Genomic DNA, 141898 nt, shown 5'->3' with positions numbered 1-141898 from the left:
CCTGCTGAAATTCCGCACTGTTGAAGATACCTCCCAGATGGAAAGTACCACCACAGGCAACTGTGGCTGGTTTGACAGTGCCAAGCGCCTCCTGCAAACTGACATCAGGAACCTGGCCTGGTGACTTTTGTTTCTCACGGGAAAGGGCATCGTTCATGTCCATTGCCCGGTGGCCTGGTGTGGCCGGCAGCCTGCTGAACTTCCGCACAGATGAGGATACCTCCCAGATGCAAGGTGCCCATACAGGTGCGTGTGGCTGGTTTGACAGTGCCAAGTGCCTCCTGCAAACTGACATCAGGAACCTGGCCGGGTGACTTTTGTTTCTCTGGGGAAAAGCCATCGCTCCACTCCAAGGCCAGGTGGCCTGGAGTGGCCGGCTGCCTGTTGAAATTCCGCACGGATGCGGATAACTCCCAGATGAAAGGAGCCCCCACAGGCAACTGTGGCTGGTTTGACAGTGCCAAGTGCCTCCTGCAAACTGACATCAGGAACCTGGCCTGGTGACTTTTATTTCTCTGGGGAAAGGCCATTGTACGTGTCCAAGGTCTAATGGCCCGGAGTGGCCGGCTGCCTGCTGGAATTCGGCATGGATCAGGATGCCGCCGAGATGCAAGGTGCCCCCACAGGCACCTGTGGCTGGTTTGACAGTGCCATGTGCCTCCTGCAAAATGACATCAGGAACCTGGCCTTGTGACTTTCCTTTCTCTGGGGAAAGACCATGATTCATGTCCAGGGCCTTGCGGCCTGGAGTGCCCGGCTACCTGCTGAAATTCCGCATGGATCGGGATGCCTCCCAGATGGAAAGTGCCCCCACAGCCAACTGTGGCTGGTTTGACAGTGCCAAGTGCCTCCTGCAAACTGACATCAGGAACCTGGCCGGGTGACTTTTGTTTCCCTAGGGAAAAGCCGTGGTTCTTGTCCAGGGCCTGGTGGCCCGGAGTGGCCGGCTGCCTGCTGAAATTCCGCATGGATCGGGATGCCTCCCAGATGAAAAGTGCCCCCACAGGCAACTGTGGCTGGTTTGACAGTGCCAAGTGCTTCCTGCAAACTGACATCAGAAACCTGGCCTGGTGATTTTCTTTCTCAGGGGAAAGGCCATGGTTCATGTCCAGGGCCCGGTGGCCCGTACTTGCCTGCTGCCTGCTGAAATTCCACACGGAGCAGGATACCTCCCAGATGTAAGGTGCCACCACAGGCAACTGTGGCTGGTTTGACAGTGCCAAGTGCCTCCTGCAAACTGACATCAGGAACCTGGCCTTGTGAGTTTTGTTTCTCTGGGGAAAGGCCATCATTCTTGTTCAGAGCCCAGTGGCCCGGAGTGGCCGGCTGCCTGCTGAAATTCCGCATGGATCAGGATGCCTCCCAGATGAAAAGTGCCCCCACAGGCACCTGTGGCTGGTTTGACAGTGCCAAGTGCCTCCTGCAAACTGACATCAGGAACCTGGCCGGGTGAGTTTTGTTTCTCTGGGGAAAGCCTTTCGTTCCTATCCATGGACGGGTGGCCCAGAGTGGCTGGCTGCCTGCTGAAATTCCGCACTGTTGAAGATACCTCCCAGATGGAAAGTACCACCACAGGCAACTGTGGCTGGTTTGACAGTGCCAAGCGCCTCCTGCAAACTGACATCAGGAACCTGGCCTGGTGACTTTTGTTTCTCACGGGAAAGGGCATCGTTCGTGTCCAGTGCCCGGTGGCCTGGTGTGGCCGGCAGCCTGCTGAACTTCCGCACAGATGAGGATACCGCCCAGATGCAAGGTGCCCATACAGGTGCGTGTGGCTGGTTTGACAGTGCCAAGTGCCTCCTGCAAACTGACATCAGGAACCTGGCCGGGTGACTTTTGTTTCTCTGGGGAAAAGCCATCGCTCCACTCCAAGGCCAGGTGGCCTGGAGTGGCCGGCTGCCTGTTGAAATTCCGCACGGATGCGGATAACTCCCAGATGAAAGGAGCCCCCACAGGCAACTGTGGCTGGTTTGACAGTGCCAAGTGCCTCCTGCAAACTGACATCAGGAACCTGGCCTGGTGACTTTTATTTCTCTGGGGAAAGGCCATTGTACGTGTCCAAGGTCTAATGGCCCGGAGTGGCCGGCTGCCTGCTGGAATTCGGCATGGATCAGGATGCCGCCGAGATGCAAGGTGCCCCCACAGGCACCTGTGGCTGGTTTGACAGTGCCATGTGCCTCCTGCAAAATGACATCAGGAACCTGGCCTTGTGACTTTCCTTTCTCTGGGGAAAGACCATGATTCATGTCCAGGGCCTTGCGGCCTGGAGTGGCCGGCTGCCTGCTGAAATTCCGCATGGATCGGGATGCCTCCCAGATGGAAAGTGCCCCCACAGCCAACTGTGGCTGGTTTGACAGTGCCAAGTGCCTCCTGCAAACTGACATCAGGAACCTGGCCGGGTGAGTTTTGTTTCTCTGGGGAAAGCCTTTCGTTCCTATCCATGGACGGGTGGCCCAGAGTGGCTGGCTGCCTGCTGAAATTCCGCACTGTTGAAGATACCTCCCAGATGGAAAGTACCACCACAGGCAACTGTGGCTGGTTTGACAGTGCCAAGCGCCTCCTGCAAACTGACATCAGGAACCTGGCCGGGTGACTTTTGTTTCCCTAGGGAAAAGCCGTGGTTCTTGTCCAGGGCCTGGTGGCCCGGAGTGGCCGGCTGCCTGCTGAAATTCCGCATGGATCGGGATGCCTCCCAGATGAAAAGTGCCCCCACAGGCACCTGTGGCTGGTTTGACAGTGCCAAGTGCCTCCTGCAAACTGACATCAGGAACCTGGCCTGGTGTCTTTTGTTTCTCAGGGGAAAGCCTTTCGTTCCTATCCATGGACGGGTGGCCCAGAGTGGCTGGCTGCCTGCTGAAATTCCGCACTGTTGAAGATACCTCCCAGATGGAAAGTACCACCACAGGCAACTGTGGCTGGTTTGACAGTGCCAAGCGCCTCCTGCAAACTGACATCAGGAACCTGGCCTGGTGACTTTTGTTTCTCACGGGAAAGGGCATCGTTCGTGTCCAGTGCCCGGTGGCCTGGTGTGGCCGGCAGCCTGCTGAACTTCCGCACAGATGAGGATACCGCCCAGATGCAAGGTGCCCATACAGGTGCGTGTGGCTGGTTTGACAGTGCCAAGTGCCTCCTGCAAACTGACATCAGGAACCTGGCCGGGTGACTTTTGTTTCTCTGGGGAAAAGCCATCGCTCCACTCCAGGGCCAGGTGGCCTGGAGTGGCCGGCTGCCTGTTGAAATTCCGCACGGATGCGGATAACTCCCAGATGAAAGGAGCCCCCACAGGCAACTGTGGCTGGTTTGACAGTGCCAAGTGCCTCCTGCAAACTGACATCAGGAACCTGGCCTGGTGACTTTTATTTCTCTGGGGAAAGGCCATTGTACGTGTCCAAGGTCTAATGGCCCGGAGTGGCCGGCTGCCTGCTGGAATTCGGCATGGATCAGGATGCCGCCGAGATGCAAGGTGCCCCCACAGGCAACTGTGGCTGGTTTGACAGTGCCAAGTGCCTCCTGCACACTGACATCAGGAACCTGACCTGGTGACTTTTATTTCTCTGGGGAAAGGCCATGGTTCATATCCTACAAACTGTGGCCCAAAGTGGCCGGCTGACTGCTGAAATTCCGCACGGATCAGGATACCTCCGAGATGCAAGGTGCCCCACAGGCACCTGTGGCTGGTTTGACAGTGCCAAGTGCCTCCTGCAAACTGACATCAGGAACCTGGCCTGGTGACTTTTGTTTCTCTGGGGAAAGGCCATGGTTCATATCCTGAGCCTGGTGTCCTGAGTGGCCGGCCCCCTGCTGAAATTCTGCACGGACCAGGATGCCGCCGAGATGAAAGGTGTCCCCACAGGCAACTGTGGCTGGTTTGACAGTGCCAAGTGCCTCCTGCAAACTGACATCAGGAACCTGGCCTGGTGACTTTTGTTTCTCTGGGGAAAGGCCATGGTTCATATCCTGAGCCTGGTGTCCTGAGTGGCCGGCCCCCTGCTGAAATTCTGCACGGACCAGGATGCCGCCGAGATGAAAGGTGCCCCCAGAGGCAACTGTGGCTGGTTTGACAGTGCCAAGTGCTTCCTGCAAACTGACATCAGAAACCTGGCCTGGTGATTTTCTTTCTCAGGGGAAAGGCCATGGTTCATGTCCAGGGCCCGGTGGCCCGTACTTGCCTGCTGCCTGCTGAAATTCCACACGGATCAGGATACCTCTCAGATGTAAGGTGCCACCACAGGCAACTGTGGCTGGTTTGACAGTGCCAAGTGCCTCCTGCAAACTGACATCAGGAACCTGGCCTTGTGAGTTTTGTTTCTCTGGGGAAAGGCCATCATTCTTGTTCAGAGCCCAGTGGCCCGGAGTGGCCGGCTGCCTGCTGAAATTCCGCATGGATCAGGATGCCTCCCAGATGAAAAGTGCCCCCACAGGCACCTGTGGCTGGTTTGACAGTGCCAAGTGCCTCCTGCAAACTGACATCAGGAACCTGGCCGGGTGAGTTTTGTTTCTCTGGGGAAAGCCTTTCATTCCTATCCATGGACGGGTGGCCCAGAGTGGCTGGCTGCCTGCTGAAATTCCGCACTGTTGAAGATACCTCCCAGATGGAAAGTACCACCACAGGCAACTGTGGCTGGTTTGACAGTGCCAAGCGCCTCCTGCAAACTGACATCAGGAACCTGGCCTGGTGACTTTTGTTTCTCACGGGAAAGGGCATCGTTCATGTCCATTGCCCGGTGGCCTGGTGTGGCCGGCAGCCTGCTGAACTTCCGCACAGATGAGGATACCTCCCAGATGCAAGGTGCCCATACAGGTGCGTGTGGCTGGTTTGACAGTGCCAAGTGCCTCCTGCAAACTGACATCAGGAACCTGGCCGGGTGACTTTTGTTTCTCTGGGGAAAAGCCATCGCTCCACTCCAAGGCCAGGTGGCCTGGAGTGGCCGGCTGCCTGTTGAAATTCCGCACGGATGCGGATAACTCCCAGATGAAAGGAGCCCCCACAGGCAACTGTGGCTGGTTTGACAGTGCCAAGTGCCTCCTGCAAACTGACATCAGGAACCTGGCCTGGTGACTTTTATTTCTCTGGGGAAAGGCCATTGTACGTGTCCAAGGTCTAATGGCCCGGAGTGGCCGGCTGCCTGCTGGAATTCGGCATGGATCAGGATGCCGCCGAGATGCAAGGTGCCCCCACAGGCACCTGTGGCTGGTTTGACAGTGCCATGTGCCTCCTGCAAAATGACATCAGGAACCTGGCCTTGTGACTTTCCTTTCTCTGGGGAAAGACCATGATTCATGTCCAGGGCCTTGCGGCCTGGAGTGCCCGGCTACCTGCTGAAATTCCGCATGGATCGGGATGCCTCCCAGATGGAAAGTGCCCCCACAGCCAACTGTGGCTGGTTTGACAGTGCCAAGTGCCTCCTGCAAACTGACATCAGGAACCTGGCCGGGTGACTTTTGTTTCCCTAGGGAAAAGCCGTGGTTCTTGTCCAGGGCCTGGTGGCCCGGAGTGGCCGGCTGCCTGCTGAAATTCCGCATGGATCGGGATGCCTCCCAGATGAAAAGTGCCCCCACAGGCAACTGTGGCTGGTTTGACAGTGCCAAGTGCTTCCTGCAAACTGACATCAGAAACCTGGCCTGGTGATTTTCTTTCTCAGGGGAAAGGCCATGGTTCATGTCCAGGGCCCGGTGGCCCGTACTTGCCTGCTGCCTGCTGAAATTCCACACGGAGCAGGATACCTCCCAGATGTAAGGTGCCACCACAGGCAACTGTGGCTGGTTTGACAGTGCCAAGTGCCTCCTGCAAACTGACATCAGGAACCTGGCCTTGTGAGTTTTGTTTCTCTGGGGAAAGGCCATCATTCTTGTTCAGAGCCCAGTGGCCCGGAGTGGCCGGCTGCCTGCTGAAATTCCGCATGGATCAGGATGCCTCCCAGATGAAAAGTGCCCCCACAGGCACCTGTGGCTGGTTTGACAGTGCCAAGTGCCTCCTGCAAACTGACATCAGGAACCTGGCCGGGTGAGTTTTGTTTCTCTGGGGAAAGCCTTTCGTTCCTATCCATGGACGGGTGGCCCAGAGTGGCTGGCTGCCTGCTGAAATTCCGCACTGTTGAAGATACCTCCCAGATGGAAAGTACCACCACAGGCAACTGTGGCTGGTTTGACAGTGCCAAGCGCCTCCTGCAAACTGACATCAGGAACCTGGCCTGGTGACTTTTGTTTCTCACGGGAAAGGGCATCGTTCGTGTCCAGTGCCCGGTGGCCTGGTGCGGCCGGCAGCCTGCTGAACTTCCGCACAGATGAGGATACCGCCCAGATGCAAGGTGCCCATACAGGTGCGTGTGGCTGGTTTGACAGTGCCAAGTGCCTCCTGCAAACTGACATCAGGAACCTGGCCGGGTGACTTTTGTTTCTCTGGGGAAAAGCCATCGCTCCACTCCAAGGCCAGGTGGCCTGGAGTGGCCGGCTGCCTGTTGAAATTCCGCACGGATGCGGATAACTCCCAGATGAAAGGAGCCCCCACAGGCAACTGTGGCTGGTTTGACAGTGCCAAGTGCCTCCTGCAAACTGACATCAGGAACCTGGCCTGGTGACTTTTATTTCTCTGGGGAAAGGCCATTGTACGTGTCCAAGGTCTAATGGCCCGGAGTGGCCGGCTGCCTGCTGGAATTCGGCATGGATCAGGATGCCGCCGAGATGCAAGGTGCCCCCACAGGCACCTGTGGCTGGTTTGACAGTGCCATGTGCCTCCTGCAAAATGACATCAGGAACCTGGCCTTGTGACTTTCCTTTCTCTGGGGAAAGACCATGATTCATGTCCAGGGCCTTGCGGCCTGGAGTGGCCGGCTGCCTGCTGAAATTCCGCATGGATCGGGATGCCTCCCAGATGGAAAGTGCCCCCACAGCCAACTGTGGCTGGTTTGACAGTGCCAAGTGCCTCCTGCAAACTGACATCAGGAACCTGGCCGGGTGAGTTTTGTTTCTCTGGGGAAAGCCTTTCGTTCCTATCCATGGACGGGTGGCCCAGAGTGGCTGGCTGCCTGCTGAAATTCCGCACTGTTGAAGATACCTCCCAGATGGAAAGTACCACCACAGGCAACTGTGGCTGGTTTGACAGTGCCAAGCGCCTCCTGCAAACTGACATCAGGAACCTGGCCGGGTGACTTTTGTTTCCCTAGGGAAAAGCCGTGGTTCTTGTCCAGGGCCTGGTGGCCCGGAGTGGCCGGCTGCCTGCTGAAATTCCGCATGGATCGGGATGCCTCCCAGATGAAAAGTGCCCCCACAGGCACCTGTGGCTGGTTTGACAGTGCCAAGTGCCTCCTGCAAACTGACATCAGGAACCTGGCCTGGTGTCTTTTGTTTCTCAGGGGAAAGCCTTTCGTTCCTATCCATGGACGGGTGGCCCAGAGTGGCTGGCTGCCTGCTGAAATTCCGCACTGTTGAAGATACCTCCCAGATGGAAAGTACCACCACAGGCAACTGTGGCTGGTTTGACAGTGCCAAGCGCCTCCTGCAAACTGACATCAGGAACCTGGCCTGGTGACTTTTGTTTCTCACGGGAAAGGGCATCGTTCGTGTCCAGTGCCCGGTGGCCTGGTGTGGCCGGCAGCCTGCTGAACTTCCGCACAGATGAGGATACCGCCCAGATGCAAGGTGCCCATACAGGTGCGTGTGGCTGGTTTGACAGTGCCAAGTGCCTCCTGCAAACTGACATCAGGAACCTGGCCGGGTGACTTTTGTTTCTCTGGGGAAAAGCCATCGCTCCACTCCAGGGCCAGGTGGCCTGGAGTGGCCGGCTGCCTGTTGAAATTCCGCACGGATGCGGATAACTCCCAGATGAAAGGAGCCCCCACAGGCAACTGTGGCTGGTTTGACAGTGCCAAGTGCCTCCTGCAAACTGACATCAGGAACCTGGCCTGGTGACTTTTATTTCTCTGGGGAAAGGCCATTGTACGTGTCCAAGGTCTAATGGCCCGGAGTGGCCGGCTGCCTGCTGGAATTCGGCATGGATCAGGATGCCGCCGAGATGCAAGGTGCCCCCACAGGCAACTGTGGCTGGTTTGACAGTGCCAAGTGCCTCCTGCACACTGACATCAGGAACCTGACCTGGTGACTTTTATTTCTCTGGGGAAAGGCCATGGTTCATATCCTACAAACTGTGGCCCAAAGTGGCCGGCTGACTGCTGAAATTCCGCACGGATCAGGATACCTCCGAGATGCAAGGTGCCCCACAGGCACCTGTGGCTGGTTTGACAGTGCCAAGTGCCTCCTGCAAACTGACATCAGGAACCTGGCCTGGTGACTTTTGTTTCTCTGGGGAAAGGCCATGGTTCATATCCTGAGCCTGGTGTCCTGAGTGGCCGGCCCCCTGCTGAAATTCTGCACGGACCAGGATGCCGCCGAGATGAAAGGTGCCCCCACAGGCAACTGTGGCTGGTTTGACAGTGCCAAGTGCCTCCTGCAAACTGACATCAGGAACCTGGCCTGGTGACTTTTGTTTCTCTGGGGAAAGGCCATGGTTCATATCCTGAGCCTGGTGTCCTGAGTGGCCGGCCCCCTGCTGAAATTCTGCACGGACCAGGATGCCGCCGAGATGAAAGGTGCCCCCAGAGGCAACTGTGGCTGGTTTGACAGTGCCAAGTGCTTCCTGCAAACTGACATCAGAAACCTGGCCTGGTGATTTTCTTTCTCAGGGGAAAGGCCATGGTTCATGTCCAGGGCCCGGTGGCCCGTACTTGCCTGCTGCCTGCTGAAATTCCACACGGATCAGGATACCTCTCAGATGTAAGGTGCCACCACAGGCAACTGTGGCTGGTTTGACAGTGCCAAGTGCCTCCTGCAAACTGACATCAGGAACCTGGCCTTGTGAGTTTTGTTTCTCTGGGGAAAGGCCATCATTCTTGTTCAGAGCCCAGTGGCCCGGAGTGGCCGGCTGCCTGCTGAAATTCCGCATGGATCAGGATGCCTCCCAGATGAAAAGTGCCCCCACAGGCACCTGTGGCTGGTTTGACAGTGCCAAGTGCCTCCTGCAAACTGACATCAGGAACCTGGCCGGGTGAGTTTTGTTTCTCTGGGGAAAGCCTTTCATTCCTATCCATGGACGGGTGGCCCAGAGTGGCTGGCTGCCTGCTGAAATTCCGCACTGTTGAAGATACCTCCCAGATGGAAAGTACCACCACAGGCAACTGTGGCTGGTTTGACAGTGCCAAGCGCCTCCTGCAAACTGACATCAGGAACCTGGCCTGGTGACTTTTGTTTCTCACGGGAAAGGGCATCGTTCATGTCCATTGCCCGGTGGCCTGGTGTGGCCGGCAGCCTGCTGAACTTCCGCACAGATGAGGATACCTCCCAGATGCAAGGTGCCCATACAGGTGCGTGTGGCTGGTTTGACAGTGCCAAGTGCCTCCTGCAAACTGACATCAGGAACCTGGCCGGGTGACTTTTGTTTCTCTGGGGAAAAGCCATCGCTCCACTCCAAGGCCAGGTGGCCTGGAGTGGCCGGCTGCCTGTTGAAATTCCGCACGGATGCGGATAACTCCCAGATGAAAGGAGCCCCCACAGGCAACTGTGGCTGGTTTGACAGTGCCAAGTGCCTCCTGCAAACTGACATCAGGAACCTGGCCTGGTGACTTTTATTTCTCTGGGGAAAGGCCATTGTACGTGTCCAAGGTCTAATGGCCCGGAGTGGCCGGCTGCCTGCTGGAATTCGGCATGGATCAGGATGCCGCCGAGATGCAAGGTGCCCCCACAGGCACCTGTGGCTGGTTTGACAGTGCCATGTGCCTCCTGCAAAATGACATCAGGAACCTGGCCTTGTGACTTTCCTTTCTCTGGGGAAAGACCATGATTCATGTCCAGGGCCTTGCGGCCTGGAGTGCCCGGCTACCTGCTGAAATTCCGCATGGATCGGGATGCCTCCCAGATGGAAAGTGCCCCCACAGCCAACTGTGGCTGGTTTGACAGTGCCAAGTGCCTCCTGCAAACTGACATCAGGAACCTGGCCGGGTGACTTTTGTTTCCCTAGGGAAAAGCCGTGGTTCTTGTCCAGGGCCTGGTGGCCCGGAGTGGCCGGCTGCCTGCTGAAATTCCGCATGGATCGGGATGCCTCCCAGATGAAAAGTGCCCCCACAGGCAACTGTGGCTGGTTTGACAGTGCCAAGTGCTTCCTGCAAACTGACATCAGAAACCTGGCCTGGTGATTTTCTTTCTCAGGGGAAAGGCCATGGTTCATGTCCAGGGCCCGGTGGCCCGTACTTGCCTGCTGCCTGCTGAAATTCCACACGGAGCAGGATACCTCCCAGATGTAAGGTGCCACCACAGGCAACTGTGGCTGGTTTGACAGTGCCAAGTGCCTCCTGCAAACTGACATCAGGAACCTGGCCTTGTGAGTTTTGTTTCTCTGGGGAAAGGCCATCATTCTTGTTCAGAGCCCAGTGGCCCGGAGTGGCCGGCTGCCTGCTGAAATTCCGCATGGATCAGGATGCCTCCCAGATGAAAAGTGCCCCCACAGGCACCTGTGGCTGGTTTGACAGTGCCAAGTGCCTCCTGCAAACTGACATCAGGAACCTGGCCGGGTGAGTTTTGTTTCTCTGGGGAAAGCCTTTCGTTCCTATCCATGGACGGGTGGCCCAGAGTGGCTGGCTGCCTGCTGAAATTCCGCACTGTTGAAGATACCTCCCAGATGGAAAGTACCACCACAGGCAACTGTGGCTGGTTTGACAGTGCCAAGCGCCTCCTGCAAACTGACATCAGGAACCTGGCCTGGTGACTTTTGTTTCTCACGGGAAAGGGCATCGTTCGTGTCCAGTGCCCGGTGGCCTGGTGTGGCCGGCAGCCTGCTGAACTTCCGCACAGATGAGGATACCGCCCAGATGCAAGGTGCCCATACAGGTGCGTGTGGCTGGTTTGACAGTGCCAAGTGCCTCCTGCAAACTGACATCAGGAACCTGGCCGGGTGACTTTTGTTTCTCTGGGGAAAAGCCATCGCTCCACTCCAAGGCCAGGTGGCCTGGAGTGGCCGGCTGCCTGTTGAAATTCCGCACGGATGCGGATAACTCCCAGATGAAAGGAGCCCCCACAGGCAACTGTGGCTGGTTTGACAGTGCCAAGTGCCTCCTGCAAACTGACATCAGGAACCTGGCCTGGTGACTTTTATTTCTCTGGGGAAAGGCCATTGTACGTGTCCAAGGTCTAATGGCCCGGAGTGGCCGGCTGCCTGCTGGAATTCGGCATGGATCAGGATGCCGCCGAGATGCAAGGTGCCCCCACAGGCACCTGTGGCTGGTTTGACAGTGCCATGTGCCTCCTGCAAAATGACATCAGGAACCTGGCCTTGTGACTTTCCTTTCTCTGGGGAAAGACCATGATTCATGTCCAGGGCCTTGCGGCCTGGAGTGGCCGGCTGCCTGCTGAAATTCCGCATGGATCGGGATGCCTCCCAGATGGAAAGTGCCCCCACAGCCAACTGTGGCTGGTTTGACAGTGCCAAGTGCCTCCTGCAAACTGACCTCAGGAACCTGGCCGGGTGACTTTTGTTTCCCTAGGGAAAAGCCGTGGTTCTTGTCCAGGGCCTGGTGGCCCGGAGTGGCCGGCTGCCTGCTGAAATTCCGCATGGTTCGGGATGCCTCCCAGATGAAAAGTGCCCCCACAGGCACCTGTGGCTGGTTTGACAGTGCCAAGTGCCTCCTGCAAACTGACATCAGGAACCTGGCCTTGTGAGTTTTGTTTCTCTGGGGAAAGCCTTTCGTTCCTATCCATGGACGGGTGGCCCAGAGTGGCTGGCTGCCTGCTGAAATTCCGCACTGTTGAAGATACCTCCCAGATGGAAAGTACCACCACAGGCAACTGTGGCTGGTTTGACAGTGCCAAGCGCCTCCTGCAAACTGACATCAGGAACCTGGCCTGGTGACTTTTGTTTCTCACGGGAAAGGGCATCGTTTGTGTCCAGTGCCCGGTGGCCTGGTGTGGCCGGCAGCCTGCTGAACTTCCGCACAGATGAGGATACCGCCCAGATGCAAGGTGCCCATACAGGTGCGTGTGGCTGGTTTGACAGTGCCAAGTGCCTCCTGCAAACTGACATCAGGAACCTGGCCGGGTGACTTTTGTTTCTCTGGGGAAAAGCCATCGCTCCACTCCAGGGCCAGGTGGCCTGGAGTGGCCGGCTGCTTGTTTAAATTCCGCACGGATGCGGATAACTCCCAGATGAAAGGAGCCCCCACAGGCAACTGTGGCTGGTTTGACAGTGCCAAGTGCCTCCTGCAAACTGACATCAGGAACCTGGCCTGGTGACTTTTATTTCTCTGGGGAAAGGCCATTGTACGTGTCCAAGGTCTAATGGCCCGGAGTGGCCGGCTGCCTGCTGGAATTCGGCATGGATCAGGATGCCGCCGAGATGCAAGGTGCCCCCACAGGCAACTGTGGCTGGTTTGACAGTGCCAAGTGCCTCCTGCACACTGACATCAGGAACCTGACCTGGTGACTTTTGTTTCTCTGGGGAAAGGCCATGGTTCATATCCTACAAACTGTGGCCCAAAGTGGCCGGCTGACTCCTGAAATTCCACACGGATCAGGATACCTCCGAGATGCAAGGTGCCCCACAGGCACCTGTGGCTGGTTTGACAGTGCCAAGTGCCTCCTGTAAACTGACATCAGGAACCTGGCCGGGTGACTTTTGTTTCTCTGGGGAAAGGCCATGGTTCATATCCTGAGCCTGGTGTCCTGAGTGGCCGGCCCCCTGCTGAAATTCTGCACGGACCAGGATGCCGCCGAGATGAAAGGTGCCCCCAGAGGCAACTGTGGCTGGTTTGACAGTGCCAAGTGCTTCCTGCAAACTGACATCAGAAACCTGGCCTGGTGATTTTCTTTCTCAGGGGAAAGGCCATGGTTCATGTCCAGGGCCCGGTGGCCCGTACTTGCCTGCTGCCTGCTGAAATTCCACACGGATCAGGATACCTCCCAGATGTAAGGTGCCACCACAGGCAACTGTGGCTGGTTTGACAGTGCCAAGTGCCTCCTGCAAACTGACATCAGGAACCTGGCCTTGTGAGTTTTGTTTCTCTGGGGAAAGGCCATCATTCTTGTTCAGAGCCCAGTGGCCCGGAGTGGCCGGCTGCCTGCTGAAATTCCGCATGGATCAGGATGCCTCCCAGATGAAAAGTGCCCCCACAGGCACCTGTGGCTGGTTTGACAGTGCCAAGTGCCTCCTGCAAACTGACATCAGGAACCTGGCCGGGTGAGTTTTGTTTCTCTGGGGAAAGCCTTTCATTCCTATCCATGGACGGGTGGCCCAGAGTGGCTGGCTGCCTGCTGAAATTCCGCACTGTTGAAGATACCTCCCAGATGGAAAGTACCACCACAGGCAACTGTGGCTGGTTTGACAGTGCCAAGCGCCTCCTGCAAACTGACATCAGGAACCTGGCCTGGTGACTTTTGTTTCTCACGGGAAAGGGCATCGTTCATGTCCATTGCCCGGTGGCCTGGTGTGGCCGGCAGCCTGCTGAACTTCCGCACAGATGAGGATACCGCCCAGATGCAAGGTGCCCATACAGGTGCGTGTGGCTGGTTTGACAGTGCCAAGTGCCTCCTGCAAACTGACATCAGGAACCTGGCCGGGTGACTTTTGTTTCTCTGGGGAAAAGCCATCGCTCCACTCCAGGGCCAGGTGGCCTGGAGTGGCCGGCTGCCTGTTGAAATTCCGCACGGATGCGGATAACTCCCAGATGAAAGGAGCCCCCACAGGCAACTGTGGCTGGTTTGACAGTGCCAAGTGCCTCCTGCAAACTGACATCAGGAACCTGGCCTGGTGACTTTTATTTCTCTGGGGAAAGGCCATTGTACGTGTCCAAGGTCTAATGGCCCGGAGTGGCCGGCTGCCTGCTGGAATTCGGCATGGATCAGGATGCCGCCGAGATGCAAGGTGCCCCACAGGCAACTGTGGCTGGTTTGACAGTGCCAAGTGCCTCCTGCACACTGACATCAGGAACCTGACCTGGTGACTTTTGTTTCTCTGGGGAAAGGCCATGGTTCATATCCTACAAACTGTGGCCCAAAGTGGCCGGCTGACTGCTGAAATTCCACACGGATCAGGATACCTCCGAGATGCAAGGTGCCCCACAGGCACCTGTGGCTGGTTTGACAGTGCCAAGTGCCTCCTGCAAACTGACATCAGGAACCTGGCCTTGTGAGTTTTGTTTCTCTGGGGAAAGGCCATCATTCTTGTTCAGAGCCCAGTGGCCCGGAGTGGCCGGCTGCCTGCTGAAATTCCGCATGGATCAGGATGCCTCCCAGATGAAAAGTGCCCCCACAGGCACCTGTGGCTGGTTTGACAGTGCCAAGTGCCTCCTGCAAACTGACATCAGGAACCTGGCCGGGTGAGTTTTGTTTCTCTGGGGAAAGCCTTTCGTTCCTATCCATGGACGGGTGGCCCAGAGTGGCTGGCTGCCTGCTGAAATTCCGCACAGATGAGGATACCTCCCAGATGCAAGGTGCCCATACAGGTGCGTGTGGCTGGTTTGACAGTGCCAAGTGCCTCCTGCAAACTGACATCAGGAACCTGGCCGGGTGACTTTTGTTTCTCTGGGGAAAGGCCATGGTTCATATCCTGAGCCTGGTGTCCTGAGTGGCCGGCCCCCTGCTGAAATTCTGCACGGACCAGGATGCCGCCGAGATGAAAGGTGCCCCCACAGGCAACTGTGGCTGGTTGGACAGTGCCAAGTGCTTCCTGCAAACTGACATCAGAAACCTGGCCTGGTGATTTTCTTTCTCAGGGGAAAGGCCATGGTTCATGTCCAGGGCCCGGTGGCCCGTACTTGCCTGCTGCCTGCTGAAATTCCACACGGATCAGGATACCTCCCAGATGTAAGGTGCCACCACAGGCAACTGTGGCTGGTTTGACAGTGCCAAGTGCCTCCTGCAAACTGACATCAGGAACCTGGCCTTGTGAGTTTTGTTTCTCTGGGGAAAGGCCATCATTCTTGTTCAGAGCCCAGTGGCCCGGAGTGGCCGGCTGCCTGCTGAAATTCCGCATGGATCAGGATGCCTCCCAGATGAAAAGTGCCCCCACAGGCACCTGTGGCTGGTTTGACAGTGCCAAGTGCCTCCTGCAAACTGACATCAGGAACCTGGCCGGGTGAGTTTTGTTTCTCTGGGGAAAGCCTTTCGTTCCTATCCATGGACGGGTGGCCCAGAGTGGCTGGCTGCCTGCTGAAATTCCGCACTGTTGAAGATACCTCCCAGATGGAAAGTACCACCACAGGCAACTGTGGCTGGTTTGACAGTGCCAAGCGCCTCCTGCAAACTGACATCAGGAACCTGGCCTGGTGACTTTTGTTTCTCACGGGAAAGGGCATCGTTCATGTCCATTGCCCGGTGGCCTGGTGTGGCCGGCAGCCTGCTGAACTTCCGCACAGATGAGGATACCTCCCAGATGCAAGGTGCCCATACAGGTGCGTGTGGCTGGTTTGACAGTGCCAAGTGCCTCCTGCAAACTGACATCAGGAACCTGGCCGGGTGAGTTTTGTTTCTCTGGGGAAAGCCTTTCGTTCCTATCCATGGACGGGTGGCCCAGAGTGGCTGGCTGCCTGCTGAAATTCCGCACTGTTGAAGATACCTCCCAGATGGAAAGTACCACCACAGGCAACTGTGGCTGGTTTGACAGTGCCAAGCGCCTCCTGCAAACTGACATCAGGAACCTGGCCGGGTGACTTTTGTTTCCCTAGGGAAAAGCCGTGGTTCTTGTCCAGGGCCTGGTGGCCCGGAGTGGCCGGCTGCCTGCTGAAATTCCGCATGGATCAGGATGCCTCCCAGATGAAAAGTGCCCCCACAGGCACCTGTGGCTGGTTTGACAGTGCCAAGTGCCTCCTGCAAACTGACATCAGGAACCTGGCCGGGTGAGTTTTGTTTCTCTGGGGAAAGCCTTTCGTTCCTATCCATGGACGGGTGGCCCAGAGTGGCTGGCTGCCTGCTGAAATTCCGCACAGATGAGGATACCTCCCAGATGCAAGGTGCCCATACAGGTGCGTGTGGCTGGTTTGACAGTGCCAAGTGCCTCCTGCAAACTGACATCAGGAACCTGGCCGGGTGACTTTTGTTTCTCTGGGGAAAGGCCATGGTTCATATCCTGAGCCTGGTGTCCTGAGTGGCCGGCCCCCTGCTGAAATTCTGCACGGACCAGGATGCCGCCGAGATGAAAGGTGCCCCCACAGGCAACTGTGGCTGGTTGGACAGTGCCAAGTGCTTCCTGCAAACTGACATCAGAAACCTGGCCTGGTGATTTTCTTTCTCAGGGGAAAGGCCATGGTTCATGTCCAGGGCCCGGTGGCCCGTACTTGCCTGCTGCCTGCTGAAATTCCACACGGATCAGGATACCTCCCAGATGTAAGGTGCCACCACAGGCAACTGTGGCTGGTTTGACAGTGCCAAGTGCCTCCTGCAAACTGACATCAGGAACCTGGCCTTGTGAGTTTTGTTTCTCTGGGGAAAGGCCATCATTCTTGTTCAGAGCCCAGTGGCCCGGAGTGGCCGGCTGCCTGCTGAAATTCCGCATGGATCAGGATGCCTCCCAGATGAAAAGTGCCCCCACAGGCACCTGTGGCTGGTTTGACAGTGCCAAGTGCCTCCTGCAAACTGACATCAGGAACCTGGCCGGGTGAGTTTTGTTTCTCTGGGGAAAGCCTTTCGTTCCTATCCATGGACGGGTGGCCCAGAGTGGCTGGCTGCCTGCTGAAATTCCGCACTGTTGAAGATACCTCCCAGATGGAAAGTACCACCACAGGCAACTGTGGCTGGTTTGACAGTGCCAAGCGCCTCCTGCAAACTGACATCAGGAACCTGGCCTGGTGACTTTTGTTTCTCACGGGAAAGGGCATCGTTCATGTCCATTGCCCGGTGGCCTGGTGTGGCCGGCAGCCTGCTGAACTTCCGCACAGATGAGGATACCTCCCAGATGCAAGGTGCCCATACAGGTGCGTGTGGCTGGTTTGACAGTGCCAAGTGCCTCCTGCAAACTGACATCAGGAACCTGGCCGGGTGAGTTTTGTTTCTCTGGGGAAAGCCTTTCGTTCCTATCCATGGACGGGTGGCCCAGAGTGGCTGGCTGCCTGCTGAAATTCCGCACTGTTGAAGATACCTCCCAGATGGAAAGTACCACCACAGGCAACTGTGGCTGGTTTGACAGTGCCAAGCGCCTCCTGCAAACTGACATCAGGAACCTGGCCGGGTGACTTTTGTTTCCCTAGGGAAAAGCCGTGGTTCTTGTCCAGGGCCTGGTGGCCCGGAGTGGCCGGCTGCCTGCTGAAATTCCGCATGGATCGGGATGCCTCCCAGATGAAAAGTGCCCCCACAGGCACCTGTGGCTGGTTTGACAGTGCCAAGTGCCTCCTGCAAACTGACATCAGGAACCTGGCCTGGTGTCTTTTGTTTCTCAGGGGAAAGCCTTTCGTTCCTATCCATGGACGGGTGGCCCAGAGTGGCTGGCTGCCTGCTGAAATTCCGCACTGTTGAAGATACCTCCCAGATGGAAAGTACCACCACAGGCAACTGTGGCTGGTTTGACAGTGCCAAGCGCCTCCTGCAAACTGACATCAGGAACCTGGCCTGGTGACTTTTGTTTCTCACGGGAAAGGGCATCGTTCGTGTCCAGTGCCCGGTGGCCTGGTGTGGCCGGCAGCCTGCTGAACTTCCGCACAGATGAGGATACCGCCCAGATGCAAGGTGCCCATACAGGTGCGTGTGGCTGGTTTGACAGTGCCAAGTGCCTCCTGCAAACTGACATCAGGAACCTGGCCGGGTGACTTTTGTTTCTCTGGGGAAAAGCCATCGCTCCACTCCAGGGCCAGGTGGCCTGGAGTGGCCGGCTGCCTGTTGAAATTCCGCACGGATGCGGATAACTCCCAGATGAAAGGAGCCCCCACAGGCAACTGTGGCTGGTTTGACAGTGCCAAGTGCCTCCTGCAAACTGACATCAGGAACCTGGCCTGGTGACTTTTATTTCTCTGGGGAAAGGCCATTGTACGTGTCCAAGGTCTAATGGCCCGGAGTGGCCGGCTGCCTGCTGGAATTCGGCATGGATCAGGATGCCGCCGAGATGCAAGGTGCCCCCACAGGCAACTGTGGCTGGTTTGACAGTGCCAAGTGCCTCCTGCACACTGACATCAGGAACCTGACCTGGTGACTTTTATTTCTCTGGGGAAAGGCCATGGTTCATATCCTACAAACTGTGGCCCAAAGTGGCCGGCTGACTGCTGAAATTCCGCACGGATCAGGATACCTCCGAGATGCAAGGTGCCCCACAGGCACCTGTGGCTGGTTTGACAGTGCCAAGTGCCTCCTGCAAACTGACATCAGGAACCTGGCCTGGTGACTTTTGTTTCTCTGGGGAAAGGCCATGGTTCATATCCTGAGCCTGGTGTCCTGAGTGGCCGGCCCCCTGCTGAAATTCTGCACGGACCAGGATGCCGCCGAGATGAAAGGTGCCCCCACAGGCAACTGTGGCTGGTTTGACAGTGCCAAGTGCCTCCTGCAAACTGACATCAGGAACCTGGCCTGGTGACATTTGTTTCTCTGGGGTAAGGCCATGGTTCATATCCTGAGCCTGGTGTCCTGAGTGGCCGGCCCCCTGCTGAAATTCTGCACGGACCAGGATGCCGCCGAGATGAAAGGTGCCCCCAGAGGCAACTGTGGCTGGTTTGACAGTGCCAAGTGCTTCCTGCAAACTGACATCAGAAACCTGGCCTGGTGATTTTCTTTCTCAGGGGAAAGGCCATGGTTCATGTCCAGGGCCCGGTGGCCCGTACTTGCCTGCTGCCTGCTGAAATTCCACACGGATCAGGATACCTCTCAGATGTAAGGTGCCACCACAGGCAACTGTGGCTGGTTTGACAGTGCCAAGTGCCTCCTGCAAACTGACATCAGGAACCTGGCCTTGTGAGTTTTGTTTCTCTGGGGAAAGGCCATCATTCTTGTTCAGAGCCCAGTGGCCCGGAGTGGCCGGCTGCCTGCTGAAATTCCGCATGGATCAGGATGCCTCCCAGATGAAAAGTGCCCCCACAGGCACCTGTGGCTGGTTTGACAGTGCCAAGTGCCTCCTGCAAACTGACATCAGGAACCTGGCCGGGTGAGTTTTGTTTCTCTGGGGAAAGCCTTTCATTCCTATCCATGGACGGGTGGCCCAGAGTGGCTGGCTGCCTGCTGAAATTCCGCACTGTTGAAGATACCTCCCAGATGGAAAGTACCACCACAGGCAACTGTGGCTGGTTTGACAGTGCCAAGCGCCTCCTGCAAACTGACATCAGGAACCTGGCCTGGTGACTTTTGTTTCTCACGGGAAAGGGCATCGTTCATGTCCATTGCCCGGTGGCCTGGTGTGGCCGGCAGCCTGCTGAACTTCCGCACAGATGAGGATACCTCCCAGATGCAAGGTGCCCATACAGGTGCGTGTGGCTGGTTTGACAGTGCCAAGTGCCTCCTGCAAACTGACATCAGGAACCTGGCCGGGTGACTTTTGTTTCTCTGGGGAAAAGCCATCGCTCCACTCCAAGGCCAGGTGGCCTGGAGTGGCCGGCTGCCTGTTGAAATTCCGCACGGATGCGGATAACTCCCAGATGAAAGGAGCCCCCACAGGCAACTGTGGCTGGTTTGACAGTGCCAAGTGCCTCCTGCAAACTGACATCAGGAACCTGGCCTGGTGACTTTTATTTCTCTGGGGAAAGGCCATTGTACGTGTCCAAGGTCTAATGGCCCGGAGTGGCCGGCTGCCTGCTGGAATTCGGCATGGATCAGGATGCCGCCGAGATGCAAGGTGCCCCCACAGGCACCTGTGGCTGGTTTGACAGTGCCATGTGCCTCCTGCAAAATGACATCAGGAACCTGGCCTTGTGACTTTCCTTTCTCTGGGGAAAGACCATGATTCATGTCCAGGGCCTTGCGGCCTGGAGTGCCCGGCTGCCTGCTGAAATTCCGCATGGATCGGGATGCCTCCCAGATGGAAAGTGCCCCCACAGCCAACTGTGGCTGGTTTGACAGTGCCAAGTGCCTCCTGCAAACTGACATCAGGAACCTGGCCGGGTGACTTTTGTTTCCCTAGGGAAAAGCCGTGGTTCTTGTCCAGGGCCTGGTGGCCCGGAGTGGCCGGCTGCCTGCTGAAATTCCGCATGGATCGGGATGCCTCCCAGATGAAAAGTGCCCCCACAGGCAACTGTGGCTGGTTTGACAGTGCCAAGTGCTTCCTGCAAACTGACATCAGAAACCTGGCCTGGTGATTTTCTTTCTCAGGGGAAAGGCCATGGTTCATGTCCAGGGCCCGGTGGCCCGTACTTGCCTGCTGCCTGCTGAAATTCCACACGGAGCAGGATACCTCCCAGATGTAAGGTGCCACCACAGGCAACTGTGGCTGGTTTGACAGTGCCAAGTGCCTCCTGCAAACTGACATCAGGAACCTGGCCTTGTGAGTTTTGTTTCTCTGGGGAAAGGCCATCATTCTTGTTCAGAGCCCAGTGGCCCGGAGTGGCCGGCTGCCTGCTGAAATTCCGCATGGATCAGGATGCCTCCCAGATGAAAAGTGCCCCCACAGGCACCTGTGGCTGGTTTGACAGTGCCAAGTGCCTCCTGCAAACTGACATCAGGAACCTGGCCGGGTGAGTTTTGTTTCTCTGGGGAAAGCCTTTCGTTCCTATCCATGGACGGGTGGCCCAGAGTGGCTGGCTGCCTGCTGAAATTCCGCACTGTTGAAGATACCTCCCAGATGGAAAGTACCACCACAGGCAACTGTGGCTGGTTTGACAGTGCCAAGCGCCTCCTGCAAACTGACATCAGGAACCTGGCCTGGTGACTTTTGTTTCTCACGGGAAAGGGCATCGTTCGTGTCCAGTGCCCGGTGGCCTGGTGTGGCCGGCAGCCTGCTGAACTTCCGCACAGATGAGGATACCTCCCAGATGCAAGGTGCCCATACAGGTGCGTGTGGCTGGTTTGACAGTGCCAAGTGCCTCCTGCAAACTGACATCAGGAACCTGGCCGGGTGACTTTTGTTTCTCTGGGGAAAAGCCATCGCTCCACTCCAAGGCCAGGTGGCCTGGAGTGGCCGGCTGCCTGTTGAAATTCCGCACGGATGCGGATAACTCCCAGATGAAAGGAGCCCCCACAGGCAACTGTGGCTGGTTTGACAGTGCCAAGTGCCTCCTGCAAACTGACATCAGGAACCTGGCCTGGTGACTTTTATTTCTCTGGGGAAAGGCCATTGTACGTGTCCAAGGTCTAATGGCCCGGAGTGGCCGGCTGCCTGCTGGAATTCGGCATGGATCAGGATGCCGCCGAGATGCAAGGTGCCCCCACAGGCACCTGTGGCTGGTTTGACAGTGCCATGTGCCTCCTGCAAAATGACATCAGGAACCTGGCCTTGTGACTTTCCTTTCTCTGGGGAAAGACCATGATTCATGTCCAGGGCCTTGCGGCCTGGAGTGGCCGGCTGCCTGCTGAAATTCCGCATGGATCGGGATGCCTCCCAGATGGAAAGTGCCCCCACAGCCAACTGTGGCTGGTTTGACAGTGCCAAGTGCCTCCTGCAAACTGACATCAGGAACCTGGCCGGGTGAGTTTTGTTTCTCTGGGGAAAGCCTTTCGTTCCTATCCATGGACGGGTGGCCCAGAGTGGCTGGCTGCCTGCTGAAATTCCGCACTGTTGAAGATACCTCCCAGATGGAAAGTACCACCACAGGCAACTGTGGCTGGTTTGACAGTGCCAAGCGCCTCCTGCAAACTGACATCAGGAACCTGGCCGGGTGACTTTTGTTTCCCTAGGGAAAAGCCGTGGTTCTTGTCCAGGGCCTGGTGGCCCGGAGTGGCCGGCTGCCTGCTGAAATTCCGCATGGATCGGGATGCCTCCCAGATGAAAAGTGCCCCCACAGGCACCTGTGGCTGGTTTGACAGTGCCAAGTGCCTCCTGCAAACTGACATCAGGAACCTGGCCTGGTGTCTTTTGTTTCTCAGGGGAAAGCCTTTCGTTCCTATCCATGGACGGGTGGCCCAGAGTGGCTGGCTGCCTGCTGAAATTCCGCACTGTTGAAGATACCTCCCAGATGGAAAGTACCACCACAGGCAACTGTGGCTGGTTTGACAGTGCCAAGCGCCTCCTGCAAACTGACATCAGGAACCTGGCCTGGTGACTTTTGTTTCTCACGGGAAAGGGCATCGTTCGTGTCCAGTGCCCGGTGGCCTGGTGTGGCCGGCAGCCTGCTGAACTTCCGCACAGATGAGGATACCGCCCAGATGCAAGGTGCCCATACAGGTGCGTGTGGCTGGTTTGACAGTGCCAAGTGCCTCCTGCAAACTGACATCAGGAACCTGGCCGGGTGACTTTTGTTTCTCTGGGGAAAAGCCATCGCTCCACTCCAGGGCCAGGTGGCCTGGAGTGGCCGGCTGCCTGTTGAAATTCCGCACGGATGCGGATAACTCCCAGATGAAAGGAGCCCCCACAGGCAACTGTGGCTGGTTTGACAGTGCCAAGTGCCTCCTGCAAACTGACATCAGGAACCTGGCCTGGTGACTTTTATTTCTCTGGGGAAAGGCCATTGTACGTGTCCAAGGTCTAATGGCCCGGAGTGGCCGGCTGCCTGCTGGAATTCGGCATGGATCAGGATGCCGCCGAGATGCAAGGTGCCCCCACAGGCAACTGTGGCTGGTTTGACAGTGCCAAGTGCCTCCTGCACACTGACATCAGGAACCTGACCTGGTGACTTTTATTTCTCTGGGGAAAGGCCATGGTTCATATCCTACAAACTGTGGCCCAAAGTGGCCGGCTGACTGCTGAAATTCCGCACGGATCAGGATACCTCCGAGATGCAAGGTGCCCCACAGGCACCTGTGGCTGGTTTGACAGTGCCAAGTGCCTCCTGCAAACTGACATCAGGAACCTGGCCTGGTGACTTTTGTTTCTCTGGGGAAAGGCCATGGTTCATATCCTGAGCCTGGTGTCCTGAGTGGCCGGCCCCCTGCTGAAATTCTGCACGGACCAGGATGCCGCCGAGATGAAAGGTGCCCCCACAGGCAACTGTGGCTGGTTTGACAGTGCCAAGTGCCTCCTGCAAACTGACATCAGGAACCTGGCCTGGTGACTTTTGTTTCTCTGGGGAAAGGCCATGGTTCATATCCTGAGCCTGGTGTCCTGAGTGGCCGGCCCCCTGCTGAAATTCTGCACGGACCAGGATGCCGCCGAGATGAAAGGTGCCCCCAGAGGCAACTGTGGCTGGTTTGACAGTGCCAAGTGCTTCCTGCAAACTGACATCAGAAACCTGGCCTGGTGATTTTCTTTCTCAGGGGAAAGGCCATGGTTCATGTCCAGGGCCCGGTGGCCCGTACTTGCCTGCTGCCTGCTGAAATTCCACACGGATCAGGATACCTCTCAGATGTAAGGTGCCACCACAGGCAACTGTGGCTGGTTTGACAGTGCCAAGTGCCTCCTGCAAACTGACATCAGGAACCTGGCCTTGTGAGTTTTGTTTCTCTGGGGAAAGGCCATCATTCTTGTTCAGAGCCCAGTGGCCCGGAGTGGCCGGCTGCCTGCTGAAATTCCGCATGGATCAGGATGCCTCCCAGATGAAAAGTGCCCCCACAGGCACCTGTGGCTGGTTTGACAGTGCCAAGTGCCTCCTGCAAACTGACATCAGGAACCTGGCCGGGTGAGTTTTGTTTCTCTGGGGAAAGCCTTTCATTCCTATCCATGGACGGGTGGCCCAGAGTGGCTGGCTGCCTGCTGAAATTCCGCACTGTTGAAGATACCTCCCAGATGGAAAGTACCACCACAGGCAACTGTGGCTGGTTTGACAGTGCCAAGCGCCTCCTGCAAACTGACATCAGGAACCTGGCCTGGTGACTTTTGTTTCTCACGGGAAAGGGCATCGTTCATGTCCATTGCCCGGTGGCCTGGTGTGGCCGGCAGCCTGCTGAACTTCCGCACAGATGAGGATACCTCCCAGATGCAAGGTGCCCATACAGGTGCGTGTGGCTGGTTTGACAGTGCCAAGTGCCTCCTGCAAACTGACATCAGGAACCTGGCCGGGTGACTTTTGTTTCTCTGGGGAAAAGCCATCGCTCCACTCCAAGGCCAGGTGGCCTGGAGTGGCCGGCTGCCTGTTGAAATTCCGCACGGATGCGGATAACTCCCAGATGAAAGGAGCCCCCACAGGCAACTGTGGCTGGTTTGACAGTGCCAAGTGCCTCCTGCAAACTGACATCAGGAACCTGGCCTGGTGACTTTTATTTCTCTGGGGAAAGGCCATTGTACGTGTCCAAGGTCTAATGGCCCGGAGTGGCCGGCTGCCTGCTGGAATTCGGCATGGATCAGGATGCCGCCGAGATGCAAGGTGCCCCCACAGGCACCTGTGGCTGGTTTGACAGTGCCATGTGCCTCCTGCAAAATGACATCAGGAACCTGGCCTTGTGACTTTCCTTTCTCTGGGGAAAGACCATGATTCATGTCCAGGGCCTTGCGGCCTGGAGTGGCCGGCTGCCTGCTGAAATTCCGCATGGATCGGGATGCCTCCCAGATGGAAAGTGCCCCCACAGCCAACTGTGGCTGGTTTGACAGTGCCAAGTGCCTCCTGCAAACTGACATCAGGAACCTGGCCGGGTGACTTTTGTTTCCCTAGGGAAAAGCCGTGGTTCTTGTCCAGGGCCTGGTGGCCCGGAGTGGCCGGCTGCCTGCTGAAATTCCGCATGGATCGGGATGCCTCCCAGATGAAAAGTGCCCCCACAGGCAACTGTGGCTGGTTTGACAGTGCCAAGTGCTTCCTGCAAACTGACATCAGAAACCTGGCCTGGTGATTTTCTTTCTCAGGGGAAAGGCCATGGTTCATGTCCAGGGCCCGGTGGCCCGTACTTGCCTGCTGCCTGCTGAAATTCCACACGGAGCAGGATACCTCCCAGATGTAAGGTGCCACCACAGGCAACTGTGGCTGGTTTGACAGTGCCAAGTGCCTCCTGCAAACTGACATCAGGAACCTGGCCTTGTGAGTTTTGTTTCTCTGGGGAAAGGCCATCATTCTTGTTCAGAGCCCAGTGGCCCGGAGTGGCCGGCTGCCTGCTGAAATTCCGCATGGATCAGGATGCCTCCCAGATGAAAAGTGCCCCCACAGGCACCTGTGGCTGGTTTGACAGTGCCAAGTGCCTCCTGCAAACTGACATCAGGAACCTGGCCGGGTGACTTTTGTTTCTCTGGGGAAAGCCTTTCGTTCCTATCCATGGACGGGTGGCCCAGAGTGGCTGGCTGCCTGCTGAAATTCCGCACTGTTGAAGATACCTCCCAGATGGAAAGTACCACCACAGGCAACTGTGGCTGGTTTGACAGTGCCAAGCGCCTCCTGCAAACTGACATCAGGAACCTGGCCTGGTGACTTTTGTTTCTCACGGGAAAGGGCATCGTTCATGTCCATTGCCCGGTGGCCTGGTGTGGCCGGCAGCCTGCTGAACTTCCGCACAGATGAGGATACCTCCCAGATGCAAGGTGCCCATACAGGTGCGTGTGGCTGGTTTGACAGTGCCAAGTGCCTCCTGCAAACTGACATCAGGAACCTGGCCGGGTGACTTTTGTTTCTCTGGGGAAAAGCCATCGCTCCACTCCAAGGCCAGGTGGCCTGGAGTGGCCGGCTGCCTGTTGAAATTCCGCACGGATGCGGATAACTCCCAGATGAAAGGAGCCCCCACAGGCAACTGTGGCTGGTTTGACAGTGCCAAGTGCCTCCTGCAAACTGACATCAGGAACCTGGCCTGGTGACTTTTATTTCTCTGGGGAAAGGCCATTGTACGTGTCCAAGGTCTAATGGCCTGGAGTGGCCGGCTGCCTGCTGGAATTCGGCATGGATCAGGATGCCGCCGAGATGCAAGGTGCCCCCACAGGCACCTGTGGCTGGTTTGACAGTGCCAAGTGCCTCCTGCAAACTGACCTCAGGAACCTGGCCGGGTGACTTTTGTTTCCCTAGGGAAAAGCCGTGGTTCTTGTCCAGGGCCTGGTGGCCCGGAGTGGCCGGCTGCCTGCTGAAATTCCGCATGGTTCGGGATGCCTCCCAGATGAAAAGTGCCCCCACAGGCACCTGTGGCTGGTTTGACAGTGCCAAGTGCCTCCTGCAAACTGACATCAGGAACCTGGCCTTGTGAGTTTTGTTTCTCTGGGGAAAGCCTTTCGTTCCTATCCATGGACGGGTGGCCCAGAGTGGCTGGCTGCCTGCTGAAATTCCGCACTGTTGAAGATACCTCCCAGATGGAAAGTACCACCACAGGCAACTGTGGCTGGTTTGACAGTGCCAAGCGCCTCCTGCAAACTGACATCAGGAACCTGGCCTGGTGACTTTTGTTTCTCACGGGAAAGGGCATCGTTTGTGTCCAGTGCCCGGTGGCCTGGTGTGGCCGGCAGCCTGCTGAACTTCCGCACAGATGAGGATACCGCCCAGATGCAAGGTGCCCATACAGGTGCGTGTGGCTGGTTTGACAGTGCCAAGTGCCTCCTGCAAACTGACATCAGGAACCTGGCCGGGTGACTTTTGTTTCTCTGGGGAAAAGCCATCGCTCCACTCCAGGGCCAGGTGGCCTGGAGTGGCCGGCTGCTTGTTGAAATTCCGCACGGATGCGGATAACTCCCAGATGAAAGGAGCCCCCACAGGCAACTGTGGCTGGTTTGACAGTGCCAAGTGCCTCCTGCAAACTGACATCAGGAACCTGGCCTGGTGACTTTTATTTCTCTGGGGAAAGGCCATTGTACGTGTCCAAGGTCTAATGGCCCGGAGTGGCCGGCTGCCTGCTGGAATTCGGCATGGATCAGGATGCCGCCGAGATGCAAGGTGCCCCCACAGGCAACTGTGGCTGGTTTGACAGTGCCAAGTGCCTCCTGCACACTGACATCAGGAACCTGACCTGGTGACTTTTGTTTCTCTGGGGAAAGGCCATGGTTCATATCCTACAAACTGTGGCCCAAAGTGGCCGGCTGACTCCTGAAATTCCACACGGATCAGGATACCTCCGAGATGCAAGGTGCCCCACAGGCACCTGTGGCTGGTTTGACAGTGCCAAGTGCCTCCTGTAAACTGACATCAGGAACCTGGCCGGGTGACTTTTGTTTCTCTGGGGAAAGGCCATGGTTCATATCCTGAGCCTGGTGTCCTGAGTGGCCGGCCCCCTGCTGAAATTCTGCACGGACCAGGATGCCGCCGAGATGAAAGGTGCCCCCAGAGGCAACTGTGGCTGGTTTGACAGTGCCAAGTGCTTCCTGCAAACTGACATCAGAAACCTGGCCTGGTGATTTTCTTTCTCAGGGGAAAGGCCATGGTTCATGTCCAGGGCCCGGTGGCCCGTACTTGCCTGCTGCCTGCTGAAATTCCACACGGATCAGGATACCTCCCAGATGTAAGGTGCCACCACAGGCAACTGTGGCTGGTTTGACAGTGCCAAGTGCCTCCTGCAAACTGACATCAGGAACCTGGCCTTGTGAGTTTTGTTTCTCTGGGGAAAGGCCATCATTCTTGTTCAGAGCCCAGTGGCCCGGAGTGGCCGGCTGCCTGCTGAAATTCCGCATGGATCAGGATGCCTCCCAGATGAAAAGTGCCCCCACAGGCACCTGTGGCTGGTTTGACAGTGCCAAGTGCCTCCTGCAAACTGACATCAGGAACCTGGCCGGGTGAGTTTTGTTTCTCTGGGGAAAGCCTTTCATTCCTATCCATGGACGGGTGGCCCAGAGTGGCTGGCTGCCTGCTGAAATTCCGCACTGTTGAAGATACCTCCCAGATGGAAAGTACCACCACAGGCAACTGTGGCTGGTTTGACAGTGCCAAGCGCCTCCTGCAAACTGACATCAGGAACCTGGCCTGGTGACTTTTGTTTCTCACGGGAAAGGGCATCGTTCATGTCCATTGCCCGGTGGCCTGGTGTGGCCGGCAGCCTGCTGAACTTCCGCACAGATGAGGATACCGCCCAGATGCAAGGTGCCCATACAGGTGCGTGTGGCTGGTTTGACAGTGCCAAGTGCCTCCTGCAAACTGACATCAGGAACCTGGCCGGGTGACTTTTGTTTCTCTGGGGAAAAGCCATCGCTCCACTCCAGGGCCAGGTGGCCTGGAGTGGCCGGCTGCCTGTTGAAATTCCGCACGGATGCGGATAACTCCCAGATGAAAGGAGCCCCCACAGGCAACTGTGGCTGGTTTGACAGTGCCAAGTGCCTCCTGCAAACTGACATCAGGAACCTGGCCTGGTGACTTTTATTTCTCTGGGGAAAGGCCATTGTACGTGTCCAAGGTCTAATGGCCCGGAGTGGCCGGCTGCCTGCTGGAATTCGGCATGGATCAGGATGCCGCCGAGATGCAAGGTGCCCCACAGGCAACTGTGGCTGGTTTGACAGTGCCAAGTGCCTCCTGCACACTGACATCAGGAACCTGACCTGGTGACTTTTGTTTCTCTGGGGAAAGGCCATGGTTCATATCCTACAAACTGTGGCCCAAAGTGGCCGGCTGACTGCTGAAATTCCACACGGATCAGGATACCTCCGAGATGCAAGGTGCCCCACAGGCACCTGTGGCTGGTTTGACAGTGCCAAGTGCCTCCTGCAAACTGACATCAGGAACCTGGCCTTGTGAGTTTTGTTTCTCTGGGGAAAGGCCATCATTCTTGTTCAGAGCCCAGTGGCCCGGAGTGGCCGGCTGCCTGCTGAAATTCCGCATGGATCAGGATGCCTCCCAGATGAAAAGTGCCCCCACAGGCACCTGTGGCTGGTTTGACAGTGCCAAGTGCCTCCTGCAAACTGACATCAGGAACCTGGCCGGGTGAGTTTTGTTTCTCTGGGGAAAGCCTTTCGTTCCTATCCATGGACGGGTGGCCCAGAGTGGCTGGCTGCCTGCTGAAATTCCGCACAGATGAGGATACCTCCCAGATGCAAGGTGCCCATACAGGTGCGTGTGGCTGGTTTGACAGTGCCAAGTGCCTCCTGCAAACTGACATCAGGAACCTGGCCGGGTGACTTTTGTTTCTCTGGGGAAAGGCCATGGTTCATATCCTGAGCCTGGTGTCCTGAGTGGCCGGCCCCCTGCTGAAATTCTGCACGGACCAGGATGCCGCCGAGATGAAAGGTGCCCCCACAGGCAACTGTGGCTGGTTGGACAGTGCCAAGTGCTTCCTGCAAACTGACATCAGAAACCTGGCCTGGTGATTTTCTTTCTCAGGGGAAAGGCCATGGTTCATGTCCAGGGCCCGGTGGCCCGTACTTGCCTGCTGCCTGCTGAAATTCCACACGGATCAGGATACCTCCCAGATGTAAGGTGCCACCACAGGCAACTGTGGCTGGTTTGACAGTGCCAAGTGCCTCCTGCAAACTGACATCAGGAACCTGGCCTTGTGAGTTTTGTTTCTCTGGGGAAAGGCCATCATTCTTGTTCAGAGCCCAGTGGCCCGGAGTGGCCGGCTGCCTGCTGAAATTCCGCATGGATCAGGATGCCTCCCAGATGAAAAGTGCCCCCACAGGCACCTGTGGCTGGTTTGACAGTGCCAAGTGCCTCCTGCAAACTGACATCAGGAACCTGGCCGGGTGAGTTTTGTTTCTCTGGGGAAAGCCTTTCGTTCCTATCCATGGACGGGTGGCCCAGAGTGGCTGGCTGCCTGCTGAAATTCCGCACTGTTGAAGATACCTCCCAGATGGAAAGTACCACCACAGGCAACTGTGGCTGGTTTGACAGTGCCAAGCGCCTCCTGCAAACTGACATCAGGAACCTGGCCTGGTGACTTTTGTTTCTCACGGGAAAGGGCATCGTTCATGTCCATTGCCCGGTGGCCTGGTGTGGCCGGCAGCCTGCTGAACTTCCGCACAGATGAGGATACCTCCCAGATGCAAGGTGCCCATACAGGTGCGTGTGGCTGGTTTGACAGTGCCAAGTGCCTCCTGCAAACTGACATCAGGAACATGGCCGGGTGACTTTTGTTTCTCTGGGGAAAAGCCATCGCTCCACTCCAAGGCCAGGTGGCTTGGAGTGGCCGGCTGCCTGTTGAAATTCCGCACGGATGCGGATAACTCCCAGATGAAAGGAGCCCCCACAGGCAACTGTGGCTGGTTTGACAGTGCCAAGTGCCTCCTGCAAACTGACATCAGGAACCTGGCCTGGTGACTTTTATTTCTCTGGGGAAAGGCCATTGTACGTGTCCAAGGTCTAATGGCCCGGAGTGGCCGGCTGCCTGCTGGAATTCGGCATGGATCAGGATGCCGCCGAGATGCAAGGTGCCCCCAGAGGAAACTGTGGCTGGTTTGACAGTGCCAAGTGCCTCCTGCACACTGACATCAGGAACCTGACCTGGTGACTTTTGTTTCTCTGGGGAAAGGCCATGGTTCATATCCCACAAACTGTGGCCCAAAGTGGCCGGCTGACTGCTGAAATTCCGCACGGATCAGGATACCTCCGAGATGCAAGGTGCCCCACAGGCACCTGTGGCTGGTTTGACAGTGCCAAGTGCCTCCTGCAAACTGACATCAGGAACCTGGCCTGGTGACTTTTGTTTCTCTGGGGAAAGGCCATGGTTCATATCCTGAGCCTGGTGTCCTGAGTGGCCGGCCCCCTGCTGAAATTCTGCACGGACCAGGATGCCGCCGAGATGAAAGGTGCCCCCAGAGGCAACTGTGGCTGGTTTGACAGTGCCAAGTGCTTCCTGCAAACTGACATCAGAAACCTGGCCTGGTGATTTTCTTTCTCAGGGGAAAGGCCATGGTTCATGTCCAGGGCCCGGTGGCCCGTACTTGCCTGCTGCCTGCTGAAATTCCACACGGATCAGGATACCTCCCAGATGTAAGGTGCCACCACAGGCAACTGTGGCTGGTTTGACAGTGCCAAGTGCCTCCTGCAAACTGACATCAGGAACCTGGCCCTGTGAGTTTTGTTTCTCTGGGGAAAGGCCATCATTCTTGTTCAGAGCCCAGTGGCCCGGAGTGGCCGGCTGCCTGCTGAAATTCCGCATGGATCAGGATGCCTCCCAGATGAAAAGTGCCCCCACAGGCACCTGTGGCTGGTTTGACAGTGCCAAGTGCCTCCTGCAAACTGACATCAGGAACCTGGCCGGGTGAGTTTTGTTTCTCTGGGGAAAGCCTTTCGTTCCTATCCATGGACGGGTGGCCCAGAGTGGCTGGCTGCCTGCTGAAATTCCGCACTGTTGAAGATACCTCCCAGATGGAAAGTACCACCACAGGCAACTGTGGCTGGTTTGACAGTGCCAAGCGCCTCCTGCAAACTGACATCAGGAACCTGGCCTGGTGACTTTTGTTTCTCACGGGAAAGGGCATCGTTCATGTCCATTGCCCGGTGGCCTGGTGTGGCCGGCAGCCTGCTGAACTTCCGCACAGATGAGGATACCTCCCAGATGCAAGGTGCCCATACAGGTGCGTGTGGCTGGTTTGACAGTGCCAAGTGCCTCCTGCAAACTGACATCAGGAACCTGGCCGGATGACTTTAGTTTCCCTAGGGAAAAGCCATCGCTCCACTCCAAGGCTAGGTGGCCTGGAGTGGCCGGCTGCCTGTTGAAATTCCGCACGGATGCGGATAACTCCCAGATGAAAGGAGCCCCCACAGGCAACTGTGGCTGGTTTGACAGTGCCAAGTGCCTCCTGCAAACTGACATCAGGAACCTGGCCTGGTGACTTTTATTTCTCTGGGGAAAGGCCATTGTACGTGTCCAAGGTCTAATGGCCCGGAGTGGCCGGCTGCCTGCTGAAATTCCGCACGGATCAGGTTACCTCCGAGATGCAAGGTGCCCCACAGGCACCTGTGGCTGGTTTGACAGTGCCAAGTGCCTCCTGCAAACTGACATCAGGAACCTGGCCTGGTGACTTTTGTTTCTCTGGGGAAAGGCCATGGTTCATATCCTGAGCCTGGTGTCCTGAGTGGCCGGCCCCCTGCTGAAATTCTGCACGGACCAGGATGCCGCCGAGATGAAAGGTGCCCCCAGAGGCAACTGTGGCTGGTTTGACAGTGCCAAGTGCTTCCTGCAAACTGACATCAGAAACCTGGCCTGGTGATTTTCTTTCTCAGGGGAAAGGCCATGGTTCATGTCCAGGGCCCGGTGGCCCGTACTTGCCTGCTGCCTGCTGAAATTCCACACGGATCAGGATACCTCCCAGATGTAAGGTGCCACCACAGGCAACTGTGGCTGGTTTGACAGTGCCAAGTGCCTCCTGCAAACTGACATCAGGAACCTGGCCTTGTGAGTTTTGTTTCTCTGGGGAAAGGCCATCATTCTTGTTCAGAGCCCAGTGGCCCGGAGTGGCCGGCTGCCTGCTGAAATTCCGCATGGATCAGGATGCCTCCCAGATGAAAAGTGCCCCCACAGGCACCTGTGGCTGGTTTGACAGTGCCAAGTGCCTCCTGCAAACTGACATCAGGAACCTGGCCGGGTGAGTTTTGTTTCTCTGGGGAAAGCCTTTCGTTCCTATCCATGGACGGGTGGCCCAGAGTGGCTGGCTGCCTGCTGAAATTCCGCACTGTTGAAGATACCTCCCAGATGGAAAGTACCACCACAGGCAACTGTGGCTGGTTTGACAGTGCCAAGCGCCTCCTGCAAACTGACATCAGGAACCTGGCCTGGTGACTTTTGTTTCTCACGGGAAAGGGCATCGTTCATGTCCATTGCCCGGTGGCCTGGTGTGGCCGGCAGCCTGCTGAACTTCCGCACAGATGAGGATACCTCCCAGATGCAAGGTGCCCATACAGGTGCGTGTGGCTGGTTTGACAGTGCCAAGTGCCTCCTGCAAACTGACATCAGGAACATGGCCGGGTGACTTTTGTTTCTCTGGGGAAAAGCCATCGCTCCACTCCAAGGCCAGGTGGCTTGGAGTGGCCGGCTGCCTGTTGAAATTCCGCACGGATGCGGATAACTCCCAGATGAAAGGAGCCCCCACAGGCAACTGTGGCTGGTTTGACAGTGCCAAGTGCCTCCTGCAAACTGACATCAGGAACCTGGCCTGGTGACTTTTATTTCTCTGGGGAAAGGCCATTGTACGTGTCCAAGGTCTAATGGCCCGGAGTGGCCGGCTGCCTGCTGGAATTCGGCATGGATCAGGATGCCGCCGAGATGCAAGGTGCCCCCAGAGGAAACTGTGGCTGGTTTGACAGTGCCAAGTGCCTCCTGCACACTGACATCAGGAACCTGACCTGGTGACTTTTGTTTCTCTGGGGAAAGGCCATGGTTCATATCCCACAAACTGTGGCCCAAAGTGGCCGGCTGACTGCTGAAATTCCGCACGGATCAGGATACCTCCGAGATGCAAGGTGCCCCACAGGCACCTGTGGCTGGTTTGACAGTGCCAAGTGCCTCCTGCAAACTGACATCAGGAACCTGGCCTGGTGACTTTTGTTTCTCTGGGGAAAGGCCATGGTTCATATCCTGAGCCTGGTGTCCTGAGTGGCCGGCCCCCTGCTGAAATTCTGCACGGACCAGGATGCCGCCGAGATGAAAGGTGCCCCCAGAGGCAACTGTGGCTGGTTTGACAGTGCCAAGTGCTTCCTGCAAACTGACATCAGAAACCTGGCCTGGTGATTTTCTTTCTCAGGGGAAAGGCCATGGTTCATGTCCAGGGCCCGGTGGCCCGTACTTGCCTGCTGCCTGCTGAAATTCCACACGGATCAGGATACCTCCCAGATGTAAGGTGCCACCACAGGCAACTGTGGCTGGTTTGACAGTGCCAAGTGCCTCCTGCAAACTGACATCAGGAACCTGGCCTTGTGAGTTTTGTTTCTCTGGGGAAAGGCCATCATTCTTGTTCAGAGCCCAGTGGCCCGGAGTGGCCGGCTGCCTGCTGAAATTCCGCATGGATCAGGATGCCTCCCAGATGAAAAGTGCCCCCACAGGCACCTGTGGCTGGTTTGACAGTGCCAAGTGCCTCCTGCAAACTGACATCAGGAACCTGGCCGGGTGAGTTTTGTTTCTCTGGGGAAAGCCTTTCATTCCTATCCATGGACGGGTGGCCCAGAGTGGCTGGCTGCCTGCTGAAATTCCGCACTGTTGAAGATACCTCCCAGATGGAAAGTACCACCACAGGCAACTGTGGCTGGTTTGACAGTGCCAAGCGCCTCCTGCAAACTGACATCAGGAACCTGGCCTGGTGACTTTTGTTTCTCACGGGAAAGGGCATCGTTCATGTCCATTGCCCGGTGGCCTGGTGTGGCCGGCAGCCTGCTGAACTTCCGCACAGATGAGGATACCTCCCAGATGCAAGGTGCCCATACAGGTGCGTGTGGCTGGTTTGACAGTGCCAAGTGCCTCCTGCAAACTGACATCAGGAACCTGGCCGGATGACTTTAGTTTCCCTAGGGAAAAGCCATCGCTCCACTCCAAGGCTAGGTGGCCTGGAGTGGCCGGCTGCCTGTTGAAATTCCGCACGGATGCGGATAACTCCCAGATGAAAGGAGCCCCCACAGGCAACTGTGGCTGGTTTGACAGTGCCAAGTGCCTCCTGCAAACTGACATCAGGAACCTGGCCTGGTGACTTTTATTTCTCTGGGGAAAGGCCATTGTACGTGTCCAAGGTCTAATGGCCCGGAGTGGCCGGCTGCCTGCTGAAATTCCGCACGGATCAGGTTACCTCCGAGATGCAAGGTGCCCCACAGGCACCTGTGGCTGGTTTGACAGTGCCAAGTGCCTCCTGCAAACTGACATCAGGAACCTGGCCTGGTGACTTTTGTTTCTCTGGGGAAAGGCCATGGTTCATATCCTGAGCCTGGTGTCCTGAGTGGCCGGCCCCCTGCTGAAATTCTGCACGGACCAGGATGCCGCCGAGATGAAAGGTGCCCCCAGAGGCAACTGTGGCTGGTTTGACAGTGCCAAGTGCTTCCTGCAAACTGACATCAGAAACCTGGCCTGGTGATTTTCTTTCTCAGGGGAAAGGCCATGGTTCATGTCCAGGGCCCGGTGGCCCGTACTTGCCTGCTGCCTGCTGAAATTCCACACGGATCAGGATACCTCCCAGATGTAAGGTGCCACCACAGGCAACTGTGGCTGGTTTGACAGTGCCAAGTGCCTCCTGCAAACTGACATCAGGAACCTGGCCTTGTGAGTTTTGTTTCTCTGGGGAAAGGCCATCATTCTTGTTCAGAGCCCAGTGGCCCGGAGTGGCCGGCTGCCTGCTGAAATTCCGCATGGATCAGGATGCCTCCCAGATGAAAAGTGCCCCCACAGGCACCTGTGGCTGGTTTGACAGTGCCAAGTGCCTCCTGCAAACTGACATCAGGAACCTGGCCGGGTGAGTTTTGTTTCTCTGGGGAAAGCCTTTCGTTCCTATCCATGGACGGGTGGCCCAGAGTGGCTGGCTGCCTGCTGAAATTCCGCACTGTTGAAGATACCTCCCAGATGGAAAGTACCACCACAGGCAACTGTGGCTGGTTTGACAGTGCCAAGCGCCTCCTGCAAACTGACATCAGGAACCTGGCCTGGTGACTTTTGTTTCTCACGGGAAAGGGCATCGTTCGTGTCCAGTGCCCGGTGGCCTGGTGTGGCCGGCAGCCTGCTGAACTTCCGCACAGATGAGGATACCTCCCAGATGCAAGGTGCCCATACAGGTGCGTGTGGCTGGTTTGACAGTGCCAAGTGCCTCCTGCAAACTGACATCAGGAACCTGGCCGGGTGACTTTTGTTTCTCTGGGGAAAAGCCATCGCTCCACTCCAGGGCCAGGTGGCCTGGAGTGGCCGGCTGCCTGTTGAAATTCCGCACGGATGCGGATAACTCCCAGATGAAAGGAGCCCCCACAGGCAACTGTGGCTGGTTTGACAGTGCCAAGTGCCTCCTGCAAACTGACATCAGGAACCTGGCCTGGTGACTTTTATTTCTCTGGGGAAAGGCCATTGTACGTGTCCAAGGTCTAATGGCCCGGAGTGGCCGGCTGCCTGCTGGAATTCGGCATGGATCAGGATGCCGCCGAGATGCAAGGTGCCCCCACAGGCAACTGTGGCTGGTTTGACAGTGCCAAGTGCCTCCTGCACACTGACATCAGGAACCTGACCTGGTGACTTTTGTTTCTCTGGGGAAAGGCCATGGTTCATATCCTACAAACTGTGGCCCAAAGTGGCCGGCTGACTGCTGAAATTCCGCACGGATCAGGTTACCTCCGAGATGCAAGGTGCCCCACAGGCACCTGTGGCTGGTTTGACAGTGCCAAGTGCCTCCTGCAAACTGACATCAGGAACCTGGCCTGGTGACTTTTGTTTCTCTGGGGAAAGGCCATGGTTCATATCCTGAGCCTGGTGTCCTGAGTGGCCGGCCCCCTGCTGAAATTCTGCACGGACCAGGATGCCGCCGAGATGAAAGGTGCCCCCAGAGGCAACTGTGGCTGGTTTGACAGTGCCAAGTGCTTCCTGCAAACTGACATCAGAAACCTGGCCTGGTGATTTTCTTTCTCAGGGGAAAGGCCATGGTTCATGTCCAGGGCCCGGTGGCCCGTACTTGCCTGCTGCCTGCTGAAATTCCACACGGATCAGGATACCTCCCAGATGTAAGGTGCCACCACAGGCAACTGTGGCTGGTTTGACAGTGCCAAGTGCCTCCTGCAAACTGACATCAGGAACCTGGCCTTGTGAGTTTTGTTTCTCTGGGGAAAGGCCATCATTCTTGTTCAGAGCCCAGTGGCCCGGAGTGGCCGGCTGCCTGCTGAAATTCCGCATGGATCAGGATGCCTCCCAGATGAAAAGTGCCCCCACAGGCACCTGTGGCTGGTTTGACAGTGCCAAGTGCCTCCTGCAAACTGACATCAGGAACCTGGCCGGGTGAGTTTTGTTTCTCTGGGGAAAGCCTTTCGTTCCTATCCATGGACGGGTGGCCCAGAGTGGCTGGCTGCCTGCTGAAATTCCGCACTGTTGAAGATACCTCCCAGATGGAAAGTACCACCACAGGCAACTGTGGCTGGTTTGACAGTGCCAAGCGCCTCCTGCAAACTGACATCAGGAACCTGGCCTGGTGACTTTTGTTTCTCACGGGAAAGGGCATCGTTCATGTCCATTGCCCGGTGGCCTGGTGTGGCCGGCAGCCTGCTGAACTTCCGCACAGATGAGGATACCTCCCAGATGCAAGGTGCCCATACAGGTGCGTGTGGCTGGTTTGACAGTGCCAAGTGCCTCCTGCAAACTGACATCAGGAACCTGGCCGGGTGAGTTTTGTTTCTCTGGGGAAAAGCCATCGCTCCACTCCAAGGCCAGGTGGCCTGGAGTGGCCGGCTGCCTGTTGAAATTCCGCACGGATGCGGATAACTCCCAGATGAAAGGAGCCCCCACAGGCAACTGTGGCTGGTTTGACAGTGCCAAGTGCCTCCTGCAAACTGACATCAGGAACCTGGCCTGGTGACTTTTATTTCTCTGGGGAAAGGCCATTGTACGTGTCCAAGGTCTAATGGCCCGGAGTGGCCGGCTGCCTGCTGGAATTCGGCATGGATCAGGATGCCGCCGAGATGCAAGGTGCCCCCACAGGCACCTGTGGCTGGTTTGACAGTGCCATGTGCCTCCTGCAAAATGACATCAGGAACCTGGCCTTGTGACTTTCCTTTCTCTGGGGAAAGACCATGATTCATGTCCAGGGCCTTGCGGCCTGGAGTGTCCGGCTGCCTGCTGAAATTCCGCATGGATCGGGATGCCTCCCAGATGGAAAGTGCCCCCACAGCCAACTGTGGCTGGTTTGACAGTGCCAAGTGCCTCCTGCAAACTGACATCAGGAACCTGGCCGGGTGACTTTTGTTTCCCTAGGGAAAAGCCGTGGTTCTTGTCCAGGGCCTGGTGGCCCGGAGTGGCCGGCTGCCTGCTGAAATTCCGCATGGATCGGGATGCCTCCCAGATGAAAAGTGCCCCCACAGGCACCTGTGGCTGGTTTGACAGTGCCAAGTGCCTCCTGCAAACTGACATCAGGAACCTGGCCTGGTGTCTTTTGTTTCTCAGGGGAAAGCCTTTCGTTCCTATCCATGGACGGGTGGCCCAGAGTGGCTGGCTGCCTGCTGAAATTCCGCACTGTTGAAGATACCTCCCAGATGGAAAGTACCACCACAGGCAACTGTGGCTGGTTTGACAGTGCCAAGCGCCTCCTGCAAACTGACATCAGGAACCTGGCCTGGTGACTTTTGTTTCTCACGGGAAAGGGCATCGTTCGTGTCCAGTGCCCGGTGGCCTGGTGTGGCCGGCAGCCTGCTGAACTTCCGCACAGATGAGGATACCGCCCAGATGCAAGGTGCCCATACAGGTGCGTGTGGCTGGTTTGACAGTGCCAAGTGCCTCCTGCAAACTGACATCAGGAACCTGGCCGGGTGACTTTTGTTTCTCTGGGGAAAAGCCATCGCTCCACTCCAGGGCCAGGTGGCCTGGAGTGGCCGGCTGCCTGTTGAAATTCCGCACGGATGCGGATAACTCCCAGATGAAAGGAGCCCCCACAGGCAACTGTGGCTGGTTTGACAGTGCCAAGTGCCTCCTGCAAACTGACATCAGGAACCTGGCCTGGTGACTTTTATTTCTCTGGGGAAAGGCCATTGTACGTGTCCAAGGTCTAATGGCCCGGAGTGGCCGGCTGCCTGCTGGAATTCGGCATGGATCAGGATGCCGCCGAGATGCAAGGTGCCCCCACAGGCAACTGTGGCTGGTTTGACAGTGCCAAGTGCCTCCTGCACACTGACATCAGGAACCTGACCTGGTGACTTTTATTTCTCTGGGGAAAGGCCATGGTTCATATCCTGAGCCTGGTGTCCTGAGTGGCCGGCCCCCTGCTGAAATTCTGCACGGACCAGGATGCCGCCGAGATGAAAGGTGCCCCCACAGGCAACTGTGGCTGGTTTGACAGTGCCAAGTGCCTCCTGCAAACTGACATCAGGAACCTGGCCTGGTGACTTTTGTTTCTCTGGGGAAAGGCCATGGTTCATATCCTGAGCCTGGTGTCCTGAGTGGCCGGCCCCCTGCTGAAATTCTGCACGGACCAGGATGCCGCCGAGATGAAAGGTGCCCCCAGAGGCAACTGTGGCTGGTTTGACAGTGCCAAGTGCTTCCTGCAAACTGACATCAGAAACCTGGCCTGGTGATTTTCTTTCTCAGGGGAAAGGCCATGGTTCATGTCCAGGGCCCGGTGGCCCGTACTTGCCTGCTGCCTGCTGAAATTCCACACGGATCAGGATACCTCCCAGATGTAAGGTGCCACCACAGGCAACTGTGGCTGGTTTGACAGTGCCAAGTGCCTCCTGCAAACTGACATCAGGAACCTGGCCTTGTGAGTTTTGTTTCTCTGGGGAAAGGCCATCATTCTTGTTCAGAGCCCAGTGGCCCGGAGTGGCCGGCTGCCTGCTGAAATTCCGCATGGATCAGGATGCCTCCCAGATGAAAAGTGCCCCCACAGGCACCTGTGGCTGGTTTGACAGTGCCAAGTGCCTCCTGCAAACTGACATCAGGAACCTGGCCGGGTGAGTTTTGTTTCTCTGGGGAAAGCCTTTCGTTCCTATCCATGGACGGGTGGCCCAGAGTGGCTGGCTGCCTGCTGAAATTCCGCACTGTTGAAGATACCTCCCAGATGGAAAGTACCACCACAGGCAACTGTGGCTGGTTTGACAGTGCCAAGCGCCTCCTGCAAACTGACATCAGGAACCTGGCCTGGTGACTTTTGTTTCTCACGGGAAAGGGCATCGTTCATGTCCATTGCCCGGTGGCCTGGTGTGGCCGGCAGCCTGCTGAACTTCCGCACAGATGAGGATACCTCCCAGATGCAAGGTGCCCATACAGGTGCGTGTGGCTGGTTTGACAGTGCCAAGTGCCTCCTGCAAACTGACATCAGGAACCTGGCCGGGTGACTTTTGTTTCTCTGGGGAAAAGCCATCGCTCCACTCCAAGGCCAGGTGGCCTGGAGTGGCCGGCTGCCTGTTGAAATTCCGCACGGATGCGGATAACTCCCAGATGAAAGGAGCCCCCACAGGCAACTGTGGCTGGTTTGACAGTGCCAAGTGCCTCCTGCAAACTGACATCAGGAACCTGGCCTGGTGACTTTTATTTCTCTGGGGAAAGGCCATTGTACGTGTCCAAGGTCTAATGGCCCGGAGTGGCCGGCTGCCTGCTGGAATTCGGCATGGATCAGGATGCCGCCGAGATGCAAGGTGCCCCCACAGGCACCTGTGGCTGGTTTGACAGTGCCATGTGCCTCCTGCAAAATGACATCAGGAACCTGGCCTTGTGACTTTCCTTTCTCTGGGGAAAGACCATGATTCATGTCCAGGGCCTTGCGGCCTGGAGTGGCCGGCTGCCTGCTGAAATTCCGCATGGATCGGGATGCCTCCCAGATGGAAAGTGCCCCCACAGCCAACTGTGGCTGGTTTGACAGTGCCAAGTGCCTCCTGCAAACTGACATCAGGAACCTGGCCGGGTGAGTTTTGTTTCTCTGGGGAAAGCCTTTCGTTCCTATCCATGGACGGGTGGCCCAGAGTGGCTGGCTGCCTGCTGAAATTCCGCACTGTTGAAGATACCTCCCAGATGGAAAGTACCACCACAGGCAACTGTGGCTGGTTTGACAGTGCCAAGCGCCTCCTGCAAACTGACATCAGGAACCTGGCCGGGTGACTTTTGTTTCCCTAGGGAAAAGCCGTGGTTCTTGTCCAGGGCCTGGTGGCCCGGAGTGGCCGGCTGCCTGCTGAAATTCCGCATGGATCGGGATGCCTCCCAGATGAAAAGTGCCCCCACAGGCACCTGTGGCTGGTTTGACAGTGCCAAGTGCCTCCTGCAAACTGACATCAGGAACCTGGCCTGGTGTCTTTTGTTTCTCAGGGGAAAGCCTTTCGTTCCTATCCATGGACGGGTGGCCCAGAGTGGCTGGCTGCCTGCTGAAATTCCGCACTGTTGAAGATACCTCCCAGATGGAAAGTACCACCACAGGCAACTGTGGCTGGTTTGACAGTGCCAAGCGCCTCCTGCAAACTGACATCAGGAACCTGGCCTGGTGACTTTTGTTTCTCACGGGAAAGGGCATCGTTCGTGTCCAGTGCCCGGTGGCCTGGTGTGGCCGGCAGCCTGCTGAACTTCCGCACAGATGAGGATACCGCCCAGATGCAAGGTGCCCATACAGGTGCGTGTGGCTGGTTTGACAGTGCCAAGTGCCTCCTGCAAACTGACATCAGGAACCTGGCCGGGTGACTTTTGTTTCTCTGGGGAAAAGCCATCGCTCCACTCCAGGGCCAGGTGGCCTGGAGTGGCCGGCTGCCTGTTGAAATTCCGCACGGATGCGGATAACTCCCAGATGAAAGGAGCCCCCACAGGCAACTGTGGCTGGTTTGACAGTGCCAAGTGCCTCCTGCAAACTGACATCAGGAACCTGGCCTGGTGACTTTTATTTCTCTGGGGAAAGGCCATTGTACGTGTCCAAGGTCTAATGGCCCGGAGTGGCCGGCTGCCTGCTGGAATTCGGCATGGATCAGGATGCCGCCGAGATGCAAGGTGCCCCCACAGGCAACTGTGGCTGGTTTGACAGTGCCAAGTGCCTCCTGCACACTGACATCAGGAACCTGACCTGGTGACTTTTATTTCTCTGGGGAAAGGCCATGGTTCATATCCTACAAACTGTGGCCCAAAGTGGCCGGCTGACTGCTGAAATTCCGCACGGATCAGGATACCTCCGAGATGCAAGGTGCCCCACAGGCACCTGTGGCTGGTTTGACAGTGCCAAGTGCCTCCTGCAAACTGACATCAGGAACCTGGCCTGGTGACTTTTGTTTCTCTGGGGAAAGGCCATGGTTCATATCCTGAGCCTGGTGTCCTGAGTGGCCGGCCCCCTGCTGAAATTCTGCACGGACCAGGATGCCGCCGAGATGAAAGGTGCCCCCACAGGCAACTGTGGCTGGTTTGACAGTGCCAAGTGCCTCCTGCAAACTGACATCAGGAACCTGGCCTGGTGACTTTTGTTTCTCTGGGGAAAGGCCATGGTTCATATCCTGAGCCTGGTGTCCTGAGTGGCCGGCCCCCTGCTGAAATTCTGCACGGACCAGGATGCCGCCGAGATGAAAGGTGCCCCCAGAGGCAACTGTGGCTGGTTTGACAGTGCCAAGTGCTTCCTGCAAACTGACATCAGAAACCTGGCCTGGTGATTTTCTTTCTCAGGGGAAAGGCCATGGTTCATGTCCAGGGCCCGGTGGCCCGTACTTGCCTGCTGCCTGCTGAAATTCCACACGGATCAGGATACCTCTCAGATGTAAGGTGCCACCACAGGCAACTGTGGCTGGTTTGACAGTGCCAAGTGCCTCCTGCAAACTGACATCAGGAACCTGGCCTTGTGAGTTTTGTTTCTCTGGGGAAAGGCCATCATTCTTGTTCAGAGCCCAGTGGCCCGGAGTGGCCGGCTGCCTGCTGAAATTCCGCATGGATCAGGATGCCTCCCAGATGAAAAGTGCCCCCACAGGCACCTGTGGCTGGTTTGACAGTGCCAAGTGCCTCCTGCAAACTGACATCAGGAACCTGGCCGGGTGAGTTTTGTTTCTCTGGGGAAAGCCTTTCATTCCTATCCATGGACGGGTGGCCCAGAGTGGCTGGCTGCCTGCTGAAATTCCGCACTGTTGAAGATACCTCCCAGATGGAAAGTACCACCACAGGCAACTGTGGCTGGTTTGACAGTGCCAAGCGCCTCCTGCAAACTGACATCAGGAACCTGGCCTGGTGACTTTTGTTTCTCACGGGAAAGGGCATCGTTCATGTCCATTGCCCGGTGGCCTGGTGTGGCCGGCAGCCTGCTGAACTTCCGCACAGATGAGGATACCTCCCAGATGCAAGGTGCCCATACAGGTGCGTGTGGCTGGTTTGACAGTGCCAAGTGCCTCCTGCAAACTGACATCAGGAACCTGGCCGGGTGACTTTTGTTTCTCTGGGGAAAAGCCATCGCTCCACTCCAAGGCCAGGTGGCCTGGAGTGGCCGGCTGCCTGTTGAAATTCCGCACGGATGCGGATAACTCCCAGATGAAAGGAGCCCCCACAGGCAACTGTGGCTGGTTTGACAGTGCCAAGTGCCTCCTGCAAACTGACATCAGGAACCTGGCCTGGTGACTTTTATTTCTCTGGGGAAAGGCCATTGTACGTGTCCAAGGTCTAATGGCCCGGAGTGGCCGGCTGCCTGCTGGAATTCGGCATGGATCAGGATGCCGCCGAGATGCAAGGTGCCCCCACAGGCACCTGTGGCTGGTTTGACAGTGCCATGTGCCTCCTGCAAAATGACATCAGGAACCTGGCCTTGTGACTTTCCTTTCTCTGGGGAAAGACCATGATTCATGTCCAGGGCCTTGCGGCCTGGAGTGCCCGGCTGCCTGCTGAAATTCCGCATGGATCGGGATGCCTCCCAGATGGAAAGTGCCCCCACAGCCAACTGTGGCTGGTTTGACAGTGCCAAGTGCCTCCTGCAAACTGACATCAGGAACCTGGCCGGGTGACTTTTGTTTCCCTAGGGAAAAGCCGTGGTTCTTGTCCAGGGCCTGGTGGCCCGGAGTGGCCGGCTGCCTGCTGAAATTCCGCATGGATCGGGATGCCTCCCAGATGAAAAGTGCCCCCACAGGCAACTGTGGCTGGTTTGACAGTGCCAAGTGCTTCCTGCAAACTGACATCAGAAACCTGGCCTGGTGATTTTCTTTCTCAGGGGAAAGGCCATGGTTCATGTCCAGGGCCCGGTGGCCCGTACTTGCCTGCTGCCTGCTGAAATTCCACACGGAGCAGGATACCTCCCAGATGTAAGGTGCCACCACAGGCAACTGTGGCTGGTTTGACAGTGCCAAGTGCCTCCTGCAAACTGACATCAGGAACCTGGCCTTGTGAGTTTTGTTTCTCTGGGGAAAGGCCATCATTCTTGTTCAGAGCCCAGTGGCCCGGAGTGGCCGGCTGCCTGCTGAAATTCCGCATGGATCAGGATGCCTCCCAGATGAAAAGTGCCCCCACAGGCACCTGTGGCTGGTTTGACAGTGCCAAGTGCCTCCTGCAAACTGACATCAGGAACCTGGCCGGGTGAGTTTTGTTTCTCTGGGGAAAGCCTTTCGTTCCTATCCATGGACGGGTGGCCCAGAGTGGCTGGCTGCCTGCTGAAATTCCGCACTGTTGAAGATACCTCCCAGATGGAAAGTACCACCACAGGCAACTGTGGCTGGTTTGACAGTGCCAAGCGCCTCCTGCAAACTGACATCAGGAACCTGGCCTGGTGACTTTTGTTTCTCACGGGAAAGGGCATCGTTCATGTCCATTGCCCGGTGGCCTGGTGTGGCCGGCAGCCTGCTGAACTTCCGCACAGATGAGGATACCTCCCAGATGCAAGGTGCCCATACAGGTGCGTGTGGCTGGTTTGACAGTGCCAAGTGCCTCCTGCAAACTGACATCAGGAACCTGGCCGGGTGACTTTTGTTTCTCTGGGGAAAAGCCATCGCTCCACTCCAAGGCCAGGTGGCCTGGAGTGGCCGGCTGCCTGTTGAAATTCCGCACGGATGCGGATAACTCCCAGATGAAAGGAGCCCCCACAGGCAACTGTGGCTGGTTTGACAGTGCCAAGTGCCTCCTGCAAACTGACATCAGGAACCTGGCCTGGTGACTTTTATTTCTCTGGGGAAAGGCCATTGTACGTGTCCAAGGTCTAATGGCCTGGAGTGGCCGGCTGCCTGCTGGAATTCGGCATGGATCAGGATGCCGCCGAGATGCAAGGTGCCCCCACAGGCACCTGTGGCTGGTTTGACAGTGCCAAGTGCCTCCTGCAAACTGACCTCAGGAACCTGGCCGGGTGACTTTTGTTTCCCTAGGGAAAAGCCGTGGTTCTTGTCCAGGGCCTGGTGGCCCGGAGTGGCCGGCTGCCTGCTGAAATTCCGCATGGTTCGGGATGCCTCCCAGATGAAAAGTGCCCCCACAGGCACCTGTGGCTGGTTTGACAGTGCCAAGTGCCTCCTGCAAACTGACATCAGGAACCTGGCCTTGTGAGTTTTGTTTCTCTGGGGAAAGCCTTTCGTTCCTATCCATGGACGGGTGGCCCAGAGTGGCTGGCTGCCTGCTGAAATTCCGCACTGTTGAAGATACCTCCCAGATGGAAAGTACCACCACAGGCAACTGTGGCTGGTTTGACAGTGCCAAGCGCCTCCTGCAAACTGACATCAGGAACCTGGCCTGGTGACTTTTGTTTCTCACGGGAAAGGGCATCGTTTGTGTCCAGTGCCCGGTGGCCTGGTGTGGCCGGCAGCCTGCTGAACTTCCGCACAGATGAGGATACCGCCCAGATGCAAGGTGCCCATACAGGTGCGTGTGGCTGGTTTGACAGTGCCAAGTGCCTCCTGCAAACTGACATCAGGAACCTGGCCGGGTGACTTTTGTTTCTCTGGGGAAAAGCCATCGCTCCACTCCAGGGCCAGGTGGCCTGGAGTGGCCGGCTGCCTGTTGAAATTCCGCACGGATGCGGATAACTCCCAGATGAAAGGAGCCCCCACAGGCAACTGTGGCTGGTTTGACAGTGCCAAGTGCCTCCTGCAAACTGACATCAGGAACCTGGCCTGGTGACTTTTATTTCTCTGGGGAAAGGCCATTGTACGTGTCCAAGGTCTAATGGCCCGGAGTGGCCGGCTGCCTGCTGGAATTCGGCATGGATCAGGATGCCGCCGAGATGCAAGGTGCCCCCACAGGCAACTGTGGCTGGTTTGACAGTGCCAAGTGCCTCCTGCACACTGACATCAGGAACCTGACCTGGTGACTTTTGTTTCTCTGGGGAAAGGCCATGGTTCATATCCTACAAACTGTGGCCCAAAGTGGCCGGCTGACTCCTGAAATTCCACACGGATCAGGATACCTCCGAGATGCAAGGTGCCCCACAGGCACCTGTGGCTGGTTTGACAGTGCCAAGTGCCTCCTGTAAACTGACATCAGGAACCTGGCCGGGTGACTTTTGTTTCTCTGGGGAAAGGCCATGGTTCATATCCTGAGCCTGGTGTCCTGAGTGGCCGGCCCCCTGCTGAAATTCTGCACGGACCAGGATGCCGCCGAGATGAAAGGTGCCCCCAGAGGCAACTGTGGCTGGTTTGACAGTGCCAAGTGCTTCCTGCAAACTGACATCAGAAACCTGGCCTGGTGATTTTCTTTCTCAGGGGAAAGGCCATGGTTCATGTCCAGGGCCCGGTGGCCCGTACTTGCCTGCTGCCTGCTGAAATTCCACACGGATCAGGATACCTCCCAGATGTAAGGTGCCACCACAGGCAACTGTGGCTGGTTTGACAGTGCCAAGTGCCTCCTGCAAACTGACATCAGGAACCTGGCCTTGTGAGTTTTGTTTCTCTGGGGAAAGGCCATCATTCTTGTTCAGAGCCCAGTGGCCCGGAGTGGCCGGCTGCCTGCTGAAATTCCGCATGGATCAGGATGCCTCCCAGATGAAAAGTGCCCCCACAGGCACCTGTGGCTGGTTTGACAGTGCCAAGTGCCTCCTGCAAACTGACATCAGGAACCTGGCCGGGTGAGTTTTGTTTCTCTGGGGAAAGCCTTTCATTCCTATCCATGGACGGGTGGCCCAGAGTGGCTGGCTGCCTGCTGAAATTCCGCACTGTTGAAGATACCTCCCAGATGGAAAGTACCACCACAGGCAACTGTGGCTGGTTTGACAGTGCCAAGCGCCTCCTGCAAACTGACATCAGGAACCTGGCCTGGTGACTTTTGTTTCTCACGGGAAAGGGCATCGTTCATGTCCATTGCCCGGTGGCCTGGTGTGGCCGGCAGCCTGCTGAACTTCCGCACAGATGAGGATACCGCCCAGATGCAAGGTGCCCATACAGGTGCGTGTGGCTGGTTTGACAGTGCCAAGTGCCTCCTGCAAACTGACATCAGGAACCTGGCCGGGTGACTTTTGTTTCTCTGGGGAAAAGCCATCGCTCCACTCCAGGGCCAGGTGGCCTGGAGTGGCCGGCTGCCTGTTGAAATTCCGCACGGATGCGGATAACTCCCAGATGAAAGGAGCCCCCACAGGCAACTGTGGCTGGTTTGACAGTGCCAAGTGCCTCCTGCAAACTGACATCAGGAACCTGGCCTGGTGACTTTTATTTCTCTGGGGAAAGGCCATTGTACGTGTCCAAGGTCTAATGGCCCGGAGTGGCCGGCTGCCTGCTGGAATTCGGCATGGATCAGGATGCCGCCGAGATGCAAGGTGCCCCACAGGCAACTGTGGCTGGTTTGACAGTGCCAAGTGCCTCCTGCACACTGACATCAGGAACCTGACCTGGTGACTTTTGTTTCTCTGGGGAAAGGCCATGGTTCATATCCTACAAACTGTGGCCCAAAGTGGCCGGCTGACTGCTGAAATTCCACACGGATCAGGATACCTCCGAGATGCAAGGTGCCCCACAGGCACCTGTGGCTGGTTTGACAGTGCCAAGTGCCTCCTGCAAACTGACATCAGGAACCTGGCCTTGTGAGTTTTGTTTCTCTGGGGAAAGGCCATCATTCTTGTTCAGAGCCCAGTGGCCCGGAGTGGCCGGCTGCCTGCTGAAATTCCGCATGGATCAGGATGCCTCCCAGATGAAAAGTGCCCCCACAGGCACCTGTGGCTGGTTTGACAGTGCCAAGTGCCTCCTGCAAACTGACATCAGGAACCTGGCCGGGTGAGTTTTGTTTCTCTGGGGAAAGCCTTTCGTTCCTATCCATGGACGGGTGGCCCAGAGTGGCTGGCTGCCTGCTGAAATTCCGCACAGATGAGGATACCTCCCAGATGCAAGGTGCCCATACAGGTGCGTGTGGCTGGTTTGACAGTGCCAAGTGCCTCCTGCAAACTGACATCAGGAACCTGGCCGGGTGACTTTTGTTTCTCTGGGGAAAGGCCATGGTTCATATCCTGAGCCTGGTGTCCTGAGTGGCCGGCCCCCTGCTGAAATTCTGCACGGACCAGGATGCCGCCGAGATGAAAGGTGCCCCCAGAGGCAACTGTGGCTGGTTTGACAGTGCCAAGTGCTTCCTGCAAACTGACATCAGAAACCTGGCCTGGTGATTTTCTTTCTCAGGGGAAAGGCCATGGTTCATGTCCAGGGCCCGGTGGCCCGTACTTGCCTGCTGCCTGCTGAAATTCCACACGGATCAGGATACCTCCCAGATGTAAGGTGCCACCACAGGCAACTGTGGCTGGTTTGACAGTGCCAAGTGCCTCCTGCAAACTGACATCAGGAACCTGGCCTTGTGAGTTTTGTTTCTCTGGGGAAAGGCCATCATTCTTGTTCAGAGCCCAGTGGCCCGGAGTGGCCGGCTGCCTGCTGAAATTCCGCATGGATCAGGATGCCTCCCAGATGAAAAGTGCCCCCACAGGCACCTGTGGCTGGTTTGACAGTGCCAAGTGCCTCCTGCAAACTGACATCAGGAACCTGGCCGGGTGAGTTTTGTTTCTCTGGGGAAAGCCTTTCGTTCCTATCCATGGACGGGTGGCCCAGAGTGGCTGGCTGCCTGCTGAAATTCCGCACTGTTGAAGATACCTCCCAGATGGAAAGTACCACCACAGGCAACTGTGGCTGGTTTGACAGTGCCAAGCGCCTCCTGCAAACTGACATCAGGAACCTGGCCTGGTGACTTTTGTTTCTCACGGGAAAGGGCATCGTTCATGTCCATTGCCCGGTGGCCTGGTGTGGCCGGCAGCCTGCTGAACTTCCGCACAGATGAGGATACCTCCCAGATGCAAGGTGCCCATACAGGTGCGTGTGGCTGGTTTGACAGTGCCAAGTGCCTCCTGCAAACTGACATCAGGAACATGGCCGGGTGACTTTTGTTTCTCTGGGGAAAAGCCATCGCTCCACTCCAAGGCCAGGTGGCTTGGAGTGGCCGGCTGCCTGTTGAAATTCCGCACGGATGCGGATAACTCCCAGATGAAAGGAGCCCCCACAGGCAACTGTGGCTGGTTTGACAGTGCCAAGTGCCTCCTGCAAACTGACATCAGGAACCTGGCCTGGTGACTTTTATTTCTCTGGGGAAAGGCCATTGTACGTGTCCAAGGTCTAATGGCCCGGAGTGGCCGGCTGCCTGCTGGAATTCGGCATGGATCAGGATGCCGCCGAGATGCAAGGTGCCCCCACAGGCAACTGTGGCTGGTTTGACAGTGCCAAGTGCCTCCTGCACACTGACATCAGGAACCTGACCTGGTGACTTTTGTTTCTCTGGGGAAAGGCCATGGTTCATATCCCACAAACTGTGGCCCAAAGTGGCCGGCTGACTGCTGAAATTCCGCACGGATCAGGATACCTCCGAGATGCAAGGTGCCCCACAGGCACCTGTGGCTGGTTTGACAGTGCCAAGTGCCTCCTGCAAACTGACATCAGGAACCTGGCCTGGTGACTTTTGTTTCTCTGGGGAAAGGCCATGGTTCATATCCTGAGCCTGGTGTCCTGAGTGGCCGGCCCCCTGCTGAAATTCTGCACGGACCAGGATGCCGCCGAGATGAAAGGTGCCCCCAGAGGCAACTGTGGCTGGTTTGACAGTGCCAAGTGCTTCCTGCAAACTGACATCAGAAACCTGGCCTGGTGATTTTCTTTCTCAGGGGAAAGGCCATGGTTCATGTCCAGGGCCCGGTGGCCTGTACTTGCCTGCTGCCTGCTGAAATTCCACACGGATCAGGATACCTCCCAGATGTAAGGTGCCACCACAGGCAACTGTGGCTGGTTTGACAGTGCCAAGTGCCTCCTGCAAACTGACATCAGGAACCTGGCCTTGTGAGTTTTGTTTCTCTGGGGAAAGGCCATCATTCTTGTTCAGAGCCCAGTGGCCCGGAGTGGCCGGCTGCCTGCTGAAATTCCGCATGGATCAGGATGCCTCCCAGATGAAAAGTGCCCCCACAGGCACCTGTGGCTGGTTTGACAGTGCCAAGTGCCTCCTGCAAACTGACATCAGGAACCTGGCCGGGTGAGTTTTGTTTCTCTGGGGAAAGCCTTTCGTTCCTATCCATGGACGGGTGGCCCAGAGTGGCTGGCTGCCTGCTGAAATTCCGCACTGTTGAAGATACCTCCCAGATGGAAAGTACCACCACAGGCAACTGTGGCTGGTTTGACAGTGCCAAGCGCCTCCTGCAAACTGACGTCAGGAACCTGGCCTGGTGACTTTTGTTTCTCACGGGAAAGGGCATCGTTCATGTCCATTGCCCGGTGGCCTGGTGTGGCCGGCAGCCTGCTGAACTTCCGCACAGATGAGGATACCTCCCAGATGCAAGGTGCCCATACAGGTGCGTGTGGCTGGTTTGACAGTGCCAAGTGCCTCCTGCAAACTGACATCAGGAACCTGGCCGGATGACTTTAGTTTCCCTAGGGAAAAGCCATCGCTCCACTCCAAGGCTAGGTGGCCTGGAGTGGCCGGCTGCCTGTTGAAATTCCGCACGGATGCGGATAACTCCCAGATGAAAGGAGCCCCCACAGGCAACTGTGGCTGGTTTGACAGTGCCAAGTGCCTCCTGCAAACTGACATCAGGAACCTGGCCTGGTGACTTTTATTTCTCTGGGGAAAGGCCATTGTACGTGTCCAAGGTCTAATGGCCCGGAGTGGCCGGCTGCCTGCTGAAATTCCGCACGGATCAGGTTACCTCCGAGATGCAAGGTGCCCCACAGGCACCTGTGGCTGGTTTGACAGTGCCAAGTGCCTCCTGCAAACTGACATCAGGAACCTGGCCTGGTGACTTTTGTTTCTCTGGGGAAAGGCCATGGTTCATATCCTGAGCCTGGTGTCCTGAGTGGCCGGCCCCCTGCTGAAATTCTGCACGGACCAGGATGCCGCCGAGATGAAAGGTGCCCCCAGAGGCAACTGTGGCTGGTTTGACAGTGCCAAGTGCTTCCTGCAAACTGACATCAGAAACCTGGCCTGGTGATTTTCTTTCTCAGGGGAAAGGCCATGGTTCATGTCCAGGGCCCGGTGGCCCGTACTTGCCTGCTGCCTGCTGAAATTCCACACGGATCAGGATACCTCCCAGATGTAAGGTGCCACCACAGGCAACTGTGGCTGGTTTGACAGTGCCAAGTGCCTCCTGCAAACTGACATCAGGAACCTGGCCTTGTGAGTTTTGTTTCTCTGGGGAAAGGCCATCATTCTTGTTCAGAGCCCAGTGGCCCGGAGTGGCCGGCTGCCTGCTGAAATTCCGCATGGATCAGGATGCCTCCCAGATGAAAAGTGCCCCCACAGGCACCTGTGGCTGGTTTGACAGTGCCAAGTGCCTCCTGCAAACTGACATCAGGAACCTGGCCGGGTGAGTTTTGTTTCTCTGGGGAAAGCCTTTCGTTCCTATCCATGGACGGGTGGCCCAGAGTGGCTGGCTGCCTGCTGAAATTCCGCACTGTTGAAGATACCTCCCAGATGGAAAGTACCACCACAGGCAACTGTGGCTGGTTTGACAGTGCCAAGCGCCTCCTGCAAACTGACATCAGGAACCTGGCCTGGTGACTTTTGTTTCTCACGGGAAAGGGCATCGTTCATGTCCATTGCCCGGTGGCCTGGTGTGGCCGGCAGCCTGCTGAACTTCCGCACAGATGAGGATACCTCCCAGATGCAAGGTGCCCATACAGGTGCGTGTGGCTGGTTTGACAGTGCCAAGTGCCTCCTGCAAACTGACATCAGGAACATGGCCGGGTGACTTTTGTTTCTCTGGGGAAAAGCCATCGCTCCACTCCAAGGCCAGGTGGCTTGGAGTGGCCGGCTGCCTGTTGAAATTCCGCACGGATGCGGATAACTCCCAGATGAAAGGAGCCCCCACAGGCAACTGTGGCTGGTTTGACAGTGCCAAGTGCCTCCTGCAAACTGACATCAGGAACCTGGCCTGGTGACTTTTATTTCTCTGGGGAAAGGCCATTGTACGTGTCCAAGGTCTAATGGCCCGGAGTGGCCGGCTGCCTGCTGGAATTCGGCATGGATCAGGATGCCGCCGAGATGCAAGGTGCCCCCAGAGGAAACTGTGGCTGGTTTGACAGTGCCAAGTGCCTCCTGCACACTGACATCAGGAACCTGACCTGGTGACTTTTGTTTCTCTGGGGAAAGGCCATGGTTCATATCCCACAAACTGTGGCCCAAAGTGGCCGGCTGACTGCTGAAATTCCGCACGGATCAGGATACCTCCGAGATGCAAGGTGCCCCACAGGCACCTGTGGCTGGTTTGACAGTGCCAAGTGCCTCCTGCAAACTGACATCAGGAACCTGGCCGGGTGACTTTTGTTTCTCTGGGGAAAGGCCATGGTTCATATCCTGAGCCTGGTGTCCTGAGTGGCCGGCCCCCTGCTGAAATTCTGCACGGACCAGGATGCCGCCGAGATGAAAGGTGCCCCCAGAGGCAACTGTGGCTGGTTTGACAGTGCCAAGTGCTTCCTGCAAACTGACATCAGAAACCTGGCCTGGTGATTTTCTTTCTCAGGGGAAAGGCCATGGTTCATGTCCAGGGCCCGGTGGCCCGTACTTGCCTGCTGCCTGCTGAAATTCCACACGGATCAGGATACCTCCCAGATGTAAGGTGCCACCACAGGCAACTGTGGCTGGTTTGACAGTGCCAAGTGCCTCCTGCAAACTGACATCAGGAACCTGGCCTTGTGAGTTTTGTTTCTCTGGGGAAAGGCCATCATTCTTGTTCAGAGCCCAGTGGCCCGGAGTGGCCGGCTGCCTGCTGAAATTCCGCATGGATCAGGATGCCTCCCAGATGAAAAGTGCCCCCACAGGCACCTGTGGCTGGTTTGACAGTGCCAAGTGCCTCCTGCAAACTGACATCAGGAACCTGGCCGGGTGAGTTTTGTTTCTCTGGGGAAAGCCTTTCGTTCCTATCCATGGACGGGTGGCCCAGAGTGGCTGGCTGCCTGCTGAAATTCCGCACTGTTGAAGATACCTCCCAGATGGAAAGTACCACCACAGGCAACTGTGGCTGGTTTGACAGTGCCAAGCGCCTCCTGCAAACTGACATCAGGAACCTGGCCTGGTGACTTTTGTTTCTCACGGGAAAGGGCATCGTTCATGTCCATTGCCCGGTGGCCTGGTGTGGCCGGCAGCCTGCTGAACTTCCGCACAGATGAGGATACCTCCCAGATGCAAGGTGCCCATACAGGTGCGTGTGGCTGGTTTGACAGTGCCAAGTGCCTCCTGCAAACTGACATCAGGAACATGGCCGGGTGACTTTTGTTTCTCTGGGGAAAAGCCATCGCTCCACTCCAAGGCCAGGTGGCTTGGAGTGGCCGGCTGCCTGTTGAAATTCCGCACGGATGCGGATAACTCCCAGATGAAAGGAGCCCCCACAGGCAACTGTGGCTGGTTTGACAGTGCCAAGTGCCTCCTGCAAACTGACATCAGGAACCTGGCCTGGTGACTTTTATTTCTCTGGGGAAAGGCCATTGTACGTGTCCAAGGTCTAATGGCCCGGAGTGGCCGGCTGCCTGCTGGAATTCGGCATGGATCAGGATGCCGCCGAGATGCAAGGTGCCCCCAGAGGAAACTGTGGCTGGTTTGACAGTGCCAAGTGCCTCCTGCACACTGACATCAGGAACCTGACCTGGTGACTTTTGTTTCTCTGGGGAAAGGCCATGGTTCATATCCCACAAACTGTGGCCCAAAGTGGCCGGCTGACTGCTGAAATTCCGCACGGATCAGGATACCTCCGAGATGCAAGGTGCCCCACAGGCACCTGTGGCTGGTTTGACAGTGCCAAGTGCCTCCTGCAAACTGACATCAGGAACCTGGCCTGGTGACTTTTGTTTCTCTGGGGAAAGGCCATGGTTCATATCCTGAGCCTGGTGTCCTGAGTGGCCGGCCCCCTGCTGAAATTCTGCACGGACCAGGATGCCGCCGAGATGAAAGGTGCCCCCAGAGGCAACTGTGGCTGGTTTGACAGTGCCAAGTGCTTCCTGCAAACTGACATCAGAAACCTGGCCTGGTGATTTTCTTTCTCAGGGGAAAGGCCATGGTTCATGTCCAGGGCCCGGTGGCCCGTACTTGCCTGCTGCCTGCTGAAATTCCACACGGATCAGGATACCTCCCAGATGTAAGGTGCCACCACAGGCAACTGTGGCTGGTTTGACAGTGCCAAGTGCCTCCTGCAAACTGACATCAGGAACCTGGCCTTGTGAGTTTTGTTTCTCTGGGGAAAGGCCATCATTCTTGTTCAGAGCCCAGTGGCCCGGAGTGGCCGGCTGCCTGCTGAAATTCCGCATGGATCAGGATGCCTCCCAGATGAAAAGTGCCCCCACAGGCACCTGTGGCTGGTTTGACAGTGCCAAGTGCCTCCTGCAAACTGACATCAGGAACCTGGCCGGGTGAGTTTTGTTTCTCTGGGGAAAGCCTTTCGTTCCTATCCATGGACGGGTGGCCCAGAGTGGCTGGCTGCCTGCTGAAATTCCGCACTGTTGAAGATACCTCCCAGATGGAAAGTACCACCACAGGCAACTGTGGCTGGTTTGACAGTGCCAAGCGCCTCCTGCAAACTGACATCAGGAACCTGGCCTGGTGACTTTTGTTTCTCACGGGAAAGGGCATCGTTCATGTCCATTGCCCGGTGGCCTGGTGTGGCCGGCAGCCTGCTGAACTTCCGCACAGATGAGGATACCTCCCAGATGCAAGGTGCCCATACAGGTGCGTGTGGCTGGTTTGACAGTGCCAAGTGCCTCCTGCAAACTGACATCAGGAACCTGGCCGGATGACTTTAGTTTCCCTAGGGAAAAGCCATCGCTCCACTCCAAGGCTAGGTGGCCTGGAGTGGCCGGCTGCCTGTTGAAATTCCGCACGGATGCGGATAACTCCCAGATGAAAGGAGCCCCCACAGGCAACTGTGGCTGGTTTGACAGTGCCAAGTGCCTCCTGCAAACTGACATCAGGAACCTGGCCTGGTGACTTTTATTTCTCTGGGGAAAGGCCATTGTACGTGTCCAAGGTCTAATGGCCCGGAGTGGCCGGCTGCCTGCTGAAATTCCGCACGGATCAGGTTACCTCCGAGATGCAAGGTGCCCCACAGGCACCTGTGGCTGGTTTGACAGTGCCAAGTGCCTCCTGCAAACTGACATCAGGAACCTGGCCTGGTGACTTTTGTTTCTCTGGGGAAAGGCCATGGTTCATATCCTGAGCCTGGTGTCCTGAGTGGCCGGCCCCCTGCTGAAATTCTGCACGGACCAGGATGCCGCCGAGATGAAAGGTGCCCCCACAGGCAACTGTGGCTGGTTTGACAGTGCCAAGTGCTTCCTGCAAACTGACATCAGAAACCTGGCCTGGTGATTTTCTTTCTCAGGGGAAAGGCCATGGTTCATGTCCAGGGCCCGGTGGCCCGTACTTGCCTGCTGCCTGCTGAAATTCCACACGGATCAGGATACCTCCCAGATGTAAGGTGCCACCACAGGCAACTGTGGCTGGTTTGACAGTGCCAAGTGCCTCCTGCAAACTGACATCAGGAACCTGGCCTTGTGAGTTTTGTTTCTCTGGGGAAAGGCCATCATTCTTGTTCAGAGCCCAGTGGCCCGGAGTGGCCGGCTGCCTGCTGAAATTCCGCATGGATCAGGATGCCTCCCAGATGAAAAGTGCCCCCACAGGCACCTGTGGCTGGTTTGACAGTGCCAAGTGCCTCCTGCAAACTGACATCAGGAACCTGGCCGGGTGAGTTTTGTTTCTCTGGGGAAAGCCTTTCGTTCCTATCCATGGACGGGTGGCCCAGAGTGGCTGGCTGCCTGCTGAAATTCCGCACTGTTGAAGATACCTCCCAGATGGAAAGTACCACCACAGGCAACTGTGGCTGGTTTGACAGTGCCAAGCGCCTCCTGCAAACTGACATCAGGAACCTGGCCTGGTGACTTTTGTTTCTCACGGGAAAGGGCATCGTTCATGTCCATTGCCCGGTGGCCTGGTGTGGCCGGCAGCCTGCTGAACTTCCGCACAGATGAGGATACCTCCCAGATGCAAGGTGCCCATACAGGTGCGTGTGGCTGGTTTGACAGTGCCAAGTGCCTCCTGCAAACTGACATCAGGAACATGGCCGGGTGACTTTTGTTTCTCTGGGGAAAAGCCATCGCTCCACTCCAAGGCCAGGTGGCTTGGAGTGGCCGGCTGCCTGTTGAAATTCCGCACGGATGCGGATAACTCCCAGATGAAAGGAGCCCCCACAGGCAACTGTGGCTGGTTTGACAGTGCCAAGTGCCTCCTGCAAACTGACATCAGGAACCTGGCCTGGTGACTTTTATTTCTCTGGGGAAAGGCCATTGTACGTGTCCAAGGTCTAATGGCCCGGAGTGGCCGGCTGCCTGCTGGAATTCGGCATGGATCAGGATGCCGCCGAGATGCAAGGTGCCCCCAGAGGAAACTGTGGCTGGTTTGACAGTGCCAAGTGCCTCCTGCACACTGACATCAGGAACCTGACCTGGTGACTTTTGTTTCTCTGGGGAAAGGCCATGGTTCATATCCCACAAACTGTGGCCCAAAGTGGCCGGCTGACTGCTGAAATTCCGCACGGATCAGGATACCTCCGAGATGCAAGGTGCCCCACAGGCACCTGTGGCTGGTTTGACAGTGCCAAGTGCCTCCTGCAAACTGACATCAGGAACCTGGCCTGGTGACTTTTGTTTCTCTGGGGAAAGGCCATGGTTCATATCCTGAGCCTGGTGTCCTGAGTGGCCGGCCCCCTGCTGAAATTCTGCACGGACCAGGATGCCGCCGAGATGAAAGGTGCCCCCAGAGGCAACTGTGGCTGGTTTGACAGTGCCAAGTGCTTCCTGCAAACTGACATCAGAAACCTGGCCTGGTGATTTTCTTTCTCAGGGGAAAGGCCATGGTTCATGTCCAGGGCCCGGTGGCCCGTACTTGCCTGCTGCCTGCTGAAATTCCACACGGATCAGGATACCTCCCAGATGTAAGGTGCCACCACAGGCAACTGTGGCTGGTTTGACAGTGCCAAGTGCCTCCTGCAAACTGACATCAGGAACCTGGCCTTGTGAGTTTTGTTTCTCTGGGGAAAGGCCATCATTCTTGTTCAGAGCCCAGTGGCCCGGAGTGGCCGGCTGCCTGCTGAAATTCCGCATGGATCAGGATGCCTCCCAGATGAAAAGTGCCCCCACAGGCACCTGTGGCTGGTTTGACAGTGCCAAGTGCCTCCTGCAAACTGACATCAGGAACCTGGCCGGGTGAGTTTTGTTTCTCTGGGGAAAGCCTTTCATTCCTATCCATGGACGGGTGGCCCAGAGTGGCTGGCTGCCTGCTGAAATTCCGCACTGTTGAAGATACCTCCCAGATGGAAAGTACCACCACAGGCAACTGTGGCTGGTTTGACAGTGCCAAGCGCCTCCTGCAAACTGACATCAGGAACCTGGCCTGGTGACTTTTGTTTCTCACGGGAAAGGGCATCGTTCATGTCCATTGCCCGGTGGCCTGGTGTGGCCGGCAGCCTGCTGAACTTCCGCACAGATGAGGATACCTCCCAGATGCAAGGTGCCCATACAGGTGCGTGTGGCTGGTTTGACAGTGCCAAGTGCCTCCTGCAAACTGACATCAGGAACCTGGCCGGATGACTTTAGTTTCCCTAGGGAAAAGCCATCGCTCCACTCCAAGGCTAGGTGGCCTGGAGTGGCCGGCTGCCTGTTGAAATTCCGCACGGATGCGGATAACTCCCAGATGAAAGGAGCCCCCACAGGCAACTGTGGCTGGTTTGACAGTGCCAAGTGCCTCCTGCAAACTGACATCAGGAACCTGGCCTGGTGACTTTTATTTCTCTGGGGAAAGGCCATTGTACGTGTCCAAGGTCTAATGGCCCGGAGTGGCCGGCTGCCTGCTGAAATTCCGCACGGATCAGGTTACCTCCGAGATGCAAGGTGCCCCACAGGCACCTGTGGCTGGTTTGACAGTGCCAAGTGCCTCCTGCAAACTGACATCAGGAACCTGGCCTGGTGACTTTTGTTTCTCTGGGGAAAGGCCATGGTTCATATCCTGAGCCTGGTGTCCTGAGTGGCCGGCCCCCTGCTGAAATTCTGCACGGACCAGGATGCCGCCGAGATGAAAGGTGCCCCCAGAGGCAACTGTGGCTGGTTTGACAGTGCCAAGTGCTTCCTGCAAACTGACATCAGAAACCTGGCCTGGTGATTTTCTTTCTCAGGGGAAAGGCCATGGTTCATGTCCAGGGCCCGGTGGCCCGTACTTGCCTGCTGCCTGCTGAAATTCCACACGGATCAGGATACCTCCCAGATGTAAGGTGCCACCACAGGCAACTGTGGCTGGTTTGACAGTGCCAAGTGCCTCCTGCAAACTGACATCAGGAACCTGGCCTTGTGAGTTTTGTTTCTCTGGGGAAAGGCCATCATTCTTGTTCAGAGCCCAGTGGCCCGGAGTGGCCGGCTGCCTGCTGAAATTCCGCATGGATCAGGATGCCTCCCAGATGAAAAGTGCCCCCACAGGCACCTGTGGCTGGTTTGACAGTGCCAAGTGCCTCCTGCAAACTGACATCAGGAACCTGGCCGGGTGAGTTTTGTTTCTCTGGGGAAAGCCTTTCGTTCCTATCCATGGACGGGTGGCCCAGAGTGGCTGGCTGCCTGCTGAAATTCCGCACTGTTGAAGATACCTCCCAGATGGAAAGTACCACCACAGGCAACTGTGGCTGGTTTGACAGTGCCAAGCGCCTCCTGCAAACTGACATCAGGAACCTGGCCTGGTGACTTTTGTTTCTCACGGGAAAGGGCATCGTTCATGTCCATTGCCCGGTGGCCTGGTGTGGCCGGCAGCCTGCTGAACTTCCGCACAGATGAGGATACCTCCCAGATGCAAGGTGCCCATACAGGTGCGTGTGGCTGGTTTGACAGTGCCAAGTGCCTCCTGCAAACTGACATCAGGAACATGGCCGGGTGACTTTTGTTTCTCTGGGGAAAAGCCATCGCTCCACTCCAAGGCCAGGTGGCTTGGAGTGGCCGGCTGCCTGTTGAAATTCCGCACGGATGCGGATAACTCCCAGATGAAAGGAGCCCCCACAGGCAACTGTGGCTGGTTTGACAGTGCCAAGTGCCTCCTGCAAACTGACATCAGGAACCTGGCCTGGTGACTTTTATTTCTCTGGGGAAAGGCCATTGTACGTGTCCAAGGTCTAATGGCCCGGAGTGGCCGGCTGCCTGCTGGAATTCGGCATGGATCAGGATGCCGCCGAGATGCAAGGTGCCCCCAGAGGCAACTGTGGCTGGTTTGACAGTGCCAAGTGCCTCCTGCACACTGACATCAGGAACCTGACCTGGTGACTTTTGTTTCTCTGGGGAAAGGCCATGGTTCATATCCCACAAACTGTGGCCCAAAGTGGCCGGCTGACTGCTGAAATTCCGCACGGATCAGGATACCTCCGAGATGCAAGGTGCCCCACAGGCACCTGTGGCTGGTTTGACAGTGCCAAGTGCCTCCTGCAAAATGACATCAGGAACCTGGCCTTGTGACTTTCCTTTCTCTGGGGAAAGACCATGATTCATGTCCAGGGCCTTGCGGCCTGGAGTGCCCGGCTGCCTGCTGAAATTCCGCATGGATCGGGATGCCTCCCAGATGGAAAGTGCCCCCACAGGCAACTGTGGCTGGTTTGACAGTGCCAAGTGCCTCCTGCAAACTGACATCAGGAACCTGGCCGGGTGAGTTTTGTTTCTCTGGGGAAAGCCTTTCGTTCCTATCCATGGACGGGTGGCCCAGAGTGGCTGGCTGCCTGCTGAAATTCCGCACTGTTGAAGATACCTCCCAGATGGAAAGTACCACCACAGGCAACTGTGGCTGGTTTGACAGTGCCAAGCGCCTCCTGCAAACTGACATCAGGAACCTGGCCTGGTGACTTTTGTTTCTCACGGGAAAGGGCATCGTTCGTGTCCAGTGCCCGGTGGCCTGGTGTGGCCGGCAGCCTGCTGAACTTCCGCACAGATGAGGATACCTCCCAGATGCAAGGTGCCCATACAGGTGCGTGTGGCTGGTTTGACAGTGCCAAGTGCCTCCTGCAAACTGACATCAGGAACCTGGCCGGGTGACTTTTGTTTCTCTGGGGAAAAGCCATCGCTCCACTCCAGGGCCAGGTGGCCTGGAGTGGCCGGCTGCCTGTTGAAATTCCGCACGGATGCGGATAACTCCCAGATGAAAGGAGCCCCCACAGGCAACTGTGGCTGGTTTGACAGTGCCAAGTGCCTCCTGCAAACTGACATCAGGAACCTGGCCTGGTGACTTTTATTTCTCTGGGGAAAGGCCATTGTACGTGTCCAAGGTCTAATGGCCCGGAGTGGCAGGCTGCCTGCTGGAATTCGGCATGGATCAGGATGCCGCCGAGATGCAAGGTGCCCCCACAGGCAACTGTGGCTGGTTTGACAGTGCCAAGTGCTTCCTGCAAACTGACATCAGAAACCTGGCCTGGTGATTTTCTTTCTCAGGGGAAAGGCCATGGTTCATGTCCAGGGCCCGGTGGCCCGTACTTGCCTGCTGCCTGCTGAAATTCCACACGGATCAGGATACCTCCCAGATGTAAGGTGCCACCACAGGCAACTGTGGCTGGTTTGACAGTGCCAAGTGCCTCCTGCAAACTGACATCAGGAACCTGGCCTTGTGAGTTTTGTTTCTCTGGGGAAAGGCCATCATTCTTGTTCAGAGCCCAGTGGCCCGGAGTGGCCGGCTGCCTGCTGAAATTCCGCATGGATCAGGATGCCTCCCAGATGAAAAGTGCCCCCACAGGCACCTGTGGCTGGTTTGACAGTGCCAAGTGCCTCCTGCAAACTGACATCAGGAACCTGGCCGGGTGAGTTTTGTTTCTCTGGGGAAAGCCTTTCGTTCCTATCCATGGACGGGTGGCCCAGAGTGGCTGGCTGCCTGCTGAAATTCCGCACTGTTGAAGATACCTCCCAGATGGAAAGTACCACCACAGGCAACTGTGGCTGGTTTGACAGTGCCAAGCGCCTCCTGCAAACTGACATCAGGAACCTGGCCTGGTGACTTTTGTTTCTCACGGGAAAGGGCATCGTTCATGTCCATTGCCCGGTGGCCTGGTGTGGCCGGCAGCCTGCTGAACTTCCGCACAGATGAGGATACCTCCCAGATGCAAGGTGCCCATACAGGTGCGTGTGGCTGGTTTGACAGTGCCAAGTGCCTCCTGCAAACTGACATCAGGAACATGGCCGGGTGACTTTTGTTTCTCTGGGGAAAAGCCATCGCTCCACTCCAAGGCCAGGTGGCTTGGAGTGGCCGGCTGCCTGTTGAAATTCCGCACGGATGCGGATAACTCCCAGATGAAAGGAGCCCCCACAGGCAACTGTGGCTGGTTTGACAGTGCCAAGTGCCTCCTGCAAACTGACATCAGGAACCTGGCCTGGTGACTTTTATTTCTCTGGGGAAAGGCCATTGTACGTGTCCAAGGTCTAATGGCCCGGAGTGGCCGGCTGCCTGCTGGAATTCGGCATGGATCAGGATGCCGCCGAGATGCAAGGTGCCCCCAGAGGCAACTGTGGCTGGTTTGACAGTGCCAAGTGCCTCCTGCACACTGACATCAGGAACCTGACCTGGTGACTTTTGTTTCTCTGGGGAAAGGCCATGGTTCATATCCCACAAACTGTGGCCCAAAGTGGCCGGCTGACTGCTGAAATTCCGCACGGATCAGGATACCTCCGAGATGCAAGGTGCCCCACAGGCACCTGTGGCTGGTTTGACAGTGCCAAGTGCCTCCTGCAAAATGACATCAGGAACCTGGCCTTGTGACTTTCCTTTCTCTGGGGAAAGACCATGATTCATGTCCAGGGCCTTGCGGCCTGGAGTGCCCGGCTGCCTGCTGAAATTCCGCATGGATCGGGATGCCTCCCAGATGGAAAGTGCCCCCACAGGCAACTGTGGCTGGTTTGACAGTGCCAAGTGCCTCCTGCAAACTGACATCAGGAACCTGGCCGGGTGAGTTTTGTTTCTCTGGGGAAAGCCTTTCGTTCCTATCCATGGACGGGTGGCCCAGAGTGGCTGGCTGCCTGCTGAAATTCCACACTGTTGAAGATACCTCCCAGATGGAAAGTACCACCACAGGCAACTGTGGCTGGTTTGACAGTGCCAAGCGCCTCCTGCAAACTGACATCAGGAACCTGGCCTGGTGACTTTTGTTTCTCACGGGAAAGGGCATCGTTCGTGTCCAGTGCCCGGTGGCCTGGTGTGGCCGGCAGCCTGCTGAACTTCCGCACAGATGAGGATACCTCCCAGATGCAAGGTGCCCATACAGGTGCGTGTGGCTGGTTTGACAGTGCCAAGTGCCTCCTGCAAACTGACATCAGGAACCTGGCCGGGTGACTTTTGTTTCTCTGGGGAAAAGCCATCGCTCCACTCCAGGGCCAGGTGGCCTGGAGTGGCCGGCTGCCTGTTGAAATTCCGCACGGATGCGGATAACTCCCAGATGAAAGGAGCCCCCACAGGCAACTGTGGCTGGTTTGACAGTGCCAAGTGCCTCCTGCAAACTGACATCAGGAACCTGGCCTGGTGACTTTTATTTCTCTGGGGAAAGGCCATTGTACGTGTCCAAGGTCTAATGGCCCGGAGTGGCAGGCTGCCTGCTGGAATTCGGCATGGATCAGGATGCCGCCGAGATGCAAGGTGCCCCCACAGGCAACTGTGGCTGGTTTGACAGTGCCAAGTGCCTCCTGCAAACTGACATCAGGAACCTGACCTGGTGACTTTTGTTTCTCTGGGGAAAGGCCATGGTTCATATCCTACAAACTGTGGCCCAAAGTGGCCGGCTGACTGCTGAAATTCCACACGGATCAGGATACCTCCCAGATGTAAGGTGCCACCACAGGCAACTGTGGCTGGTTTGACAGTGCCAAGTGCCTCCTGCAAACTGACATCAGGAACCTGGCCTTGTGAGTTTTGTTTCTCTGGGGAAAGGCCATCATTCTTGTTCAGAGCCGTGTGGCCCGGAGTGGCCGGCTGCCTGCTGAAATTCCGCATGGATCAGGATGCCTCCCAGATGAAAAGTGCCCCCACAGGCACCTGTGGCTGGTTTGACAGTGCCAAGTGCCTCCTGCAAACTGACATCAGGAACCTGGCCGGGTGAGTTTTGTTTCTCTGGGGAAAGCCTTTCATTCCTATCCATGGACGGGTGGCCCAGAGTGGCTGGCTGCCTGCTGAAATTCCGCACTGTTGAAGATACCTCCCAGATGGAAAGTACCACCACAGGCAACTGTGGCTGGTTTGACAGTGCCAAGCGCCTCCTGCAAACTGACATCAGGAACCTGGCCTGGTGACTTTTGTTTCTCACGGGAAAGGGCATCGTTCATGTCCATTGCCCGGTGGCCTGGTGTGGCCGGCAGCCTGCTGAACTTCCGCACAGATGAGGATACCTCCCAGATGCAAGGTGCCCATACAGGTGCGTGTGGCTGGTTTGACAGTGCCAAGTGCCTCCTGCAAACTGACATCAGGAACCTGGCCGGATGACTTTAGTTTCCCTAGGGAAAAGCCATCGCTCCACTCCAAGGCTAGGTGGCCTGGAGTGGCCGGCTGCCTGTTGAAATTCCGCACGGATGCGGATAACTCCCAGATGAAAGGAGCCCCCACAGGCAACTGTGGCTGGTTTGACAGTGCCAAGTGCCTCCTGCAAACTGACATCAGGAACCTGGCCTGGTGACTTTTATTTCTCTGGGGAAAGGCCATTGTACGTGTCCAAGGTCTAATGGCCCGGAGTGGCCGGCTGCCTGCTGAAATTCCGCACGGATCAGGTTACCTCCGAGATGCAAGGTGCCCCACAGGCACCTGTGGCTGGTTTGACAGTGCCAAGTGCCTCCTGCAAACTGACATCAGGAACCTGGCCTGGTGACTTTTGTTTCTCTGGGGAAAGGCCATGGTTCATATCCTGAGCCTGGTGTCCTGAGTGGCCGGCCCCCTGCTGAAATTCTGCACGGACCAGGATGCCGCCGAGATGAAAGGTGCCCCCAGAGGCAACTGTGGCTGGTTTGACAGTGCCAAGTGCTTCCTGCAAACTGACATCAGAAACCTGGCCTGGTGATTTTCTTTCTCAGGGGAAAGGCCATGGTTCATGTCCAGGGCCCGGTGGCCCGTACTTGCCTGCTGCCTGCTGAAATTCCACACGGATCAGGATACCTCCCAGATGTAAGGTGCCACCACAGGCAACTGTGGCTGGTTTGACAGTGCCAAGTGCCTCCTGCAAACTGACATCAGGAACCTGGCCTTGTGAGTTTTGTTTCTCTGGGGAAAGGCCATCATTCTTGTTCAGAGCCCAGTGGCCCGGAGTGGCCGGCTGCCTGCTGAAATTCCGCATGGATCAGGATGCCTCCCAGATGAAAAGTGCCCCCACAGGCACCTGTGGCTGGTTTGACAGTGCCAAGTGCCTCCTGCAAACTGACATCAGGAACCTGGCCGGGTGAGTTTTGTTTCTCTGGGGAAAGCCTTTCGTTCCTATCCATGGACGGGTGGCCCAGAGTGGCTGGCTGCCTGCTGAAATTCCGCACTGTTGAAGATACCTCCCAGATGGAAAGTACCACCACAGGCAACTGTGGCTGGTTTGACAGTGCCAAGCGCCTCCTGCAAACTGACATCAGGAACCTGGCCTGGTGACTTTTGTTTCTCACGGGAAAGGGCATCGTTCATGTCCATTGCCCGGTGGCCTGGTGTGGCCGGCAGCCTGCTGAACTTCCGCACAGATGAGGATACCTCCCAGATGCAAGGTGCCCATACAGGTGCGTGTGGCTGGTTTGACAGTGCCAAGTGCCTCCTGCAAACTGACATCAGGAACATGGCCGGGTGACTTTTGTTTCTCTGGGGAAAAGCCATCGCTCCACTCCAAGGCCAGGTGGCTTGGAGTGGCCGGCTGCCTGTTGAAATTCCGCACGGATGCGGATAACTCCCAGATGAAAGGAGCCCCCACAGGCAACTGTGGCTGGTTTGACAGTGCCAAGTGCCTCCTGCAAACTGACATCAGGAACCTGGCCTGGTGACTTTTATTTCTCTGGGGAAAGGCCATTGTACGTGTCCAAGGTCTAATGGCCCGGAGTGGCCGGCTGCCTGCTGGAATTCGGCATGGATCAGGATGCCGCCGAGATGCAAGGTGCCCCCAGAGGCAACTGTGGCTGGTTTGACAGTGCCAAGTGCCTCCTGCACACTGACATCAGGAACCTGACCTGGTGACTTTTGTTTCTCTGGGGAAAGGCCATGGTTCATATCCCACAAACTGTGGCCCAAAGTGGCCGGCTGACTGCTGAAATTCCGCACGGATCAGGATACCTCCGAGATGCAAGGTGCCCCACAGGCACCTGTGGCTGGTTTGACAGTGCCAAGTGCCTCCTGCAAAATGACATCAGGAACCTGGCCTTGTGACTTTCCTTTCTCTGGGGAAAGACCATGATTCATGTCCAGGGCCTTGCGGCCTGGAGTGCCCGGCTGCCTGCTGAAATTCCGCATGGATCGGGATGCCTCCCAGATGGAAAGTGCCCCCACAGGCAACTGTGGCTGGTTTGACAGTGCCAAGTGCCTCCTGCAAACTGACATCAGGAACCTGGCCGGGTGACTTTTGTTTCTCTGGGGAAAGCCTTTCGTTCCTATCCATGGACGGGTGGCCCAGAGTGGCTGGCTGCCTGCTGAAATTCCGCACTGTTGAAGATACCTCCCAGATGGAAAGTACCACCACAGGCAACTGTGGCTGGTTTGACAGTGCCAAGCGCCTCCTGCAAACTGACATCAGGAACCTGGCCTGGTGACTTTTGTTTCTCACGGGAAAGGGCATCGTTCGTGTCCAGTGCCCGGTGGCCTGGTGTGGCCGGCAGCCTGCTGAACTTCCGCACAGATGAGGATACCTCCCAGATGCAAGGTGCCCATACAGGTGCGTGTGGCTGGTTTGACAGTGCCAAGTGCCTCCTGCAAACTGACATCAGGAACCTGGCCGGGTGACTTTTGTTTCTCTGGGGAAAAGCCATCGCTCCACTCCAGGGCCAGGTGGCCTGGAGTGGCCGGCTGCCTGTTGAAATTCCGCACGGATGCGGATAACTCCCAGATGAAAGGAGCCCCCACAGGCAACTGTGGCTGGTTTGACAGTGCCAAGTGCCTCCTGCAAACTGACATCAGGAACCTGGCCTGGTGACTTTTATTTCTCTGGGGAAAGGCCATTGTACGTGTCCAAGGTCTAATGGCCCGGAGTGGCAGGCTGCCTGCTGGAATTCGGCATGGATCAGGATGCCGCCGAGATGCAAGGTGCCCCCACAGGCAACTGTGGCTGGTTTGACAGTGCCAAGTGCCTCCTGCAAACTGACATCAGGAACCTGACCTGGTGACTTTTGTTTCTCTGGGGAAAGGCCATGGTTCATATCCTACAAACTGTGGCCCAAAGTGGCCGGCTGACTGCTGAAATTCCACACGGATCAGGATACCTCCCAGATGTAAGGTGCCACCACAGGCAACTGTGGCTGGTTTGACAGTGCCAAGTGCCTCCTGCAAACTGACATCAGGAACCTGGCCTTGTGAGTTTTGTTTCTCTGGGGAAAGGCCATCATTCTTGTTCAGAGCCCAGTGGCCCGGAGTGGCCGGCTGCCTGCTGAAATTCCGCATGGATCAGGATGCCTCCCAGATGAAAAGTGCCCCCACAGGCACCTGTGGCTGGTTTGACAGTGCCAAGTGCCTCCTGCAAACTGACATCAGGAACCTGGCCGGGTGAGTTTTGTTTCTCTGGGGAAAGCCTTTCGTTCCTATCCATGGACGGGTGGCCCAGAGTGGCTGGCTGCCTGCTGAAATTCCGCACTGTTGAAGATACCTCCCAGATGGAAAGTACCACCACAGGCAACTGTGGCTGGTTTGACAGTGCCAAGCGCCTCCTGCAAACTGACATCAGGAACCTGGCCTGGTGACTTTTGTTTCTCACGGGAAAGGGCATCGTTCATGTCCATTGCCCGGTGGCCTGGAGTGGCCGGCAGCCTGCTGAACTTCCGCACAGATGAGGATACCTCCCAGATGCAAGGTGCCCATACAGGTGCGTGTGGCTGGTTTGACAGTGCCAAGTGCCTCCTGCACACTGACATCAGGAACCTGACCTGGTGACTTTTGTTTCTCTGGGGAAAGGCCATGGTTCATATCCTACAAACTGTGGCCCAAAGTGGCCGGCTGACTGCTGAAATTCCACACGGATCAGGATACCTCCCAGATGTAAGGTGCCACCACAGGCAACTGTGGCTGGTTTGACAGTGCCAAGTGCCTCCTGCAAACTGACATCAGGAACCTGGCCTTGTGAGTTTTGTTTCTCTGGGGAAAGGCCATCATTCTTGTTCAGAGCCCAGTGGCCCGGAGTGGCCGGCTGCCTGCTGAAATTCCGCATGGATCAGGATGCCTCCCAGATGAAAAGTGCCCCCACAGGCACCTGTGGCTGGTTTGACAGTGCCAAGTGCCTCCTGCAAACTGACATCAGGAACCTGGCCGGGTGAGTTTTGTTTCTCTGGGGAAAGCCTTTCGTTCCTATCCATGGACGGGTGGCCCAGAGTGGCTGGCTGCCTGCTGAAATTCCGCACTGTTGAAGATACCTCCCAGATGGAAAGTACCACCACAGGCAACTGTGGCTGGTTTGACAGTGCCAAGCGCCTCCTGCAAACTGACATCAGGAACCTGGCCTGGTGACTTTTGTTTCTCACGGGAAAGGGCATCGTTCATGTCCATTGCCCGGTGGCCTGGAGTGGCCGGCAGCCTGCTGAACTTCCGCACAGATGAGGATACCTCCCAGATGCAAGGTGCCCATACAGGTGCGTGTGGCTGGTTTGACAGTGCCAAGTGCCTCCTGCAAACTGACATCAGGAACCTGGCCGGGTGACTTTTGTTTCTCTGGGGAAAGGCCATGGTTCATATCCTGAGCCTGGTGTCCTGAGTGGCCGGCCCCCTGCTGAAATTCTGCACGGACCAGGATGCCGCCGAGATGAAAGGTGCCCCCAGAGGCAACTGTGGCTGGTTTGACAGTGCCAAGTGCTTCCTGCAAACTGACATCAGAAACCTGGCCTGGTGATTTTCTTTCTCAGGGGAAAGGCCATGGTTCATGTCCAGGGCCCGGTGGCCCGTACTTGCCTGCTGCCTGCTGAAATTCCACACGGATCAGGATACCTCCCAGATGTAAGGTGCCACCACAGGCAACTGTGGCTGGTTTGACAGTGCCAAGTGCCTCCTGCAAACTGACATCAGGAACCTGGCCTTGTGAGTTTTGTTTCTCTGGGGAAAGGCCATCATTCTTGTTCAGAGCCCAGTGGCCCGGAGTGGCCGGCTGCCTGCTGAAATTCCGCATGGATCAGGATGCCTCCCAGATGAAAAGTGCCCCCACAGGCACCTGTGGCTGGTTTGACAGTGCCAAGTGCCTCCTGCAAACTGACATCAGGAACCTGGCCGGGTGACTTTTGTTTCTCTGGGGAAAGCCTTTCGTTCCTATCCATGGACGGGTGGCCCAGAGTGGCTGGCTGCCTGCTGAAATTCCGCACTGTTGAAGATACCTCCCAGATGGAAAGTACCACCACAGGCAACTGTGGCTGGTTTGACAGTGCCAAGCGCCTCCTGCAAACTGACATCAGGAACCTGGCCTGGTGACTTTTGTTTCTCACGGGAAAGGGCATCGTTCATGTCCATTGCCCGGTGGCCTGGTGTGGCCGGCAGCCTGCTGAACTTCCGCACAGATGAGGATACCTCCCAGATGCAAGGTGCCCATACAGGTGCGTGTGGCTGGTTTGACAGTGCCAAGTGCCTCCTGCAAACTGACATCAGGAACATGGCCGGGTGACTTTTGTTTCTCTGGGGAAAAGCCATCGCTCCACTCCAAGGCCAGGTGGCTTGGAGTGGCCGGCTGCCTGTTGAAATTCCGCACGGATGCGGATAACTCCCAGATGAAAGGAGCCCCCACAGGCAACTGTGGCTGGTTTGACAGTGCCAAGTGCCTCCTGCAAACTGACATCAGGAACCTGGCCTGGTGACTTTTATTTCTCTGGGGAAAGGCCATTGTACGTGTCCAAGGTCTAATGGCCCGGAGTGGCCGGCTGCCTGCTGGAATTCGGCATGGATCAGGATGCCGCCGAGATGCAAGGTGCCCCCACAGGCAACTGTGGCTGGTTTGACAGTGCCAAGTGCCTCCTGCACACTGACATCAGGAACCTGACCTGGTGACTTTTGTTTCTCTGGGGAAAGGCCATGGTTCATATCCCACAAACTGTGGCCCAAAGTGGCCGGCTGACTGCTGAAATTCCGCACGGATCAGGATACCTCCGAGATGCAAGGTGCCCCACAGGCACCTGTGGCTGGTTTGACAGTGCCAAGTGCCTCCTGCAAACTGACATCAGGAACCTGGCCTGGTGACTTTTGTTTCTCTGGGGAAAGGCCATGGTTCATATCCTGAGCCTGGTGTCCTGAGTGGCCGGCCCCCTGCTGAAATTCTGCACGGACCAGGATGCCGCCGAGATGAAAGGTGCCCCCAGAGGCAACTGTGGCTGGTTTGACAGTGCCAAGTGCTTCCTGCAAACTGACATCAGAAACCTGGCCTGGTGATTTTCTTTCTCAGGGGAAAGGCCATGGTTCATGTCCAGGGCCCGGTGGCCCGTACTTGCCTGCTGCCTGCTGAAATTCCACACGGATCAGGATACCTCCCAGATGTAAGGTGCCACCACAGGCAACTGTGGCTGGTTTGACAGTGCCAAGTGCCTCCTGCAAACTGACATCAGGAACCTGGCCTTGTGAGTTTTGTTTCTCTGGGGAAAGGCCATCATTCTTGTTCAGAGCCCAGTGGCCCGGAGTGGCCGGCTGCCTGCTGAAATTCCGCATGGATCAGGATGCCTCCCAGATGAAAAGTGCCCCCACAGGCACCTGTGGCTGGTTTGACAGTGCCAAGTGCCTCCTGCAAACTGACATCAGGAACCTGGCCGGGTGAGTTTTGTTTCTCTGGGGAAAGCCTTTCATTCCTATCCATGGACGGGTGGCCCAGAGTGGCTGGCTGCCTGCTGAAATTCCGCACTGTTGAAGATACCTCCCAGATGGAAAGTACCACCACAGGCAACTGTGGCTGGTTTGACAGTGCCAAGCGCCTCCTGCAAACTGACATCAGGAACCTGGCCTGGTGACTTTTGTTTCTCACGGGAAAGGGCATCGTTCATGTCCATTGCCCGGTGGCCTGGTGTGGCCGGCAGCCTGCTGAACTTCCGCACAGATGAGGATACCTCCCAGATGCAAGGTGCCCATACAGGTGCGTGTGGCTGGTTTGACAGTGCCAAGTGCCTCCTGCAAACTGACATCAGGAACCTGGCCGGGTGACTTTAGTTTCCCTAGGGAAAAGCCATCGCTCCACTCCAAGGCTAGGTGGCCTGGAGTGGCCGGCTGCCTGTTGAAATTCCGCACGGATGCGGATAACTCCCAGATGAAAGGAGCCCCCACAGGCAACTGTGGCTGGTTTGACAGTGCCAAGTGCCTCCTGCAAACTGACATCAGGAACCTGGCCTGGTGACTTTTATTTCTCTGGGGAAAGGCCATTGTACGTGTCCAAGGTCTAATGGCCCGGAGTGGCCGGCTGCCTGCTGAAATTCCGCACGGATCAGGTTACCTCCGAGATGCAAGGTGCCCCACAGGCACCTGTGGCTGGTTTGACAGTGCCAAGTGCCTCCTGCAAACTGACATCAGGAACCTGGCCTGGTGACTTTTGTTTCTCTGGGGAAAGGCCATGGTTCATATCCTGAGCCTGGTGTCCTGAGTGGCCGGCCCCCTGCTGAAATTCTGCACGGACCAGGATGCCGCCGAGATGAAAGGTGCCCCCACAGGCAACTGTGGCTGGTTTGACAGTGCCAAGTGCTTCCTGCAAACTGACATCAGAAACCTGGCCTGGTGATTTTCTTTCTCAGGGGAAAGGCCATGGTTCATGTCCAGGGCCCGGTGGCCCGTACTTGCCTGCTGCCTGCTGAAATTCCACACGGATCAGGATACCTCCCAGATGTAAGGTGCCACCACAGGCAACTGTGGCTGGTTTGACAGTGCCAAGTGCCTCCTGCAAACTGACATCAGGAACCTGGCCTTGTGAGTTTTGTTTCTCTGGGGAAAGGCCATCATTCTTGTTCAGAGCCCAGTGGCCCGGAGTGGCCGGCTGCCTGCTGAAATTCCGCATGGATCAGGATGCCTCCCAGATGAAAAGTGCCCCCACAGGCACCTGTGGCTGGTTTGACAGTGCCAAGTGCCTCCTGCAAACTGACATCAGGAACCTGGCCGGGTGAGTTTTGTTTCTCTGGGGAAAGCCTTTCGTTCCCATCCATGGACGGGTGGCCCAGAGTGGCTGGCTGCCTGCTGAAATTCCGCACTGTTGAAGATACCTCCCAGATGGAAAGTACCACCACAGGCAACTGTGGCTGGTTTGACAGTGCCAAGCGCCTCCTGCAAACTGACATCAGGAACCTGGCCTGGTGACTTTTGTTTCTCACGGGAAAGGGCATCGTTCATGTCCATTGCCCGGTGGCCTGGTGTGGCCGGCAGCCTGCTGAACTTCCGCACAGATGAGGATACCTCCCAGATGCAAGGTGCCCATACAGGTGCGTGTGGCTGGTTTGACAGTGCCAAGTGCCTCCTGCAAACTGACATCAGGAACATGGCCGGGTGACTTTTGTTTCTCTGGGGAAAAGCCATCGCTCCACTCCAAGGCCAGGTGGCTTGGAGTGGCCGGCTGCCTGTTGAAATTCCGCACGGATGCGGATAACTCCCAGATGAAAGGAGCCCCCACAGGCAACTGTGGCTGGTTTGACAGTGCCAAGTGCCTCCTGCAAACTGACATCAGGAACCTGGCTTGGTGACTTTTATTTCTCTGGGGAAAGGCCATTGTACGTGTCCAAGGTCTAATGGCCCGGAGTGGCCGGCTGCCTGCTGGAATTCGGCATGGATCAGGATGCCGCCGAGATGCAAGGTGCCCCCACAGGCAACTGTGGCTGGTTTGACAGTGCCAAGTGCCTCCTGCACACTGACATCAGGAACCTGACCTGGTGACTTTTGTTTCTCTGGGGAAAGGCCATGGTTCATATCCCACAAACTGTGGCCCAAAGTGGCCGGCTGACTGCTGAAATTCCGCACGGATCAGGATACCTCCGAGATGCAAGGTGCCCCACAGGCACCTGTGGCTGGTTTGACAGTGCCAAGTGCCTCCTGCAAACTGACATCAGGAACCTGGCCTGGTGACTTTTGTTTCTCTGGGGAAAGGCCATGGTTCATATCCTGAGCCTGGTGTCCTGAGTGGCCGGCCCCCTGCTGAAATTCTGCACGGACCAGGATGCCGCCGAGATGAAAGGTGCCCCCAGAGGCAACTGTGGCTGGTTTGACAGTGCCAAGTGCTTCCTGCAAACTGACATCAGAAACCTGGCCTGGTGATTTTCTTTCTCAGGGGAAAGGCCATGGTTCATGTCCAGGGACCGGTGGCCCGTACTTGCCTGCTGCCTGCTGAAATTCCACACGGATCAGGATACCTCCCAGATGTAAGGTGCCACCACAGGCAACTGTGGCTGGTTTGACAGTGCCAAGTGCCTCCTGCAAACTGACATCAGGAACCTGGCCTTGTGAGTTTTGTTTCTCTGGGGAAAGGCCATCATTCTTGTTCAGAGCCCAGTGGCCCGGAGTGGCCGGCTGCCTGCTGAAATTCCGCATGGATCAGGATGCCTCCCAGATGAAAAGTGCCCCCACAGGCACCTGTGGCTGGTTTGACAGTGCCAAGTGCCTCCTGCAAACTGACATCAGGAACCTGGCCGGGTGAGTTTTGTTTCTCTGGGGAAAGCCTTTCATTCCTATCCATGGACGGGTGGCCCAGAGTGGCTGGCTGCCTGCTGAAATTCCGCACTGTTGAAGATACCTCCCAGATGGAAAGTACCACCACAGGCAACTGTGGCTGGTTTGACAGTGCCAAGCGCCTCCTGCAAACTGACATCAGGAACCTGGCCTGGTGACTTTTATTTCTCTGGGGAAAGGCCATTGTACGTGTCCAAGGTCTAATGGCCCGGAGTGGCCGGCTGCCTGCTGAAATTCCGCACGGATCAGGTTACCTCCGAGATGCAAGGTGCCCCACAGGCACCTGTGGCTGGTTTGACAGTGCCAAGTGCCTCCTGCAAACTGACATCAGGAACCTGGCCTGGTGACTTTTGTTTCTCTGGGGAAAGGCCATGGTTCATATCCTGAGCCTGGTGTCCTGAGTGGCCGGCCCCCTGCTGAAATTCTGCACGGACCAGGATGCCGCCGAGATGAAAGGTGCCCCCAGAGGCAACTGTGGCTGGTTTGACAGTGCCAAGTGCTTCCTGCAAACTGACATCAGAAACCTGGCCTGGTAATTTTCTTTCTCAGGGGAAAGGCCATGGTTCATGTCCAGGGCCCGGTGGCCCGTACTTGCCTGCTGCCTGCTGAAATTCCACACGGATCAGGATACCTCCCAGATGTAAGGTGCCACCACAGGCAACTGTGGCTGGTTTGACAGTGCCAAGTGCCTCCTGCAAACTGACATCAGGAACCTGGCCTTGTGAGTTTTGTTTCTCTGGGGAAAGGCCATCATTCTTGTTCAGAGCCCAGTGGCCCGGAGTGGCCGGCTGCCTGCTGAAATTCCGCATGGATCAGGATGCCTCCCAGATGAAAAGTGCCCCCACAGGCACCTGTGGCTGGTTTGACAGTGCCAAGTGCCTCCTGCAAACTGACATCAGGAACCTGGCCGGGTGAGTTTTGTTTCTCTGGGGAAAGCCTTTCGTTCCTATCCATGGACGGGTGGCCCAGAGTGGCTGGCTGCCTGCTGAAATTCCGCACTGTTGAAGATACCTCCCAGATGGAAAGTACCACCACAGGCAACTGTGGCTGGTTTGACAGTGCCAAGCGCCTCCTGCAAACTGACATCAGGAACCTGGCCTGGTGACTTTTGTTTCTCACGGGAAAGGGCATCGTTCATGTCCATTGCCCGGTGGCCTGGTGTGGCCAGCAGCCTGCTGAACTTCCGCACAGATGAGGATACCTCCCAGATGCAAGGTGCCCATACAGGTGCGTGTGGCTGGTTTGACAGTGCCAAGTGCCTCCTGCAAACTGACATCAGGAACCTGGCCGGGTGACTTTTGTTTCTCTGGGGAAAAGCCATCGCTCCACTCCAGGGCCAGGTGGCCTGGAGTGGCCGGCTGCCTGTTGAAATTCCGCACGGATGCGGATAACTCCCAGATGAAAGGAGCCCCCACAGGCAACTGTGGCTGGTTTGACAGTGCCAAGTGCCTCCTGCAAACTGACATCAGGAACCTGGCCTGGTGACTTTTATTTCTCTGGGGAAAGGCCATTGTACGTGTCCAAGGTCTAATGGCCCGGAGTGGCCGGCTGCCTGCTGGAATTCGGCATGGATCAGGATGCCGCCGAGATGCAAGGTGCCCCCAGAGGCAACTGTGGCTGGTTTGACAGTGCCAAGTGCCTCCTGCACACTGACATCAGGAACCTGACCTGGTGACTTTTGTTTCTCTGGGGAAAGGCCATGGTTCATATCCCACAAACTGTGGCCCAAAGTGGCCGGCTGACTGCTGAAATTCCGCACGGATCAGGATACCTCCGAGATGCAAGGTGCCCCACAGGCACCTGTGGCTGGTTTGACAGTGCCAAGTGCCTCCTGCAAAATGACATCAGGAACCTGGCCTTGTGACTTTCCTTTCTCTGGGGAAAGACCATGATTCATGTCCAGGGCCTTGCGGCCTGGAGTGCCCGGCTGCCTGCTGAAATTCCGCATGGATCGGGATGCCTCCCAGATGGAAAGTGCCCCCACAGGCAACTGTGGCTGGTTTGACAGTGCCAAGTGCCTCCTGCAAACTGACATCAGGAACCTGGCCGGGTGAGTTTTGTTTCTCTGGGGAAAGCCTTTCGTTCCTATCCATGGACGGGTGGCCCAGAGTGGCTGGCTGCCTGCTGAAATTCCGCACTGTTGAAGATACCTCCCAGATGGAAAGTACCACCACAGGCAACTGTGGCTGGTTTGACAGTGCCAAGCGCCTCCTGCAAACTGACATCAGGAACCTGGCCTGGTGACTTTTGTTTCTCATGGGAAAGGGCATCGTTCGTGTCCAGTGCCCGGTGGCCTGGTGTGGCCGGCAGCCTGCTGAACTTCCGCACAGATGAGGATACCTCCCAGATGCAAGGTGCCCATACAGGTGCGTGTGGCTGGTTTGACAGTGCCAAGTGCCTCCTGCAAACTGACATCAGGAACCTGGCCGGGTGACTTTTGTTTCTCTGGGGAAAAGCCATCGCTCCACTCCAGGGCCAGGTGGCCTGGAGTGGCCGGCTGCCTGTTGAAATTCCGCACGGATGCGGATAACTCCCAGATGAAAGGAGCCCCCACAGGCAACTGTGGCTGGTTTGACAGTGCCAAGTGCCTCCTGCAAACTGACATCAGGAACCTGGCCTGGTGACTTTTATTTCTCTGGGGAAAGGCCATTGTACGTGTCCAAGGTCTAATGGCCCGGAGTGGCAGGCTGCCTGCTGGAATTCGGCATGGATCAGGATGCCGCCGAGATGCAAGGTGCCCCCAGAGGCAACTGTGGCTGGTTTGACAGTGCCAAGTGCCTCCTGCAAACTGACATCAGGAACCTGACCTGGTGACTTTTGTTTCTCTGGGGAAAGGCCATGGTTCATATCCTACAAACTGTGGCCCAAAGTGGCCGGCTGACTGCTGAAATTCCACACGGATCAGGATACCTCCCAGATGTAAGGTGCCACCACAGGCAACTGTGGCTGGTTTGACAGTGCCAAGTGCCTCCTGCAAACTGACATCAGGAACCTGGCCTTGTGAGTTTTGTTTCTCTGGGGAAAGGCCATCATTCTTGTTCAGAGCCCAGTGGCCCGGAGTGGCCGGCTGCCTGCTGAAATTCCGCATGGATCAGGATGCCTCCCAGATGAAAAGTGCCCCCACAGGCACCTGTGGCTGGTTTGACAGTGCCAAGTGCCTCCTGCAAACTGACATCAGGAACCTGGCCGGGTGAGTTTTGTTTCTCTGGGGAAAGCCTTTCGTTCCTATCCATGGACGGGTGGCCCAGAGTGGCTGGCTGCCTGCTGAAATTCCGCACTGTTGAAGATACCTCCCAGATGGAAAGTACCACCACAGGCAACTGTGGCTGGTTTGACAGTGCCAAGCGCCTCCTGCAAACTGACATCAGGAACCTGGCCTGGTGACTTTTGTTTCTCACGGGAAAGGGCATCGTTCATGTCCATTGCCCGGTGGCCTGGAGTGGCCGGCAGCCTGCTGAACTTCCGCACAGATGAGGATACCTCCCAGATGCAAGGTGCCCATACAGGTGCGTGTGGCTGGTTTGACAGTGCCAAGTGCCTCCTGCACACTGACATCAGGAACCTGACCTGGTGACTTTTGTTTCTCTGGGGAAAGGCCATGGTTCATATCCTACAAACTGTGGCCCAAAGTGGCCGGCTGACTGCTGAAATTCCACACGGATCAGGATACCTCCCAGATGTAAGGTGCCACCACAGGCAACTGTGGCTGGTTTGACAGTGCCAAGTGCCTCCTGCAAACTGACATCAGGAACCTGGCCTTGTGAGTTTTGTTTCTCTGGGGAAAGGCCATCATTCTTGTTCAGAGCCCAGTGGCCCGGAGTGGCCGGCTGCCTGCTGAAATTCCGCATGGATCAGGATGCCTCCCAGATGAAAAGTGCCCCCACAGGCACCTGTGGCTGGTTTGACAGTGCCAAGTGCCTCCTGCAAACTGACATCAGGAACCTGGCCGGGTGAGTTTTGTTTCTCTGGGGAAAGCCTTTCGTTCCTATCCATGGACGGGTGGCCCAGAGTGGCTGGCTGCCTGCTGAAATTCCGCACTGTTGAAGATACCTCCCAGATGGAAAGTACCACCACAGGCAACTGTGGCTGGTTTGACAGTGCCAAGCGCCTCCTGCAAACTGACATCAGGAACCTGGCCTGGTGACTTTTGTTTCTCACGGGAAAGGGCATCGTTCATGTCCATTGCCCGGTGGCCTGGAGTGGCCGGCAGCCTGCTGAACTTCCGCACAGATGAGGATACCTCCCAGATGCAAGGTGCCCATACAGGTGCGTGTGGCTGGTTTGACAGTGCCAAGTGCCTCCTGCAAACTGACATCAGGAACCTGGCCGGGTGACTTTTGTTTCTCTGGGGAAAGGCCATGGTTCATATCCTGAGCCTGGTGTCCTGAGTGGCCGGCCCCCTGCTGAAATTCTGCACGGACCAGGATGCCGCCGAGATGAAAGGTGCCCCCACAGGCAACTGTGGCTGGTTTGACAGTGCCAAGTGCTTCCTGCAAACTGACATCAGAAACCTGGCCTGGTGATTTTCTTTCTCAGGGGAAAGGCCATGGTTCATGTCCAGGGCCCGGTGGCCCGTACTTGCCTGCTGCCTGCTGAAATTCCACACGGATCAGGATACCTCCCAGATGTAAGGTGCCACCACAGGCAACTGTGGCTGGTTTGACAGTGCCAAGTGCCTCCTGCAAACTGACATCAGGAACCTGGCCTTGTGAGTTTTGTTTCTCTGGGGAAAGGCCATCATTCTTGTTCAGAGCCCAGTGGCCCGGAGTGGCCGGCTGCCTGCTGAAATTCCGCATGGATCAGGATGCCTCCCAGATGAAAAGTGCCCCCACAGGCACCTGTGGCTGGTTTGACAGTGCCAAGTGCCTCCTGCAAACTGACATCAGGAACCTGGCCGGGTGAGTTTTGTTTCTCTGGGGAAAGCCTTTCGTTCCTATCCATGGACGGGTGGCCCAGAGTGGCTGGCTGCCTGCTGAAATTCCGCACTGTTGAAGATACCTCCCAGATGGAAAGTACCACCACAGGCAACTGTGGCTGGTTTGACAGTGCCAAGCGCCTCCTGCAAACTGACATCAGGAACCTGGCCTGGTGACTTTTGTTTCTCACGGGAAAGGGCATCGTTCATGTCCATTGCCCGGTGGCCTGGTGTGGCCGGCAGCCTGCTGAACTTCCGCACAGATGAGGATACCTCCCAGATGCAAGGTGCCCATACAGGTGCGTGTGGCTGGTTTGACAGTGCCAAGTGCCTCCTGCAAACTGACATCAGGAACATGGCCGGGTGACTTTTGTTTCTCTGGGGAAAAGCCATCGCTCCACTCCAAGGCCAGGTGGCTTGGAGTGGCCGGCTGCCTGTTGAAATTCCGCACGGATGCGGATAACTCCCAGATGAAAGGAGCCCCCACAGGCAACTGTGGCTGGTTTGACAGTGCCAAGTGCCTCCTGCAAACTGACATCAGGAACCTGGCCTGGTGACTTTTATTTCTCTGGGGAAAGGCCATTGTACGTGTCCAAGGTCTAATGGCCCGGAGTGGCCGGCTGCCTGCTGGAATTCGGCATGGATCAGGATGCCGCCGAGATGCAAGGTGCCCCCACAGGCAACTGTGGCTGGTTTGACAGTGCCAAGTGCCTCCTGCACACTGACATCAGGAACCTGACCTGGTGACTTTTGTTTCTCTGGGGAAAGGCCATGGTTCATATCCCACAAACTGTGGCCCAAAGTGGCCGGCTGACTGCTGAAATTCCGCACGGATCAGGATACCTCCGAGATGCAAGGTGCCCCACAGGCACCTGTGGCTGGTTTGACAGTGCCAAGTGCCTCCTGCAAACTGACATCAGGAACCTGGCCTGGTGACTTTTGTTTCTCTGGGGAAAGGCCATGGTTCATATCCTGAGCCTGGTGTCCTGAGTGGCCGGCCCCCTGCTGAAATTCTGCACGGACCAGGATGCCGCCGAGATGAAAGGTGCCCCCAGAGGCAACTGTGGCTGGTTTGACAGTGCCAAGTGCTTCCTGCAAACTGACATCAGAAACCTGGCCTGGTGATTTTCTTTCTCAGGGGAAAGGCCATGGTTCATGTCCAGGGCCCGGTGGCCCGTACTTGCCTGCTGCCTGCTGAAATTCCACACGGATCAGGATACCTCCCAGATGTAAGGTGCCACCACAGGCAACTGTGGCTGGTTTGACAGTGCCAAGTGCCTCCTGCAAACTGACATCAGGAACCTGGCCTTGTGAGTTTTGTTTCTCTGGGGAAAGGCCATCATTCTTGTTCAGAGCCCAGTGGCCCGGAGTGGCCGGCTGCCTGCTGAAATTCCGCATGGATCAGGATGCCTCCCAGATGAAAAGTGCCCCCACAGGCACCTGTGGCTGGTTTGACAGTGCCAAGTGCCTCCTGCAAACTGACATCAGGAACCTGGCCGGGTGAGTTTTGTTTCTCTGGGGAAAGCCTTTCATTCCTATCCATGGACGGGTGGCCCAGAGTGGCTGGCTGCCTGCTGAAATTCCGCACTGTTGAAGATACCTCCCAGATGGAAAGTACCACCACAGGCAACTGTGGCTGGTTTGACAGTGCCAAGCGCCTCCTGCAAACTGACATCAGGAACCTGGCCTGGTGACTTTTGTTTCTCACGGGAAAGGGCATCGTTCATGTCCATTGCCCGGTGGCCTGGTGTGGCCGGCAGCCTGCTGAACTTCCGCACAGATGAGGATACCTCCCAGATGCAAGGTGCCCATACAGGTGCGTGTGGCTGGTTTGACAGTGCCAAGTGCCTCCTGCAAACTGACATCAGGAACCTGGCCGGGTGACTTTAGTTTCCCTAGGGAAAAGCCATCGCTCCACTCCAAGGCTAGGTGGCCTGGAGTGGCCGGCTGCCTGTTGAAATTCCGCACGGATGCGGATAACTCCCAGATGAAAGGAGCCCCCACAGGCAACTGTGGCTGGTTTGACAGTGCCAAGTGCCTCCTGCAAACTGACATCAGGAACCTGGCCTGGTGACTTTTATTTCTCTGGGGAAAGGCCATTGTACGTGTCCAAGGTCTAATGGCCCGGAGTGGCCGGCTGCCTGCTGAAATTCCGCACGGATCAGGTTACCTCCGAGATGCAAGGTGCCCCACAGGCACCTGTGGCTGGTTTGACAGTGCCAAGTGCCTCCTGCAAACTGACATCAGGAACCTGGCCTGGTGACTTTTGTTTCTCTGGGGAAAGGCCATGGTTCATATCCTGAGCCTGGTGTCCTGAGTGGCCGGCCCCCTGCTGAAATTCTGCACGGACCAGGATGCCGCCGAGATGAAAGGTGCCCCCACAGGCAACTGTGGCTGGTTTGACAGTGCCAAGTGCTTCCTGCAAACTGACATCAGAAACCTGGCCTGGTGATTTTCTTTCTCAGGGGAAAGGCCATGGTTCATGTCCAGGGCCCGGTGGCCCGTACTTGCCTGCTGCCTGCTGAAATTCCACACGGATCAGGATACCTCCCAGATGTAAGGTGCCACCACAGGCAACTGTGGCTGGTTTGACAGTGCCAAGTGCCTCCTGCAAACTGACATCAGGAACCTGGCCTTGTGAGTTTTGTTTCTCTGGGGAAAGGCCATCATTCTTGTTCAGAGCCCAGTGGCCCGGAGTGGCCGGCTGCCTGCTGAAATTCCGCATGGATCAGGATGCCTCCCAGATGAAAAGTGCCCCCACAGGCACCTGTGGCTGGTTTGACAGTGCCAAGTGCCTCCTGCAAACTGACATCAGGAACCTGGCCGGGTGAGTTTTGTTTCTCTGGGGAAAGCCTTTCGTTCCTATCCATGGACGGGTGGCCCAGAGTGGCTGGCTGCCTGCTGAAATTCCGCACTGTTGAAGATACCTCCCAGATGGAAAGTACCACCACAGGCAACTGTGGCTGGTTTGACAGTGCCAAGCGCCTCCTGCAAACTGACATCAGGAACCTGGCCTGGTGACTTTTGTTTCTCACGGGAAAGGGCATCGTTCATGTCCATTGCCCGGTGGCCTGGTGTGGCCGGCAGCCTGCTGAACTTCCGCACAGATGAGGATACCTCCCAGATGCAAGGTGCCCATACAGGTGCGTGTGGCTGGTTTGACAGTGCCAAGTGCCTCCTGCAAACTGACATCAGGAACATGGCCGGGTGACTTTTGTTTCTCTGGGGAAAAGCCATCGCTCCACTCCAAGGCCAGGTGGCTTGGAGTGGCCGGCTGCCTGTTGAAATTCCGCACGGATGCGGATAACTCCCAGATGAAAGGAGCCCCCACAGGCAACTGTGGCTGGTTTGACAGTGCCAAGTGCCTCCTGCAAACTGACATCAGGAACCTGGCTTGGTGACTTTTATTTCTCTGGGGAAAGGCCATTGTACGTGTCCAAGGTCTAATGGCCCGGAGTGGCCGGCTGCCTGCTGGAATTCGGCATGGATCAGGATGCCGCCGAGATGCAAGGTGCCCCCACAGGCAACTGTGGCTGGTTTGACAGTGCCAAGTGCCTCCTGCACACTGACATCAGGAACCTGACCTGGTGACTTTTGTTTCTCTGGGGAAAGGCCATGGTTCATATCCCACAAACTGTGGCCCAAAGTGGCCGGCTGACTGCTGAAATTCCGCACGGATCAGGATACCTCCGAGATGCAAGGTGCCCCACAGGCACCTGTGGCTGGTTTGACAGTGCCAAGTGCCTCCTGCAAACTGACATCAGGAACCTGGCCTGGTGACTTTTGTTTCTCTGGGGAAAGGCCATGGTTCATATCCTGAGCCTGGTGTCCTGAGTGGCCGGCCCCCTGCTGAAATTCTGCACGGACCAGGATGCCGCCGAGATGAAAGGTGCCCCCAGAGGCAACTGTGGCTGGTTTGACAGTGCCAAGTGCTTCCTGCAAACTGACATCAGAAACCTGGCCTGGTGATTTTCTTTCTCAGGGGAAAGGCCATGGTTCATGTCCAGGGACCGGTGGCCCGTACTTGCCTGCTGCCTGCTGAAATTCCACACGGATCAGGATACCTCCCAGATGTAAGGTGCCACCACAGGCAACTGTGGCTGGTTTGACAGTGCCAAGTGCCTCCTGCAAACTGACATCAGGAACCTGGCCTTGTGAGTTTTGTTTCTCTGGGGAAAGGCCATCATTCTTGTTCAGAGCCCAGTGGCCCGGAGTGGCCGGCTGCCTGCTGAAATTCCGCATGGATCAGGATGCCTCCCAGATGAAAAGTGCCCCCACAGGCACCTGTGGCTGGTTTGACAGTGCCAAGTGCCTCCTGCAAACTGACATCAGGAACCTGGCCGGGTGAGTTTTGTTTCTCTGGGGAAAGCCTTTCATTCCTATCCATGGACGGGTGGCCCAGAGTGGCTGGCTGCCTGCTGAAATTCCGCACTGTTGAAGATACCTCCCAGATGGAAAGTACCACCACAGGCAACTGTGGCTGGTTTGACAGTGCCAAGCGCCTCCTGCAAACTGACATCAGGAACCTGGCCTGGTGACTTTTATTTCTCTGGGGAAAGGCCATTGTACGTGTCCAAGGTCTAATGGCCCGGAGTGGCCGGCTGCCTGCTGAAATTCCGCACGGATCAGGTTACCTCCGAGATGCAAGGTGCCCCACAGGCACCTGTGGCTGGTTTGACAGTGCCAAGTGCCTCCTGCAAACTGACATCAGGAACCTGGCCTGGTGACTTTTGTTTCTCTGGGGAAAGGCCATGGTTCATATCCTGAGCCTGGTGTCCTGAGTGGCCGGCCCCCTGCTGAAATTCTGCACGGACCAGGATGCCGCCGAGATGAAAGGTGCCCCCAGAGGCAACTGTGGCTGGTTTGACAGTGCCAAGTGCTTCCTGCAAACTGACATCAGAAACCTGGCCTGGTAATTTTCTTTCTCAGGGGAAAGGCCATGGTTCATGTCCAGGGCCCGGTGGCCCGTACTTGCCTGCTGCCTGCTGAAATTCCACACGGATCAGGATACCTCCCAGATGTAAGGTGCCACCACAGGCAACTGTGGCTGGTTTGACAGTGCCAAGTGCCTCCTGCAAACTGACATCAGGAACCTGGCCTTGTGAGTTTTGTTTCTCTGGGGAAAGGCCATCATTCTTGTTCAGAGCCCAGTGGCCCGGAGTGGCCGGCTGCCTGCTGAAATTCCGCATGGATCAGGATGCCTCCCAGATGAAAAGTGCCCCCACAGGCACCTGTGGCTGGTTTGACAGTGCCAAGTGCCTCCTGCAAACTGACATCAGGAACCTGGCCGGGTGAGTTTTGTTTCTCTGGGGAAAGCCTTTCGTTCCTATCCATGGACGGGTGGCCCAGAGTGGCTGGCTGCCTGCTGAAATTCCGCACTGTTGAAGATACCTCCCAGATGGAAAGTACCACCACAGGCAACTGTGGCTGGTTTGACAGTGCCAAGCGCCTCCTGCAAACTGACATCAGGAACCTGGCCTGGTGACTTTTGTTTCTCACGGGAAAGGGCATCGTTCATGTCCATTGCCCGGTGGCCTGGTGTGGCCAGCAGCCTGCTGAACTTCCGCACAGATGAGGATACCTCCCAGATGCAAGGTGCCCATACAGGTGCGTGTGGCTGGTTTGACAGTGCCAAGTGCCTCCTGCAAACTGACATCAGGAACCTGGCCGGGTGACTTTTGTTTCTCTGGGGAAAAGCCATCGCTCCACTCCAGGGCCAGGTGGCCTGGAGTGGCCGGCTGCCTGTTGAAATTCCGCACGGATGCGGATAACTCCCAGATGAAAGGAGCCCCCACAGGCAACTGTGGCTGGTTTGACAGTGCCAAGTGCCTCCTGCAAACTGACATCAGGAACCTGGCCTGGTGACTTTTATTTCTCTGGGGAAAGGCCATTGTACGTGTCCAAGGTCTAATGGCCCGGAGTGGCCGGCTGCCTGCTGGAATTCGGCATGGATCGGGATGCCGCCGAGATGCAAGGTGCCCCCACAGGCACCTGTGGCTGGTTTGACAGTGCCATGTGCCTCCTGCAAAATGACATCAGGAACCTGGCCTTGTGACTTTCCTTTCTCTGGGGAAAGACCATGATTCATGTCCAGGGCCTTGCGGCCTGGAGTGCCCGGCTGCCTGCTGAAATTCCGCATGGATCGGGATGCCTCCCAGATGGAAAGTGCCCCCACAGGCAACTGTGGCTGGTTTGACAGTGCCAAGTGCCTCCTGCAAACTGACATCAGGAACCTGGCCGGGTGAGTTTTGTTTCTCTGGGGAAAGCCTTTCGTTCCTATCCATGGACGGGTGGCCCAGAGTGGCTGGCTGCCTGCTGAAATTCCGCACTGTTGAAGATACCTCCCAGATGGAAAGTACCACCACAGGCAACTGTGGCTGGTTTGACAGTGCCAAGCGCCTCCTGCAAACTGACATCAGGAACCTGGCCTGGTGACTTTTGTTTCTCACGGGAAAGGGCATCGTTCGTGTCCAGTGCCCGGTGGCCTGGTGTGGCCGGCAGCCTGCTGAACTTCCGCACAGATGAGGATACCTCCCAGATGCAAGGTGCCCATACAGGTGCGTGTGGCTGGTTTGACAGTGCCAAGTGCCTCCTGCAAACTGACATCAGGAACCTGGCCGGGTGACTTTTGTTTCTCTGGGGAAAAGCCATCGCTCCACTCCAGGGCCAGGTGGCCTGGAGTGGCCGGCTGCCTGTTGAAATTCCGCACGGATGCGGATAACTCCCAGATGAAAGGAGCCCCCACAGGCAACTGTGGCTGGTTTGACAGTGCCAAGTGCCTCCTGCAAACTGACATCAGGAACCTGGCCTGGTGACTTTTATTTCTCTGGGGAAAGGCCATTGTACGTGTCCAAGGTCTAATGGCCCGGAGTGGCCGGCTGCCTGCTGGAATTCGGCATGGATCAGGATGCCGCCGAGATGCAAGGTGCCCCCACAGGCAACTGTGGCTGGTTTGACAGTGCCAAGTGCCTCCTGCACACTGACATCAGGAACCTGACCTGGTGACTTTTGTTTCTCTGGGGAAAGGCCATGGTTCATATCCTGAGCCTGGTGTCCTGAGTGGCCGGCCCCCTGCTGAAATTCTGCACGGACCAGGATGCCGCCGAGATGAAAGGTGCCCCCAGAGGCAACTGTGGCTGGTTTGACAGTGCCAAGTGCCTCCTGCAAACTGACATCAGGAACCTGGCCTGGTGATTTTCTTTCTCAGGGGAAAGGCCATGGTTCATGTCCAGGGCCCGGTGGCCCGTACTTGCCTGCTGCCTGCTGAAATTCCACACGGATCAGGATACCTCCCAGATGTAAGGTGCCACCACAGGCAACTGTGGCTGGTTTGACAGTGCCAAGTGCCTCCTGCAAACTGACATCAGGAACCTGGCCTTGTGAGTTTTGTTTCTCTGGGGAAAGGCCATCATTCTTGTTCAGAGCCCAGTGGCCCGGAGTGGCCGGCTGCCTGCTGAAATTCCGCATGGATCAGGATGCCTCCCAGATGAAAAGTGCCCCCACAGGCACCTGTGGCTGGTTTGACAGTGCCAAGTGCCTCCTGCAAACTGACATCAGGAACCTGGCCTTGTGAGTTTTGTTTCTCTGGGGAAAGCCTTTCGTTCCTATCCAAGGACGGGTGGCCCAGAGTGGCTGGCTGCCTGCTGAAATTCCGCACTGTTGAAGATACCTCCCAGAGGGAAAGTACCACCACAGGCAACTGTGGCTGGTTTGACAGTGCCAAGCGCCTCCTGCAAACTGACATCAGGAACCTGGCCTGGTGACTTTTGTTTCTCACGGGAAAGGGCATCGTTCGTGTCCAGTGCCCGGTGGCCTGGTGTGGCCGGCAGCCTGCTGAACTTCCGCACAGATGAGGATACCTCCCAGATGCAAGGTGCCCATACAGGTGCGTGTGGCTGGTTTGACAGTGCCAAGTGCCTCCTGCAAACTGACATCAGGAACCTGGCCGGGTGACTTTTGTTTCTCTGGGGAAAAGCCATCGCTCCACTCCAAGGCCAGGTGGCCTGGAGTGGCCGGCTGCCTGTTGAAATTCCGCACGGATGCGGATAACTCCCAGATGAAAAGTGCCCCCACAGGCAACTGTGGCTGGTTTGACAGTGCCAAGTGCCTCCTGCAAACTGACATCAGGAACCTGGCCTGGTGAGTTTTGTTTCTCTGGGGAAAGCCTTTCGTTCCTATCCATGGACGGGTGGCCCAGAGTGGCTGGCTGCCTGCTGAAATTCCGCACTGTTGAAGATACCTCCCAGATGGAAAGTACCACCACAGGCAACTGTGGCTGGTTTGACAGTGCCAAGCGCCTCCTGCAAACTGACATCAGGAACCTGGCCTGGTGACTTTTGTTTCTCACGGGAAAGGGCATCGTTCATGTCCATTGCCCGGTGGCCTGGTGTGGCCGGCAGCCTGCTGAACTTCCGCACAGATGAGGATACCTCCCAGATGCAAGGTGCCCATACAGGTGCGTGTGGCTGGTTTGACAGTGCCAAGTGCCTCCTGCAAACTGACATCAGGAACATGGCCGGGTGACTTTTGTTTCTCTGGGGAAAAGCCATCGCTCCACTCCAAGGCCAGGTGGCTTGGAGTGGCCGGCTGCCTGTTGAAATTCCGCACGGATGCGGATAACTCCCAGATGAAAGGAGCCCCCACAGGCAACTGTGGCTGGTTTGACAGTGCCAAGTGCCTCCTGCAAACTGACATCAGGAACCTGGCCTGGTGTCTTTTGTTTCTCTGGGGAAAGCCTTTCGTTCCTATCCATGGACGGGTGGCCCAGAGTGGCTGGCTGCCTGCTGAAATTCCGCACTGTTGAAGATACCTCCCAGATGGAAAGTACCACCACAGGCAACTGTGGCTGGTTTGACAGTGCCAAGCGCCTCCTGCAAACTGACATCAGGAACCTGGCCTGGTGACTTTTGTTTCTCACGGGAAAGGGCATCGTTCGTGTCCAGTGCCCGGTGGCCTGGTGTGGCCGGCAGCCTGCTGAACTTCCGCACAGATGAGGATACCTCCCAGATGCAAGGTGCCCATACAGGTGCGTGTGGCTGGTTTGACAGTGCCAAGTGCCTCCTGCAAACTGACATCAGGAACCTGGCCGGGTGACTTTTGTTTCTCTGGGGAAAAGCCATCGCTCCACTCCAGGGCCAGGTGGCCTGGAGTGGCCGGCTGCCTGTTGAAATTCCGCACGGATGCGGATAACTCCCAGATGAAAGGAGCCCCCACAGGCAACTGTGGCTGGTTTGACAGTGCCAAGTGCCTCCTGCAAACTGACATCAGGAACCTGGCCTGGTGACTTTTATTTCTCTGGGGAAAGGCCATTGTACGTGTCCAAGGTCTAATGGCCTGGAGTGGCCGGCTGCCTGCTGGAATTCGGCATGGATCAGGATGCCGCCGAGATGCAAGGTGCCCCCACAGGCAACTGTGGCTGGTTTGACAGTGCCAAGTGCCTCCTGCACACTGACATCAGGAACCTGACCTGGTGACTTTTGTTTCTCTGGGGAAAGGCCATGGTTCATATCCTACAAACTGTGGCCCAAAGTGGCCGGCTGACTGCTGAAATTCCGCACGGATCAGGATACCTCCGAGATGCAAGGTGCCCCACAGGCACCTGTGGCTGGTTTGACAGTGCCAAGTGCCTCCTGCAAACTGACATCAGGAACCTGGCCTGGTGACTTTTGTTTCTCTGGGGAAAGGCCATGGTTCATATCCTGAGCCTGGTGTCCTGAGTGGCCGGCCCCCTGCTGAAATTCTGCACGGACCAGGATGCCGCCGAGATGAAAGGTGCCCCCAGAGGCAACTGTGGCTGGTTTGACAGTGCCAAGTGCTTCCTGCAAACTGACATCAGAAACCTGGCCTGGTGATTTTCTTTCTCAGGGGAAAGGCCATGGTTCATGTCCAGGGCCCGGTGGCCCGTACTTGCCTGCTGCCTGCTGAAATTCCACACGGATCAGGATACCTCCCAGATGTAAGGTGCCACCACAGGCAACTGTGGCTGGTTTGACAGTGCCAAGTGCCTCCTGCAAACTGACATCAGGAACCTGGCCTTGTGAGTTTTGTTTCTCTGGGGAAAGGCCATCATTCTTGTTCAGAGCCCAGTGGCCCGGAGTGGCCGGCTGCCTGCTGAAATTCCGCATGGATCAGGATGCCTCCCAGATGAAAAGTGCCCCCACAGGCACCTGTGGCTGGTTTGACAGTGCCAAGTGCCTCCTGCAAACTGACATCAGGAACCTGGCCGGGTGAGTTTTGTTTCTCTGGGGAAAGCCTTTCGTTCCTATCCATGGACGGGTGGCCCAGAGTGGCTGGCTGCCTGCTGAAATTCCGCACTGTTGAAGATACCTCCCAGATGGAAAGTACCACCACAGGCAACTGTGGCTGGTTTGACAGTGCCAAGCGCCTCCTGCAAACTGACATCAGGAACCTGGCCTGGTGACTTTTGTTTCTCACGGGAAAGGGCATCGTTCATGTCCATTGCCCGGTGGCCTGGTGTGGCCGGCAGCCTGCTGAACTTCCGCACAGATGAGGATACCTCCCAGATGCAAGGTGCCCATACAGGTGCGTGTGGCTGGTTTGACAGTGCCAAGTGCCTCCTGCAAACTGACATCAGGAACCTGGCCGGGTGACTTTTGTTTCTCTGGGGAAAAGCCATCGCTCCACTCCAAGGCCAGGTGGCCTGGAGTGGCCGGCTGCCTGTTGAAATTCCGCACGGATGCGGATAACTCCCAGATGAAAGGAGCCCCCACAGGCAACTGTGGCTGGTTTGACAGTGCCAAGTGCCTCCTGCAAACTGACATCAGGAACCTGGCCTGGTGACTTTTATTTCTCTGGGGAAAGGCCATTGTACGTGTCCAAGGTCTAATGGCCCGGAGTGGCCGGCTGCCTGCTGGAATTCGGCATGGATCAGGATGCCGCCGAGATGCAAGGTGCCCCCACAGGCACCTGTGGCTGGTTTGACAGTGCCATGTGCCTCCTGCAAAATGACATCAGGAACCTGGCCTTGTGACTTTCCTTTCTCTGGGGAAAGACCATGATTCAGGTCCAGGGCCTTGCGGCCTGGAGTGCCCGGCTGCCTGCTGAAATTCCGCATGGATCGGGATGCCTCCCAGATGGAAAGTGCCCCCACAGCCAACTGTGGCTGGTTTGACAGTGCCAAGTGCCTCCTGCAAACTGACATCAGGAACCTGGCCTGGTGTCTTTTGTTTCTCAGCGGAAAGCCTTTCGTTCCTATCCATGGACGGGTGGCCCAGAGTGGCTGGCTGCCTGCTGAAATTCCGCACTGTTGAAGATACCTCCCAGATGGAAAGTACCACCACAGGCAACTGTGGCTGGTTTGACAGTGCCAAGCGCCTCCTGCAAACTGACATCAGGAACCTGGCCTGGTGACTTTTGTTTCTCACGGGAAAGGGCATCGTTCGTGTCCAGTGCCCGGTGGCCTGGTGTGGCCGGCAGCCTGCTGAACTTCCGCACAGATGAGGATACCTCCCAGATGCAAGGTGCCCATACAGGTGCGTGTGGCTGGTTTGACAGTGCCAAGTGCCTCCTGCAAACTGACATCAGGAACCTGGCCGGGTGACTTTTGTTTCTCTGGGGAAAAGCCATCGCTCCACTCCAGGGCCAGGTGGCCTGGAGTGGCCGGCTGCCTGTTGAAATTCCGCACGGATGCGGATAACTCCCAGATGAAAGGAGCCCCCACAGGCAACTGTGGCTGGTTTGACAGTGCCAAGTGCCTCCTGCAAACTGACATCAGGAACCTGGCCTGGTGACTTTTATTTCTCTGGGGAAAGGCCATTGTACGTGTCCAAGGTCTAATGGCCCGGAGTGGCCGGCTGCCTGCTGGAATTCGGCATGGATCAGGATGCCGCCGAGATGCAAGGTGCCCCCACAGGCAACTGTGGCTGGTTTGACAGTGCCAAGTGCCTCCTGCACACTGACATCAGGAACCTGACCTGGTGACTTTTGTTTCTCTGGGGAAAGGCCATGGTTCATATCCTGAGCCTGGTGTCCTGAGTGGCCGGCCCCCTGCTGAAATTCTGCACGGACCAGGATGCCGCCGAGATGAAAGGTGCCCCCAGAGGCAACTGTGGCTGGTTTGACAGTGCCAAGTGCTTCCTGCAAACTGACATCAGGAACCTGGCCTGGTGATTTTCTTTCTCAGGGGAAAGGCCATGGTTCATGTCCAGGGCCCGGTGGCCCGTACTTGCCTGCTGCCTGCTGAAATTCCACACGGATCAGGATACCTCCCAGATGTAAGGTGCCACCACAGGCAACTGTGGCTGGTTTGACAGTGCCAAGTGCCTCCTGCAAACTGACATCAGGAACCTGGCCTTGTGAGTTTTGTTTCTCTGGGGAAAGGCCATCATTCTTGTTCAGAGCCCAGTGGCCCGGAGTGGCCGGCTGCCTGCTGAAATTCCGCATGGATCAGGATGCCTCCCAGATGAAAAGTGCCCCCACAGGCACCTGTGGCTGGTTTGACAGTGCCAAGTGCCTCCTGCAAACTGACATCAGGAACCTGGCCTGGTGAGTTTTGTTTCTCTGGGGAAAGCCTTTCGTTCCTATCCATGGACGGGTGGCCCAGAGTGGCTGGCTGCCTGCTGAAATTCCGCACTGTTGAAGATACCTCCCAGATGGAAAGTACCACCACAGGCAACTGTGGCTGGTTTGACAGTGCCAAGCGCCTCCTGCAAACTGACATCAGGAACCTGGCCTGGTGACTTTTGTTTCTCACGGGAAAGGGCATCGTTCATGTCCATTGCCCGGTGGCCTGGTGTGGCCGGCAGCCTGCTGAACTTCCGCACAGATGAGGATACCGCCCAGATGCAAGGTGCCCATACAGGTGCGTGTGGCTGGTTTGACAGTGCCAAGTGCCTCCTGCAAACTGACATCAGGAACCTGGCCGGGTGACTTTAGTTTCCCTAGGGAAAAGCCATCGCTCCACTCCAAGGCTAGGTGGCCTGGAGTGGCCGGCTGCCTGTTGAAATTCCGCACGGATGCGGATAACTCCCAGATGAAAGGAGCCCCCACAGGCAACTGTGGCTGGTTTGACAGTGCCAAGTGCCTCCTGCAAACTGACATCAGGAACCTGGCCTGGTGACTTTTATTTCTCTGGGGAAAGGCCATTGTACGTGTCCAAGGTCTAATGGCCCGGAGTGGCCGGCTGCCTGCTGGAATTCGGCATGGATCAGGATGCCGCCGAGATGCAAGGTGCCCCCACAGGCAACTGTGGCTGGTTTGACAGTGCCAAGTGCCTCCTGCACACTGACATCAGGAACCTGACCTGGTGACTTTTGTTTCTCTGGGGAAAGGCCATGGTTCATATCCTACAAACTGTGGCCCAAAGTGGCCGGCTGACTGCTGAAATTCCGCACGGATCAGGATACCTCCGAGATGCAAGGTGCCCCACAGGCACCTGTGGCTGGTTTGACAGTGCCAAGTGCCTCCTGCAAACTGACATCAGGAACCTGGCCTGGTGACTTTTGTTTCTCTGGGGAAAGGCCATGGTTCATATCCTGAGCCTGGTGTCATGAGTGGCCGGCCCCCTGCTGAAATTCTGCACGGACCAGGATGCCGCCGAGATGAAAGGTGCCCCCAGAGGCAACTGTGGCTGGTTTGACAGTGCCAAGTGCTTCCTGCAAACTGACATCAGAAACCTGGCCTGGTGATTTTCTTTCTCAGGGGAAAGGCCATGGTTCATGTCCAGGGACCGGTGGCCCGTACTTGCCTGCTGCCTGCTGAAATTCCACACGGATCAGGATACCTCCCAGATGTAAGGTGCCACCACAGGCAACTGTGGCTGGTTTGACAGTGCCAAGTGCCTCCTGCAAACTGACATCAGGAACCTGGCCTTGTGAGTTTTGTTTCTCTGGGGAAAGGCCATCATTCTTGTTCAGAGCCCAGTGGCCCGGAGTGGCCGGCTGCCTGCTGAAATTCCGCATGGATCAGGATGCCTCCCAGATGAAAAGTGCCCCCACAGGCACCTGTGGCTGGTTTGACAGTGCCAAGTGCCTCCTGCAAACTGACATCAGGAACCTGGCCGGGTGAGTTTTGTTTCTCTGGGGAAAGCCTTTCGTTCCTATCCATGGACGGGTGGCCCAGAGTGGCTGGCTGCCTGCTGAAATTCCGCACTGTTGAAGATACCTCCCAGATGGAAAGTACCACCACAGGCAACTGTGGCTGGTTTGACAGTGCCAAGCGCCTCCTGCAAACTGACATCAGGAACCTGGCCTGGTGACTTTTGTTTCTCACGGGAAAGGGCATCGTTCATGTCCATTGCCCGGTGGCCTGGTGTGGCCGGCAGCCTGCTGAACTTCCGCACAGATGAGGATACCTCCCAGATGCAAGGTGCCCATACAGGTGCGTGTGGCTGGTTTGACAGTGCCAAGTGCCTCCTGCAAACTGACATCAGGAACATGGCCGGGTGACTTTTGTTTCTCTGGGGAAAAGCCATCGCTCCACTCCAAGGCCAGGTGGCTTGGAGTGGCCGGCTGCCTGTTGAAATTCCGCACGGATGCGGATAACTCCCAGATGAAAGGAGCCCCCACAGGCAACTGTGGCTGGTTTGACAGTGCCAAGTGCCTCCTGCAAACTGACATCAGGAACCTGGCCTGGTGACTTTTATTTCTCTGGGGAAAGGCCATTGTACGTGTCCAAGGTCTAATGGCCCGGAGTGGCCGGCTGCCTGCTGAAATTCCGCACGGATCAGGTTACCTCCGAGATGCAAGGTGCCCCACAGGCACCTGTGGCTGGTTTGACAGTGCCAAGTGCCTCCTGCAAACTGACATCAGGAACCTGGCCTGGTGACTTTTGTTTCTCTGGGGAAAGGCCATGGTTCATATCCTGAGCCTGGTGTCCTGAGTGGCCGGCCCCCTGCTGAAATTCTGCACGGACCAGGATGCCGCCGAGATGAAAGGTGCCCCCAGAGGCAACTGTGGCTGGTTTGACAGTGCCAAGTGCTTCCTGCAAACTGACATCAGAAACCTGGCCTGGTGATTTTCTTTCTCAGGGGAAAGGCCATGGTTCATGTCCAGGGCCCGGTGGCCCGTACTTGCCTGCTGCCTGCTGAAATTCCACACGGATCAGGATACCTCCCAGATGTAAGGTGCCACCACAGGCAACTGTGGCTGGTTTGACAGTGCCAAGTGCCTCCTGCAAACTGACATCAGGAACCTGGCCTTGTGAGTTTTGTTTCTCTGGGGAAAGGCCATCATTCTTGTTCAGAGCCCAGTGGCCCGGAGTGGCCGGCTGCCTGCTGAAATTCCGCATGGATCAGGATGCCTCCCAGATGAAAAGTGCCCCCACAGGCACCTGTGGCTGGTTTGACAGTGCCAAGTGCCTCCTGCAAACTGACATCAGGAACCTGGCCGGGTGAGTTTTGTTTCTCTGGGGAAAGCCTTTCGTTCCTATCCATGGACGGGTGGCCCAGAGTGGCTGGCTGCCTGCTGAAATTCCGCACTGTTGAAGATACCTCCCAGATGGAAAGTACCACCACAGGCAACTGTGGCTGGTTTGACAGTGCCAAGCGCCTCCTGCAAACTGACATCAGGAACCTGGCCTGGTGACTTTTGTTTCTCACGGGAAAGGGCATCGTTCATTTCCATTGCCCGGTGGCCTGGTGTGGCCGGCAGCCTGCTGAACTTCCGCACAGATGAGGATACCTCCCAGATGCAAGGTGCCCATACAGGTGCGTGTGGCTGGTTTGACAGTGCCAAGTGCCTCCTGCAAACTGACATCAGGAACATGGCCGGGTGACTTTTGTTTCTCTGGGGAAAAGCCATCGCTCCACTCCAAGGCCAGGTGGCTTGGAGTGGCCGGCTGCCTGTTGAAATTCCGCACGGATGCGGATAACTCCCAGATGAAAGGAGCCCCCACAGGCAACTGTGGCTGGTTTGACAGTGCCAAGTGCCTCCTGCAAACTGACATCAGGAACCTGGCCTGGTGACTTTTATTTCTCTGGGGAAAGGCCATTGTACGTGTCCAAGGTCTAATGGCCCGGAGTGGCCGGCTGCCTGCTGGAATTCGGCATGGATCAGGATGCCGCCGAGATGCAAGGTGCCCCCAGAGGCAACTGTGGCTGGTTTGACAGTGCCAAGTGCCTCCTGCACACTGACATCAGGAACCTGACCTGGTGACTTTTGTTTCTCTGGGGAAAGGCCATGGTTCATATCCCACAAACTGTGGCCCAAAGTGGCCGGCTGACTGCTGAAATTCCGCACGGATCAGGATACCTCCGAGATGCAAGGTGCCCCACAGGCACCTGTGGCTGGTTTGACAGTGCCAAGTGCCTCCTGCAAACTGACATCAGGAACCTGGCCTGGTGACTTTTGTTTCTCTGGGGAAAGGCCATGGTTCATATCCTGAGCCTGGTGTCCTGAGTGGCCGGCCCCCTGCTGAAATTCTGCACGGACCAGGATGCCGCCGAGATGAAAGGTGCCCCCAGAGGCAACTGTGGCTGGTTTGACAGTGCCAAGTGCTTCCTGCAAACTGACATCAGAAACCTGGCCTGGTGATTTTCTTTCTCAGGGGAAAGGCCATGGTTCATGTCCAGGGCCCGGTGGCCCGTACTTGCCTGCTGCCTGCTGAAATTCCACACGGATCAGGATACCTCCCAGATGTAAGGTGCCACCACAGGCAACTGTGGCTGGTTTGACAGTGCCAAGTGCCTCCTGCAAACTGACATCAGGAACCTGGCCTTGTGAGTTTTGTTTCTCTGGGGAAAGGCCATCATTCTTGTTCAGAGCCCAGTGGCCCGGAGTGGCCGGCTGCCTGCTGAAATTCCGCATGGATCAGGATGCCTCCCAGATGAAAAGTGCCCCCACAGGCACCTGTGGCTGGTTTGACAGTGCCAAGTGCCTCCTGCAAACTGACATCAGGAACCTGGCCGGGTGAGTTTTGTTTCTCTGGGGAAAGCCTTTCGTTCCTATCCATGGACGGGTGGCCCAGAGTGGCTGGCTGCCTGCTGAAATTCCGCACTGTTGAAGATACCTCCCAGATGGAAAGTACCACCACAGGCAACTGTGGCTGGTTTGACAGTGCCAAGTGCCTCCTGCAAACTGACATCAGTTTTGATGGGTGACTTTTGTTTCTCTGGGGAAAAGCCATCGCTCCACTCCAAGGCCAGGTGGCCTGGAGTGGCCGGCTGCCTGTTGAAATTCCGCACGGATGCGGATAACTCCCAGATGAAAGGAGCCCCCACAGGCAACTGTGGCTGGTTTGACAGTGCCAAGTGCCTCCTGCAAACTGACATCAGGAACCTGGCCTGGTGACTTTTATTTCTCTGGGGAAAGGCCATTGTACGTGTCCAAGGTCTAATGGCCCGGAGTGGCCGGCTGCCTGCTGGAATTCGGCATGGATCAGGATGCCGCCGAGATGCAAGGTGCCCCCACAGGCACCTGTGGCTGGTTTGACAGTGCCATGTGCCTCCTGCAAAATGACATCAGGAACCTGGCCTTGTGACTTTCCTTTCTCTGGGGAAAGACCATGATTCATGTCCAGGGCCTTGCGGCCTGGAGTGCCCGGCTGCCTGCTGAAATTCCGCATGGATCGGGATGCCTCCCAGATGGAAAGTGCCCCCACAGGCAACTGTGGCTGGTTTGACAGTGCCAAGTGCCTCCTGCAAACTGACATCAGGAACCTGGCCGGGTGAGTTTTGTTTCTCTGGGGAAAGCCTTTCGTTCCTATCCATGGACGGGTGGCCCAGAGTGGCTGGCTGCCTGCTGAAATTCCGCACTGTTGAAGATACCTCCCAGATGGAAAGTACCACCACAGGCAACTGTGGCTGGTTTGACAGTGCCAAGCGCCTCCTGCAAACTGACATCAGGAACCTGGCCTGGTGACTTTTGTTTCTCACGGGAAAGGGCATCGTTCGTGTCCAGTGCCCGGTGGCCTGGTGTGGCCGGCAGCCTGCTGAACTTCCGCACAGATGAGGATACCTCCCAGATGCAAGGTGCCCATACAGGTGCGTGTGGCTGGTTTGACAGTGCCAAGTGCCTCCTGCAAACTGACATCAGGAACCTGGCCGGGTGACTTTTGTTTCTCTGGGGAAAAGCCATCGCTCCACTCCAGGGCCAGGTGGCCTGGAGTGGCCGGCTGCCTGTTGAAATTCCGCACGGATGCGGATAACTCCCAGATGAAAGGAGCCCCCACAGGCAACTGTGGCTGGTTTGACAGTGCCAAGTGCCTCCTGCAAACTGACATCAGGAACCTGGCCTGGTGACTTTTATTTCTCTGGGGAAAGGCCATTGTACGTGTCCAAGGTCTAATGGCCCGGAGTGGCCGGCTGCCTGCTGGAATTCGGCATGGATCAGGATGCCGCCGAGATGCAAGGTGCCCCCACAGGCAACTGTGGCTGGTTTGACAGTGCCAAGTGCCTCCTGCACACTGACATCAGGAACCTGACCTGGTGACTTTTGTTTCTCTGGGGAAAGGCCATGGTTCATATCCTACAAACTGTGGCCCAAAGTGGCCGGCTGACTGCTGAAATTCCACACGGATCAGGATACCTCCCAGATGTAAGGTGCCACCACAGGCAACTGTGGCTGGTTTGACAGTGCCAAGTGCCTCCTGCAAACTGACATCAGGAACCTGGCCTTGTGAGTTTTGTTTCTCTGGGGAAAGGCCATCATTCTTGTTCAGAGCCCAGTGGCCCGGAGTGGCCGGCTGCCTGCTGAAATTCCGCATGGATCAGGATGCCTCCCAGATGAAAAGTGCCCCCACAGGCACCTGTGGCTGGTTTGACAGTGCCAAGTGCCTCCTGCAAACTGACATCAGGAACCTGGCCGGGTGAGTTTTGTTTCTCTGGGGAAAGCCTTTCGTTCCTATCCATGGACGGGTGGCCCAGAGTGGCTGGCTGCCTGCTGAAATTCCGCACTGTTGAAGATACCTCCCAGATGGAAAGTACCACCACAGGCAACTGTGGCTGGTTTGACAGTGCCAAGCGCCTCCTGCAAACTGACATCAGGAACCTGGCCTGGTGACTTTTGTTTCTCACGGGAAAGGGCATCGTTCATGTCCATTGCCCGGTGGCCTGGAGTGGCCGGCAGCCTGCTGAACTTCCGCACAGATGAGGATACCTCCCAGATGCAAGGTGCCCATACAGGTGCGTGTGGCTGGTTTGACAGTGCCAAGTGCCTCCTGCAAACTGACATCAGGAACCTGGCCGGGTGACTTTTGTTTCTCTGGGGAAAGGCCATGGTTCATATCCTGAGCCTGGTGTCCTGAGTGGCCGGCCCCCTGCTGAAATTCTGCACGGACCAGGATGCCGCCGAGATGAAAGGTGCCCCCAGAGGCAACTGTGGCTGGTTTGACAGTGCCAAGTGCTTCCTGCAAACTGACATCAGAAACCTGGCCTGGTGATTTTCTTTCTCAGGGGAAAGGCCATGGTTCATGTCCAGGGCCCGGTGGCCCGTACTTGCCTGCTGCCTGCTGAAATTCCACACGGATCAGGATACCTCCCAGATGTAAGGTGCCACCACAGGCAACTGTGGCTGGTTTGACAGTGCCAAGTGCCTCCTGCAAACTGACATCAGGAACCTGGCCTTGTGAGTTTTGTTTCTCTGGGGAAAGGCCATCATTCTTGTTCAGAGCCCAGTGGCCCGGAGTGGCCGGCTGCCTGCTGAAATTCCGCATGGATCAGGATGCCTCCCAGATGAAAAGTGCCCCCACAGGCACCTGTGGCTGGTTTGACAGTGCCAAGTGCCTCCTGCAAACTGACATCAGGAACCTGGCCGAGTGACTTTTGTTTCTCTGGGGAAAGCCTTTCGTTCCTATCCATGGACGGGTGGCCCAGAGTGGCTGGCTGCCTGCTGAAATTCCGCACTGTTGAAGATACCTCCCAGATGGAAAGTACCACCACAGGCAACTGTGGCTGGTTTGACAGTGCCAAGCGCCTCCTGCAAACTGACATCAGGAACCTGGCCTGGTGACTTTTGTTTCTCACGGGAAAGGGCATCGTTCATGTCCATTGCCCGGTGGCCTGGTGTGGCCGGCAGCCTGCTGAACTTCCGCACAGATGAGGATACCTCCCAGATGCAAGGTGCCCATACAGGTGCGTGTGGCTGGTTTGACAGTGCCAAGTGCCTCCTGCAAACTGACATCAGGAACATGGCCGGGTGACTTTTGTTTCTCTGGGGAAAAGCCATCGCTCCACTCCAAGGCCAGGTGGCTTGGAGTGGCCGGCTGCCTGTTGAAATTCCGCACGGATGCGGATAACTCCCAGATGAAAGGAGCCCCCACAGGCAACTGTGGCTGGTTTGACAGTGCCAAGTGCCTCCTGCAAACTGACATCAGGAACCTGGCCTGGTGACTTTTATTTCTCTGGGGAAAGGCCATTGTACGTGTCCAAGGTCTAATGGCCCGGAGTGGCCGGCTGCCTGCTGGAATTCGGCATGGATCAGGATGCCGCCGAGATGCAAGGTGCCCCCAGAGGCAACTGTGGCTGGTTTGACAGTGCCAAGTGCCTCCTGCACACTGACATCAGGAACCTGACCTGGTGACTTTTGTTTCTCTGGGGAAAGGCCATGGTTCATATCCCACAAACTGTGGCCCAAAGTGGCCGGCTGACTGCTGAAATTCCGCACGGATCAGGATACCTCCGAGATGCAAGGTGCCCCACAGGCACCTGTGGCTGGTTTGACAGTGCCAAGTGCCTCCTGCAAACTGACATCAGGAACCTGGCCTGGTGACTTTTGTTTCTCTGGGGAAAGGCCATGGTTCATATCCTGAGCCTGGTGTCCTGAGTGGCCGGCCCCCTGCTGAAATTCTGCACGGACCAGGATGCCGCCGAGATGAAAGGTGCCCCCAGAGGCAACTGTGGCTGGTTTGACAGTGCCAAGTGCTTCCTGCAAACTGACATCAGAAACCTGGCCTGGTGATTTTCTTTCTCAGGGGAAAGGCCATGGTTCATGTCCAGGGCCCGGTGGCCCGTACTTGCCTGCTGCCTGCTGAAATTCCACACGGATCAGGATACCTCCCAGATGTAAGGTGCCACCACAGGCAACTGTGGCTGGTTTGACAGTGCCAAGTGCCTCCTGCAAACTGACATCAGGAACCTGGCCTTGTGAGTTTTGTTTCTCTGGGGAAAGGCCATCATTCTTGTTCAGAGCCCAGTGGCCCGGAGTGGCCGGCTGCCTGCTGAAATTCCGCATGGATCAGGATGCCTCCCAGATGAAAAGTGCCCCCACAGGCACCTGTGGCTGGTTTGACAGTGCCAAGTGCCTCCTGCAAACTGACATCAGGAACCTGGCCGGGTGAGTTTTGTTTCTCTGGGGAAAGCCTTTCATTCCTATCCATGGACGGGTGGCCCAGAGTGGCTGGCTGCCTGCTGAAATTCCGCACTGTTGAAGATACCTCCCAGATGGAAAGTACCACCACAGGCAACTGTGGCTGGTTTGACAGTGCCAAGCGCCTCCTGCAAACTGACATCAGGAACCTGGCCTGGTGACTTTTGTTTCTCACGGGAAAGGGCATCGTTCATGTCCATTGCCCGGTGGCCTGGTGTGGCCGGCAGCCTGCTGAACTTCCGCACAGATGAGGATACCTCCCAGATGCAAGGTGCCCATACAGGTGCGTGTGGCTGGTTTGACAGTGCCAAGTGCCTCCTGCAAACTGACATCAGGAACCTGGCCGGGTGACTTTAGTTTCCCTAGGGAAAAGCCATCGCTCCACTCCAAGGCTAGGTGGCCTGGAGTGGCCGGCTGCCTGTTGAAATTCCGCACGGATGCGGATAACTCCCAGATGAAAGGAGCCCCCACAGGCAACTGTGGCTGGTTTGACAGTGCCAAGTGCCTCCTGCAAACTGACATCAGGAACCTGGCCTGGTGACTTTTATTTCTCTGGGGAAAGGCCATTGTACGTGTCCAAGGTCTAATGGCCCGGAGTGGCCGGCTGCCTGCTGAAATTCCGCACGGATCAGGTTACCTCCGAGATGCAAGGTGCCCCACAGGCACCTGTGGCTGATTTGACAGTGCCAAGTGCCTCCTGCAAACTGACATCAGGAACCTGGCCTGGTGACTTTTGTTTCTCTGGGGAAAGGCCATGGTTCATATCCTGAGCCTGGTGTCCTGAGTGGCCGGCCCCCTGCTGAAATTCTGCACGGACCAGGATGCCGCCGAGATGAAAGGTGCCCCCAGAGGTAACTGTGGCTGGTTTGACAGTGCCAAGTGCTTCCTGCAAACTGACATCAGAAACCTGGCCTGGTGATTTTCTTTCTCAGGGGAAAGGCCATGGTTCATGTCCAGGGCCCGGTGGCCCGTACTTGCCTGCTGCCTGCTGAAATTCCACACGGATCAGGATACCTCCCAGATGTAAGGTGCCACCACAGGCAACTGTGGCTGGTTTGACAGTGCCAAGTGCCTCCTGCAAACTGACATCAGGAACCTGGCCTTGTGAGTTTTGTTTCTCTGGGGAAAGGCCATCATTCTTGTTCAGAGCCCAGTGGCCCGGAGTGGCCGGCTGCCTGCTGAAATTCCGCATGGATCAGGATGCCTCCCAGATGAAAAGTGCCCCCACAGGCACCTGTGGCTGGTTTGACAGTGCCAAGTGCCTCCTGCAAACTGACATCAGGAACCTGGCCGGGTGAGTTTTGTTTCTCTGGGGAAAGCCTTTCGTTCCTATCCATGGACGGGTGGCCCAGAGTGGCTGGCTGCCTGCTGAAATTCCGCACTGTTGAAGATACCTCCCAGATGGAAAGTACCACCACAGGCAACTGTGGCTGGTTTGACAGTGCCAAGCGCCTCCTGCAAACTGACATCAGGAACCTGGCCTGGTGACTTTTGTTTCTCTGGGGAAAGGGCATCGTTCATGTCCATTGCCCGGTGGCCTGGTGTGGCCGGCAGCCTGCTGAACTTCCGCACAGATGAGGATACCTCCCAGATGCAAGGTGCCCATACAGGTGCGTGTGGCTGGTTTGACAGTGCCAAGTGCCTCCTGCAAACTGACATCAGGAACCTGGCCGGGTGACTTTTGTTTCTCTGGGGAAAAGCCATCGCTCCACTCCAGGGCCAGGTGGCCTGGAGTGGCCGGCTGCCTGTTGAAATTCCGCACGGATGCGGATAACTCCCAGATGAAAGGAGCCCCCACAGGCAACTGTGGCTGGTTTGACAGTGCCAAGTGCCTCCTGCAAACTGACATCAGGAACCTGGCCTGGTGACTTTTATTTCTCTGGGGAAAGGCCATTGTACGTGTCCAAGGTCTAATGGCCCGGAGTGGCCGGCTGCCTGCTGGAATTCGGCATGGATCAGGATGCCGCCGAGATGCAAGGTGCCCCCACAGGCACCTGTGGCTGGTTTGACAGTGCCATGTGCCTCCTGCAAAATGACATCAGGAACCTGGCCTTGTGACTTTCCTTTCTCTGGGGAAAGACCATGATTCATGTCCAGGGCCTTGCGGCCTGGAGTGCCCGGCTGCCTGCTGAAATTCCGCATGGATCGGGATGCCTCCCAGATGGAAAGTGCCCCCACAGGCAACTGTGGCTGGTTTGACAGTGCCAAGTGCCTCCTGCAAACTGACATCAGGAACCTGGCCGGGTGAGTTTTGTTTCTCTGGGGAAAGCCTTTCGTTCCTATCCATGGACGGGTGGCCCAGAGTGGCTGGCTGCCTGCTGAAATTCCGCACTGTTGAAGATACCTCCCAGATGGAAAGTACCACCACAGGCAACTGTGGCTGGTTTGACAGTGCCAAGCGCCTCCTGCAAACTGACATCAGGAACCTGGCCTGGTGACTTTTGTTTCTCACGGGAAAGGGCATCGTTCGTGTCCAGTGCCCGGTGGCCTGGTGTGGCCGGCAGCCTGCTGAACTTCCGCACAGATGAGGATACCTCCCAGATGCAAGGTGCCCATACAGGTGCGTGTGGCTGGTTTGACAGTGCCAAGTGCCTCCTGCAAACTGACATCAGGAACCTGGCCGGGTGACTTTTGTTTCTCTGGGGAAAAGCCATCGCTCCACTCCAGGGCCAGGTGGCCTGGAGTGGCCGGCTGCCTGTTGAAATTCCGCACGGATGCGGATAACTCCCAGATGAAAGGAGCCCCCACAGGCAACTGTGGCTGGTTTGACAGTGCCAAGTGCCTCCTGCAAACTGACATCAGGAACCTGGCCTGGTGACTTTTATTTCTCTGGGGAAAGGCCATTGTACGTGTCCAAGGTCTAATGGCCCGGAGTGGCCGGCTGCCTGCTGGAATTCGGCATGGATCAGGATGCCGCCGAGATGCAAGGTGCCCCCACAGGCAACTGTGGCTGGTTTGACAGTGCCAAGTGCCTCCTGCACACTGACATCAGGAACCTGACCTGGTGACTTTTGTTTCTCTGGGGAAAGGCCATGGTTCATATCCTGAGCCTGGTGTCCTGAGTGGCCGGCCCCCTGCTGAAATTCTGCACGGACCAGGATGCCGCCGAGATGAAAGGTGCCCCCAGAGGCAACTGTGGCTGGTTTGACAGTGCCAAGTGCTTCCTGCAAACTGACATCAGGAACCTGGCCTGGTGATTTTCTTTCTCAGGGGAAAGGCCATGGTTCATGTCCAGGGCCCGGTGGCCCGTACTTGCCTGCTGCCTGCTGAAATTCCACACGGATCAGGATACCTCCCAGATGTAAGGTGCCACCACAGGCAACTGTGGCTGGTTTGACAGTGCCAAGTGCCTCCTGCAAACTGACATCAGGAACCTGGCCTTGTGAGTTTTGTTTCTCTGGGGAAAGGCCATCATTCTTGTTCAGAGCCCAGTGGCCCGGAGTGGCCGGCTGCCTGCTGAAATTCCGCATGGATCAGGATGCCTCCCAGATGAAAAGTGCCCCCACAGGCACCTGTGGCTGGTTTGACAGTGCCAAGTGCCTCCTGCAAACTGACATCAGGAACCTGGCCTGGTGAGTTTTGTTTCTCTGGGGAAAGCCTTTCGTTCCTATCCAAGGACGGGTGGCCCAGAGTGGCTGGCTGCCTGCTGAAATTCCGCACTGTTGAAGATACCTCCCAGAGGGAAAGTACCACCACAGGCAACTGTGGCTGGTTTGACAGTGCCAAGCGCCTCCTGCAAACTGACATCAGGAACCTGGCCTGGTGACTTTTGTTTCTCACGGGAAAGGGCATCGTTCGTGTCCATTGCCCGGTGGCCTGGTGTGGCCGGCAGCCTGCTGAACTTCCGCACAGATGAGGATACCTCCCAGATGCAAGGTGCCCATACAGGTGCGTGTGGCTGGTTTGACAGTGCCAAGTGCCTCCTGCAAACTGACATCAGGAACATGGCCGGGTGACTTTTGTTTCTCTGGGGAAAAGCCATCGCTCCACTCCAAGGCCAGGTGGCTTGGAGTGGCCGGCTGCCTGTTGAAATTCCGCACGGATGCGGATAACTCCCAGATGAAAGGAGCCCCCACAGGCAACTGTGGCTGGTTTGACAGTGCCAAGTGCCTCCTGCAAACTGACATCAGGAACCTGGCCTGGTGTCTTTTGTTTCTCTGGGGAAAGCCTTTCGTTCCTATCCATGGACGGGTGGCCCAGAGTGGCTGGCTGCCTGCTGAAATTCCGCACTGTTGAAGATACCTCCCAGATGGAAAGTACCACCACAGGCAACTGTGGCTGGTTTGACAGTGCCAAGCGCCTCCTGCAAACTGACATCAGGAACCTGGCCTGGTGACTTTTGTTTCTCACGGGAAAGGGCATCGTTCGTGTCCAGTGCCCGGTGGCCTGGTGTGGCCGGCAGCCTGCTGAACTTCCGCACAGATGAGGATACCGCCCAGATGCAAGGTGCCCATACAGGTGCGTGTGGCTGGTTTGACAGTGCCAAGTGCCTCCTGCAAACTGACATCAGGAACCTCGCCGGGTGACTTTTGTTTCTCTGGGGAAAAGCCATCGCTCCACTCCAGGGCCAGGTGGCCTGGAGTGGCCGGCTGCCTGTTGAAATTCCGAACGGATGCGGATAACTCCCAGATGAAAGGAGCCCCTACAGGCAACTGTGGCTGGTTTGACAGTGCCAAGTGCCTCCTGCAAACTGACATCAGGAACCTGGCCTGGTGACTTTTATTTCTCTGGGGAAAGGCCATTGTACGTGTCCAAGGTCTAATGGCCCGGAGTGGCCGGCTGCCTGCTGGAATTCGGCATGGATCAGGATGCCGCCGAGATGCAAGGTGCCCCCACAGGCAACTGTGGCTGGTTTGACAGTGCCAAGTGCCTCCTGCACACTGACATCAGGAACCTGACCTGGTGACTTTTGTTTCTCTGGGGAAAGGCCATGGTTCATATCCTACAAACTGTGGCCCAAAGTGGCCGGCTGACTGCTGAAATTCCGCACGGATCAGGATACCTCCGAGATGAAAGGTGCCCCACAGGCACCTGTGGCTGGTTTGACAGTGCCAAGTGCCTCCTGCAAACTGACATCAGGAACCTGGCCTGGTGACTTTTGTTTCTCTGGGGAAAGGCCATGGTTCATATCCTGAGCCTGGTGTCCTGAGTGGCCGGCCCCCTGCTGAAATTCTGCACGGACCAGGATGCCGCCGAGATGAAAGGTGCCCCCAGAGGCAACTGTGGCTGGTTTGACAGTGCCAAGTGCTTCCTGCAAACTGACATCAGAAACCTGGCCTGGTGATTTTCTTTCTCAGGGGAAAGGCCATGGTTCATGTCCAGGGCCCGGTGGCCCGTACTTGCCTGCTGCCTGCTGAAATTCCACACGGATCAGGATACCTCCCAGATGTAAGGTGCCACCACAGGCAACTGTGGCTGGTTTGACAGTGCCAAGTGCCTCCTGCAAACTGACATCAGGAACCTGGCCTTGTGAGTTTTGTTTCTCTGGGGAAAGGCCATCATTCTTGTTCAGAGCCCAGTGGCCCGGAGTGGCCGGCTGCCTGCTGAAATTCCGCATGGATCAGGATGCCTCCCAGATGAAAAGTGCCCTCACAGGCACCTGTGGCTGGTTTGACAGTGCCAAGTGCCTCCTGCAAACTGACATCAGGAACCTGGCCGGGTGAGTTTTGTTTCTCTGGGGAAAGCCTTTCGTTCCTATCCATGGACGGGTGGCCCAGAGTGGCTGGCTGCCTGCTGAAATTCCGCACTGTTGAAGATACCTCCCAGATGGAAAGTACCACCACAGGCAACTGTGGCTGGTTTGACAGTGCCAAGCGCCTCCTGCAAACTGACATCAGGAACCTGGCCTGGTGACTTTTGTTTCTCACGGGAAAGGGCATCGTTCATGTCCATTGCCCGGTGGCCTGGTGTGGCCGGCAGCCTGCTGAACTTCCGCACAGATGAGGATACCTCCCAGATGCAAGGTGCCCATACAGGTGCGTGTGGCTGGTTTGACAGTGCCAAGTGCCTCCTGCAAACTGACATCAGGAACCTGGCCGGGTGACTTTTGTTTCTCTGGGGAAAAGCCATCGCTCCACTCCAAGGCCAGGTGGCCTGGAGTGGCCGGCTGCCTGTTGAAATTCCGCACGGATGCGGATAACTCCCAGATGAAAGGAGCCCCCACAGGCAACTGTGGCTGGTTTGACAGTGCCAAGTGCCTCCTGCAAACTGACATCAGGAACCTGGCCTGGTGACTTTTATTTCTCTGGGGAAAGGCCATTGTACGTGTCCAAGGTCTAATGGCCCGGAGTGGCCGGCTGCCTGCTGGAATTCGGCATGGATCAGGATGCCGCCGAGATGCAAGGTGCCCCCACAGGCACCTGTGGCTGGTTTGACAGTGCCATGTGCCTCCTGCAAAATGACATCAGGAACCTGGCCTTGTGACTTTCCTTTCTCTGGGGAAAGACCATGATTCATGTCCAGGGCCTTGCGGCCTGGAGTGCCCGGCTGCCTGCTGAAATTCCGCATGGATCGGGATGCCTCCCAGATGGAAAGTGCCCCCACAGGCAACTGTGGCTGGTTTGACAGTGCCAAGTGCCTCCTGCAAACTGACATCAGGAACCTGGCCTGGTGTCTTTTGTTTCTCAGCGGAAAGCCTTTCGTTCCTATCCATGGACGGGTGGCCCAGAGTGGCTGGCTGCCTGCTGAAATTCCGCACTGTTGAAGATACCTCCCAGATGGAAAGTACCACCACAGGCAACTGTGGCTGGTTTGACAGTGCCAAGCGCCTCCTGCAAACTGACATCAGGAACCTGGCCTGGTGACTTTTGTTTCTCACGGGAAAGGGCATCGTTCGTGTCCAGTGCCCGGTGGCCTGGTGTGGCCGGCAGCCTGCTGAACTTCCGCACAGATGAGGATACCTCCCAGATGCAAGGTGCCCATACAGGTGCGTGTGGCTGGTTTGACAGTGCCAAGTGCCTCCTGCAAACTGACATCAGGAACCTGGCCGGGTGACTTTTGTTTCTCTGGGGAAAAGCCATCGCTCCACTCCAGGGCCAGGTGGCCTGGAGTGGCCGGCTGCCTGTTGAAATTCCGCACGGATGCGGATAACTCCCAGATGAAAGGAGCCCCCACAGGCAACTGTGGCTGGTTTGACAGTGCCAAGTGCCTCCTGCAAACTGACATCAGGAACCTGGCCTGGTGACTTTTATTTCTCTGGGGAAAGGCCATTGTACGTGTCCAAGGTCTAATGGCCCGGAGTGGCCGGCTGCCTGCTGGAATTCGGCATGGATCAGGATGCCGCCGAGATGCAAGGTGCCCCCACAGGCAACTGTGGCTGGTTTGACAGTGCCAAGTGCCTCCTGCACACTGACATCAGGAACCTGACCTGGTGACTTTTGTTTCTCTGGGGAAAGGCCATGGTTCATATCCTGAGCCTGGTGTCCTGAGTGGCCGGCCCCCTGCTGAAATTCTGCACGGACCAGGATGCCGCCGAGATGAAAGGTGCCCCCAGAGGCAACTGTGGCTGGTTTGACAGTGCCAAGTGCTTCCTGCAAACTGACATCAGGAACCTGGCCTGGTGATTTTCTTTCTCAGGGGAAAGGCCATGGTTCATGTCCAGGGCCCGGTGGCCCGTACTTGCCTGCTGCCTGCTGAAATTCCACACGGATCAGGATACCTCCCAGATGTAAGGTGCCACCACAGGCAACTGTGGCTGGTTTGACAGTGCCAAGTGCCTCCTGCAAACTGACATCAGGAACCTGGCCTTGTGAGTTTTGTTTCTCTGGGGAAAGGCCATCATTCTTGTTCAGAGCCCAGTGGCCCGGAGTGGCCGGCTGCCTGCTGAAATTCCGCATGGATCAGGATGCCTCCCAGATGAAAAGTGCCCCCACAGGCACCTGTGGCTGGTTTGACAGTGCCAAGTGCCTCCTGCAAACTGACATCAGGAACCTGGCCTTGTGAGTTTTGTTTCTCTGGGGAAAGCCTTTCGTTCCTATCCAAGGACGGGTGGCCCAGAGTGGCTGGCTGCCTGCTGAAATTCCGCACTGTTGAAGATACCTCCCAGAGGGAAAGTACCACCACAGGCAACTGTGGCTGGTTTGACAGTGCCAAGCGCCTCCTGCAAACTGACATCAGGAACCTGGCCTGGTGACTTTTGTTTCTCACGGGAAAGGGCATCGTTCGTGTCCAGTGCCCGGTGGCCTGGTGTGGCCGGCAGCCTGCTGAACTTCCGCACAGATGAGGATACCTCCCAGATGCAAGGTGCCCATACAGGTGCGTGTGGCTGGTTTGACAGTGCCAAGTGCCTCCTGCAAACTGACATCAGGAACCTGGCCGGGTGACTTTTGTTTCTCTGGGGAAAAGCCATCGCTCCACTCCAAGGCCAGGTGGCCTGGAGTGGCCGGCTGCCTGTTGAAATTCCGCACGGATGCGGATAACTCCCAGATGAAAAGTGCCCCCACAGGCAACTGTGGCTGGTTTGACAGTGCCAAGTGCCTCCTGCAAACTGACATCAGGAACCTGGCCTGGTGAGTTTTGTTTCTCTGGGGAAAGCCTTTCGTTCCTATCCATGGACGGGTGGCCCAGAGTGGCTGGCTGCCTGCTGAAATTCCGCACTGTTGAAGATACCTCCCAGATGGAAAGTACCACCACAGGCAACTGTGGCTGGTTTGACAGTGCCAAGCGCCTCCTGCAAACTGACATCAGGAACCTGGCCTGGTGACTTTTGTTTCTCACGGGAAAGGGCATCGTTCATGTCCATTGCCCGGTGGCCTGGTGTGGCCGGCAGCCTGCTGAACTTCCGCACAGATGAGGATACCTCCCAGATGCAAGGTGCCCATACAGGTGCGTGTGGCTGGTTTGACAGTGCCAAGTGCCTCCTGCAAACTGACATCAGGAACCTGGCCGGGTGACTTTTGTTTCTCTGGGGAAAAGCCATCGCTCCACTCCAAGGCCAGGTGGCCTGGAGTGGCCGGCTGCCTGTTGAAATTCCGCACGGATGCGGATAACTCCCAGATGAAAGGAGCCCCCACAGGCAACTGTGGCTGGTTTGACAGTGCCAAGTGCCTCCTGCAAACTGACATCAGGAACCTGGCCTGGTGACTTTTATTTCTCTGGGGAAAGGCCATTGTACGTGTCCAAGGTCTAATGGCCCGGAGTGGCCGGCTGCCTGCTGGAATTCGGCATGGATCAGGATGCCGCCGAGATGCAAGGTGCCCCCACAGGCAACTGTGGCTGGTTTGACAGTGCCAAGTGCCTCCTGCACACTGACATCAGGAACCTGACCTGGTGACTTTTGTTTCTCTGGGGAAAGGCCATGGTTCATATCCTACAAACTGTGGCCCAAAGTGGCCGGCTGACTGCTGAAATTCCGCACGGATCAGGATACCTCCGAGATGCAAGGTGCCCCACAGGCACCTGTGGCTGGTTTGACAGTGCCAAGTGCCTCCTGCAAACTGACATCAGGAACCTGGCCTGGTGACTTTTGTTTCTCTGGGGAAAGGCCATGGTTCATATCCTGAGCCTGGTGTCATGAGTGGCCGGCCCCCTGCTGAAATTCTGCACGGACCAGGATGCCGCCGAGATGAAAGGTGCCCCCAGAGGCAACTGTGGCTGGTTTGACAGTGCCAAGTGCTTCCTGCAAACTGACATCAGAAACCTGGCCTGGTGATTTTCTTTCTCAGGGGAAAGGCCATGGTTCATGTCCAGGGCCCGGTGGCCCGTACTTGCCTGCTGCCTGCTGAAATTCCACACGGATCAGGATACCTCCCAGATGTAAGGTGCCACCACAGGCAACTGTGGCTGGTTTGACAGTGCCAAGTGCCTCCTGCAAACTGACATCAGGAACCTGGCCTTGTGAGTTTTGTTTCTCTGGGGAAAGGCCATCATTCTTGTTCAGAGCCCAGTGGCCCGGAGTGGCCGGCTGCCTGCTGAAATTCCGCATGGATCAGGATGCCTCCCAGATGAAAAGTGCCCCCACAGGCACCTGTGGCTGGTTTGACAGTGCCAAGTGCCTCCTGCAAACTGACATCAGGAACCTGGCCGGGTGAGTTTTGTTTCTCTGGGGAAAGCCTTTCGTTCCTATCCATGGACGGGTGGCCCAGAGTGGCTGGCTGCCTGCTGAAATTCCGCACTGTTGAAGATACCTCCCAGATGGAAAGTACCACCACAGGCAACTGTGGCTGGTTTGACAGTGCCAAGCGCCTCCTGCAAACTGACATCAGGAACCTGGCCTGGTGACTTTTGTTTCTCACGGGAAAGGGCATCGTTCATGTCCATTGCCCGGTGGCCTGGTGTGGCCGGCAGCCTGCTGAACTTCCGCACAGATGAGGATACCTCCCAGATGCAAGGTGCCCATACAGGTGCGTGTGGCTGGTTTGACAGTGCCAAGTGCCTCCTGCAAACTGACATCAGGAACCTGGCCGGGTGACTTTTGTTTCTCTGGGGAAAAGCCATCGCTCCACTCCAAGGCCAGGTGGCCTGGAGTGGCCGGCTGCCTGTTGAAATTCCGCACGGATGCGGATAACTCCCAGATGAAAGGAGCCCCCACAGGCAACTGTGGCTGGTTTGACAGTGCCAAGTGCCTCCTGCAAACTGACATCAGGAACCTGGCCTGGTGACTTTTATTTCTCTGGGGAAAGGCCATTGTACGTGTCCAAGGTCTAATGGCCCGGAGTGGCCGGCTGCCTGCTGGAATTCGGCATGGATCAGGATGCCGCCGAGATGCAAGGTGCCCCTACAGGCACCTGTGGCTGGTTTGACAGTGCCATGTGCCTCCTGCAAAATGACATCAGGAACCTGGCCTTGTGACTTTCCTTTCTCTGGGGAAAGACCATGATTCATGTCCAGGGCCTTGCGGCCTGGAGTGCCCGGCTGCCTGCTGAAATTCCGCAAGCATCGGGATGCCTCCCAGATGGAAAGTGCCCCCACAGCCAACTGTGGCTGGTTTGACAGTGCCAAGTGCCTCCTGCAAACTGACATCAGGAACCTGGCCGGGTGACTTTTGTTTCCCTAGGGAAAAGCCGTGGTTCTTGTCCAGGGCCTGGTGGCCCGGAGTGGCCGGCTGCCTGCTGAAATTCCGCATGGATCGGGATGCCTCCCAGATGAAAAGTGCCCCCACAGGCACCTGTGGCTGGTTTGACAGTGCCAAGTGCCTCCTGCAAACTGACATCAGGAACCTGGCCTGGTGACTTTTGTTTCTCTGGGGAAAGGCCATGGTTCATATCCTGAGCCTGGTGTCCTGAGTGGCCGGCCCCCTGCTGAAATTCTGCACGGACCAGGATGCCGCCGAGATGAAAGGTGCCCCCAGAGGCAACTGTGGCTGGTTTGACAGTGCCAAGTGCTTCCTGCAAACTGACATCAGGAACCTGGCCTGGTGATTTTCTTTCTCAGGGGAAAGGCCATGGTTCATGTCCAGGGCCCGGTGGCCCGTACTTGCCTGCTGCCTGCTGAAATTCCACACGGATCAGGATACCTCCCAGATGTAAGGTGCCACCACAGGCAACTGTGGCTGGTTTGACAGTGCCAAGTGCCTCCTGCAAACTGACATCAGGAACCTGGCCTTGTGAGTTTTGTTTCTCTGGGGAAAGGCCATCATTCTTGTTCAGAGCCCAGTGGCCCGGAGTGGCCGGCTGCCTGCTGAAATTCCGCATGGATCAGGATGCCTCCCAGATGAAAAGTGCCCCCACAGGCACCTGTGGCTGGTTTGACAGTGCCAAGTGCCTCCTGCAAACTGACATCAGGAACCTGGCCGGGTGACTTTTGTTTCTCTGGGGAAAGCCTTTCGTTCCTATCCATGGACGGGTGGCCCAGAGTGGCTGGCTGCCTGTTGAAATTCCGCACGGATGCGGATAACTCCCAGATGAAAGGAGCCCCCACAGGCAACTGTGGCTGGTTTGACAGTGCCAAGTGCCTCCTGCAAACTGACATCAGGAACCTGGCCTGGTGACTTTTATTTCTCTGGGGAAAGGCCATTGTACGTGTCCAAGGTCTAATGGCCCGGAGTGGCCGGCTGCCTGCTGGAATTCGGCATGGATCAGGATGCCGCCGAGATGCAAGGTGCCCCCACAGGCACCTGTGGCTGGTTTGACAGTGCCATGTGCCTCCTGCAAAATGACATCAGGAACCTGGCCTTGTGACTTTCCTTTCTCTGGGGAAAGACCATGATTCATGTCCAGGGCCTTGCGGCCTGGAGTGCCCGGCTGCCTGCTGAAATTCCGCATGGATCGGGATGCCTCCCAGATGGAAAGTGCCCCCACAGCCAACTGTGGCTGGTTTGACAGTGCCAAGTGCCTCCTGCAAACTGACATCAGGAACCTGGCCGGGTGACTTTTGTTTCCCTAGGGAAAAGCCGTGGTTCTTGTCCAGGGCCTGGTGGCCCGGAGTGGCCGGCTGCCTGCTGAAATTCCGCATGGATCGGGATGCCTCCCAGATGAAAAGTGCCCCCACAGGCACCTGTGGCTGGTTTGACAGTGCCAAGTGCCTCCTGCAAACTGACATCAGGAACCTGGCCGGGTGAGTTTTGTTTCTCAGGGGAAAGCGTTTCGTTCCTATCCATGGACGGGTGGCCCAGAGTGGCTGGCTGCCTGCTGAAATTCCGCACTGTTGAAGATACCTCCCAGATGGAAAGTACCACCACAGGCAACTGTGGCTGGTTTGACAGTGCCAAGCGCCTCCTGCAAACTGACATCAGGAACCTGGCCTGGTGACTTTTGTTTCTCACGGGAAAGGGCATCGTTCGTGTCCAGTGCCCGGTGGCCTGGTGTGGCCGGCAGCCTGCTGAACTTCCGCACAGATGAGGATACCGCCCAGATGCAAGGTGCCCATACAGGTGCGTGTGGCTGGTTTGACAGTGCCAAGTGCCTCCTGCAAACTGACATCAGGAACCTGGCCGGGTGACTTTTGTTTCTCTGGGGAAAAGCCATCGCTCCACTCCAGGGCCAGGTGGCCTGGAGTGGCCGGCTGCCTGTTGAAATTCCGAACGGATGCGGATAACTCCCAGATGAAAGGAGCCCCCACAGGCAACTGTGGCTGGTTTGACAGTGCCAAGTGCCTCCTGCAAACTGACATCAGGAACCTGGCCTGGTGACTTTTATTTCTCTGGGGAAAGGCCATTGTACGTGTCCAAGGTCTAATGGCCCGGAGTGGCCGGCTGCCTGCTGGAATTCGGCATGGATCAGGGTGCCGCCGAGATGCAAGGTGCCCCCACAGGCAACTGTGGCTGGTTTGACAGTGCCAAGTGCCTCCTGCACACTGACATCAGGAACCTGACCTGGTGACTTTTGTTTCTCTGGGGAAAGGCCATGGTTCATATCCTACAAACTGTGGCCCAAAGTGGCCGGCTGACTGCTGAAATTCCGCACGGATCAGGATACCTCCGAGATGCAAGGTGCCCCACAGGCACCTGTGGCTGGTTTGACAGTGCCAAGTGCCTCCTGCAAACTGACATCAGGAACCTGGCCTGGTGACTTTTGTTTCTCTGGGGAAAGGCCATGGTTCATATCCTGAGCCTGGTGTCCTGAGTGGCCGGCCCCCTGCTGAAATTCTGCACGGACCAGGATGCCGCCGAGATGAAAGGTGCCCCCACAGGCAACTGTGGCTGGTTTGACAGTGCCAAGTGCTTCCTGCAAACTGACATCAGGAACCTGGCCTGGTGATTTTCTTTCTCAGGGGAAAGGCCATGGTTCATGTCCAGGGCCCGGTGGCCCGTACTTGCCTGCTGCCTGCTGAAATTCCACACGGATCAGGATACCTCCCAGATGTAAGGTGCCACCACAGGCAACTGTGGCTGGTTTGACAGTGCCAAGTGCCTCCTGCAAACTGACATCAGGAACCTGGCCTTGTGAGTTTTGTTTCTCTGGGGAAAGGCCATCATTCTTGTTCAGAGCCCAGTGGCCCGGAGTGGCCGGCTGCCTGCTGAAATTCCGCATGGATCAGGATGCCTCCCAGATGAAAAGTGCCCCCACAGGCACCTGTGGCTGGTTTGACAGTGCCAAGTGCCTCCTGCAAACTGACATCAGGAACCTGGCCGGGTGAGTTTTGTTTCTCTGGGGAAAGCCTTTCGTTCCTATCCATGGACGGGTGGCCCAGAGTGGCTGGCTGCCTGCTGAAATTCCGCACTGTTGAAGATACCTCCCAGATGGAAAGTACCACCACAGGCAACTGTGGCTGGTTTGACAGTGCCAAGCGCCTCCTGCAAACTGACATCAGGAACCTGGCCTGGTGACTTTTGTTTCTCACGGGAAAGGGCATCGTTCATGTCCATTGCCCGGTGGCCTGGTGTGGCCGGCAGCCTGCTGAACTTCCGCACAGATGAGGATACCTCCCAGATGCAAGGTGCCCATACAGGTGCGTGTGGCTGGTTTGACAGTGCCAAGTGCCTCCTGCAAACTGACATCAGGAACCTGGCCGGGTGAGTTTTGTTTCTCTGGGGAAAAGCCATCGCTCCACTCCAAGGCCAGGTGGCCTGGAGTGGCCGGCTGCCTGTTGAAATTCCGCACGGATGCGGATAACTCCCAGATGAAAGGAGCCCCCACAGGCAACTGTGGCTGGTTTGACAGTGCCAAGTGCCTCCTGCAAACTGACATCAGGAACCTGGCCTGGTGACTTTTATTTCTCTGGGGAAAGGCCATTGTACGTGTCCAAGGTCTAATGGCCCGGAGTGGCCGGCTGCCTGCTGGAATTCGGCATGGATCAGGATGCCGCCGAGATGCAAGGTGCCCCCACAGGCACCTGTGGCTGGTTTGACAGTGCCATGTGCCTCCTGCAAAATGACATCAGGAACCTGGCCTTGTGACTTTCCTTTCTCTGGGGAAAGACCATGATTCATGTCCAGGGCCTTGCGGCCTGGAGTGCCCGACTGCCTGCTGAAATTCCGCAAGGATCGGGATGCCTCCCAGATGGAAAGTGCCCCCACAGCCAACTGTGGCTGGTTTGACAGTGCCAAGTGCCTCCTGCAAACTGACATCAGGAACCTGGCCGGGTGACTTTTGTTTCCCTAGGGAAAAGCCGTGGTTCTTGTCCAGGGCCTGGTGGCCCGGAGTGGCCGGCTGCCTGCTGAAATTCCGCATGGATCGGGATGCCTCCCAGATGAAAAGTGCCCCCACAGGCACCTGTGGCTGGTTTGACAGTGCCAAGTGCCTCCTGCAAACTGATATCAGGAACCTGGCCTGGTGACTTTTGTTTCTCTGGGGAAAGGCCATGGTTCATATCCTGAGCCTGGTATCCTGAGTGGCCGGCCCCCTGCTGAAATTCTGCACGGACCAGGATGCCGCCGAGATGAAAGGTGCCCCCAGAGGCAACTGTGGCTGGTTTGACAGTGCCAAGTGCTTCCTGCAAACTGACATCAGGAACCTGGCCTGGTGATTTTCTTTCTCAGGGGAAAGGCCATGGTTCATGTCCAGGGCCCGGTGGCCCGTACTTGCCTGCTGCCTGCTGAAATTCCACACGGATCAGGATACCTCCCAGATGTAAGGTGCCACCACAGGCAACTGTGGCTGGTTTGACAGTGCCAAGTGCCTCCTGCAAACTGACATCAGGAACCTGGCCTTGTGAGTTTTGTTTCTCTGGGGAAAGGCCATCATTCTTGTTCAGAGCCCAGTGGCCCGGAGTGGCCGGCTGCCTGCTGAAATTCCGCATGGATCAGGATGCCTCCCAGATGAAAAGTGCCCCCACAGGCACCTGTGGCTGGTTTGACAGTGCCAAGTGCCTCCTGCAAACTGACATCAGGAACCTGGCCGGGTGAGTTTTGTTTCTCTGGGGAAAGCCTTTCGTTCCTATCCATGGACGGGTGGCCCAGAGTGGCTGGCTGCCTGCTGAAATTCCGCACTGTTGAAGATACCTCCCAGATGGAAAGTACCACCACAGGCAACTGTGGCTGGTTTGACAGTGCCAAGCGCCTCCTGCAAACTGACATCAGGAACCTGGCCTGGTGACTTTTGTTTCTCACGGGAAAGGGCATCGTTCATGTCCATTGCCCGGTGGCCTGGTGTGGCCGGCAGCCTGCTGAACTTCCGCACAGATGAGGATACCTCCCAGATGCAAGGTGCCCATACAGGTGCGTGTGGCTGGTTTGACAGTGCCAAGTGCCTCCTGCAAACTGACATCAGGAACCTGGCCGGGTGACTTTTGTTTCTCTGGGGAAAAGCCATCGCTCCACTCCAAGGCCAGGTGGCCTGGAGTGGCCGGCTGCCTGTTGAAATTCCGCACGGATGCGGATAACTCCCAGATGAAAGGAGCCCCCACAGGCAACTGTGGCTGGTTTGACAGTGCCAAGTGCCTCCTGCAAACTGACATCAGGAACCTGGCCTGGTGACTTTTATTTCTCTGGGGAAAGGCCATTGTACGTGTCCAAGGTCTAATGGCCCGGAGTGGCCGGCTGCCTGCTGGAATTCGGCATGGATCAGGATGCCGCCGAGATGCAAGGTGCCCCCACAGGCACCTGTGGCTGGTTTGACAGTGCCATGTGCCTCCTGCAAAATGACATCAGGAACCTGGCCTTGTGACTTTCCTTTCTCTGGGGAAAGACCATGATTCATGTCCAGGGCCTTGCGGCCTGGAGTGCCCGGCTGCCTGCTGAAATTCCGCAAGGATCGGGATGCCTCCCAGATGGAAAGTGCCCCCACAGGCAACTGTGGCTGGTTTGACAGTGCCAAGTGCCTCCTGCAAACTGACATCAGGAACCTGGCCGGGTGACTTTTGTTTCCCTAGGGAAAAGCCGTGGTTCTTGTCCAGGGCCTGGTGGCCCGGAGTGGCCGGCTGCCTGCTGAAATTCCGCATGGATCGGGATGCCGCCGAGATGCAAGGTGCCCCCACAGGCACCTGTGGCTGGTTTGACAGTGCCATGTGCCTCCTGCAAAATGACATCAGGAACCTGGCCTGGTGTCTTTTGTTTCTCAGGGGAAAGCCTTTCGTTCCTATCCATGGACGGGTGGCCCAGAGTGGCTGGCTGCCTGCTGAAATTCCGCACTGTTGAAGATACCTCCCAGATGGAAAGTACCACCACAGGCAACTGTGGCTGGTTTGACAGTGCCAAGCGCCTCCTGCAAACTGACATCAGGAACCTGGCCTGGTGACTTTTGTTTCTCACGGGAAAGGGCATCGTTCGTGTCCAGTGCCCGGTGGCCTGGTGTGGCCGGCAGCCTGCTGAACTTCCGCACAGATGAGGATACCGCCCAGATGCAAGGTGCCCATACAGGTGCGTGTGGCTGGTTTGACAGTGCCAAGTGCCTCCTGCAAACTGACATCAGGAACCTGGCCGGGTGACTTTTGTTTCTCTGGGGAAAAGCCATCGCTCCACTCCAGGGCCAGGTGGCCTGGAGTGGCCGGCTGCCTGTTGAAATTCCGCACGGATGCGGATAACTCCCAGATGAAAGGAGCCCCCACAGGCAACTGTGGCTGGTTTGACAGTGCCAAGTGCCTCCTGCAAACTGACATCAGGAACCTGGCCTGGTGACTTTTATTTCTCTGGGGAAAGGCCATTGTACGTGTCCAAGGTCTAATGGCCCGGAGTGGCCGGCTGCCTGCTGGAATTCGGCATGGATCAGGATGCCGCCGAGATGCAAGGTGCCCGCACAGGCAACTGTGGCTGGTTTGACAGTGCCAAGTGCCTCCTGCACACTGACATCAGGAACCTGACCTGGTGACTTTTGTTTCTCTGGGGAAAGGCCATGGTTCATATCCTACAAACTGTGGCCCAAAGTGGCCGGCTGACTGCTGAAATTCCGCACGGATCAGGATACCTCCGAGATGCAAGGTGCCCCACAGGCACCTGTGGCTGGTTTGACAGTGCCAAGTGCCTCCTGCAAACTGACATCAGGAACCTGGCCTGGTGACTTTTGTTTCTCTGGGGAAAGGCCATGGTTCATATCCTTAGCCTGGTGTCCTGAGTGGCCGGCCCCCTGCTGAAATTCTGCACGGACCAGGATGCCGCCGAGATGAAAGGTGCCCCCAGAGGCAACTGTGGCTGGTTTGACAGTGCCAAGTGCTTCCTGCAAACTGACATCAGAAACCTGGCCTGGTGATTTTCTTTCTCAGGGGAAAGGCCATGGTTCATGTCCAGGGCCCGGTGGCCCGTACTTGCCTGCTGCCTGCTGAAATTCCACACGGATCAGGATACCTCCCAGATGTAAGGTGCCACCACAGGCAACTGTGGCTGGTTTGACAGTGCCAAGTGCCTCCTGCAAACTGACATCAGGAACCTGGCCTTGTGAGTTTTGTTTCTCTGGGGAAAGGCCATCATTCTTGTTCAGAGCCCAGTGGCCCGGAGTGGCCGGCTGCCTGCTGAAATTCCGCATGGATCAGGATGCCTCCCAGATGAAAAGTGCCCCCACAGGCACCTGTGGCTGGTTTGACAGTGCCAAGTGCCTCCTGCAAACTGACATCAGGAACCTGGCCGGGTGAGTTTTGTTTCTCTGGGGAATGCCTTTCGTTCCTATCCATGGACGGGTGGCCCAGAGTGGCTGGCTGCCTGCTGAAATTCTGCACTGTTGAAGATACCTCCCAGATGGAAAGTACCACCACAGGCAACTGTGGCTGGTTTGACAGTGCCAAGCGCCTCCTGCAAACTGACATCAGGAACCTGGCCTGGTGACTTTTGTTTCTCACGGGAAAGGGCATCGTTCATGTCCATTGCCCGGTGGCCTGGTGTGGCCGGCAGCCTGCTGAACTTCCGCACAGATGAGGATACCTCCCAGATGCAAGGTGCCCATACAGGTGCGTGTGGCTGGTTTGACAGTGCCAAGTGCCTCCTGCAAACTGACATCAGGAACCTGGCCGGGTGACTTTTGTTTCCCTAGGGAAAAGCCATCGCTCCACTCCAAGGCCAGGTGGCCTGGAGTGGCCGGCTGCCTGTTGAAATTCCGCATGGATGCGGATAACTCCCAGATGAAAGGAGCCCCCACAGGCAACTGTGGCTGGTTTGACAGTGCCAAGTGCCTCCTGCAAACTGACATCAGGAACCTGGCCTGGTGACTTTTGTTTCTCTGGGGAAAGGCCATTGTACGTGTCCAAGGTCTAATGGCCCGGAGTGGCCGGCTGCCTGCTGGAATTCGGCATGGATCAGGATGCCGCCGAGATGCAAGGTGCCCCCACAGGCACCTGTGCCTGGTTTGACAGTGCCATGTGCCTCCTGCAAAATGACATCAGGAACCTGGCCTTGTGACTTTCCTTTCTCTGGGGAAAGACCATGATTCATGTCCAGGGCCCGGTGGCCTGGAGTGTCCGGCTGCCTGCTGAAATTCCGCATGGATCGGGATGCCTCCCAGATGGAAAGTGCCCCCACAGGCAACTGTGGCTGGTTTGACAGTGCCAAGTGCCTCCTGCAAACTGACATCAGGAACCTGGCCGGGTGACTTTTGTTTCCCTAGGGAAAAGCCGTGGTTTTTCTCCAGGGCCTGGTGGCCCGGAGTGGCCGGCTGCCTGCTGAAATTCCGCATGGATCGGGATGCCTCCCAGATGAAAAGTGCCCCCACAGGCACCTGTGGCTGGTTTGACAGTGCCAAGTGCCTCCTGCAAACTGACATCAGGAACCTGGCCTGGTGTCTTTTGTTTCTCAGCGGAAAGCCTTTCGTTCCTATCCATGGACGGGTGGCCCAGAGTGGCTGGCTGCCTGCTGAAATTCCGCACTGTTGAAGATACCTCCCAGATGGAAAGTACCACCACAGGCAACTGTGGCTGGTTTGACAGTGCCAAGCGCCTCCTGCAAACTGACATCAGGAACCTGGCCTGGTGACTTTTGTTTCTCACGGGAAAGGGCATCGTTCATGTCCAGTGCCCGGTGGCCTGGTGTGGCCGGCAGCCTGCTGAACTTCCGCACAGATGAGGATACCGCCCAGATGCAAGGTGCCCATACAGGTGCGTGTGGCTGGTTTGACAGTGCCAAGTGCCTCCTGCAAACTGACATCAGGAACCTGGCCGGGTGACTTTTGTTTCTCTGGGGAAAAGCCATCGCTCCACTCCAAGGCCAGGTGGCCTGGAGTGGCCGGCTGCCTGTTGAAATTCCGCACGGATGCGGATAACTCCCAGATGAAAAGTGCCCCCACAGGCAACTGTGGCTGGTTTGACAGTGCCAAGTGCCTCCTGCAAACTGACATCAGGAACCTGGCCGGGTGAGTTTTGTTTCTCTGGGGAAAGCCTTTCGTTCCTATCCATGGACGGGTGGCCCAGAGTGGCTGGCTGCCTGCTGAAATTCCGCACTGTTGAAGATACCTCCCAGATGGAAAGTACCACCACAGGCAACTGTGGCTGGTTTGACAGTGCCAAGCGCCTCCTGCAAACTGACATCAGGAACCTGGCCTGGTGACTTTTGTTTCTCACGGGAAAGGGCATCGTTCATGTCCATTGCCCGGTGGCCTGGTGTGGCCGGCAGCCTGCTGAACTTCCGCACAGATGAGGATACCTCCCAGATGCAAGGTGCCCATACAGGTGCGTGTGGCTGGTTTGACAGTGCCAAGTGCCTCCTGCAAACTGACATCAGGAACCTGGCCGGGTGACTTTTGTTTCTCTGGGGAAAAGCCATCGCTCCACTCCAAGGCCAGGTGGCCTGGAGTGGCCGGCTGCCTGTTGAAATTCCGCACGGATGCGGATAACTCCCAGATGAAAGGAGCCCCCACAGGCAACTGTGGCTGGTTTGACAGTGCCAAGTGCCTCCTGCAAACTGACATCAGGAACCTGGCCTGGTGACTTTTATTTCTCTGGGGAAAGGCCATTGTACGTGTCCAAGGTCTAATGGCCCGGAGTGGCCGGCTGCCTGCTGGAATTCGGCATGGATCAGGATGCCGCCGAGATGCAAGGTGCCCCTACAGGCACCTGTGGCTGGTTTGACAGTGCCATGTGCCTCCTGCAAAATGACATCAGGAACCTGGCCTTGTGACTTTCCTTTCTCTGGGGAAAGACCATGATTCATGTCCAGGGCCTTGCGGCCTGGAGTGCCCGGCTGCCTGCTGAAATTCCGCAAGCATCGGGATGCCTCCCAGATGGAAAGTGCCCCCACAGCCAACTGTGGCTGGTTTGACAGTGCCAAGTGCCTCCTGCAAACTGACATCAGGAACCTGGCCGGGTGACTTTTGTTTCCCTAGGGAAAAGCCGTGGTTCTTGTCCAGGGCCTGGTGGCCCGGAGTGGCCGGCTGCCTGCTGAAATTCCGCATGGATCGGGATGCCTCCCAGATGAAAAGTGCCCCCACAGGCACCTGTGGCTGGTTTGACAGTGCCAAGTGCCTCCTGCAAACTGACATCAGGAACCTGGCCTGGTGACTTTTGTTTCTCTGGGGAAAGGCCATGGTTCATATCCTGAGCCTGGTGTCCTGAGTGGCCGGCCCCCTGCTGAAATTCTGCACGGACCAGGATGCCGCCGAGATGAAAGGTGCCCCCAGAGGCAACTGTGGCTGGTTTGACAGTGCCAAGTGCTTCCTGCAAACTGACATCAGGAACCTGGCCTGGTGATTTTCTTTCTCAGGGGAAAGGCCATGGTTCATGTCCAGGGCCCGGTGGCCCGTACTTGCCTGCTGCCTGCTGAAATTCCACACGGATCAGGATACCTCCCAGATGTAAGGTGCCACCACAGGCAACTGTGGCTGGTTTGACAGTGCCAAGTGCCTCCTGCAAACTGACATCAGGAACCTGGCCTTGTGAGTTTTGTTTCTCTGGGGAAAGGCCATCATTCTTGTTCAGAGCCCAGTGGCCCGGAGTGGCCGGCTGCCTGCTGAAATTCCGCATGGATCAGGATGCCTCCCAGATGAAAAGTGCCCCCACAGGCACCTGTGGCTGGTTTGACAGTGCCAAGTGCCTCCTGCAAACTGACATCAGGAACCTGGCCGGGTGACTTTTGTTTCTCTGGGGAAAGCCTTTCGTTCCTATCCATGGACGGGTGGCCCAGAGTGGCTGGCTGCCTGTTGAAATTCCGCACGGATGCGGATAACTCCCAGATGAAAGGAGCCCCCACAGGCAACTGTGGCTGGTTTGACAGTGCCAAGTGCCTCCTGCAAACTGACATCAGGAACCTGGCCTGGTGACTTTTATTTCTCTGGGGAAAGGCCATTGTACGTGTCCAAGGTCTAATGGCCCGGAGTGGCCGGCTGCCTGCTGGAATTCGGCATGGATCAGGATGCCGCCGAGATGCAAGGTGCCCCCACAGGCACCTGTGGCTGGTTTGACAGTGCCATGTGCCTCCTGCAAAATGACATCAGGAACCTGGCCTTGTGACTTTCCTTTCTCTGGGGAAAGACCATGATTCATGTCCAGGGCCTTGCGGCCTGGAGTGCCCGGCTGCCTGCTGAAATTCCGCATGGATCGGGATGCCTCCCAGATGGAAAGTGCCCCCACAGCCAACTGTGGCTGGTTTGACAGTGCCAAGTGCCTCCTGCAAACTGACATCAGGAACCTGGCCGGGTGACTTTTGTTTCCCTAGGGAAAAGCCGTGGTTCTTGTCCAGGGCCTGGTGGCCCGGAGTGGCCGGCTGCCTGCTGAAATTCCGCATGGATCGGGATGCCTCCCAGATGAAAAGTGCCCCCACAGGCACCTGTGGCTGGTTTGACAGTGCCAAGTGCCTCCTGCAAACTGACATCAGGAACCTGGCCGGGTGAGTTTTGTTTCTCAGGGGAAAGCGTTTCGTTCCTATCCATGGACGGGTGGCCCAGAGTGGCTGGCTGCCTGCTGAAATTCCGCACTGTTGAAGATACCTCCCAGATGGAAAGTACCACCACAGGCAACTGTGGCTGGTTTGACAGTGCCAAGCGCCTCCTGCAAACTGACATCAGGAACCTGGCCTGGTGACTTTTGTTTCTCACGGGAAAGGGCATCGTTCGTGTCCAGTGCCCGGTGGCCTGGTGTGGCCGGCAGCCTGCTGAACTTCCGCACAGATGAGGATACCGCCCAGATGCAAGGTGCCCATACAGGTGCGTGTGGCTGGTTTGACAGTGCCAAGTGCCTCCTGCAAACTGACATCAGGAACCTGGCCGGGTGACTTTTGTTTCTCTGGGGAAAAGCCATCGCTCCACTCCAGGGCCAGGTGGCCTGGAGTGGCCGGCTGCCTGTTGAAATTCCGAACGGATGCGGATAACTCCCAGATGAAAGGAGCCCCCACAGGCAACTGTGGCTGGTTTGACAGTGCCAAGTGCCTCCTGCAAACTGACATCAGGAACCTGGCCTGGTGACTTTTATTTCTCTGGGGAAAGGCCATTGTACGTGTCCAAGGTCTAATGGCCCGGAGTGGCCGGCTGCCTGCTGGAATTCGGCATGGATCAGGGTGCCGCCGAGATGCAAGGTGCCCCCACAGGCAACTGTGGCTGGTTTGACAGTGCCAAGTGCCTCCTGCACACTGACATCAGGAACCTGACCTGGTGACTTTTGTTTCTCTGGGGAAAGGCCATGGTTCATATCCTACAAACTGTGGCCCAAAGTGGCCGGCTGACTGCTGAAATTCCGCACGGATCAGGATACCTCCGAGATGCAAGGTGCCCCACAGGCACCTGTGGCTGGTTTGACAGTGCCAAGTGCCTCCTGCAAACTGACATCAGGAACCTGGCCTGGTGACTTTTGTTTCTCTGGGGAAAGGCCATGGTTCATATCCTGAGCCTGGTGTCCTGAGTGGCCGGCCCCCTGCTGAAATTCTGCACGGACCAGGATGCCGCCGAGATGAAAGGTGCCCCCACAGGCAACTGTGGCTGGTTTGACAGTGCCAAGTGCTTCCTGCAAACTGACATCAGGAACCTGGCCTGGTGATTTTCTTTCTCAGGGGAAAGGCCATGGTTCATGTCCAGGGCCCGGTGGCCCGTACTTGCCTGCTGCCTGCTGAAATTCCACACGGATCAGGATACCTCCCAGATGTAAGGTGCCACCACAGGCAACTGTGGCTGGTTTGACAGTGCCAAGTGCCTCCTGCAAACTGACATCAGGAACCTGGCCTTGTGAGTTTTGTTTCTCTGGGGAAAGGCCATCATTCTTGTTCAGAGCCCAGTGGCCCGGAGTGGCCGGCTGCCTGCTGAAATTCCGCATGGATCAGGATGCCTCCCAGATGAAAAGTGCCCCCACAGGCACCTGTGGCTGGTTTGACAGTGCCAAGTGCCTCCTGCAAACTGACATCAGGAACCTGGCCGGGTGAGTTTTGTTTCTCTGGGGAAAGCCTTTCGTTCCTATCCATGGACGGGTGGCCCAGAGTGGCTGGCTGCCTGCTGAAATTCCGCACTGTTGAAGATACCTCCCAGATGGAAAGTACCACCACAGGCAACTGTGGCTGGTTTGACAGTGCCAAGCGCCTCCTGCAAACTGACATCAGGAACCTGGCCTGGTGACTTTTGTTTCTCACGGGAAAGGGCATCGTTCATGTCCATTGCCCGGTGGCCTGGTGTGGCCGGCAGCCTGCTGAACTTCCGCACAGATGAGGATACCTCCCAGATGCAAGGTGCCCATACAGGTGCGTGTGGCTGGTTTGACAGTGCCAAGTGCCTCCTGCAAACTGACATCAGGAACCTGGCCGGGTGAGTTTTGTTTCTCTGGGGAAAAGCCATCGCTCCACTCCAAGGCCAGGTGGCCTGGAGTGGCCGGCTGCCTGTTGAAATTCCGCACGGATGCGGATAACTCCCAGATGAAAGGAGCCCCCACAGGCAACTGTGGCTGGTTTGACAGTGCCAAGTGCCTCCTGCAAACTGACATCAGGAACCTGGCCTGGTGACTTTTATTTCTCTGGGGAAAGGCCATTGTACGTGTCCAAGGTCTAATGGCCCGGAGTGGCCGGCTGCCTGCTGGAATTCGGCATGGATCAGGATGCCGCCGAGATGCAAGGTGCCCCCACAGGCACCTGTGGCTGGTTTGACAGTGCCATGTGCCTCCTGCAAAATGACATCAGGAACCTGGCCTTGTGACTTTCCTTTCTCTGGGGAAAGACCATGATTCATGTCCAGGGCCTTGCGGCCTGGAGTGCCCGACTGCCTGCTGAAATTCCGCAAGGATCGGGATGCCTCCCAGATGGAAAGTGCCCCCACAGCCAACTGTGGCTGGTTTGACAGTGCCAAGTGCCTCCTGCAAACTGACATCAGGAACCTGGCCGGGTGACTTTTGTTTCCCTAGGGAAAAGCCGTGGTTCTTGTCCAGGGCCTGGTGGCCCGGAGTGGCCGGCTGCCTGCTGAAATTCCGCATGGATCGGGATGCCTCCCAGATGAAAAGTGCCCCCACAGGCACCTGTGGCTGGTTTGACAGTGCCAAGTGCCTCCTGCAAACTGATATCAGGAACCTGGCCTGGTGACTTTTGTTTCTCTGGGGAAAGGCCATGGTTCATATCCTGAGCCTGGTATCCTGAGTGGCCGGCCCCCTGCTGAAATTCTGCACGGACCAGGATGCCGCCGAGATGAAAGGTGCCCCCAGAGGCAACTGTGGCTGGTTTGACAGTGCCAAGTGCTTCCTGCAAACTGACATCAGGAACCTGGCCTGGTGATTTTCTTTCTCAGGGGAAAGGCCATGGTTCATGTCCAGGGCCCGGTGGCCCGTACTTGCCTGCTGCCTGCTGAAATTCCACACGGATCAGGATACCTCCCAGATGTAAGGTGCCACCACAGGCAACTGTGGCTGGTTTGACAGTGCCAAGTGCCTCCTGCAAACTGACATCAGGAACCTGGCCTTGTGAGTTTTGTTTCTCTGGGGAAAGGCCATCATTCTTGTTCAGAGCCCAGTGGCCCGGAGTGGCCGGCTGCCTGCTGAAATTCCGCATGGATCAGGATGCCTCCCAGATGAAAAGTGCCCCCACAGGCACCTGTGGCTGGTTTGACAGTGCCAAGTGCCTCCTGCAAACTGACATCAGGAACCTGGCCGGGTGAGTTTTGTTTCTCTGGGGAAAGCCTTTCGTTCCTATCCATGGACGGGTGGCCCAGAGTGGCTGGCTGCCTGCTGAAATTCCGCACTGTTGAAGATACCTCCCAGATGGAAAGTACCACCACAGGCAACTGTGGCTGGTTTGACAGTGCCAAGCGCCTCCTGCAAACTGACATCAGGAACCTGGCCTGGTGACTTTTGTTTCTCACGGGAAAGGGCATCGTTCATGTCCATTGCCCGGTGGCCTGGTGTGGCCGGCAGCCTGCTGAACTTCCGCACAGATGAGGATACCTCCCAGATGCAAGGTGCCCATACAGGTGCGTGTGGCTGGTTTGACAGTGCCAAGTGCCTCCTGCAAACTGACATCAGGAACCTGGCCGGGTGACTTTTGTTTCTCTGGGGAAAAGCCATCGCTCCACTCCAAGGCCAGGTGGCCTGGAGTGGCCGGCTGCCTGTTGAAATTCCGCACGGATGCGGATAACTCCCAGATGAAAGGAGCCCCCACAGGCAACTGTGGCTGGTTTGACAGTGCCAAGTGCCTCCTGCAAACTGACATCAGGAACCTGGCCTGGTGACTTTTATTTCTCTGGGGAAAGGCCATTGTACGTGTCCAAGGTCTAATGGCCCGGAGTGGCCGGCTGCCTGCTGGAATTCGGCATGGATCAGGATGCCGCCGAGATGCAAGGTGCCCCCACAGGCACCTGTGGCTGGTTTGACAGTGCCATGTGCCTCCTGCAAAATGACATCAGGAACCTGGCCTTGTGACTTTCCTTTCTCTGGGGAAAGACCATGATTCATGTCCAGGGCCTTGCGGCCTGGAGTGCCCGGCTGCCTGCTGAAATTCCGCAAGGATCGGGATGCCTCCCAGATGGAAAGTGCCCCCACAGGCAACTGTGGCTGGTTTGACAGTGCCAAGTGCCTCCTGCAAACTGACATCAGGAACCTGGCCGGGTGACTTTTGTTTCCCTAGGGAAAAGCCGTGGTTCTTGTCCAGGGCCTGGTGGCCCGGAGTGGCCGGCTGCCTGCTGAAATTCCGCATGGATCGGGATGCCGCCGAGATGCAAGGTGCCCCCACAGGCACCTGTGGCTGGTTTGACAGTGCCATGTGCCTCCTGCAAAATGACATCAGGAACCTGGCCTGGTGTCTTTTGTTTCTCAGGGGAAAGCCTTTCGTTCCTATCCATGGACGGGTGGCCCAGAGTGGCTGGCTGCCTGCTGAAATTCCGCACTGTTGAAGATACCTCCCAGATGGAAAGTACCACCACAGGCAACTGTGGCTGGTTTGACAGTGCCAAGCGCCTCCTGCAAACTGACATCAGGAACCTGGCCTGGTGACTTTTGTTTCTCACGGGAAAGGGCATCGTTCGTGTCCAGTGCCCGGTGGCCTGGTGTGGCCGGCAGCCTGCTGAACTTCCGCACAGATGAGGATACCGCCCAGATGCAAGGTGCCCATACAGGTGCGTGTGGCTGGTTTGACAGTGCCAAGTGCCTCCTGCAAACTGACATCAGGAACCTGGCCGGGTGACTTTTGTTTCTCTGGGGAAAAGCCATCGCTCCACTCCAGGGCCAGGTGGCCTGGAGTGGCCGGCTGCCTGTTGAAATTCCGCACGGATGCGGATAACTCCCAGATGAAAGGAGCCCCCACAGGCAACTGTGGCTGGTTTGACAGTGCCAAGTGCCTCCTGCAAACTGACATCAGGAACCTGGCCTGGTGACTTTTATTTCTCTGGGGAAAGGCCATTGTACGTGTCCAAGGTCTAATGGCCCGGAGTGGCCGGCTGCCTGCTGGAATTCGGCATGGATCAGGATGCCGCCGAGATGCAAGGTGCCCGCACAGGCAACTGTGGCTGGTTTGACAGTGCCAAGTGCCTCCTGCACACTGACATCAGGAACCTGACCTGGTGACTTTTGTTTCTCTGGGGAAAGGCCATGGTTCATATCCTACAAACTGTGGCCCAAAGTGGCCGGCTGACTGCTGAAATTCCGCACGGATCAGGATACCTCCGAGATGCAAGGTGCCCCACAGGCACCTGTGGCTGGTTTGACAGTGCCAAGTGCCTCCTGCAAACTGACATCAGGAACCTGGCCTGGTGACTTTTGTTTCTCTGGGGAAAGGCCATGGTTCATATCCTTAGCCTGGTGTCCTGAGTGGCCGGCCCCCTGCTGAAATTCTGCACGGACCAGGATGCCGCCGAGATGAAAGGTGCCCCCAGAGGCAACTGTGGCTGGTTTGACAGTGCCAAGTGCTTCCTGCAAACTGACATCAGAAACCTGGCCTGGTGATTTTCTTTCTCAGGGGAAAGGCCATGGTTCATGTCCAGGGCCCGGTGGCCCGTACTTGCCTGCTGCCTGCTGAAATTCCACACGGATCAGGATACCTCCCAGATGTAAGGTGCCACCACAGGCAACTGTGGCTGGTTTGACAGTGCCAAGTGCCTCCTGCAAACTGACATCAGGAACCTGGCCTTGTGAGTTTTGTTTCTCTGGGGAAAGGCCATCATTCTTGTTCAGAGCCCAGTGGCCCGGAGTGGCCGGCTGCCTGCTGAAATTCCGCATGGATCAGGATGCCTCCCAGATGAAAAGTGCCCCCACAGGCACCTGTGGCTGGTTTGACAGTGCCAAGTGCCTCCTGCAAACTGACATCAGGAACCTGGCCGGGTGAGTTTTGTTTCTCTGGGGAATGCCTTTCGTTCCTATCCATGGACGGGTGGCCCAGAGTGGCTGGCTGCCTGCTGAAATTCTGCACTGTTGAAGATACCTCCCAGATGGAAAGTACCACCACAGGCAACTGTGGCTGGTTTGACAGTGCCAAGCGCCTCCTGCAAACTGACATCAGGAACCTGGCCTGGTGACTTTTGTTTCTCACGGGAAAGGGCATCGTTCATGTCCATTGCCCGGTGGCCTGGTGTGGCCGGCAGCCTGCTGAACTTCCGCACAGATGAGGATACCTCCCAGATGCAAGGTGCCCATACAGGTGCGTGTGGCTGGTTTGACAGTGCCAAGTGCCTCCTGCAAACTGACATCAGGAACCTGGCCGGGTGACTTTTGTTTCCCTAGGGAAAAGCCATCGCTCCACTCCAAGGCCAGGTGGCCTGGAGTGGCCGGCTGCCTGTTGAAATTCCGCATGGATGCGGATAACTCCCAGATGAAAGGAGCCCCCACAGGCAACTGTGGCTGGTTTGACAGTGCCAAGTGCCTCCTGCAAACTGACATCAGGAACCTGGCCTGGTGACTTTTGTTTCTCTGGGGAAAGGCCATTGTACGTGTCCAAGGTCTAATGGCCCGGAGTGGCCGGCTGCCTGCTGGAATTCGGCATGGATCAGGATGCCGCCGAGATGCAAGGTGCCCCCACAGGCACCTGTGCCTGGTTTGACAGTGCCATGTGCCTCCTGCAAAATGACATCAGGAACCTGGCCTTGTGACTTTCCTTTCTCTGGGGAAAGACCATGATTCATGTCCAGGGCCCGGTGGCCTGGAGTGTCCGGCTGCCTGCTGAAATTCCGCATGGATCGGGATGCCTCCCAGATGGAAAGTGCCCCCACAGGCAACTGTGGCTGGTTTGACAGTGCCAAGTGCCTCCTGCAAACTGACATCAGGAACCTGGCCGGGTGACTTTTGTTTCCCTAGGGAAAAGCCGTGGTTTTTCTCCAGGGCCTGGTGGCCCGGAGTGGCCGGCTGCCTGCTGAAATTCCGCATGGATCGGGATGCCTCCCAGATGAAAAGTGCCCCCACAGGCACCTGTGGCTGGTTTGACAGTGCCAAGTGCCTCCTGCAAACTGACATCAGGAACCTGGCCTGGTGTCTTTTGTTTCTCAGCGGAAAGCCTTTCGTTCCTATCCATGGACGGGTGGCCCAGAGTGGCTGGCTGCCTGCTGAAATTCCGCACTGTTGAAGATACCTCCCAGATGGAAAGTACCACCACAGGCAACTGTGGCTGGTTTGACAGTGCCAAGCGCCTCCTGCAAACTGACATCAGGAACCTGGCCTGGTGACTTTTGTTTCTCACGGGAAAGGGCATCGTTCATGTCCAGTGCCCGGTGGCCTGGTGTGGCCGGCAGCCTGCTGAACTTCCGCACAGATGAGGATACCGCCCAGATGCAAGGTGCCCATACAGGTGCGTGTGGCTGGTTTGACAGTGCCAAGTGCCTCCTGCAAACTGACATCAGGAACCTGGCCGGGTGACTTTTGTTTCTCTGGGGAAAAGCCATCGCTCCACTCCAGGGCCAGGTGGCCTGGAGTGGCCGGCTGCCTGTTGAAATTCCGCACGGATGCGGATAACTCCCAGATGAAAGGAGCCCCCACAGGCAACTGTGGCTGGTTTGACAGTGCCAAGTGCCTCCTGCAAACTGACATCAGGAACCTGGCCTGGTGACTTTTATTTCTCTGGGGAAAGGCCATTGTACGTGTCCAAGGTCTAATGGCCCGGAGTGGCCGGCTGCCTGCTGGAATTCGGCATGGATCAGGATGCCGCCGAGATGCAAGGTGCCCCCACAGGCAACTGTGGCTGGTTTGACAGTGCCAAGTGCCTCCTGCACACTGACATCAGGAACCTGACCTGGTGACTTTTATTTCTCTGGGGAAAGGCCATGGTTCATATCCTACAAACTGTGGCCCAAAGTGGCCGGCTGACTGCTGAAATTCTGCACGGATCAGGATACCTCCGAGATGCAAGGTGCCCCACAGGCACCTGTGGCTGGTTTGACAGTGCCAAGTGCCTCCTGCAAACTGACATCAGGAACCTGGCCTGGTGACTTTTGTTTCTCTGGGGAAAGGCCATGGTTCATATCCTGAGCCTGGTGTCCTGAGTGGCCGGCCCCCTGCTGAAATTCTGCACGGACCAGGATGCCGCCGAGATGAAAGGTGCCCCCAGAGGCAACTGTGGCTGGTTTGACAGTGCCAAGTGCTTCCTGCAAACTGACATCAGAAACCTGGCCTGGTGATTTTCTTTCTCAGGGGAAAGGCCATGGTTCATGTCCAGGGCCCGGTGGCCCGTACTTGCCTGCTGCCTGCTGAAATTCCACACGGATCAGGATACCTCCCAGATGTAAGGTGCCACCACAGGCAACTGTGGCTGGTTTGACAGTGCCAAGTGCCTCCTGCAAACTGACATCAGGAACCTGGCCTTGTGAGTTTTGTTTCTCTGGGGAAAGGCCATCATTCTTGTTCAGAGCCCAGTGGCCCGGAGTGGCCGGCTGCCTGCTGAAATTCCGCATGGATCAGGATGCCTCCCAGATGAAAAGTGCCCCCACAGGCACCTGTGGCTGGTTTGACAGTGCCAAGTGCCTCCTGCAAACTGACATCAGGAACCTGGCCGGGTGAGTTTTGTTTCTCTGGGGAAAGCCTTTCGTTCCTATCCATGGACAGGTGGCCCAGAGTGGCTGGCTGCCTGCTGAAATTCCGCACTGTTGAAGATACCTCCCAGATGGAAAGTACCACCACAGGCAACTGTGGCTGGTTTGACAGTGCCAAGCGCCTCCTGCAAACTGACATCAGGAACCTGGCCTGGTGACTTTTGTTTCTCACGGGAAAGGGCATCGTTCATGTCCATTGCCCGGTGGCCTGGTGTGGCCGGCAGCCTGCTGAACTTCCGCACAGATGAGGATACCTCCCAGATGCAAGGTGCCCATACAGGTGCGTGTGGCTGGTTTGACAGTGCCAAGTGCCTCCTGCAAACTGACATCAGGAACCTGGCCGGGTGACTTTTGTTTCTCTGGGGAAAAGCCATCGCTCCACTCCAAGGCCAGGTGGCCTGGAGTGGCCGGCTGCCTGTTGAAATTCCGCACGGATGCGGATAACTCCCAGATGAAAGGAGCCCCCACAGGCAACTGTGGCTGGTTTGACAGTGCCAAGTGCCTCCTGCAAACTGACATCAGGAACCTGGCCTGGTGACTTTTATTTCTCTGGGGAAAGGCCATTGTACGTGTCCAAGGTCTAATGGCCCGGAGTGGCCGGCTGCCTGCTGGAATTCGGCATGGATCAGGATGCCGCCGAGATGCAAGGTGCCCCCACAGGCACCTGTGGCTGGTTTGACAGTGCCATGTGCCTCCTGCAAAATGACATCAGGAACCTGGCCTTGTGACTTTCCTTTCTCTGGGGAAAGACCATGATTCATGTCCAGGGCCTTGCGGCCTGGAGTGCCCGGCTGCCTGCTGAAATTCCGCATGGATCGGGATGCCTCCCAGATGGAAAGTGCCCCCACAGGCAACTGTGGCTGGTTTGACAGTGCCAAGTGCCTCCTGCAAACTGACATCAGGAACCTGGCCTGGTGTCTTTTGTTTCTCAGGGGAAAGCCTTTCGTTCCTATCCATGGACGGGTGGCCCAGAGTGGCTGGCTGCCTGCTGAAATTCCGCACTGTTGAAGATACCTCCCAGATGGAAAGTACCACCACAGGCAACTGTGGCTGGTTTGACAGTGCCAAGCGCCTCCTGCAAACTGACATCAGGAACCTGGCCTGGTGACTTTTGTTTCTCACGGGAAAGGGCATCGTTCGTGTCCAGTGCCCGGTGGCCTGGTGTGGCCGGCAGCCTGCTGAACTTCCGCACAGATGAGGATACCGCCCAGATGCAAGGTGCCCATACAGGTGCGTGTGGCTGGTTTGACAGTGCCAAGTGCCTCCTGCAAACTGACATCAGGAACCTGGCCGGGTGACTTTTGTTTCTCTGGGGAAAAGCCATCGCTCCACTCCAGGGCCAGGTGGCCTGGAGTGGCCGGCTGCCTGTTGAAATTCCGCACGGATGCGGATAACTCCCAGATGAAAGGAGCCCCCACAGGCAACTGTGGCTGGTTTGACAGTGCCAAGTGCCTCCTGCAAACTGACATCAGGAACCTGGCCTGGTGACTTTTATTTCTCTGGGGAAAGGCCATTGTACGTGTCCAAGGTCTAATGGCCCGGAGTGGCCGGCTGCCTGCTGGAATTCGGCATGGATCAGGATGCCGCCGAGATGCAAGGTGCCCGCACAGGCAACTGTGGCTGGTTTGACAGTGCCAAGTGCCTCCTGCACACTGACATCAGGAACCTGACCTGGTGACTTTTGTTTCTCTGGGGAAAGGCCATGGTTCATATCCTACAAACTGTGGCCCAAAGTGGCCGGCTGACTGCTGAAATTCCGCACGGATCAGGATACCTCCGAGATGCAAGGTGCCCCACAGGCACCTGTGGCTGGTTTGACAGTGCCAAGTGCCTCCTGCAAACTGACATCAGGAACCTGGCCGGGTGACTTTCCTTTCTCTGGGGAAAGACCATGATTCATGTCCAGGGCCTTGCGGCCTGGAGTGCCCGGCTGCCTGCTGAAATTCCGCATGGATCGGGATGCCTCCCAGATGGAAAGTGCCCCCACAGCCAACTGTGGCTGGTTTGACAGTGCCAAGTGCCTCCTGCAAACTGACATCAGGAACCTGGCCGGGTGACTTTTATTTCTCTGGGGAAAGGCCATGGTTCATATCCTACAAACTGTGGCCCAAAGTGGCCGGCTGACTGCTGAAATTCTGCACGGATCAGGATACCTCCGAGATGCAAGGTGCCCCACAGGCACCTGTGGCTGGTTTGACAGTGCCAAGTGCCTCCTGCAAACTGACATCAGGAACCTGGCCTGGTGACTTTTGTTTCTCTGGGGAAAGGCCATGGTTCATATCCTGAGCCTGGTGTCCTGAGTGGCCGGCCCCCTGCTGAAATTCTGCACGGACCAGGATGCCGCCGAGATGAAAGGTGCCCCCAGAGGCAACTGTGGCTGGTTTGACAGTGCCAAGTGCCTCCTGCAAACTGACATCAGGAACCTGGCCTGGTGACTTTTGTTTCTCTGGGGAAAGGCCATGGTTCATATCCTGAGCCTGGTGTCCTGAGTGGCCGGCCCCCTGCTGAAATTCTGCACGGACCAGGATGCCGCCGAGATGAAAGGTGCCCCCAGAGGCAACTGTGGCTGGTTTGACAGTGCCAAGTGCTTCCTGCAAACTGACATCAGAAACCTGGCCTGGTGATTTTCTTTCTCAGGGGAAAGGCCATGGTTCATGTCCAGGGCCCGGTGGCCCGTACTTGCCTGCTGCCTGCTGAAATTCCACACGGATCAGGATACCTCCCAGATGTAAGGTGCCACCACAGGCAACTGTGGCTGGTTTGACAGTGCCAAGTGCCTCCTGCAAACTGACATCAGGAACCTGGCCTTGTGAGTTTTGTTTCTCTGGGGAAAGGCCATCATTCTTGTTCAGAGCCCAGTGGCCCGGAGTGGCCGGCTGCCTGCTGAAATTCCGCATGGATCAGGATGCCTCCCAGATGAAAAGTGCCCCCACAGGCACCTGTGGCTGGTTTGACAGTGCCAAGTGCCTCCTGCAAACTGACATCAGGAACCTGGCCGGGTGAGTTTTGTTTCTCTGGGGAATGCCTTTCGTTCCTATCCATGGACGGGTGGCCCAGAGTGGCTGGCTGCCTGCTGAAATTCCGCACTGTTGAAGATACCTCCCAGATGGAAAGTACCACCACAGGCAACTGTGGCTGGTTTGACAGTGCCAAGTGCCTCCTGCAAACTGACATCAGGAACCTGGCCTGGTGACTTTTATTTCTCTGGGGAAAGGCCATTGTACGTGTCCAAGGTCTAATGGCCCGGAGTGGCCGGCTGCCTGCTGGAATTCGGCATGGATCAGGATGCCGCCGAGATGCAAGGTGCCCCCACAGGCAACTGTGGCTGGTTTGACAGTGCCAAGTGCCTCCTGCACACTGACATCAGGAACCTGACCTGGTGACTTTTGTTTCTCTGGGGAAAGGCCATGGTTCATATCCTACAAACTGTGGCCCAAAGTGGCCGGCTGACTGCTGAAATTCCGCACGGATCAGGATACCTCCGAGATGCAAGGTGCCCCACAGGCACCTGTGGCTGGTTTGACAGTGCCAAGTGCCTCCTGCAAACTGACATCAGGAACCTGGCCTTGTGACTTTCCTTTCTCTGGGGAAAGACCATGATTCATGTCCAGGGCCTTGCGGCCTGGAGTGCCCGGCTGCCTGCTGAAATTCCGCATGGATCGGGATGCCTCCCAGATGGAAAGTGCCCCCACAGGCAACTGTGGCTGGTTTGACAGTGCCAAGCGCCTCCTGCAAACTGACATCAGGAACCTGGCCTGGTGACTTTTGTTTCTCACGGGAAAGGGCATCGTTCGTGTCCAGTGCCCGGTGGCCTGGTGTGGCCGGCAGCCTGCTGAACTTCCGCACAGATGAGGATACCGCCCAGATGCAAGGTGCCCATACAGGTGCGTGTGGCTGGTTTGACAGTGCCAAGTGCCTCCTGCAAACTGACATCAGGAACCTGGCCGGGTGACTTCTGTTTCTCTGGGGAAAAGCCATCGCTCCACTCCAGGGCCAGGTGGCCTGGAGTGGCCGGCTGCCTGTTGAAATTCCGCACGGATGCGGATAACTCCCAGATGAAAGGAGCCCCCACAGGCAACTGTGGCTGGTTTGACAGTGCCAAGTGCCTCCTGCAAACTGACATCAGGAACCTGGCCTGGTGACTTTTATTTCTCTGGGGAAAGGCCATTGTACGTGTCCAAGGTCTAATGGCCCGGAGTGGCCGGCTGCCTGCTGGAATTCGGCATGGATCAGGATGCCGCCGAGATGCAAGGTGCCCCCACAGGCAACTGTGGCTGGTTTGACAGTGCCAAGTGCCTCCTGCACACTGACATCAGGAACCTGACCTGGTGACTTTTGTTTCTCTGGGGAAAGGCCATGGTTCATATCCTACAAACTGTGGCCCAAAGTGGCCGGCTGACTGCTGAAATTCCGCACGGATCAGGATACCTCCGAGATGCAAGGTGCCCCACAGGCACCTGTGGCTGGTTTGACAGTGCCAAGTGCCTCCTGCAAACTGACATCAGGAACCTGGCCTGGTGACTTTTGTTTCTCTGGGGAAAGGCCATGGTTCATATCCTTAGCCTGGTGTCCTGAGTGGCCGGCCCCCTGCTGAAATTCTGCACGGACCAGGATGCCGCCGAGATGAAAGGTGCCCCCAGAGGCAACTGTGGCTGGTTTGACAGTGCCAAGTGCTTCCTGCAAACTGACATCAGAAACCTGGCCTGGTGATTTTCTTTCTCAGGGGAAAGGCCATGGTTCATGTCCAGGGCCCGGTGGCCCGTACTTGCCTGCTGCCTGCTGAAATTCCACACGGATCAGGATACCTCCCAGATGTAAGGTGCCACCACAGGCAACTGTGGCTGGTTTGACAGTGCCAAGTGCCTCCTGCAAAGTGACATCAGGAACCTGGCCTTGTGAGTTTTGTTTCTCTGGGGAAAGGCCATCATTCTTGTTCAGAGCCCAGTGGCCCGGAGTGGCCGGCTGCCTGCTGAAATTCCGCATGGATCAGGATGCCTCCCAGATGAAAAGTGCCCCCACAGGCACCTGTGGCTGGTTTGACAGTGCCAAGTGCCTCCTGCAAACTGACATCAGGAACCTGGCCGGGTGACTTTTGTTTCTCTGGGGAAAGCCTTTCGTTCCTATCCATGGACGGGTGGCTCAGAGTGGCTGGCTGCCTGCTGAAATTCCGCACTGTTGAAGATACCTCCCAGATGGAAAGTACCACCACAGGCAACTGTGGCTGGTTTGACAGTGCCAAGCGCCTCCTGCAAACTGACATCAGGAACCTGGCCTGGTGACTTTTGTTTCTCACGGGAAAGGGCATCGTTCATGTCCATTGCCCGGTGGCCTGGTGTGGCCGGCAGCCTGCTGAACTTCCGCACAGATGAGGATACCTCCCAGATGCAAGGTGCCCATACAGGTGCGTGTGGCTGGTTTGACAGTGCCAAGTGCCTCCTGCAAACTGACATCAGGAACCTGGCCGGGTGACTTTTGTTTCTCTGGGGAAAAGCCATCGCTCCACTCCAAGGCCAGGTGGCCTGGAGTGGCCGGCTGCCTGTTGAAATTCCGCATGGATGCGGATAACTCCCAGATGAAAGGAGCCCCCACAGGCAACTGTGGCTGGTTTGACAGTGCCAAGTGCCTCCTGCAAACTGACATCAGGAACCTGGCATGGTGACTTTTATTTCTCTGGGGAAAGGCCATTGTACGGGTCCAAGGTCTAATGGCCTGGAGTGGCCGGCTGCCTGCTGAAATTCCGCATGGATCGGGATGCCTCCCAGATGGAAAGTGCCCCCACAGGCAACTGTGGCTGGTTTGACAGTGCCAAGTGCCTCCTGCAAACTGACATCAGGAACCTGGCCGGGTGACTTTTGTTTCCCTAGGGAAAAGCCGTGGTTCTTGTCCAGGGCCTGGTGGCCCGGAGTGGCCGGCTGCCTGCTGAAATTCCGCATGGATCGGGATGCCTCCCAGATGAAAAGTGCCCCCACAGGCACCTGTGGCTGGTTTGACAGTGCCAAGTGCCTCCTGCAAACTGACATCAGGAACCTGGCCTGGTGTCTTTTGTTTCTCAGCGGAAAGCCTTTCGTTCCTATCCATGGACGGGTGGCCCAGAGTGGCTGGCTGCCTGCTGAAATTCCGCACTGTTGAAGATACCGCCCAGATGGAAAGTACCACCACAGGCAACTGTGGCTGGTTTGACAGTGCCAAGCGCCTCCTGCAAACTGACATCAGGAACCTGGCCTGGTGACTTTTGTTTCTCACGGGAAAGGGCATCGTTCGTGTCCAGTGCCCGGTGGCCTGGTGTGGCCGGCAGCCTGCTGAACTTCCGCACAGATGAGGATACCGCCCAGATGCAAGGTGCCCATACAGGTGCGTGTGGCTGGTTTGACAGTGCCAAGTGCCTCCTGCAAACTGACATCAGGAACCTGGCCGGGTGACTTTTGTTTCTCTGGGGAAAAGCCATCGCTCCACTCCAGGGCCAGGTGGCCTGGAGTGGCCGGCTGCCTGTTGAAATTCCGCACGGATGCGGATAACTCCCAGATGAAAGGAGCCCCCACAGGCAACTGTGGCTGGTTTGACAGTGCCAAGTGCCTCCTGCAAACTGACATCAGGAACCTGGCCTGGTGACTTTTATTTCTCTGGGGAAAGGCCATTGTACGTGTCCAAGGTCTAATGGCCCGGAGTGGCCGGCTGCCTGCTGGAATTCGGCATGGATCAGGATGCCGCCGAGATGCAAGGTGCCCCCACAGGCAACTGTGGCTGGTTTGACAGTGCCAAGTGCCTCCTGCACACTGACATCAGGAACCTGACCTGGTGACTTTTATTTCTCTGGGGAAAGGCCATGGTTCATATCCTACAAACTGTGGCCCAAAGTGGCCGGCTGACTGCTGAAATTCCGCACGGATCAGGATACCTCCGAGATGCAAGGTGCCCCACAGGCACCTGTGGCTGGTTTGACAGTGCCAAGTGCCTCCTGCAAACTGACATCAGGAACCTGGCCTGGTGACTTTTGTTTCTCTGGGGAAAGGCCATGGTTCATATCCTGAGCCTGGTGTCCTGAGTGGCCGGCCCCCTGCTGAAATTCTGCACGGACCAGGATGCCGCCGAGATGAAAGGTGCCCCCACAGGCAACTGTGGCTGGTTTGACAGTGCCAAGTGCCTCCTGCAAACTGACATCAGGAACCTGGCCTGGTGACTTTTGTTTCTCTGGGGAAAGGCCATGGTTCATATCCTGAGCCTGGTGTCCTGAGTGGCCGGCCCCCTGCTGAAATTCTGCACGGACCAGGATGCCGCCGAGATGAAAGGTGCCCCCAGAGGCAACTGTGGCTGGTTTGACAGTGCCAAGTGCTTCCTGCAAACTGACATCAGAAACCTGGCCTGGTGATTTTCTTTCTCAGGGGAAAGGCCATGGTTCATGTCCAGGGCCCGGTGGCCCGTACTTGCCTGCTGCCTGCTGAAATTCCACACGGATCAGGATACCTCCCAGATGTAAGGTGCCACCACAGGCAACTGTGGCTGGTTTGACAGTGCCAAGTGCCTCCTGCAAACTGACATCAGGAACCTGGCCTTGTGAGTTTTGTTTCTCTGGGGAAAGGCCATCATTCTTGTTCAGAGCCCAGTGGCCCGGAGTGGCCGGCTGACTGCTGAAATTCCGCATGGATCAGGATGCCTCCCAGATGAAAAGTGCCCCCACAGGCACCTGTGGCTGGTTTGACAGTGCCAAGTGCCTCCTGCAAACTGACATCAGGAACCTGGCCGGGTGAGTTTTGTTTCTCTGGGGAAAGCCTTTCGTTCCTATCCATGGACGGGTGGCCCAGAGTGGCTGGCTGCCTGCTGAAATTCCGCACTGTTGAAGATACCTCCCAGATGGAAAGTACCACCACAGGCAACTGTGGCTGGTTTGACAGTGCCAAGCGCCTCCTGCAAACTGACATCAGGAACCTGGCCTGGTGACTTTTGTTTCTCACGGGAAAGGGCATCGTTCATGTCCATTGCCCGGTGGCCTGGTGTGGCCGGCAGCCTGCTGAACTTCCGCACAGATGAGGATACCTCCCAGATGCAAGGTGCCCATACAGGTGCGTGTGGCTGGTTTGACAGTGCCAAGTGCCTCCTGCAAACTGACATCAGGAACCTGGCCGGGTGACTTTTGTTTCTCTGGGGAAAAGCCATCGCTCCACTCCAAGGCCAGGTGGCCTGGAGTGGCCGGCTGCCTGTTGAAATTCCGCACGGATGCGGATAACTCCCAGATGAAAGGAGCCCCCACAGGCAACTGTGGCTGGTTTGACAGTGCCAAGTGCCTCCTGCAAACTGACATCAGGAACCTGGCCTGGTGACTTTTATTTCTCTGGGGAAAGGCCATTGTACGTGTCCAAGGTCTAATGGCCCGGAGTGGCCGGCTGCCTGCTGGAATTCGGCATGGATCAGGATGCCGCCGAGATGCAAGGTGCCCCCACAGGCACCTGTGGCTGGTTTGACAGTGCCATGTGCCTCCTGCAAAATGACATCAGGAACCTGGCCTTGTGACTTTCCTTTCTCTGGGGAAAGACCATGATTCATGTCCAGGGCCTTGCGGCCTGGAGTGCCCGGCTGCCTGCTGAAATTCCGCATGGATCGGGATGCCTCCCAGATGGAAAGTGCCCCCACAGGCAACTGTGGCTGGTTTGACAGTGCCAAGTGCCTCCTGCAAACTGACATCAGGAACCTGGCCGGGTGACTTTTGTTTCCCTAGGGAAAAGCCGTGGTTCTTGTCCAGGGCCTGGTGGCCCGGAGTGGCCGGCTGCCTGCTGAAATTCCGCATGGATCGGGATGCCTCCCAGATGAAAAGTGCCCCCACAGGCACCTGTGGCTGGTTTGACAGTGCCAAGTGCTTCCTGCAAACTGACATCAGGAACCTGGCCTGGTGATTTTCTTTCTCAGGGGAAAGGCCATGGTTCATGTCCAGGGCCCGGTGGCCCGTACTTGCCTGCTGCCTGCTGAAATTCCACACGGATCAGGATACCTCCCAGATGTAAGGTGCCACCACAGGCAACTGTGGCTGGTTTGACAGTGCCAAGTGCCTCCTGCAAACTGACATCAGGAACCTGGCCTTGTGAGTTTTGTTTCTCTGGGGAAAGGCCATCATTCTTGTTCAGAGCCCAGTGGCCCGGAGTGGCCGGCTGCCTGCTGAAATTCCGCATGGATCAGGATGCCTCCCAGATGAAAAGTGCCCCCACAGGCACCTGTGGCTGGTTTGACAGTGCCAAGTGCCTCCTGCAAACTGACATCAGGAACCTGGCCGGGTGAGTTTTGTTTCTCTGGGGAAAGCCTTTCGTTCCTATCCATGGACGGGTGGCCCAGAGTGGCTGGCTGCCTGCTGAAATTCCGCACTGTTGAAGATACCTCCCAGATGGAAAGTACCACCACAGGCAACTGTGGCTGGTTTGACAGTGCCAAGCGCCTCCTGCAAACTGACATCAGGAACCTGGCCTGGTGACTTTTGTTTCTCACGGGAAAGGGCATCGTTCATGTCCATTGCCCGGTGGCCTGGTGTGGCCGGCAGCCTGCTGAACTTCCGCACAGATGAGGATACCTCCCAGATGCAAGGTGCCCATACAGGTGCGTGTGGCTGGTTTGACAGTGCCAAGTGCCTCCTGCAAACTGACATCAGGAACCTGGCCGGGTGACTTTTGTTTCTCTGGGGAAAAGCCATCGCTCCACTCCAAGGCCAGGTGGCCTGGAGTGGCCGGCTGCCTGTTGAAATTCCGCACGGATGCGGATAACTCCCAGATGAAAGGAGCCCCCACAGGCAACTGTGGCTGGTTTGACAGTGCCAAGTGCCTCCTGCAAACTGACATCAGGAACCTGGCCTGGTGACTTTTATTTCTCTGGGGAAAGGCCATTGTACGTGTCCAAGGTCTAATGGCCTGGAGTGGCCGGCTGCTTGCTGGAATTCGGTATGGATCAGGATGCCGCCGAGATGCAAGGTGCCCCCACAGGCACCTGTGGCTGGTTTGACAGTGCCAAGTGCCTCCTGCAAACTGACCTCAGGAACCTGGCCGGGTGACTTTTGTTTCCCTAGGGAAAAGCCGTGGTTCTTGTCCAGGGCCTGGTGGCCCGGAGTGGCCGGCTGCCTGCTGAAATTCCGCATGGATCGGGATGCCTCCCAGATGAAAAGTGCCCCCACAGGCACCTGTGGCTGGTTTGACAGTGCCAAGTGCCTCCTGCAAACTGACATCAGGAACCTGGCCGGGTGAGTTTTGTTTCTCTGGGGAAAGCCTTTCGTTCCTATCCATGGACGGGTGGCCCAGAGTGGCTGGCTGCCTGCTGAAATTCCGCACTGTTGAAGATACCTCCCAGATGGAAAGTACCACCACAGGCAACTGTGGCTGGTTTGACAGTGCCAAGCGCCTCCTGCAAACTGACATCAGGAACCTGGCCTGGTGATTTTCTTTCTCAGGGGAAAGGCCATGGTTCATGTCCAGGGCCCGGTGGCCCGTACTTGCCTGCTGCCTGCTGAAATTCCACACGGATCAGGATACCTCCCAGATGTAAGGTGCCACCACAGGCAACTGTGGCTGGTTTGACAGTGCCAAGTGCCTCCTGCAAACTGACATCAGGAACCTGGCCTTGTGAGTTTTGTTTCTCTGGGGAAAGGCCATCATTCTTGTTCAGAGCCCAGTGGTCCGGAGTGGCCGGCTGCCTGCTGAAATTCCGCATGGATCAGGATGCCTCCCAGATGAAAAGTGCCCCCACAGGCACCTGTGGCTGGTTTGACAGTGCCAAGTGCCTCCTGCAAACTGACATCAGGAACCTGGCCGGGTGAGTTTTGTTTCTCTGGGGAAAGCCTTTCGTTCCTATCCATGGACGGGTGGCCCAGAGTGGCTGGCTGCCTGCTGAAATTCCGCACTGTTGAAGATACCTCCCAGATGGAAAGTACCACCACAGGCAACTGTGGCTGGTTTGACAGTGCCAAGCGCCTCCTGCAAACTGACATCAGGAACCTGGCCTGGTGACTTTTGTTTCTCACGGGAAAGGGCATCGTTCGTGTCCAGTGCCCGGTGGCCTGGTGTGGCCGGCAGCCTGCTGAACTTCCGCACAGATGAGGATACCGCCCAGATGCAAGGTGCCCATACAGGTGCGTGTGGCTGGTTTGACAGTGCCAAGTGCCTCCTGCAAACTGACATCAGGAACCTGGCCGGGTGACTTTTGTTTCTCTGGGGAAAAGCCATCGCTCCACTCCAGGGCCAGGTGGCCTGGAGTGGCCGGCTGCCTGTTCAAAATTCGGCACGGATGCGGATAACTCCCAGATGAAAGGAGCCCCCACAGGCAACTGTGGCTGGTTTGACAGTGCCAAGTGCCTCCTGCAAACTGACATCAGGAACCTGGCCTGGTGACTTTTATTTCTCTGGGGAAAGGCCATTGTACGTGTCCAAGGTCTAATGGCCCGGAGTGGCCGGCTGCCTGCTGGAATTCGGCATGGATCAGGATGCCGCCGAGATGCAAGGTGCCCCCACAGGCAACTGTGGCTGGTTTGACCGTGCCAAGTGCCTCCTGCACACTGACATCAGGAACCTGACCTGGTGACTTTTGTTTCTCTGGGGAAAGGCCATGGTTCATATCCTACAAACTGTGGCCCAAAGTGGCCGGCTGACTGCTGAAATTCCGCACGGATCAGGATACCTCCCAGATGCAAGGTGCCCATACAGGTGCGTGTGGCTGGTTTGACAGTGCCAAGTGCCTCCTGCAAACTGACATCAGGAACCTGGCCGGGTGACTTTTGTTTCTCTGGGGAAAAGCCATCGCTCCACTCCAAGGCCAGGTGGCCTGGAGTGGCCGGCTGCCTGTTGAAATTCCGCACGGATGCGGATACCTCCCAGATGAAAGGAGCCCCCACAGGCAACTGTGGCTGGTTTGACAGTGCCAAGTGCCTCCTGCAAACTGACATCAGGAACCTGGCCTGGTGACTTTTATTTCTCTGGGGAAAGGCCATTGTACGTGTCCAAGGT

The sequence above is a fragment of the Passer domesticus genome, chromosome 7, assembly GCF_036417665.1.
Source record: "Passer domesticus isolate bPasDom1 chromosome 7, bPasDom1.hap1, whole genome shotgun sequence".
In the NCBI taxonomy this organism is placed as follows: Eukaryota; Metazoa; Chordata; class Aves; order Passeriformes; family Passeridae; genus Passer; species Passer domesticus.
Note: the sequence above shows the minus strand (reverse complement) of the source record.